The 132,419-nt window shown below is 43.9% G+C and overlaps 4 protein-coding genes and 1 pseudogene across 4 annotated transcripts; 3 read left to right on the top strand and 2 right to left on the bottom strand.

The window, feature by feature from the left end:
• Window positions 1–1,013: 1,013 nt before the first annotated feature.
• Window positions 1,014–2,861, top strand: LOC121559993 (insulin receptor-like; the record flags this gene model as incomplete). The annotated part of the gene is made up of 2 exons (XM_045217402.1): window positions 1,014–1,306; window positions 1,505–2,861. Coding segments are annotated over 2 exons (687 nt in total), but the record flags the coding sequence as incomplete, so codon positions are not given.
• Window positions 2,862–10,781: 7,920 nt separating this feature from the next.
• LOC121559998 (serine/arginine repetitive matrix protein 1-like) lies at window positions 10,782–76,316 on the top strand. Its single transcript, XM_045217401.1, has 12 exons — window positions 10,782–10,922; window positions 26,245–26,351; window positions 26,596–26,742; window positions 46,271–46,941; window positions 47,165–47,701; window positions 47,855–48,617; window positions 50,768–50,838; window positions 54,649–54,864; window positions 54,938–55,098; window positions 66,184–66,274; window positions 67,214–67,366; window positions 76,231–76,316. Exons 1-11 carry the CDS (start codon window positions 10,782–10,784, stop codon window positions 67,294–67,296), a joined length of 2,988 nt encoding a protein of 995 aa, XP_045073336.1. The 3' UTR covers window positions 67,297–67,366; window positions 76,231–76,316.
• Window positions 76,317–82,940: 6,624 nt separating this feature from the next.
• On the top strand, window positions 82,941–83,931 carry LOC123486178 (F-box only protein 5-like). Its single transcript, XM_045217400.1, has 2 exons — window positions 82,941–83,110; window positions 83,303–83,931. The coding sequence occupies exons 1-2, from the start codon at window positions 83,039–83,041 to the stop codon at window positions 83,552–83,554; spliced, it is 324 nt and encodes a 107-aa protein (XP_045073335.1). The 5' UTR covers window positions 82,941–83,038; the 3' UTR covers window positions 83,555–83,931.
• Window positions 83,932–88,919: 4,988 nt separating this feature from the next.
• LOC123486181 lies at window positions 88,920–91,099 on the bottom strand (annotated as a pseudogene).
• Window positions 91,100–91,468: 369 nt separating this feature from the next.
• Window positions 91,469–95,772, bottom strand: LOC123486182 (nuclear pore complex protein Nup107-like). Its single transcript, XM_045217403.1, has 6 exons — window positions 95,628–95,772; window positions 95,319–95,479; window positions 95,079–95,205; window positions 94,763–94,876; window positions 94,439–94,606; window positions 91,469–91,704 (listed from the first exon to the last, which is right to left on the bottom strand). Exons 3-6 carry the CDS (start codon window positions 95,097–95,099, stop codon window positions 91,597–91,599), a joined length of 411 nt encoding a protein of 136 aa, XP_045073338.1. The 5' UTR covers window positions 95,100–95,205; window positions 95,319–95,479; window positions 95,628–95,772; the 3' UTR covers window positions 91,469–91,596.
• Window positions 95,773–132,419: the final 36,647 nt, after the last annotated feature.

The following is a 132,419-nucleotide window of genomic DNA, read 5'->3' as shown; positions in this document are numbered from 1 at the left end:
GGAATAAATGGTAAACTTGGTAATTAACTACAATGACCATAATCCATTGCGCGCCCGTTTAAACTTGTTCGGTCTGTGCGGAGCAAGACACGGAGACTGAGAGAAGAGAGAACATGCGATCGAGAGGGATAGAATGCAGCTGCTTCGCGAGCCTGAACTCGGTCCCGGGGCCCCCCCTGGGTGCACATTTTGGTTTTTACCCTAGCACTACACAGCTGATTCAAATAATCAAAGCTTGATAATGACTTGGTTATTTGAATCAGCTGTGTAACGCTAGGGCAGAAAAACTAAAATGTGCACCCGGGGAGGGGGGCCCGGGTTTGGGAAACCCTGATCTAAGTGATTGAAAGTTGGTATTCAGCAGTCATAAAATAATGCCTTAATTACTTTGAAAAACTACTAAAATAGTGATTTTGTCAGACAGCATAAGCAGCAGCTCTATACTGTATGAGTTGACATGGAATTAAATAATAGTAATAGTAATCAAATAAAACAAATATTTTTTTTAAGTAACGTTAGTATGAAAAAAATAAAAATTTATGCACTCACTAACTGTAAGTCGCTCTGGATAAGAGTGTCTGCTAACTGACTAAAATGTAAAATGTAAACGTAATAAATAATGGTTAATAAGTATTAAGTATTAATAGTCACGACCATGGGACTTTTATTACTTGTTTTATTCTGTGTTACAGCATTCAACCCACATAGTGCATTTAATGTACAAAAAAATGTATTTAAACCTAAATTGAAAACCGTGATTATTTTTGTAATAATGAAACCGAACTGACCTCAAAGAGTAATAAATCGCTCATCACTACTTGCTGACGTTGAGGGAGAGGTTGTTGTCCTGGCACCACACTGCCAGGTCACTGACATCCTCCCTATAGGCTGTCTCATTGTCGTCGGTGATCAGGCCTACCACCGTCGTGTCCCTAGCGAACACAGCTGATTAAACTAATTGCATTCTAAACTGAATATCATGATTAGTTGATTATTGGAGTCGGGTGTGTTAGCTGGGGCTGGGACAAACGTTTGACACCAATCAGGGCCCCAAAGACTGGAGTTGCCCATCCCTGGTCCAGAAGGACAGAATCTGGTTCCTCTCAAGATTTTCTCCCTACCTACCACAGATTTTGTCTCTCTCCTATGTTTTCGTGTGTGTCTCTCCCAGGTCATTTGGTGTGGTGCTGTGGGAGGTCAGTACCCTAGCGGAGCAGCCGTACCAGGGCCTGTCCAATGAGCAGGTCCTGAAGTTCGTCATGGACGGAGGATATCTGGACCGACCAGACAACTGTGCTGACCGGCTGTAAGTCTCACCTCCGTACTGTACATATCTATGTCCAGCTGTGACTGGTCATAACAAGATTAATCATAATTGAAGGGAACTGTATGGAACATGGATTACACTTTTGTGTGTGATATTGATGAAATCATGTTTAAACGACAATAAACATCAGCTCTTAACTATTTCATGTAACAGCAGCTCCTCTCTCCTCCTATTCAGACACGACCTGATGTCGATGTGCTGGCAGTACAACCCCAAGCTGCGTCCCAGCTTCCGGGAGATCATTGAAATGCTCCACGAGGACCTTCACCAGTCCTTCCAGGAGGTCTCCTTCTACTACAGCCAGGAAAACAAGCCTCAGGAGCAGGAGGACTTTGACCTAGACATGGACAACATGGAGAGCATTCCCCTGGACCCGTCCTCCTACTCCCAGAGAGGGGACCACAGTTCCTCGTACTCTCAGAGGGGAGACCACAGCTCGGAGAGGGACGAAGCGGGTTCGTCGCTGGGGTTGAGGCAAAACAGCTATGAGGAACACATCCCGTACACACACATGAACGGGGGAAAGACTAATGGACGGATACTAGCCCTGCCTCGGTCTAGTCCCTCCTAACAGAACATTATATGGATATCGTATCCCTACCTCCCTTATGCCCAACCTTTTCCCTCACACAGATGCATAGATATAAATATATTTTTGTTTTGTTTTTTCATTTTATATAGATGATCACTTTTATCACTCAGAGGCTCGAAGTGTACAGACATACCTCAGGACGTTAATGCTTTCTTGTCAAGATGCCACATCCAATACACTACGGTATGTATGTTAATGTCCCCCCACTGCTTCTTTCTAGTCCTCGATCCTTAAAAAATATATTGCCAATGTTCCACATATGGGAGGTGGTTTGGGGGAAACAACTGTGAATCTAACTGTGGGACAACCAGAAAGCTGCTAACCCCAGGACTCTCCAGACTGTCCCTTGCCCAGGCCGAGGAGCTCTCCCTGGGCAGGTCAGCCCTCACTGGGTCCCTGGGTCTCCCTGGACCATGGAGGTCCACCTGGGTCGCTCAGTGTAAAAGTGCCCTTCTCTTCTATCTCTGGCTATAGCCTGCATAATAGAGCTGTGTCTCTGTATCTTTGTACTCTCAAGTCGTCAACGAACGACAGACTATCTGAGATTTGAGAACTAACTTTTGGATGGATGAATGTGTCAAATCCTTCTTTAAATCTTCAAACAAACTTTATCGATCCACTGGAGAAGCTTGTTGTCGTCTTTCTCCTCACACTCTGCAGTATTCCAGCATCTCACAGAAATAATTACGATTTTTTTGGTTATATATTTTTAATTTATTTACGTTTCATTTACAGCTGAAGGATATTTAAAAAACTGTTTCAGAAAACATTGAGAAAAGAAACGAGTTCCTCAGAAGACAAATAGCTGCTTCTTTTGATATATTTTAATAGGTATAGAAAATATAAATATATATTATTGATATTTTTTTTGTACATAGTGGTTGACATATGTTCTCTTTCATGAGGTATTTCCAGTCTGTAGAAATAAAGTTTTTACATGTTTGTCTCTTATGTTATTTTTTTCTAATCCAGAACTCATACTAATAATCATTTGGACTTGTGATAAACCAGCAGCATTTGGTATTTTCTCTCTCTCTGTATCAGATGCACAGTAAGAGGAGGACGTTGGCTTGGCCCGTTCAAATCAAACTGTCTGCTCTAGATAAATAATGCAGCACGGTGCAACATGACCACGCTCTTTCTCTATCCACATGCTTCTGTTACAGTTTACTTTGTTGTTTACTATGTCATATGTGTACAATTCATCTAATAGGTCGGTCTTTACACATTGTCAATATACAGTGGGGAGAACAAGTACTTGATACACTGCCGATTTTGCAGGTTTTCCTACTTACAAAGCATGTAGAGGTCTGTAATTTGTATCATAGGTACACTTCAACTGTGAGAGACAGAATCTAAAACAAAAATCCAGAAAATCACATTGTATGATTTTTAAGTAATTAATTTGTCAATGTGATTTTCTGGATTTTTGTTTTAGATTCCGTCTCTCACAGTTGAAGTGTACCTATGATAAAAATGACAGACCTCTACATGCTTCGTAAGTAGGAAAACCTGCAAAATTGGCAGTGTATCAAATACTTGTTCTCCCCACTGTATACTGAACAACAATATAAACGCAACATGTAAAGTGTTGGTCCCATTTTTCATGAGCTAAAATAAAAGATCCCAGAAATGTTCCATATGCACAAAAAGCTTATTTCTCTCAAATATTGTGCACAAATTTGTTTACATCCCTGTCTGTTAGTGAGCATTTCTACTTTGCCAAGATATGCCTTTTATTTATTGGTCACATACACATATTTAGAAGATGTTATTGCGGGTGATTGTGTTCCTAGCTCCAACAATGCAATAGTATCTAACAATTCACAACAATATACACAAATCTAAAAGTAAAAGAATGGAATTAAGAACTATATAAATATTAGGAAGAGCAATGTCGGAGTGGCACAGTCTAAAATACAGTAGAATATAATACAGTATATACACTACCGGTCAAAAGTTTTAGAACACCTACTCATTCAAGGGTTTGTCTTTATTTTTACTATTTTCTACATTGTAGAATAATAGTGAAGACATCAAAACTATGAAATAACACATACAGTGAGGGGAAAAAAGTATTTGATCCCCTGCTGATTTTGTACGTTTGCCCACTGACAAAGAAATTATCAGTCTATAATTTGAATGGTAGGTTTATTTGAACAGTGAGAGACAGCATGTCAAAAAATTTATAAATTGATTTGCATTTTAATGAGGGAAATAAGTATTTGACCCCCCTCTCAATCAGAAAGATTTCTGGCTCCCAGTTGTAAATAATAAATAATAAATAAATAATTGGTCATTTAGCAGACGCTCTTATCCAGAGCGACTTGTCTTTTATACAGGTAACGAGCTGAGATTAGGAGCACACTCTTAAAGGGAGTGCTCCTAATCTCAGTTTGTTACCTGTATAAAAGACACAGAAGCAATCAATCAATCAGATTCCAAACTCTCCACCATGGCCAAGACCAAAGAGCTCTCCAAGGATGTCAGGACAAGATTGTAGACCTACACAAGGCAGGAATGGGCTACAAGACCATCGCCAAGCAGCTTGGTGAGAAGGTGACAACAGTTGGTGAGATTATTCGCATATGGAAGAAACACAATAGAACTGTCAATCTCCCTCGGCCTAGGGCTCCATGCAAGATCTCACCTCGTGGTGTTGCAATGATCATGAGAACGGTGAGGAATCAGCCCAGAACTACACGGGAGGATCTTGTCAATGATCTCAAGGCAGCTGGGACCATAGGCACCAAGAAAACAATTGGTAATACACCACGCCGTGAAAGACTGAAATCCTGCAGCGCCCGCAAGGTCCCCCTGCTCAAGAAAGCACATATACAGGGCCGTCTGAAGTTTGCCAATGAACATCTGAATGATTCAGAGGAGAACTGGGTGAAAGTGTTGTGGTCAGATGAGACCAAAATGGAGCTCTTTGGCATCAACTCAACTCGCCGTGTTTGGAGGAGGAGGAATGCTGCCTATGACCCCAAGAACACCATCCCCACCGTCAAACATGGAGGTGGAAACATTATGCTTTGGGGGTGTTTTTCTGCTAAGGGGACAGGACAACTTCACCGCATCAAAGGGACGATGGACGGGGCCATGTACCGTCAAATCTTGGGTGAGGACCTCCTTCCCTCAGCCAGGGCATTGAAAATGGGTAGTGGATGGGTATTCCAGCATGACAATGACCCAAAACACACGGCCAAGGCAACAAAGGAGTGGCTCAAGTAGAAGCACATTAAGGTCCTGGAGTGGCCTAGCCAGACTCCAGACCTTAATCCCATAGAAAATCTGTGGAAGGAGCTGAAGGATCGAGTTGCCAAACGTCAGCCTCGAAACCTTAATGACTTGGAGAAGATCTGCAAAGAGGTGTGGGACAAAATCCCTCCTGGGATGTGTGCAAACCTGATGGCCAACTATAAGAAACGTCTGACCTCTGTGATTGCCATCAAGGGTTTTGCCACCAAGTACTAAGTCATGTTTTGCAGAGGGGTCAAATACTTAATTTCCCTCATTAAAATGCAAATCAATTTATAACATTTTTGACATGTGTTTTTCTGGACTTTTTTGTTGTTATTCTGTCTCTCACTGTTCAAATAAACCTAACCGTTAAAATTATAGACTGATCATGTCTTTGTCAGTGGGCAAACATACAGAATCAGCAGGGGATCAAATACTTTTTTCCTTCACTGTATGGAATCCTGTAGTAACCAAAAAAGTGTTACAAATCAAAATATATTTTATATTCGAGATTCTTCAAATAGCCACCCTTTGCTTTGATGACAGCTTTGCACACTTTTGGCATTCTCTCAACCAGCTTCATGAGGTAGTCATCTGGAATGCATTTCAATTAACAGGTGTGCCTTCTTAAAAGTTAATTTGTGGAATTTATTTCCATCTTAATGCGTTTGAGCCAATCAGTTGTGTTGTGACAAGGTAGGGGCGGTATACAGAATATAGCCCTATTTGGTAAAAGGCCAAGTCCATATTATGGCAAGAACAGCTCAAATAAGCAAAGAGAAACAACAGTCCATCATTACTTTAAGACATGAAGGTCAGTCAATACGGAATATTTCAAAAACTTTAAACGTTTCTTCAAGTGCAGTCGCAAAAACCATCAAGCGCTATGATGAAACGGGCTCTCATGAGGACCGCCACAGGAATGGAAGACCCACAGTTACCTCTGCTGCAGAGGATACGATCATTAGAGTTACCAGCCTCAGAAATTGCAGCCCAAATAAATGCTTCACCCGAGTTCAAGTAACACACCCATCTGAACATCAGCTGTTCAGAGGAGACTGTGTGAATCAGGCCTTCATGGTCGAATTGCTGCAAAGAAACCACTACTCAAGGACACCAATAAGAAGATACTTTTTATTTATTTTATTTTATTAAAATTTTTTGGGGGGTAGATCAGCTTAATATTGCAGATAGATTGTAACTTCCATCAATGTAATTGTCTGCATCACTTCCAATCCCCCATGTTTTTATATATATATATATATATATATATATATATATATATATATATACATATACACACACATACATACATATACATACAGTGGGGAGAACAAGTTTTTGATACACTGCCGATTTTGCAGGTTTTCCTACTTACAAAGCATGTAGAGGTCTGTAATTTTTATCATATGTACACTTCAACTGTGAGAGACAAAAATCCAGAAAATCACATTGTATGATTTTTAAGTAATTAATTTGCATTTTATTGCATGACATAAGTATTTGATCACCTACCAACCAGTAAGAATTCCGGCTCTCACAGACCTGTTAGTTTTTCTTTAAGAAGCCCTCCTGTTCTCCACTCACTACCTGTATTAACTGCACCTGTTTGAACTCGTTACCTGTATAAAAGACACCTGTCCACACATTCAATCAAACAGACTCCAACCTCTCCACAATGGCCAAGACCAGAGAGCTGTGTAAGGACGTCAGGGATAAAATTGTAGACCTGCACAAGGCTGGGATGGGCTACAGGACAATAGGCAAGCAGCTTGGTGAGAAGGCAACAACTGTTGGTGCAATTATTAGAAAATGGAAGAAGTTCAAGATGACGGTCAATCACCCTCGGTCTGGGGCTCCATGCAAGATCTCACCTCGTGGGGCATCAATGATCATGAGGAAGGTGAGGGATCAGCCCAGAACTACACGGCAGGACCTGGTCAATGATCTGAAGAGAGCTGGGACCACAGTCTCAAAGAAAACCATTAGTAACACACTACGCCGTCATGGATTAAAATCCTGCAGCGCACGCAAGGTCCCCCCTGCTCAAGCCAGCGCATGTCCAGGCCCGTCTGAAGTTTGCCAATGACCATCTGGATGATCCAGAGGAGGAATGGAAGAAGGTCATGTGGTCTGATGAGACAAAAATAGAGCTTTTTGGTCTAAACTCCACTCGCCGTGTTTGGAGGAAGAAGAAGGATGAGTACAACCCCAAGAACACCATCCCAACCGTGAAGCATGGAGGTGGAAACATCATTCTTTGGGGATGCTTTTCTGCAAAGGGGACAGGACGACTGCACCGTATTGAGGGGAGGATGGATGGGGCCATGTATCGTGAGATCTTGGCCAACAACCTCCTTCCCTCAGTAAGAGCATTGAAGATGGGTCGTGGCTGGGTCTTCCAGCATGACAACGACCCGAAACACACAGCCAGGGCAACTAAGGAGTGGCTCCGTAAGAAGCATCTCATGGTCCTGGAGTGGCCTAGCCAGTCTCCAGACCTGAACCCAATATAAAATCTTTGGAGGGAGCTGAAAGTCCGTATTGCCCAGCGACAGCCCCGAAACCTGAAGGATCTGGAGAAGGTCTGTATGGAGGAGTGGGCCAAAATCCCTGCTGCAGTGTGTGCAAACCTGGTCAAGACCTACAGGAAACGTATGATCTCTGTAATTGCAAACAAAGGTTTCTGTACCAAATATTAAGTTCTGCTTTTCTGATGGATCAAATACTGATGTCATGCAATAAAATGCAATCTTAAAAATCATACAATGTGATTTTCTGGATTTTTGTTTTAGATTCCGTCTCTCACAGTTGAAGTGTACCTATGATAAAAATGACAGACCTCTACATGCTTTGTAAGTAGGAAAACCTGCAAAATCGGCAGTGTATCAAATACTTGTTCTCCCCACTGTATGCTGCTCAGTGGCGACCCGTCATTCAGGGCCCCGACCCGTCATTTGAGCCCCATATGTTTAGCAAAAAAAAAAAGATGTTCCTGTTTTGCATGCTATTTTGGCATTAATACGTGTCACACATCAGTTTGCAAACAATGTAAAAATATATATAATTTCACTTAATAAAGCCGCATACAAACATGTCTCTTTTTTGCTTTCTTGAGTAAGGCAGCTCCAAAATGCAGGTGTTTCAGCCTAGCTCAGTGCTTTCTGTGATTGTGGGGCAGCCAGTGGAAAATACAGAGCGTAGGGTTTGGTAATGTTCTCTAGTTCCACCTTGATTGGCTCAGTGTTCTATCACTCATGGGGACAATACGCCACCGCAAAATCTACAGGGAGAGCTCCAGAATTCAAGCCCCTTGGGTGCTGCCATATATTTATATTAGAAGTACCCATCCAAGAAGGCTCAAGGTCATTGGCCACAGATAAAATGACGTCAAATCACGTTATATCTACCGTAGCTTTGATTGGACTGATCATGTCAACATCATACTTTCAGAGTCTTAGCTAGCAAGCTAGTCAAGCAGTCATCATTAGTCGACAATCTACTGGCAAAACCTTTTCAATCCTTGTCATGTGAAGAGAAATTATAGATAAAACGTATCTATGCTGCTGCATAAATTATGTAATATGCCAGGGAGATATGTATACTGTAGCTAAGGAAGTAATTATAAGTGTATGTTGTGTAGTAAGCTGTAGCCCATGTGCCTCACCCTAATAATTTGGTCCCTTTCCCCCTCATAACTTAGCCTACTGTTCTGACTTGGTGGTGCACGTTTTAGAGAAATGTCATCATCGAATATTGTAAGAGCTTTCATTGTCTGCTTATATGCCTCCTTTATTGATCCTACGGTTCTGACTTGTTGTACAGGGAGAATACTGTAAGAACGGCCCATGTTCTGAATTCTGTTGCTGTACATTTCAAAAGTGTTGAACAAATAGTTATTGACTATGTCTGTTTTAGCTCACTCGTTAATGTCTTAATCGAAATTACGGATTGCCTCTTATCCGCCCATCATTCCCTTATACCATAGTTAGTACATTTCATTTGTCAGTAGAAACCACATTTGTTTAATCAAGTCAGCCATATCAGCTATGTTTTTAAAAAGGCAGTAAATGAGGCTGAATGCACTGTTTCACTGCCAGACAAGCCTCTGCTGATAGCCAGGTGTAGCGGTGGTAAGGATTCACTCCATGGTGCTGAAAAGAAAGCTCTGCTGTTGGGACAGCTTTACGTAGGCCCTAACAGTTTGTGGGCACCGTTTGTCACCGTTATAGTGCAATTAATGTATTGTTTAGTGTTGTGTTGTGTAGTGGCTTTGCTGGCATGCATAAAAAAAAGTATGTTGAGTTTGCCCCACCAAGATTGACAAGATTGACATGCTAAAATCGCCACTGGTAACAACCTAACCATTATCAAACGTCTATTCGATCAAATACGCCTCATATGTAGCAAAGTAGCAATTACATTTTTTGTTACCCAAATTCGACACTCATTGACATCCATACAAAAATTCCTCTCTTCGTGGTCTTATTTTCGTAGACAGATTTTGTCCGGAGTAACCCTCTCACTTCGCCTCTTTCTCTGGTCGAATTTAACCATTAAACGAACAGCTCCCAGAATGCTTTGAGAAGGTAGAACACCATAAAGAATGACATAGGTCTCTAGTGGCCAAAATGATGTATTAGCATTGGCAGCGCCATTGAGGGCTTCCACGATTTTAATGAAGTCAACTTCATTGGCTGATCCCTCCTGGTGACTTTGTTGGAGTCATGTCCAACCAGGTCATCACGATGGATCCGCCAATCGTGAAGAAGGAAATCGACTACTTAAAAATTGAGATATCCTCAATGGCGCAACACATGCTGTCAGAGAAGCTATAAAGCCACAGATACAAAGCGTCGTCTATCTATCTCTATGTAGGAAACGGACACAATATAGTACATGCCAACGCGGTCGATGCTATTCGGGATCCTTAGCAGCTGATACAAAGTAACAACATTTTTACAACAGCTCGCGCAGGAATTAGTTCGACGGTGGGGTAAGAATTGATCGAGGCTAGCGGTTTGATGTCGTATTTGATAGTTTTATTTCACGGGGAAAGGAAATACTTATTGTTGACTTAGGCTGTAACACCTGACCTGACTATGTGGAACTGGCAAATGAGTGTTGCTAGGTTGGTTGGTCGCCATAAAAACTTTATAAAATTGGAATGATCCCAGTAATTTTAACTTCAATGAACTTTTCGAAAATTCCCCCGACATGTATTTGACTTACTGTATTGAAATGCTTTACAAACATATGCATTCTAGCCTTCAAACTTAAATGCAATATTTTCTCAAAATAATCTATTGAAAGTAATTCAATTCACTTGGATGTTATCTGTTGTCAAACTAAGATTTTGAATATATATATCTCTCCAAGACACCAAAGCATAAACGTTAAGACACCCACTTGTACCTATTTCTCTTCACACTCCTCTCCTCTACTGGAAATAACACCTGCCATTCACACTCCTGACTATTCCCTGTTAGGAGGTGAAGAGGTTCTAAACCTCAGTGTCTATGTTGAATACAGTACATGACATTAGAAAGACAGCTCCTTGTGGAATGTTCCTCTCCAAGAATTATCCAAGAACACAGTAGCACTCTGTTTCCATAGAGAATGGCCTCTCCCATGATCATCATGGACCCTGCTAGAAGACCTGACAGGTGTCACTATCACCTCTCAGATAGCAACTTAACATGGGACATTGTTCAGCAAGGGAAAAAGCCCCTGGGCCGGGCCAGACCAGGCCAGCCGTTAGTGAGGCTGTATTCTGTATTTTTCAGTCTGTCCCTGCAGAACCCCTGATGGGAGCAGGTCACATGATTATAATTAGGCCTAGCTAACTGGGCTGGAGCTCACACACCCCTCACATCATTACAGTACACCCCTCACATCATTACAGTACACCCCTCACATCATTACAGTACACCCCTCACATCATTACAGTACACCCCTCACATCATTACAGTAGACCCCTCACATCATTACAGTAGACCCCTCACATCATTACAGTACACCCCTCACATCATTACAGTACACCCCTCACATCATTACAGTACACCCCTCACATCATTACAGTAGACCCCTCACATCATTACAGTACACCCCTCACATCATTACAGTACACCCCTCACATCATTACAGTACACCCCTCACATCATTACAGTACACCCCTCACATCATTACAGTACACCCCTCACATCATTACAGTACACCCCTCACATCATTACAGTACACCCCTCACATCATTACAGTACACCCCCTCACATCATTACAGTACACCCCTCACATCATTACAGTACACCCCTCACATCATTACAGTACACCCCTCACATCATTACAGTACACCCCTCACATCATTACAGTACACCCCCTCACATCATTACAGTACACCCCTCACATCATTACAGTACACCCCTCACATCATTACAGTACACCCCTCACATCATTACAGTACACCCCTCACATCATTACAGTACACCCCTCACATCATTACAGTACACCCCTCACATCATTACAGTACACCCCTCACATCATTACAGTACACCCCTCACATCATTACAGTACACCCCTCACATCATTACAGTACACCCTCACATCATTACAGTACACCCCTCACATCATTACAGTACACCCCTCACATCATTACAGTACACCCCTCACATCATTACAGTACACCCCTCACATCATTACAGTACACCCCTCACATCATTACAGTACACCCCTCACATCATTACAGTACACCCCTCACATCATTACAGTACACCCCTCACATCATTACAGTACACCCCTCACATCATTACAGTACACCCCTCACATCATTACAGTACACCCCTCACATCATTACAGTACACCCCCCACATCATTACAGTACACCCCTCACATCATTACAGTACACCCCTCACATCATTACAGTACACCCCTCACATCATTACAGTACACCCTCACATCATTACAGTACACCCCTCACATCATTACAGTACACCCCTCACATCATTACAGTACACCCCTCACATCATTACAGTACACCCCTCACATCATTACAGTACACCCCTCACATCATTACAGTACACCCCTCACATCATTACAGTACACCCCTCACATCATTACAGTACACCCCTCACATCATTACAGTACACCCCTCACATCATTACAGTACACCCCTCACATCATTACAGTACACCCCTCACATCATTACAGTACACCCCTCACATCATTACAGTACACCCCTCACATCATTACAGTACACCCCTCACATCATTACAGTACACCCCTCACATCATTACAGTACACCCTCACATCATTACAGTACACCCCTCACATCATTACAGTACACCCTCACATCATTACAGTACACCCCTCACATCATTACAGTACACCCCTCACATCATTACAGTACACCCTCACATCATTACAGTACACCCCTCACATCATTACAGTACACCCCTCACATCATTACAGTACACCCCTCACATCATTACAGTACACCCCTCACATCATTACAGTACACCCCTCACATCATTACAGTACACCCCTCACATCATTACAGTACACCCCTCACATCATTACAGTACACCCCTCACATCATTACAGTACACCCCCTCACATCATTACAGTACACCCCTCACATCATTACAGTACACCCCTCACATCATTACAGTACACCCCTCACATCATTACAGTACACCCCTCACATCATTACAGTACACCCCTCACATCATTACAGTACACCCCTCACATCATTACAGTACACCCCTCACATCATTACAGTACACCCCTCACATCATTACAGTACACCCTCACATCATTACAGTACACCCCTCACATCATTACAGTAGACCCCTCACATCATTACAGTAGACCCCTCACATCATTACAGTAGACCCCTCACATCATTACAGTACACCCCTCACATCATTACAGTACACCCCTCACATCATTACAGTACACCCCTCACATCATTACAGTACACCCTCACATCATTACAGTACACCCCTCACATCATTACAGTACACCCCTCACATCATTACAGTACACCCCTCACATCATTACAGTACACCCCTCACATCATTACAGTACACCCCTCACATCATTACAGTACACCCCTCACATCATTACAGTACACCCCTCACATCATTACAGTAGACATTACAGTGAAAAGCTTACTGCTATCCCAGCTGACAATCACTCATGCAAAATGTCAATCTATCTTTTTCACAGGCGAGACCTCAGAAGAAGCTCCGTAAAGTGAGGTAAGAAACCTCTTCTAGGGAACTTGGTATAGTGATAAATAGTAATGGCGAACTTTTGTAGGCACTAACTCTGCCATGGTTCGTTCGTTGGACAAAGCCTATGAGGAAAATAAATGCGTTTTTGGATTAACGCCGAAAATCAGGTCTGTGTTAAACACAAGTTTAGGAGATATAATACGTTTGGTTCTATGAGATAATCTTCATCAGCTGACGTCACTTTTTGTGAGTTACATTGAATTTATGTAATCATTAAAATCACGATGGCTTCGTAATTAATACAGCTAATGTTCGCATAGAATAAAACGTATAAAATCTCCTAAACCTGTGTTAACCTCAGACCGTAGTGCCTGGACACAGCCCTTAGCCGTGGTATATTGGCCAAATACCACAAACCCCAGAGGTGCCTTATTGCTATTATAAACTGTTTACCAACGTAATTAGAGCAGTACAAATCTGTTTTGGCTGTACCCATGTTATACGGTCTGATATCACGGTTTTCAGGCAATCAGCATTCAGGGCTCGAACCACCCAGTTTATAATGGAGATTAGGTAGCTATCTAGCACCTATGTGAAGTTGGCCACAATAAGGATGAGCCACAATAGTGGAATTTAATTGAATGTGATGCAAATGTATACAAATAGTGGACTAGATAATGCTTGACAAGGTTGGAATGTTATATAAATTCAACAAAAATATAACATTTTGTTAATTTGACAAAAATAAATAAATCAGTTGAAATTGCACTGGATGCATTAGACTTAAGAATTGCATTGGGGGCATACTGACGTCTACATTTATATTGCACTATACAGTCTTACCCCATTTCATGGATCAACAATCCTTAGGTATCAGTCTACTCAGTGACACACAACTGTGAAGAGTTTACACACAACTATCAGTGTCGTAGCTCTTATTTCCGGGCTTTGACTGTGGGAAATCACCTCCCTGTCAGCTTATTGTGCATATTGACAAGTACATTTTTAGTATTTATTAGGATCCCCAATTAGCTGTTGTCAAGGCAGCGGCTACTCTTCCTGGGTTCCAAATGTTCTTACGTTACACCCTTATTCTAAAATGTATTAAATGTTTTAGTCATCCATCTACACACAATACCCCATAATGAGAAAGCGAAAACAGGTTTTTATAAATTTTTGCAAATGTATTACAAATAAAAAAACAGAAATACATTATTTACATAAGTATTCAGACCCTTTGCTATGAGACTTGAAATTGAGCTCAGGTGCATCCTGTTACCATTGATCATCCTTGAGATGTTTCTTCAACTTGATTGGAGTCCACCTGTGGTATATTCAATTGATTGGACGTGATCTGGAAAGGCACAGACCTGTCTATATAAGGTCCCACAGTTGACAGTGCATGTCAGAGCAAAAACCAAGCCATGAGGTCGAAGGAATTGTCCATAGAGCTCAGAGACAGGATTGTTTCTAGGCACAGATCTGGGGAAGGGTAACAATACATTTCTGCAGCATTGAAGGTCCCTACGAACACAGTGGCCTCAATCATTCTTAAATGGAAGAAGTTTTAAAACACCAAGACTCTTCCTAGAGCTGGCCGCCCGGCCAAACTGAACAATCGGGGGAGAAGGGCCTTGGTCAGGGAGGTGACCAAGAACCCGATGGTCACTCTGACAGAGCTCTAGAGTTCCTCTGTGGAGATGGGAGAACCTTCCAGAAGGGCAACCATCTTTGCAGCACTCCAATAATCAGGCCTTTATGGTAGTGGCCAGACGGAAGCCACTCTTCTGTAAAAGGCACATGACAGCCCGCTTGGAGTTTGACAAAAGGCACCTAAAGGACTCTGTCCATGAGAAACAAGATTCTCTGGTCTGATGAAACCACGATTCAATTCTTTGGCCTGAATGCGAAGTGTCACGTCTGGAGAAAAACTGGCACCATCCCTACGGTGAAGCATGGTGGTGGCAGCATCATGCGGTGGGGATGTTTTTCTGCTGCAAGGACTGGGAGACTATTCAGGATTGAGGGAAATATGAACGGAGCAAAGTGCAGAGAGATCCTTGATGAAAACCTGCTCCAGAGCGCTCAGGACCTCAGACTGGGGAGAAGGTTCACCTTCCAACAGGACAACGACCCCAAGCACACAGCCAAGACAATGCAGGAGTGGCTTCGGAACAAGTCTCTGAATGTCCTTGAGTGGCCCAGCCAGAGCCTGGACTTGAACCCGATCGAACATCTCTGGAGACCTGACAGAGCTTGAAAGGATCTGCAGAGAAGAATGGGAGAAACTCCCCAAATACAGGTATGCCAAGCTTGTAGCGTCATACCCAAGAAGACTTGAGGCTGTAATCGCTGCCAAATGTGCTTCAACAAAGTACTGAGTAAAGGGTCTGAATACTTAAGTAAATGATAAATTGGTGTTCTTTTATAAATTTGCTGTTTTTGCTTTGTCATTATGGGGTATTGTTTGTAGATTGATGAGGATTTGTATTTATTTAATACATTTTATAATAAACGTAACAATGTGGAAAAAGGAAAGGGGTCTGTATACTCTCTGATTGCACTTCATACTGTAACACTACATTTACAATTGATCCATTCAACAAACGCTCCCATCCAGAGAGACCCACAGCTAGTGCCTTCATCTTAAGAGACAACCACATATCATAGTCGTATCCCAAACACATATCACAGTCGTATCCAAACCACATCTCAAATCATTTCTGTGTCTCTCTTCAGTCCCTGTCGTGCCTTAAGGAGTACAGCCTTACCTATGGATTGTGGATCAATGAAATGGTCCAGTTGTGTTCTGTGGGTGTCACTGAGTAGATTGATACCCCATTTCATGGATCTACAACAGGGGTGTCAAACTCATTTTAGCTCAGGGGCCACATGGAGGAAAATCTATTCCCAAGTGGGCCGGACCGGAAAAATCATGGTATATATATAACTTAAAAACAACAACTTCAGATTGTTTTCTTTGTTTTAATACCATCAACATACAACATAAAGCTGGAGCCTGAGGACAGTGTGTCCAAAATAGTACAAGTACAACATCACTATTAATCATAAAACACGTCAAGTTTATTTGAAAATTCTAAAGAAAAAGAACAAACAATGCCTCAGTGATTAACAGAACTGTTTCACAGATGACAGAACTATATCAGGGTGTCATTTCTCAGGCAGAAATGTAGATAAAAATAATGAAATCCTGTTCCCCAAACAAGTGCAAGAACCACAGAGTCAAGAATAGGTTAAATATAAAAATAAAATAAAATCATGCTGTCATAATACTGCGTGACAACTTTGTTGCGCCCTTGCAGCTGTTTGTTCAAGTTATTCAGGTGCTCTGTAACATCCACCATAAATGCAAGGTCCTGCATCCATTCTGCGGAATGAAATTCTAACACTGGTTTGCCCTTTTCTTCCATGAACTGTTCAATTTCTTCTCGTAAATCAAAGAAACGCCTCAGCACAGCACCTCGGCTTAACCATCTTACCTCAGTGTGGTATGGCAGGCCATAGATGTGGTCTTTCTCTCTGAGAAGGCTGTCAAACTGACGGTGATTCAGGCTTCTGGATCGGATGAAATTAACAGTTTGGATGACCACCTTCATGACGTTATCCATCTTTAATGACTTGCAACACAAAGCCTCCTGGTGCAAAATACAGTGAAAAGTCAAAAAATCACGTCCTCCATTTGCAGATTGCACTTTCTCTCGGAACTTTGTCACAACGCCTGCTTTTTTTCCCGATCATTGAGGGCGCACCATCTGTAGCCAGGCTGACAGCGTGGGACCAGTCCACTCCGACCCTGTCCAGCGCGCCGACGAGTGCGGTAAAAATATCAGCTGCTGTCGTTGTATCTGTCATCGGCACCAACTCCACGAACTCCTCGGTGACGGTCAACAGTTGTGCAACATCTGTAATGTCCGTGCTTTCATCAATTGCAACCGAAAACGCAATAAATGACTTTACTTTTTGCTTCAACTGGCTGTCCAAATCCACTGAAAGATCGGAAATCCTGTCTGCAACTGTGTTTCTTGTCAGGCTGATATTTGCAAAAAGCCTGCCGCTTTTCAGGGCACACAATCTCCGCTGCCTTCATCATGCATGTTTTTACAAATTCACCCTCACTAAATGGTTTTGAAGCCACTGCGATTTCATTAGCAATGAGGTAGCTAGCTTTCACTGCAGCGTCACTGATGTCTCGGCTGTGAGTAAACACAGACTGCTGTTTCTTCAGACCCGCCAACAGTTCATTCACCTTCTCTCATCTCCGCTGTCCTTGAAAGTTGTCATATTTGTCGGCATGAAGACTCACATAGTGGCGACGAAGGTTATATTCTTTCAGCACTGCAACATGCTCTGAACACACCAAACATACAGCTTTCCCATTCAATTCCGTAGAATAAATAGGATGACAATTTTTCTTGGAACACTCTGCACTCTGTGTCCACTTCTCTCTTTTTTGACAGAGACATATTGGGGCAATGAGGGTGCCAAAGCACATAATGTTAAAAGTAGAAGCCGTAATAAATATCGCGGGCAAAACAAAGTAGCTCATTGGCTGCAAGTGCTTGACCTACTTGCTCTGCCCCGGTATAAACAGTTTGCTTGCTTAACACAATTGCTATTGCGCCATCCAGTGGATGCAATTGGAACAGCAGCTTATTTTATAGAAAAATTGCAGCGCATTTTTATACTTTACAAATTATTATTTATTATAAATATATTTTTTCAAAATCATCTCGCGGGCCGGATTAAACCTGTTTGTGGGCCTGATCCGGCCCGCGGGCCGGACATTTGACACCCCTGATCTACAATCTGTAGGAAAGGCAGTACACCTGCAGTACAGTGAAATATAATTATGCCCCCCCCCCCATTTCAACAGATTTTTGTCAAATTAACTACTAATTATTGTTTTGTGTTGAAGTTATATAACATTCCAACCTTGTTTTGTATCATTTAGTCCAAATATGGCATGATAACACTATTTGTATCACTTTCAAAGGGGACTTTTATTTTGAAGGTGAACCGCAAATTCCACTATTGTGGCTAATCCTTATTTTGGCTAGCTTCACATAGGCCTAGCTAGCCTCTTTTAGAATCTGAGCGTGAGATACTTACTCTCGTTTCTGACATGTAGGCTCAGCAGTCCAGAAAGTCCCATTACAAGTCAGAATGTTAAACAAACATACTTTCAATTTACTTTACCTGTTGTCCACTGATTTTTGTTCCTATGTCTGTGGTAATCTGAGACCAAATATCTACAGGGAAGCATTATCAACCGACCTTCAGTACGCTCAAATCAAATGTTATTATTTGTCACATGCTTCGTAAACAACAGGTTACTTACGGGCCCTTCCCAACCATGCAGAGAGAATGCTAGAAAAATAATCCACAATGAGTAACGATGACTATATACACGGTACCAGTACCCAGTCCATGTTACAGGGGTACGAGGTATTTGAGATGATATGTACATATAACTAGGAATAAAATGACAGATATTAAACAGTAGCAGCAGTGTATGTGATGAGACAAAATACTTAGTGCAAAAGAGGGTAGCTATTTGGTTAACTATTTAGCAGTCTTATGGCTTGGGGGTAGAAGCTTTTCAGGATCCTGTTGGTTCCAGACTTAGTGCATCGCTATCGCTTTGACTGCGGTAGCAGAGAGAACAGTCTATGACTTGGGTGGCTGGTGTCTTTGACAATTTTTAGGGCCTTCTTTTGACAATGCCTGGTATAGAGGTCCTGGATGGCAGGGAGCTCAACCCCAGTGATGTACTGGGCTGTACACACTAGGCTTGGGCGGTATACCGTATATACCCTATACCGGGGTATTTGGAAGAAGCCACAGGATGGTTTTTCAATACCGTTAACTATTTCTTAGATATAAAATTGAATATTTGTAGCTACTTTTTAAGTAAATACCTGCAGTCAAGTTGTGCAATACGTTAGATGATAAAGAACAGTGCGTTCTTCATTTCACTTGTCACATTATTATGTAGTTTACGGTAGTGCCCTGTCACGTCTCAAGTTGTGTTTGTTTACAAGCACACAACAAGAGACCGGAGCCTTGAGTCACTCACTGTTGTGCAGCATGCGCCAGGTGATCTAATTTCTAGGGCTGTCCCTGACAAAAAAGAAATCTTGGTCGACCGAGAGTTGTCTGTTCTTTCGACCAATCGATTGGTCAAAATATTAAAACGTATATTTTTCCATATATAGACACACCCTATGTTTGATTAAATTAACCAAAAGGATTACTTTATCCTATCCCAGGTGTTCCTTAAAGAGGTGGGGTTTCAAATGTCTCCGCAAGGTGGTGAGTGACTCCGCTGTCCTGGCGTCGTGAGGGAGCTTGTTCCACCATTGGGGTGCCAGAGCAGCGAACAGTTTTGACTGGGCTGAGCAGGAACTGTGCTTCAGCAGAGGTAGGGGAGCCAGCAGGCCAGAGGTGGATGAACGCAATGCCCTCGTTTGGGTGTAGGGACTGATCAGAGCCTGGAGGTACGGAGGTGCCGTTCCCCTCACAGCTCCGTAGGCAAGCACCATGGTCTTGTAGCAGATGCGAGCTTCAACTGGAAGCCAGTGGAGTGTGCGGAGGAGCGGGGTGACGTGAGAGAACTTGGGAAGGTTGAGGAGAAATGTACTACTTCTCTTCTAGTCAAGAAACATTTGTGTGTTGAAAATGCCTAACCACATGTATAATCTATTTGCATACACTTCAACCAGACAGACACACCCCACCAGACTCTTCAACCAGACAGACACACCCCACCAGACTCTTCAACCAGACAGACACACACCACCAGACTCTTCAACCAGACAGACACACCCCACCAGACTCTTCAACCAGACAGACACACCCCACCAGACTCTTCAACCAGACAGACACACACCACCAGACTCTTCAACCAGACAGACACACCCCACCAGACTCTTCAACCAGACAGACACACCCCACCAGACTCTTCAACCAGACACACACCCCACCAGACTCTTCAACCAGACAGACACACACCACCAGACTCTTCAACCAGACAGACACACCCCACCAGACTCTTCAACCAGACAGACACACCCCACCAGACTCTTCAACCAGACAGACACACACCACCAGACTCTTCAACCAGACAGACACACCCCACCAGACTCTTCAACCAGACAGACACACCCCACCAGACTCTTCAACCAGACAGACACACCCCACCAGACTCTTCAACCAGACAGACACACCCCACCAGACTCTTCAAACAGACAGACACACCCCACCAGACTCTTCAACCAGACAGACACACCCCACCAGACTCTTCAACCAGACAGACACACCCCACCAGACTCTTCAACCAGACAGACACACCCCACCAGACTCTTCAACCAGACAGACACACCCCACCAGACTCTTCAACCAGACAGACACACCCCACCAGACTCTTCAACCAGACAGACACACACCACCAGACTCTTCAACCAGACAGACACACACCACCAGACTCTTCAACCAGACAGACACACACCACCAGACTCTTCAACCAGACAGACACACACCACCAGACTCTTCAACCAGACAGACACACCCCACCAGACTCTTCAACCAGACAGACACACCCCACCAGACTCTTCAACCAGACAGACACACCCCACCAGACTCTTCAACCAGACAGACACACCCCCACCAGACTCTTCAACCAGACAGACACACCCCACTAGACTCTTCAACCAGACAGACACACACCACCAGACTCTTCAACCAGACAGACACACCCCACCAGACTCTTCAACCAGACAGACACACCCCACCAGACTCTTCAACCAGACAGACACACCCCACCAGACTCTTCAACCAGACAGACACACCCCACCAGACTCTTCAACCAGACAGACATACCCCCACCAGACTCTTCAACCAGACAGACACACCCCACCAGACTCTTCAACCAGACAGACACACCCCACCAGACTCTTCAAACAGACAGACACACCCCACCAGACTCTTCAACCAGACAGACACACCCCCACCAGACTCTTCAACCAGACAGACACACCCCCACCAGACTCTTCAACCAGACAGACACACCCCACCAGACTCTTCAACCAGACAGACACACCCCACCAGACTCTTCAACCAGACAGACACACCCCACCAGACTCTTCAACCAGACAGACACACCCCACCAGACTCTTCAACCAGACAGACACACCCCACCAGACTCTTCAACCAGACAGACACACCCCACCAGACTCTTCAACCAGACAGACACACCCCACCAGACTCTTCAACCAGACAGACATACCCCACCAGACTCTTCAACCAGACAGACACACCCCACCAGACTCTTCAACCAGACATGCGCAATGGGTTTCTTCACTGTACCCAAACCAAAAACAGATTTCATGTGTTGCTCAGTTATGTATAGAGCCATGTCATCGTGGAATGCTCTGCCACCAGAGGATACTCAGTTATGTATAGAGCCATGTCATCGTGGAATGCTCTGCCACCAGAGGATACTCAGTTATGTATAGAGCCATGTCGTCGTGGAATGCTCTGCCACCAGAGGATACTCAGTTATGTATAGAGCCATGTCATCGTGGAATGCTCTGCCACCAGAGGATACTCAGTTATGTATAGAGCCATGTCGTCGTGGAATGCTCTGCCACCAGAGGATACTCAGTTATGTATAGAGCCATGTCATCGTGGAATGCTCTGCCACCAGAGGATACTCAGTTATGTATAGAGCCATGTCATCGTGGAATGCTCTGCCACCAGAGGATACTCAGTGATGTATAGAGCCATGTCATCATGGAATGCTCTGCCACCAGAGGATACTCAGTGATGTATAGAGCCATGTCATCGTGGAATGAAAAAAAAAAAATAAAGAAAATGAATTTAAAAAAAGCTGGTTTAGCTTAAAGATCTAATTTAACTGTACTGTATATAACAATTATGAATATGTATATCTCCTACTAACGTTACAGCAGGTATTTGTTAAATTTTTAGTTTTCCGATGATGACCTATTAGTGGTCAGGCTAACCCTAACCCTATTAGTGGTAGTTGAGTGATAACTGTACTGTGATTTTAATTTTGTGAGAACAGGTTTTATTTCGGGTAGGGATTTTTTCTTAACGTTAATGATCCCAATTTCGTTTAAGGGTCTTTCTATAAATAAATGGGGCCAATGTGTGACATTGGGATAAACATTTCTAAATGCTTTGAAAGAAAAATAGAAATAAAATCACATTTTATTTGTCACCTGCGCCGAATATAACAGGTGTAGACTAACAGTGAAATGCTTACTGACAAGCCCTTAACCAACTATGCAGTTAAGAAAAATAAACTAAAAAGTAAAATATAAAAGAGCAACAATAAAATAACAATAACGAGGCTATATACAGGGGGTACCGGTACCGAGTCTATATACAGGGGTTACCGGTACCGAGTCAATATACAGGGGGTACCGGTACAGAGTTAATATACAGGCTATATACAGGGGGTACCGGTACCGAGTCAATATACAGGCTATATACAGGGGTTACCGGTACCGAGTCAATATACAGGCTATATACAGGGGGTACCGGTACCGAGTCAATATACAGGCTATATACAGGGGGTACCGAGTCAATATACAGGCTATATACAGGGGTTACCGGTACAGAGTCAATGTATGGGCTATATACAGGGGGTACCGGTACAGAGTCAATGTACGGGGGTACAGGTGTGTCGAGGTAATTTAGGTAATATATACACTACCAGTCAAAGGTTTTAGAACACCTACTCATTCAAGGGTTTGTCTTTTATTTTTACTATTTTCTACATTGTAGAATAATAGTGAAGACATCAACACTATGAAATAACATGGAATCATGTAGTAACCAAAAAAGTGTGAATCAAATCAAAATATATTTTATATTTGAGATTCTTCAAATATCCACCCTTTGCCTTGATGACAGCTTTGCACACCCCTGGCATTATCTCAACCAGTTTCACCTGGAATGCTTTTCCAACAGTCTTGAAAGAGTTCCCACATATGCTGAGCACTTGTTGGCTGCTTTTCCTTCACTCTGCGGCCCAACTCATCCCAAACCATCTCAATTTGTTTGAGGTCGGGGGATGGAAAGGCCAGGTAATCTGATGCAGCACTCCATCACTCTCCTCCTTGGTCAAATAGCCCTTACACAACCTGGAGGTGTGTTGGGTCATTGTCCTGTAGAAAAACAAATGATAGTCCCACTAAGCCCAAACCAGATGGGATGGCGTATCGCTGCAGAATGCTGTGGTAGCTATGCTGGTTAAGTGTGCCTTGAATTCTAAATAAAATCACAGACATCGTCAACAGCAAAGCAATGGTGGAAATGTGTACTTTGGTCTGGAGTCCAAATTTGAGATTTTTGGTTCCAACCGCTGTGTCTTTGTGAGACGCGGTGCGAGTGAATGGATGATCTCCGCATGTGTATTTTCCACGTAATGCATGGAGGAGGAGGTGTTATGGTGTGAGGGTGATATGCATCTTTCAAATGATTTGCCACAGATATAAAGAGCTCCGCACACCATCAACCATCAAAGGCAAGCGATAGTAGTGAAGTCCTGTATGGCAACACTGAGGAAGTCCTGTATGTATAGCAACACTGAGGAAGTCCTGTATGTATAGCAACACTGAGGAAGTCCTGTATGTATAGCAACACTGAGGAAGTCCTGTATGTATAGCAACACTGAGGAAGTCCTGTATGTATAGCAACACTGAGGAAGTCCTGTATGTATAGCAACACTGAGGAAGTCCTGTATGTATAGCAACACTGAGGAAGTCCTGTATGTATAGCAACACTGAGGAAGTCCTGTATGTATAGCAACACTGAGGAAGTCCTGTATGTATAGCAACACTGAGGAAGTCCTGTATGGCAACACTGAGGAAGTCCTGTATGTATAGCAACACTGAGGAAGTCCTGTATGTATAGCAACACTGAGGAAGTCCTGTATGTATAGCAACACTGAGGAAGTCCTGTATGTATAGCAACACTGAGGAAGTCCTGTATGTATAGCAACACTGAGGAAGTCCTGTATGTATAGCAACACTGAGGAAGTCCTGTATGTATAGCAACACTGAGGAAGTCCTGTATGTATAGCAACACTGAGGAAGTCCTGTATGATGCAACACTGAGGAAGTCCTGTATGTATAGCAACACTGAGGAAGTCCTGTATGTATAGCAACACTGAGGAAGTCCTGTATGTATAGCAACACTGAGGAAGTCCTGTATGTATAGCAACACTGAGGAAGTCCTGTATGTATAGCAACACTGAGGAAGTCCTGTATGTATAGCAACACTGAGGAAGTCCTGTATGGCAACACTGAGGAAGTCCTGTATGTATAGCAACACTGAGGAAGTCCTGTATGTATAGCAACACTGAGGAAGTCCTGTATGTATAGCAACACTGAGGAAGTCCTGTATGTATAGCAACACTGAGGAAGTCCTGTATGTATAGCAACACTGAGGAAGTCCTGTATGTATAGCAACACTGAGGAAGTCCTGTATGTATAGCAACACTGAGGAAGTCCTGTATGTATAGCAACACTGAGGAAGTCCTGTATGTATAGCAACACTGAGGAAGTCCTGTATGTATAGCAACACTGAGGAAGTCCTGTATGTATAGCAACACTGAGGAAGTCCTGTATGTATAGCAACACTGAGGAAGTCCTGTATGTATAGCAACACTGAGGAAGTCCTGTATGTATAGCAACACTGAGGAAGTCCTGTGTGTATAGCAACACTGAGGAAGTCCTGTATGTATAGCAACACTGAGGAAGTCCTGTATGTATAGCAACACTGAGGAAGTCCTGTATGTATAGCAACACTTTGAGGAGTTAAATGAGTAGGTGGTGAAATGCAAACTTTGCGAGGTGGAATTGAGGTACGGTAATGTTAGTACAGATGCAATGCTTCACCATCTGAAAGGGTGAACAAACCGTTGCTGGCGGCAGCACAGGCCCTAGACTGCTTCACACTATTGAAGTGTGATAAGGGAGTGAGAAAATCACAGCGCTGATTCCAGAAATGACTGCAGCTGTAATGCAGCCATTGTCAATGGTAGAGGATGTTGACTTCAATACCCTGATGGCAGAACCAGACTACCAGATGCCATGTTGAAAAACCATGATGGCCTTGGTGGAGAAATTGTACAATGATTAGTCTGCTGTTGTGGCATTTTGTGTCATTCTGGTTGGTCAGAGTAGAGCTATGTTTTAATGGAATAGAGAAATTATTTCAAATACCCATCCCTGTGACCTGTCATCTGTCCTGTATGTTACCTTGTCTCTGGACCACCAATAACTAATGTGACTTAATATGTCCTGCAGATTTGAGCTTCCCTCTCTGTCTACGCTCTTTAAACGGGCTCTCTACCTCAGCCAAGGAAAAAAAAGGGTAAAGGGTTGACACTCAAGACAAGACATTTCTACTGATAACTTACTGATGTCATACAGAGGTGGGCTGGTGACATTAGCATAGGCCCAGATATACTGCCACAGTCACTAGCCATTTCGGTCACTAGCTATCAGTTATCAATAGTCATATCCTACCATTATACAGCACTGCTCTTCCCTCTTTGTGCATCTCTTCTCCCTGGGGCACATAGTGTCAACAACAGATCATAAGTGTCCATTCTGGCATTTAATTTAATTCCATTGCAGAATAATGTGTTTTACCACTTCCCCACTCTGAGTCTCTGGAACTGGTGATGGTTCTCTCTCCACCTTCTCCTCCACAGGGGCGAAGGTCAGAGAAGTGCTCCCAAGAAGACCTCCAGCCCCTTAGAGTGGCAGCAGGGGGAGGAAAGATACACTGCATAGCTCTTGAGCTATGATGATGATGATGATGATGATGAATATGACCACTGCCCTGTAAAGCAGCCTTTCACTGCCCTGACACAACAGTGCAACGAACAGGCAGCAGACGGGTAAGATGGATCCCAACTCAATACTCATATGGAACGCCTAACAAGGAGTTTGTTGTTTTTAGTCTTGTTGTAGATGTGTTATATTGATTCAATAAGGGGAAAGTTGATGTGGAATTGTATCACTTGTTCTTATTGTTCTAAAGGAAACTGGACAAAAATGGCAGTTTAAATGTTAAGAATTTGACACATCCCTATTGTGTTAATTGTGTTAATTCTCCATGAAGTTGAGACTGTCCCTCTGCAGCACAGAGAAAGTGGAACCCAAAGAACAACCAGCACCAGAGAAGAGGAGTCTGGCCCAACCACCAGAGAAGGAGGCAACACAGGAAAGGAAAGCCACACACTCCTTTCTCCAGAAGCTGAGAGAGGCTGGTCAGTCAAAGCCTGCCTGGTGAGTCCACATCTGTTTTCATTTAACCAAATGAATGATTAGAACTGTCCTGTTTACAATATCCACAGTAGTGGCCCTCCCTGAGTCTCTTTTTTTTTAGTATTTTTGTATTTTACCCCCTTTCTTCTACCCAATTTCAGGGTATCCAATTGGTAGTTACAGTCTTGTCCCATCGCTGCAACTCCCGTACGGACACGGGAGAGGCGAAGGTCGAAAGTAGTGCGTCCTCCGAAACACAACACAACCGAGCCGCACTGCTTCTTGACACAATGCCCACTTAACCCGGAAGCCAGCCGCACCAATGTGCCGGAGGAAACACTGTACACCTGGCGACTGAGTCAGCGTGCACTGCCGGCCAAACCCTCCCCTACCCCGGACGGCGCTTGGCCAATTGTGCGCCGCCCAATGGGTCTCCCGGTCAAGCCTGGACTCGAACCAGGATCTCACAGTTAATTGCCTTTGACCACTGTGCCACTCGGAAGGCCCCTCCCTGAGTTTCTAAACCCAGATGCCCAACATCGCAATACTTCCGGGAATGCTTGCGAAGTATACCTGGCTGGAGTTTGGGGTTTGAGAAGTCAATGAGAGAAGTGAAATATTCTTCCTTAGTTGTTAATTGTCTCGAAAGATAAAGGCACAACCTGGATTAGAGCCAATGTCTTCAGTAATTGATCATGGTATTACTCCAACTTCCTGAAAGTGACAAACTGACACGTAGCCAATGTCGTCTACAAGCGTGATTGGGGATTTACATTTTAGTCATTTAGCCGACGCTCTTATCCAGAGCGACTTAGTTAGCTAGGTGGGACAACCACATATCACAGGGTGACTTAGTCAGTGCATTCATCTTCAGATACAGTGAGGGAAAAAAGTATTTGATCCCCTGCTGATTTTGTACGTTTGAACACTGACAAAGACATGATCAGTCTATCATTTTAATGGTAGGTTTATTTGAACAGTGAGAGACAGCATAACAACAACAAAATCCAGAAAAACGCATGTCAAAAATGTTATAAATTGATTTGCATTTTAATGAGGGAAATAAGTATTTGACCCCTCTGCAAAACATGACTTAGTACTCGGTGGCAAAACCCTTGTTGGCAATCAGAGGTCAGACGTTTCTTGTAGTTGGCCACCAGGTTTGCACACATCTCAGGAGGGATTTTGTCCCACTCCTCTTTGCAGATCTTCTCCAAGTCATTAAGGTTTCGAGGCTGACGTTTGGCAACTCGAACCTTCAGCTCCCTCCACAGATTTTCTGGAGTGGCTAGGCCACTCCAGGACCTTAATGTGCTTCTTCTTGAGCCACTCCTTTGTTGCCTTGGCCGTGTGTTTTGGGTCATTGTCATGCTGGAATACCCATCCACGACCCATTTTCAATGCCCTGGCTGAGGGAAGGAAGTTCTCACCCAAGATTTGACGGTACATGGTGCCGTCCATCGTCCCTTTGATGCGGTGAAGTTGTCCTGTCCCCTTAGCAGAAAAACACCCCCAAAGCATAATGTTTCCACCTCCATGTTTGACGGTGGGGATGGTGTTCTTGGGGTCATAGGCAGCATTCCTCCTCGTCCAAACACGGCGAGTTGAGTTGATGCCAAAGAGCTCGATTTTGGTCTCATCTCACCACAACACCCAGTTATCCTCTGAATCATTCAGATGTTCATTGGCAAACTTCAGACGGTCCTGTATATGTGCTTTTTTGAGCAGCGTAGTGTGTTATCAATTGTTTTCTTGGTGTCTATGGTCCCAGCTGCCTTGAGATCATTGACAAGATCCTCCCGTGTAGTTCTGGGCTGATTCCTCACCGTTCTCATGATCATTGCAACTCCATGAGGTGAGATCTTGCATGGAGTCCCAGGCCGAGGGAGATTGACAGTTCTTTTGTGTTTCTTCCATTTGCGAATAATCGCACCAACTGTTGTCACCTTCTCACCAAGCTGCTTGGCGATGGTCTTGTAACCCATTCCAGCCTTGTGTAGGTCTACAATCTTGTCCCTGACATCCTTGGAGAGCTCTTTGGTCTTGGCCATGGTGGAGAGTTTGGAATCTGATTGATTGCTTCTGTGGACAGGTGTCTTTTAATACAGGTAACAAGATGAGATTAGGAGCACTCCCTTAAAGAGTGTGCTCCTAATCTCAGCTCGTTACCTGTATAAAAGACACCTGGGATCCAGAAATCTTTCTGATTGAGAGGGGGTCAAATACTTATTTCCCTCATTTAAAATGCAAATCAATTTATAACATTTTTGACATGCGTTTTTCTGGATTTTTTTGTTATTCTGTCTCTCACTGTTCAAATAAACCTTCCATTAAAATTATAGACTGATCATTTCTTTGTCAGTGGGCAAACGTACAAAATCAGAAGGAGATCAAATACTTTTTTCCCTCACTGTAGCTAGGTGGGACAACCACATATCAAATCAAATCAAATTGTATTGGTCACATGCGCCGAATACAACCGGTGCAGACATTACAGTGAAATGCATACTTACAGCCCTTAACCAACAGTGCATTTATTTTAAACAAAAAAAAAAGTAAGAATAAAACAACAACAAAAAAAGTGTTGAGAAAAAAATAGCAGAAGTAAAAATAAAGTGACAGTAGGGAGGCTATATATACAGTAGAATAAAGTGACAGTAGGGAGGCTATATATACAGTAAAATAAAGTGACAGTAGGGAGGCTATATATACAGGGGGGTACCGTTGCAGAGTCAATGTGCGGGGGCACCGGCTAGTTGAGGTAGTTGAGGTAATATGTACATGTGGGTAGAGTTAAAGTGACTATGCATAAATACTTAACAGAGTAGCAGCAGCGTAAAAAGGATGGGGTGGGGGGGCAGTGCAAATAGTCCGGGTAGCCATGATTAGCTGTTCAGGAGTCTTATGGCTTGGGGGTAGAAGCTGTTGAGAAGTCTTTTGGACCTAGACTTGGCACTCCGGTACCGCTTGCCGTGCGGTAGCAGAGAGAACAGTCTATGACTAGGGTGGCTGGAGTCTTTGACAATTTTGAGGGCCTTCCTCTGACACCGCCTGGATGGCAGGGAGCTTTGCCCCAGTGATGTACTGGGCCGTACGCACTACCCTCTGTAGTGCCTTGCGGTCAGAGGCCAAGCAGTTGCCATACCAGGCGGTGATGCAACCAGTCAGGATGGTGCATCTGTAGAATTTTTTGAGGATCTGAGGACCCATGCCAAATCTTTTTAGTCTCCTGAGGGGGAATAGGCTTTGTCGTGCCCTCTTCACGACTGTCTTGGTGTGTTTGAACCATGATAGTTCGTTGGTGATGTGGACACCAAGGAACTTGAAGCTCTCAACCTGTTCCACTACAGCCCCGTCGATGAGAATGGGGGCGTGCTCAGTCCTCTTTTTTTTTCCTGTAGTCCACAATCATCTCCTTTGTCTTGGTCACGTTGAGGAGAGGTTGTTGTCCTGGCACCACACGGCCAGATCTCTGACCTCCTCCCTATAGGCTGTCTCATCGTTGTCGGTGATCAGGCCTACCACTGTTGTGTCGTCGGCAAACTTAATGATGGTGTTGGAGTCGTGCCTGGCCATGCAGTCATGGGTGAACAGAGAGTACAGGAGGGGACTGAGCACGCACCCCTGAGGGGCCCCCCGTGTTGAGGATCAGTGTGGCAGATGTGTTGTTACCTACCCTTACCACCTGGGGGCGGCCCGTCAGGAAGTCCAGGATCCAGTTGCAGAGGGAGGTGTTTAGTCCCAGGATCCTTAGCTTAGTGATGAGCTTAGAGGGCACTATGGTGTTGAATGCTGAGCTGTAGTCAATGAATAGCATTCTCACGTAGGTGTTCCTCTTGTCCAGGTGGGAAAGGGCAGTGTGGAGTGCGATAGAGATTGCATCATCTGTGGATCTGTTGGGGCGGTATGCAAATTGGAGTGGGTCTAGGGTTTCTGGGATTATGCTGTTGATGTGAGCCATGACCAGTCTTTCAAAGCACTTCATGGCTACAGACGTCAGTGCTACGGGTCGGTAGTCATTTAGGCAGGTTATCTTAGAGTTCTTGGGCACGGGGACTATGGTGGTCTGCTTGAAACATGTTGGTATTACAGACTCAGTCAGGGACATGTTGAAAATGTCAGTGAAGACACTTGCCAGTTGGTCAGCACATGCTCGGAGTACACGTCCTGGTAATCCGTCTGGCCTTGTGAATGTTGACCTGCTTAAAAGTCTTACTCACATCGGCTACGGAGAGCGTGATCACATAGTCATCCGGAACAGCTGGTGCTCTCATACATGCTTCAGTGTTGCTTGCCTCGAAGCGAGCATAGAAGTGGTTTAGCTCGTCTGGTAGGCTTGTGTCACTGGGCAGCTCGCGGCTGTGCTTCCCTTTGTAGTCTGTAATAGTTTTCAAGCCCTGCCACATCCGACGAGCGTCAGAGCCAGTGTAGTATGATTCAATCTTAGACCTGTATTGACTCTTTGCCTGTTTGATGGTTCGTCGGAGGTCATAGCGGGATTTCTTATAAGCGTCCGGGTTAGAGTCCCGTTCCTTGAAAGCGGCAGCTCTACCCTTTAGCTCAGTGCGGATGTTTCCTGTAATCCATGGCTTCTGGTTGGGGTATGTACGTACGGTCACTGTGGGGATGACATCATCGATGCACTTATTGATGAAGCCAGTGACTGATGTGGTGTACTCCTCAATGCTGTCTGAAGAATCCCGGAACATGTTCCAGTCTGTGGTAGCAAAACAGTCCTGTAGCTTAGCATCTGCTTCATCTGACCACTTCCTTATTAAACGAATCACTGGTGCTTCCTGCTTCAGTTTTTGCTTATAAGCAGGAATCAGGAGGATAGAGTTATGGTCAGATTTGCCAAATGGAGGGCGAGGGAGAGCTTTGTATGCGTCTCTGTGTGTGGAGTAAAGGTGGTCTAGAGTTTTTTTCCCTCTGGTTGCACATTTAACATGCTGGTAGAAATTAGGTAGAACGGATTTAAGTTTCCCTGCATTAAAGTCCCCGGCCACTAGGAGCGCTGCATCTGGATGAGCGTTTTCCTGTTGATTAATGGCCTTGTACAACTCATTCAGAGCAATCTTAATGCCGGCATTGGTTTGTGGTGGTAAATAGACGGCTATGAAAAATATAGATGAAAACTCTCTTGGTAAATAGTGTGGTCTACAGCTTATCATAAGATACTCTACCTCAGGCGAGCAAAACCTCGAGACTTCCTTAGTATTTGGTTTTGTGCACCAGCTGTTGTTTACAAATATACACAGACCGCCACCCCTTGTCTTACCAGAGTCAGACGTTCTGTCCTGCCGATGTAGCGTATAGCCTGCTAGCTGAATGTTATCATTGTTGTCGTTCAGCCACGACTCCGTGAAACATAAGATATTACAGTTTTTAATGTCCCGTTGGTAGGATAACCGTAATCTTAACTCGTCCATTTTATTCTCAAAAGATTGAACGTTGGCTAGTAGGATTGATGGGAGAGGCAGTTTACTCGCTCGCCGTCGGATCCTTACAAGGCACCCGGATCTGCGTCCGCGATATCTCCGTCTCTTCCTCACGCGAATGACGGGGATCTGGGCCTTGTCGGGTGTCTGTAGGATATCCTTCGCGACCGCCTCGTTGAAGAAAAAATCTTCGTCCAATGCGAGGTGAGTAATCGCTGTCCTGATATCCAGAAGCTCTTTTTGGTTATAAGAGACGATGGCAGAAACATTATGTACAAAATAAATTACAAATAACGCGGAAAAACACACATAATAGTACAATTGGTTAGAGGGCTGTAAAACGGCAGCCATCTTCCCGGCGCTGTTCTCGATAAGAGGCATCACAGGCATAGTATGTATACTTTTCCTAGAAAGGGGTTGGAGGGGGGATTGTTGGTTCCACCGTTGGGGTGCCAGGACAGAGAAGAGCTTGGACTGGGCTGAGCGGGAGCTGCCCTCCCGTAGGGGTGGGAGGGCCAAGAGACCAGAGGTGGCAGAACTGAGTGCTCGGGTTGGGGTGTAGGGTTGGAGCATAGCCTGAAGGTAGGGAGGGGCAGTTTCTCTTGCTGCTCCGTAGGTAAACACCATGGTCTTGTAGTGGATGCGAGCTTCAACTGGAAGCCAGTGGAGTGTGTGGAGGAGTGGGGTAACATGAGAGAACATGGGAAGGTTGAACACCAGGCGGGCTGCAGCGTTCTAGATTAGTTGCAGGGGTTTAATGGCACAAGCAGGGAGCCCAGCCAACAGCGAGTTGCAGTAATCCAGATGGGAGATTAGTGCCTGGATTAGGACCTGCACCGCTTCCTGTGTGAGGGGAGCGACTCGGGCAGTCCTAGAGGTGGCAGAGCCTGAGACACCCAGCCCTGAGAGGGTGGAGAGGAGGATCTGGTGGTTCACGGTGTCAAAGGCAGCAGATAGATCTAGGAGGATGAGAACAGAGGACAGAGAGTCAGCTTTGGCAGAGCGGAGAGCCTCCGTGACACAGAGAAGAGCAGTCTGTTGAGTGACCCGTCTTGAAGCCTGACTGGTTAGGGTCCAGAAGATTGTTCTGAGAGAGATAATGAGGGAGTTGATCAGAGACAGCACGCTCAAGTGTTTAGAAAGAAAATAAGGGATACAGGTCTATAGTTTTTGACGTCAGAGGAGACGAGTGTTTGTTTCTTGAGGATGGGAGCGACTGGGGCAATTTGAAGTCAGAGGGGACGCAGCCAGTGGTCAGGGGTGAGGAATGGGAGAAGGTCTCCAGAGATGGTCTGGAGGAGGGGATGGGGTCGAGCGGGCAGAACTCACTAGTCGCAGGATGTCATCTGGAGAGAGAGGTGAGAAAGAGGTCAAGGCGTAGGGTAGTTCTGTGTGAGTGGGACCAGTGGACTCAATAGGCTGAGTGAATGAGGAGCAGATGTCGTCAACCTTCTTTTTAAAGTGGTTAACAAAGTTGTCTGCAGAGAGGGAGGGGGAGGGGGTGGAGGATTAAGGAGGGATGAGATGGTGGAAAAGAGTTTCCTAGGGTTAGAGGCAGAAGCTTGAAATTTAGAGTGGTAGAAAGTGGCTTTAGCAGCGGATACAGAGGAAGAGAATGTAGAGAGGAGGGAGTGAAAAGATGACAGGTTCTCTGGAAGTTTGGTTTTCCTCCATGTTCTCTCAGCTGCCCGCAGCCCAGTTCTGTAAGCTCGCAATGAGTCACTCAGCCATGTTGCAGGAGGGTGGGCCGAGCCGGCCGGGAGGAAAGGTGACAATGCGAATCATAGGATGTGGAAAGGGTGGGCCGGAGGGTTGATGTGGCAGAATCAGGAGACAGAAGGGAGAGATGACAGAAGAGAAGAGAGTAGTGGGGGGGAGAGAGAGCGAAGGTTGTGACACTGCATGACCATCTGGGAGGGGCTGAGTGGTTAGGGTTGGAGGGGAGGGAGACAGCATGACCATCTGGGAGGGGCTGAGTGGTTAGGGTTGGAGGGGAGGGAGACAGCATGACCATCTGGGAGGGGCTGAGTGGTTAGGGTTGGAGGGGAGGGAGACAGCATGACCATCTGGGAGGGGCTGAGTGGTTAGGGGTTGGAGGGGAGGGAGACAGCATGACCATCTGGGAGGGGCTGAGTGGTTAGGGTTGGAGGGGAGGGAGACAGCATGACCATCTGGGAGGGGCTGAGTGGTTAGGGTTGGAGGGGAGGGAGACAGCATGACCATCTGGGAGGGGCTGAGTGGTTAGGGTTGGAGGGGAGGGAGACAGCATGACCATCTGGGAGGGGCTGAGTGGTTAGGGTTGGAGGGGAGGGAGACAGCATGACCATCTGGGAGGGGCTGAATGGTTAGGGTTGGAGGGGAGGGAGACAGCATGACCATCTGGGAGGGGCTGAGTGGTTAGGGTTGGAGGGGAGGGAGACAGCATGACCATCTGGGAAGGGCTGAGTGGTTAGGGTTGGAGGGGAGGGAGACAGCATGACCATCTGGGAGGGGCTGAGTGGTTAGGGTTGGAGGGGAGGGAGACAGCATGACCATCTGGGAGGGGCTGAGTGGTTAGGGTTGGAGGGGAGGGAGACAGCATGACCATCTGGGAAGGGCTGAGTGGTTAGGGTTGGAGGAGGGAGACAGCATGACCATCTGGGAGGGGCTGAGTGGTTAGGGTTGGAGGGAGGGGAGACAGCATGACCATCTGGGAGGGGCTGAGTGGTTAGGGTTGGAGGGAGGGAGACAGCATGACCATCTGGGAGGGGCTGAGTGGTTAGGGTTGGAGGGGAGGGAGACAGCATGACCATCTGGGAGGGGCTGAGTGGTTAGGGTTGGAGGGGAGGGAGACAGCATGACCATCTGGGAGGGGCTGAGTGGTTAGGGTTGGAGGGGAGGGAGACAGCATGACCATCTGGGAGGGGCTGAGTGGTTAGGGTTGGAGGGGAGGGAGACAGCATGACCATCTGGGAGGGGCTGAGTGGTTAGGGTTGGAGGGGAGGGAGACAGCATGACCATCTGGGAGGGGCTGAGTGGTTAGGGTTGGAGGGGAGGCAGACAGCATGACCATCTGGGAGGGGCTGAGTGGTTAGGGTTGGAGGGGAGGGAGACAGCATGACCATCTGGGAGGGGCTGAGTGGTTAGGGTTGGAGGGGAGGAGACAGCATGACCATCTGGGAGGGGCTGAGTGGTTAGGGGTTGGAGGGAGGGAGACAGCATGACCATCTGGGAAGGGCTGAGTGGTTAGGGTTGGAGGGAGGGAGACAGCATGACCATCTGGGAGGGGCTGAGTGGTTAGGGTTGGAGGGGAGGGAGACAGCATGACCATCTGGGAGGGGCTGAGTGGTTAGGGTTGGAGGGGAGGGAGACAGCATGACCATCTGGGAGGGGCTGAGTGGTTAGGGTTGGAGGGGAGGGAGACAGCATGACCATCTGGGAAGGGCTGAGTGGTTAGGGTTGGAGGGGAGGGAGACCGAAAAGGAAATGAGCTGATCAAGGTGTCCATTTCTATTGGAGAAGCATTTTCTGCCCATCTTCATACTGTCTTTGCTATTAGTTGATGTGGTGAATTCTGATACTGTATACAGTGTTTAATGGTGGCTAGGGCTAATGCAGGTGTTCCCTCAGAAAATTGGCCCACGAACACATTTTGAAATACAGTGCATTCGGAAATTATTCAGACCCCTTTACTTTTTCCACATTTTGTTACGTTACAGCCTAAATGTCTTATTTAATCAATTTTAGAATAAGGCTGTAACGTAACAAAATGTGGAAGAGGGCAAGTGGTCTGAATACTTTCCAGATGCACTGTGTATACAAATGTGGACCACACCATGGAAAAACAGTTATGTAATATATGGCCAAAGTATTTCAATCTGGTTTGAAGTGACTGAAATCAGAAAGATATTGGGAAGTTCAGAAGATCATCAGGCAATACTTGTGAATGATCTTCTGTGTAGAAAATAACACCATCATTGATGTTCTGTCCCCCCCAGTCTGATTTAGTGCCTGGTCTTGGCCACTCTGTTCTGAGCCCTACGCAGCTTGTAGGCATTGGAGAGGGAAACAGAACACGTGTGTTCCTGATAGTCATATCTTTCAGTGATGTGGTCATAATATTTTGTAGCTTAAACCGTTCAAAAGATAAATCCATATTTGTAGGAAGGAAACGGAAACCGCTGTTTATTACAACAGCATTTAGAGACTACCGAGAAAAAAAATTCTCTCACCACCCCATTTTCAAATCAATTGACCCCACATGGGGTCGCGACCCCTAGTTTGGGGAACGTTGGGTTTAAAACCAGGGTTCGCTGCACCACCTTGTGGACTTGACTGCACCACTATGTAAAAAAACAAGAAAAAATACAACCAGTATTAATGATGTTTACCAAATTAATTAATTTGCACTTAATCACTTAATTCAAGTGTTTAGATTACAGGAAATGGCAGTTACAGGTGTTCAAAGCACCTCCCCCTCGACTGACTTATCAGCACCACCTTGTTTAAAACTCCTGGGGGGACCCTGAATGCCGTGTTTCTGTTCAGCTCTATGAAAGGGTTAGAGGATAGGGGTTAGATGCTAGGGTTAATGATGTGTTTCTGTTCAGCCCTATGAAAGGGTTAGGGGTTAGATGCTAGGGTTAATGATGTGTTTCTGTTCAGCCCTATGAAAGGGTTAGGGTTAATGATGTGTTTCTGTTCAGCTCTATGAAAGGGATAGGGGTTAGGGTTAATGATGTGTTTCTGTTCAGCCCTATGAAAGGGTTAGGGGTTAGAGGTTAGGGTTAATGATGTGTTTCTGTTCAGCTCTATGAAAGGGTTAGAGATTAGGGGTAATGATGTGTTTCTGTTCAGCCCTATGAAAGGGTTAGAGGTTAGGGTTAATGATGTGTTTCTGTTCAGCTCTATGAAAGGGTTAGGGGTTAGGGGTAATGATGTGTTTCTGTTCAGCCCTATGAAAGGGTTAGAGGCTAGAGGTTAGGGTTAATGATGTGTTTCTGTTCAGCCCTATGAAAGGGTTAGAGGTTAGAGGTTAGGGGTAATGATGTGTTTCTGTTCAGCTCTATGAAAGGGTTAGAGGTTAGGGGTTAGGGGTAATGATGTGTTTCTGTTCAGCCCTATGAAGGGGTTAGAGGTTAGGGTTAATGATGTGTTTCTGTTCAGCCCTATGAAAGGGTTAGAGGTTAGGGGTTAGGGTTAATGATGTGTTTCTGTTCAGCTCTATGAAAGGGTTAGAGGTTAGGGGTAATGATGTGTTTCTGTTCAGCCCTATGAAAGGGTTAGGGGTTAGATGCTAGGGTTAATGATGTGTTTCTGTTCAGCTCTATGAAAGGGTTAGGGGTTAGATGCTAGGGTTAATGATGTGTTTCTGTTCAGCCCTATGAAAGGGTTAGGGGTTAGAGGTTAGGGTTAATGATGTGTTTCTGTTCAGCTCTATGAAAGGGTTAGGGGGTTAGATGCTAGGGTTAATGATGTGTTTCTGTTCAGCCCTATGAAAGGGTTAGAGGTTAGAGGTTAGGGGTAATGATGTGTTTCTGTTCAGCCCTATGAAAGGGTTAGAGGTTAGGGGTAATGATGTGTTTCTGTTCAGCCCTATGAAAGGGTTAGAGGTTAGGGTTAATGATGTGTTTCTGTTCAGCCCTATGAAAGGGTTAGAGGTTAGAGGTTAGGGGTAATGATGTGTTTCTGTTCAGCCCTATGAAAGGGTTAGAGGTTAGGGTTAATGATGTGTTTCTGTTCAGCTCTATGAAAGGGTTAGGGGTTAGATGCTAGGGTTAATGATGTGTTTCTGTTCAGCTCTATGAAAGGGTTAGGGGTTAGATGTTAGGGTTAATGATGTGTTTCTGTTCAGCCCTATGAAAGGGTTAGGGGTTAGATGCTAGGGTTAATGATGTGTTTCTGTTCAGCCCTATGAAAGGGTTAGAGGTTAGGGTTAATGATGTGTTTCTGTTCAGCTCTATGAAAGGGTTAGGGGTTAGATGCTAGGGTTAATGATGTGTTTCTGTTCAGCTCTATGAAAGGGTTAGGGGTTAGATGCTAGGGTTAATGATGTGTTTCTGTTCAGCTCTATGAAAGGGTTAGGGGTTAGATGCTAGGGTTAATGATGTGTTTCTGTTCAGCCCTATGAAAGGGTTAGAGGTTAGATGCTAGGGTTAATGATGTGTTTCTGTTCAGCCCTATGAAAGGGTTAGAGGTTAGGGTTAATGATGTGTTTCTGTTCAGCCCTATGAAAGGGTTAGGGTTAATGATGTGTTTCTGTTCAGCTCTATGAAAAGGGTTAGGGGTTAGATGCTAGGGTTAATGATGTGTTTCTGTTCAGCTCTATGAAAGGGTTAGAGGTTAGAGGTTAGGGTTAATGATGTGTTTCTGTTCAGCTCTATGAAAGGGTTAGAGGTTAGGGGTAATGATGTGTTTCTGTTCAGCTCTATGAAAGGGTTAGGGGTTAGATGCTAGGGTTAATGATGTGTTTCTGTTCAGCTCTATGAAAGGGTTAGATGCTAGGGTTAATGATGTGTTTCTGTTCAGCTCTATGAAAGGGTTAGGGGTTAGATGCTAGGGTTAATGATGTGTTTCGGTTCAGCCCTATGAAAGGGTTAGAGGCTAGGGTTAATGATGTGTTTCTGTTCAGCCCTATGAAAGGATTAGGGGTTAGAGGCTAGGGTTAATGATGTGTTTCTGTTCAGCCCTAAGAAAGGGTTAGGGTTAGAGGTTAGGGTTAATGATGTGTTTCTGTTCAGCCCTATGAAAGGGTTAGGGTTAGAGTCTAGGGTTAATGATGTGTTTCTGTTCAGCCCTATGAAAGGGTTAGGGTTAGAGGTTAGGGTTAATGATGTGTTTCTGTTCAGCCCTATGAAAGGGTTAGAGATTAAAGTTACATGCTGACCACACCGCCCGCGTTGCGTGAGTGTTGCAAAATAAATGTACACGTTATTCAATCATTTTATCTGATCTGCTCGAGCGCGTCAACGAGCGTCTGCGTAGCCAGGCGCTGAAATAGAACTCGGTTGTATTTGTGACGCTTGACTCGCTCCTCATTGGTTTTTAGTAGTATGGATTACATTTTAAATGTTCCTCATCAATCTACACACACTACCCCATAATGACAAAGCAAAAACACATTTTTAGAAATTTGCAAATTTATAAAAAATTAATAACCGATATTACATTTGTATAAGTATTCAGACCCTTAGCTATGAGACTCGAAATTGAGGTATTTCTGTTTGCAAAAATTTCAAAACTTTTTTTGCTTTGTCATTATGGGGTATTGTGTGTACATTTCTGAGGAAACTTTTGTATTTAATCAATTTTAGAATAAGGCTGTAACATAACAAAATGTGGAAAAAGTCAAGGGGTCTGAATACTTTCCGAAGGCACTGTATATCCCAGGACAAATTAGCTAGCAACAGCAAGCTAACTAGCTAAATGTTGATGAATGTTTCATGTGTTTCGACCTGTCCCCAAATTAATATAGTAGGTTCAGAGTTCGCTTTGATATTTCAACCTGCGTGTCCTGATCGCGTCTGGTGTGGATGCGTGCGACGGTCTTGTCAGCATGTTAGAGGTTAGGTTAATGATTTGTTTTGTTCAGCCCTAGGAAAGGGTTAGGCATTTAATGTTTATCATATTTTTATTTTATTTAACCTTTATTTAACCAGGAAGGGCTCATTGAGATTTAAAATCTATTTTTCAAGAGCGTCCTGGCCAAGATAGGCAGCACCAAGTCATTACAAAAAATTACAGACAGACAACATGAAAAACTACAAGTAATCTAGTAAAAAAAAAACATTCATGAATTCACAAGAGTATAACAATATCAAAAACAGCAAATTAAAAACATTGACAGGTCAGGGAATCAGCCTCAAAATCCTTCATCAGAGATTTAAAAACCCCAATCGGGACAAGTTCTTCCAGTTTAAAATTATTTTGTAAGGTGTTCCAAGACGATGGCGCAGAGTACATAAAAGACCTTTTTCCAAATTCAGTTCTGACATTTGGAACAGTTAGCAGGATAAAGTCCAGTGAACGAAGAGAGTACCCACCACATTTCTGAACAATAAAAATGCCCAAATAAAAAGGTAGTAAACCCAAAATGGCTTTGTAAATAAAAGTATACCAGTGACTGAGCCTACGAGTGACTAGAGAAGGCCAGCCAACCCTGGTATACAAAGTACAGTGGTGCGTAAGGGTTTTACAGTTTAAAATAAATCTCAAAGTACCATGATAAAGAGTGTCAATTGATCTCAAACACTGAGCGGAAGCATTCATATATAAAATATCCCCATAATCTAGTAAAGGCATAAATGTAGCTGATACTAGCCTCCTTCTGGCTTCAAAAGAAAAACAGGCCTTATTCCTAAAATAAAATCCCAATTTCAGCTTCAATTTTTTTGTAAGTTGTTGAATATGCAATTTAAAAGAGAGGCCGTCATCAATTAGAATTCCAAGATATTTATATGAGGTTACAACCTCAATCTCCTTGCCCTGACAGGTAATAACAGGTGAAAGGTTCAGAGGTCTATTTCTTGCATTAGAAAACACCATTAGTTTAGTTTTGTCAGTGTTGAGGATAAGCTTCAATTGACACAAGGTATGTTGAACAGTATAAAAAGCAGTTTGCAAGTTCTGGAAAGCTTTTGTAAGAGATGAGGCACAACAGTAAATAACAGTATCATCAGCATAAAAATGAAGTTGTGCATTTTGGACATTTTTGTCTAAATCATTAATATAAATAGTGAATAAGAGAGGACCAAGTACAGAGCCCTGGGGCACACCATTCAGGACAGACAATTTAACAGACATAAGCCCATCAAATTGGGTGCACTGAGTTCTATCAGACAGATAGTTAGCAAACCATGCAACTGCATGCTCCGAAAGACATACACTCAACAATCTCTGCCTTAGTATAGCATGATCAACTGTATCAAAAGCCTTAGAGAGATCAATAAAAAGTGAGACACAGTGCTGTTTTTTGTCAAGGGCTTCAGTGATATCATTTAAAACCTTCATGGCTGCTGTAATTGTGCTATGCTTCTTCCTGAAGCCCGATTGATACATTGATAAAATAGAGTTAGTAAATAAAAACTATTTTAGCTGTTCACTTACAAGGGTTTCAAGTATTTTCACCAGGGGTGACAGCTTTGAGATTGGCCTATAATTATTTAAAAGAGTTGGATCTCCCCCTTTTTAAAAGTGGTAGGACAAATGCTGATTTCCAGATCTTTGGAATTTCATTACATTCCAGGGTTAGATTGAACAGATATGTAAGTGGTTCAGCTATGAAATCAGCTGCCAGATTTAAAAAGCAGGGATCCAAAAGATCAGGACCTGCAGGCTTTCTTTGATCTAAGGATTTCAGGGCTTTATGTACCACCTGCACTGAGAATGGCAGAAAACTAAAAGTTTGACCAGCTCTCACTGGTTCATCCACACAGGGTTGTACAGAGACAGAGGACACTGGTTCATCCACACAGGGTTGTACAGAGACAGAGGACACTGAATCAAACAGCCTACCAGATGATACAAAGTGCTCATTGAAACAATTCAGCATTTCAGTTTTGTCATATATAGCAACAGAGTCCTTCAAAACACATGACGGTAATTCATTAACATTACTGTTACCAGACATAGACTTAATAGCATTCCAAAACTTTCTAGGGTCATTCAGGTTATCAGTGGTAACAGACATAAAATATTCAGACTTGGCCTTCCTGAGAAGAAAAGAACACTTGTTTCTTAACTGCCTAAAAATAAGCCAATCAGCATCAGAACCAGATTTCCTTGCTTTAGCCCAGGCTAGATTACGGTCGTGAATAATACAAGACAGCTCAGAAGAAAACCATGGATTATCCCGCCCTTTAACCCTGAACCTGCGGAATGGTGCATGTTTGTTTACTATTTGGAAATATATAAATAATGTAGCCAGCTACAGTTCCGAATGTTTTGTTTCAAGTAAATCTTGAATTTTATGGAGAAAAGTAGACTGTCTACACTGAGAAAAGTACCTGAGAAAAAAGCTCCACATCAGTCAGAGCGCTGTCTGCCAGTTCCTGAATCTCATCAGTCAGAGCGCTGTCTGCCAGTTCCTGAATCTCATCAGTCAGAGCGCTGTCTGCCAGTTCCTGAATCTCATCAGTCAGAGCGCTGTCTGCCAGTTCCTGAATCTCATCAGTCAGAGCGCTGTCTGCCAGTTCCTGAATCTCATCAGTCAGAGCGCTGTCTGCCAGTTCCTGAATCTCATCAGTCAGAGCGCTGTCTGCCAGTTCCTGAATCTCATCAGTCAGAGCGCTGTCTGCCAGTTCCTGAATCTCATCAGTCAGAGCGCTGTCTGCCAGTTCCTGAATCTCATCAGTCAGAGCGCTGTCTGCCAGTTCCTGAATCTCATCAGTCAGAGCGCTGTCTGCCAGTTCCTGAATCTCATCAGTCAGAGCGCTGTCTGCCAGTTCCTGAATCTCATCAGTGCAAAGTGCAATTGAAGCACAAAAATAGTCTGATGCAGAAATGACAATAAGAACCATTTTAGATCTGCATTTAGAGATTTCTTACACGTTTTATATTTGTTCCTTTCGTGAAAAAGTGGTCCTCTGTAGCTCAGCTGGTAGAGCACGGCGCTTGTAACGGGTTTGATCCCCAGGACCACCCATACACCTTTTTTTTTTTTTTTTATAATGTATGCACGCATGACTGTAAGTCGCTTTGGATAAAAGCGTCTGCTAAATGGCATATTATATTATAAAAATGAGGAATTCTGCGTTAACTAGCAAGTTAAACTTAGGGGTCACGTTATCTTGGTAAGTTTCTGAATTAATAAGGTGACGGTGTATCTTATTGTGTAGCTTTCTGCCGTATTTGAGAGGTCAAAGCCCTTTGGATGAGTTCTCTGTACAGCTGCCAACATTTTTAATTTCCTTCCATTTTCTCTCCTCTGTTCTCGGCCAGTCTGCTCCTCCCCCATCTTCTCTCAGTCAGGCCCGTTGCCCTACCGACTCCAGACAGCGTGTACACATGCTGCATTTTAATTAATTAATTAAATAATTAATATGCCATTTAGCAGACGCTTTTATCCAAAGCGACTTACAGTCATGCGTGCATACATTTTTGTGTATGGGTGGTCCCGGGGATCGAACCCACTACCTTGGCGTTACAAGCGCCGTGCTCTACCAGCTGAGCTACAGAGGACATCAGAGCAGACAAGCATGAAAACCTTTTCATTCTCTTGTAAATGACCAAACTCACCATAAATGACATTCAGTCCTGAACTAAAACATAAACGCAACATGTAAAGTGTTGGTCCCATGTTTCATGAGCTGAAATAAAAGATCCCAGAAATCTTTCATATGCACAAAAAGCATATTTTCTCAAATGTTGTGCGCACATTTTGACATCCCTTTTAGTGAGCATTTCTCCTTTGCCCAGATAATCCATCCACCTGACAGGTGTGGCATATCAAGAAGCTGATTAAACAGCATGATCATTACACAGGTGCACCTTGTGCTGGGGACAATTAAAGGCCACTCTAAAATGTGCAGTTTTGTCACACAACACAATGCCACATGTCTCAAGTTTTGAGGGAGTGTGCAATTGGCATGCTGACTGCAGGAATGTCCACCAGAACTTTTGCCAGAATATTTAATGTTCATTTCATTACCATAAGCCACCTCCAACATTGTTTTAGAGATTTTGGCAGTACGTCCAACCGGCCAGTCTAGGACCTCCACATCCGGCTTCTTCACCTGCGGGATCGTCTGAGACCAGCCACCAGGACAGCTGATTAAACTGGGTTTGCACAACCGAATAATTTCTGCACAAACTGTCAGAAATGGTCTCAGGGAAGCTCATCTGCGTGCTCGTCGTCCTCACCAGGGTCTTGACCTGACTTCAGTGGGCAAATGCTCACCTTCAATGGCCACTGGCACACTGGTGAAGTGTGCTCTTCAGCGATGAATCATGGTTTCAACTGAAACGGGCAGACGGCGTGTATGGCATCTGACATAGAGGGACCAGGTGAATCCAGGTGAAAGCTATGATCTCTTATTGATGTCACTTGTTAAATCCACTTCAGTCAGTGTAGATGAAGGAGAGGAGACCGGAGTCATGCCAGGCACACCAGTTTGTGTCAAGAACTGCAACGCTGCTGGGTTTTTCATGCTCAGTAGTTTCCTGTGTGTATCAATAATGGTCCACCCCCCAAAGGACATCCAGACAACTTGACACAACTGTGGGAAGCATTGGAGTCAACATGGGCCAGTATCCCTGTGGAACGCTTTCGACACCTTGTAGAGTCCATGCTCCGATGAATTGAGGCTGTTCTGAGGGCAAAAGAGGGTGCAACTCAATATTAGGAAGGTGTTCTTAATGTTTTGTACTGTCAGTTTATATTTTATGTGTGACCAAAAGAACACTGCATGGCTAAATGCATATAATTGCAGGAAATTAGCTTTAAAACCGCAACATTTTCTCTTTGCTACAGGGCAGAATACAGGGAGCTCAAAGTATTGGGACAGTGACAATTATTTAGTTGTCTTGCCTCTGTACTCCAGCACTTTGGATTTGAAATGATACAATGACTGAGGTTAAAGTACAGACTGTCAGCTTTAATTTGAGGGTATTTTCATCCATATCGAGTTTAGACCGTTTATAAATTACTGCCCTTTTGACGTTGTCCCCCATTTTATGGTAAATAATTGTCATTTTGGAGACACTTCTTTTGTAAATCAGAAGAGAATATGTTTTGAAACACTACTACATTAATGTGGATGCTACCATGATTACGGATAGTCCTGAATGAATCATGAATAATGATGAGTGAGAAAGTTAGACGCACAAATATCCCACCAAGACATGCTAACCTCTCACCATTACAATAACAGGGGAGGTTAGCGTTTTTGGGGTATGATATTTGTGCGTCTAACTTTCTCACTCATAAGCCCTAGGAAAGGGTTAGAGGTCAGAGGCTGTGGTCAATGCTGTGTTTCTGGTCAGCCCTAGGAAAGGGTTAGAGGCTAGGGTTATAGGTCAGAGGCTGTGGTCAATGCTGTGTTTCTGGTCAGCCCTAGGAAAGGGTTAGAGGCTAGGGTTAGAGGTCAGAGGCTGTGGTCAATGCTGTGTTTCTGGTCAGCCCTAGGAAAGGGTTAGAGGCTAGGGTTAGAGGTCAGAGGCTGTGGTCAATGCTGTGTTTCTGGTCAGCCCTAGGAAAGGGTTAGAGGCTAGGGTTAGAGGTCAGAGGCTGTGGTCAATGCTGTGTTTCTGGTCAGCCCTAGGAAAGGGTTAGAGGCTAGGGTTAGAGGTCAGAGGCTGTGGTCAATGCTGTGTTTCTGGTCAGCCCTAGGAAAGGGTTAGAGGCTAGGGTTATAGGTCAGAGGCTGTGGTCAATGCTGTGTTTCTGGTCAGCCCTAGGAAAGGGTTAGAGGCTAGGGTTAGAGGTCAGAGGCTGTGGTCAATGCTGTGTTTCTGGTCAGCCCTAGGAAAGGGTTAGAGGCTAGGGTTAGAGGTCAGAGGCTGTGGTCAATGCTGTGTTTCTGGTCAGCCCTAGGAAAGGGTTAGAGGCTAGGGTTAGAGGTCAGAGGCTGTGGTCAATGCTGTGTTTCTGGTCAGCCCTAGGAAAGGGTTAGAGGCTAGGGTTAGAGGTCAGAGGCTGTGGTCAATGCTGTGTTTCTGGTCAGCCCTAGGAAAGGGTTAGAGGCTAGGGTTAGAGGTCAGAGGCTGTGGTCAATGCTGTGTTTCTGGTCAGCCCTAGGAAAGGGTTAGAGGCTAGGGTTAGAGGTCAGAGGCTGTGGTCAATGCTGTGTTTCTGGTCAGCCCTAGGAAAGGGTTAGAGGCTAGGGTTAGAGGTCAGAGGCTGTGGTCAATGCTGTGTTTCTGGTCAGCCCTAGGAAAGGGTTAGAGGCTAGGGTTATAGGTCAGAGGCTGTGGTCAATGCTGTGTTTCTGGTCAGCCCTAGGAAAGGGTTAGAGGCTAGGGTTAGAGGTCAGAGGCTGTGGTCAATGCTGTGTTTCTGGTCAGCCCTAGGAAAGGGTTAGAGGCTAGGGTTAGAGGTCAGAGGCTGTGGTCAATGCTGTGTTTCTGGTCAGCCCTAGGAAAGGGTTAGAGGCTAGGGTTATAGGTCAGAGGGTTAAAGCCCTGTTTCTGTTCAGTCCTAGGAAAGCCCTGGCGTCTCCAGTGAGAGAACCTCCTCTCACCGAGCTGGAGGATGACTTCCTGATCCTGGAGGATTATGAGCCTCCCTGGTTCTCCCATCGCTGGAAGTTTGACCCCATCAGGACCACAGCCAAACCACGACCAAAGCAGCAGAACCAATCACACAGTAGTGACAATGCCTCAGCAGACATACTCACCAAGGCTACAGCCAATCAGAGATCAGGAGGGACAGACAGACCTCGGACAACTAAAGAGAAGAAGGGAAAGAATCCTACAACCAGGAAGGAGAGGGACTCTAGTCCCCCGGGGGTAGGACCTCAGGGTGATGGGCCTGTTAATCATGTTGACCTCGAGGCAGACCACATAGAACAAGACAAGAAGAAAGTCAACAACCTGTTATCTGAACCAACGACAGCAGGTGACCTGGAACAAGAGGCACCAGGAGGAGGGGCCAAGCCTAAACCTAGCCACACCAAAACAGAAAAGAAAGTTCCCAGAATCTCTAAATCCAAAGCTGGTATCCAAGGTGACAAGGTGAACCCCAAGACGAGCCGAGGACGAGGCCGGCAGTCTGGGAAGACCAGGAGACTGTCAGGTCGAGCTGGGGAGGAGCCCGTCACCATGGAGGAGGAGAGTGAAGCGGCTGCAGACCAGGATGTTTCTCCAGGTAATATCCCCTGACAGCTGACATCACACATCATGATGGTTTTTCAGACTACAACGTTCATCACAAGTTCAAGTTGTATCATGCCATTTGTAGGTATAGGAATATGTTTTGTAAGAGCTCTCAACAAATAAAAAAAATATATAAAAAACATTCACAAAACAATCAATGGGAAAAAATGTAGTTTACATAAAAGGCTAGATGTAATGTTGTCTTTCCTCCACAGTTCTACAGTCGGCACCAACAGGACAGAGACGAGTCATCTCTAAGGTTCCAGCCAATTGTAAGGCCCAGGAGGTCTGCCCCGCCCCTACTGGTGAGGCTGACTCCTCCCAGTTAGCAGGGAAGAGGAAGAGGACCGAGCCTGGTCCCTGGTGGCTCATCAGTCCTGTCAACACACAGCTCACAGAGACAGACAACAAGTCCAAACAGAATAACAAGACAACTACATCTAAACCAGCAAGACATTCCTCTGTGGAGTCAGGGCAGGAGGACGGGCCATCAAAACCCTTGTTTAATCAGAACGCAAAGAAGAAACCCTCGTCCAATCAGTCAGCAGCAAATAAACCCTCGTCCAATCAGACCACAGAGAAGAAACCGTGGTCCAATCAGACTGCAGAGCAGAAAGCAGAGAAGCCCAAGAAGGGCAGACCTAAGAAGCAGACGATAGCCAGTACAGAGGAGCCAGCGAGGCCTGAAGGTCAGAGAGGAGAGGAACAGGAGGCCATGCCCAGCCCTCTCAGACAGCATACACTCACCTCAAGTAAGGCTTCATATTAACGCCATCCATTTTCCTTCAAGGGAATATAGTTCACTCATAAATCAAGCTTAGTAATATACAAAATATGTACTGTCATCTCAAACAGCTGTTATTGAAATATGTGGTGATTTGTGTTCTGCTTGTGTCTCTTCTCAGGTGAGAAGGTGTTTGACTGGCTCTACAACTGCACTACCAAGTGTAAACCCCAGAGTGATGCCACACCCACTAACATTACCCCCCACTCTGCTACCGTTACCCCCAGCAGGCAGCAGCACCAGGCCAGGGAGGCTTCAGAGAAACGCAGGAGCAGGAAAGCTCCAGTGAACTGGTGGGAGACCAACAACCCCCCAGAGAATGCTGGCCGCACCTTTTCCTTCCCTCAACAACCCCAGCCTTACCCCAAAACACCTTCACCCCATCAACCCCAGCCTAACCCAAAAACACGCAAGGTGGTGAGAAGTAAGTCCAAGCCCAGACCAGTCCGGACCAGGCCTGCTAAGTCCCTGCGACCTCCTCAGAACGGCAACACAGCCTCCTCACCTCGACCTGGAGCAGTTCAGACCCTGGTGAAGAGGAAGGACCTCTCCACTCCCAAGACGGTCAAGCGCTCTCTGGCCACCTTTGGCGCCATCTTCTCCTCGGGCAGAGAAGCGCTCCCGGTGGCCACTGTCAGAAGCACGTTGCAGACTTCAGGGAGGAAAGCCCTATTCCCTGAAGAGCAGTCAGCCCAGAGTCCCAGCGTCAGCCTCAGCACTGGTCCAGCTAAGGACCCCTCCCAGGACCCAGCCAGTGACAGGAGCTCCAGCCTTGTGGATCTGAGTGCCAGTACTGTCTGCTATATAGAGCCTGTTGGAAAGCTGGGGGAAAAGACCAGACGCCGAGACTTCTCCCAAAGCAACAACCGACTCTCAGACAACACGTAAGTACACTCTTAAACACTGTTACTTCTGACTGTTGCTTCTCAACACTTACTTCTGTTTGTTGCTTCTCAACACCTTTACTTCTAAATGTTCCTTCTAAACACTGTTACTTCTGACTGTTGCTTCTCTTTTCAACACTGTTACTTCTGACTAGGCGATATATCAAATGAATTTGATTAATTAGAATGTGCGTTTTTGAGCGATATTCCAAATGCCTGCATCGCATGAATCATGGTTTAGTTTTTAGTTTTTATCAGCTTTTTTCTCATTGTTTTTTTCTGGTCTCTTTTGCTCAGAGATCTGTATACTGACGAGATGCACGTCTCCTCCCTAACAATGGGAGTCGTCATCCAAGAGGTGGGAAGGCAGGCAAAAAGAATAGGTCCAAAATAAGCCCATATAAACACATTACCCTTATTTTTGGACAGATTCTAGCGCTTCGCCTCTTCCTCTATGGTTTACACACCAAGCCCCTCCCCCTGCCTCTCACGTCAACAAAGTTGTGATATCACATCTTCCTCTCTGACGAGCGGTTTCAACTCGCTATTTGCATTTTGAGGTTTGGTCCAACAGAATCGGTCATATGGACACAAACACATTGAGACATTTTACTATAATAGAGAAGTTACGTTTTTTAACGATACGCTTTTTATGTCTCAACTCCTCAAATTGCGCACAGAGCAGACACTACTAAAACCAGAGTATCAATGAACATTGATTCTGGAAAATTAATGCTCAGTTTGTCGCGCGCGGCATTGTGGTACCACGTACCGTTAGCAGCATTTTAGCCAAAGACTGTTATCCTAGCTGTCTAGTCTGTTTATAAATGTGCATAAGCATAAAACAATTATATAAGGAATTGGCAACTCGTTCTCATTCTGAGAAATAAGGTAGGCCACTTGATTTCAACATCTGAACAAAGTGGACAGGCTAGCATGCTGTTCAAACAGTTGGAGACAGACAGAAGGGTGTGGTCGTAACAATTCAACTGTTGAACCTTGTTAGCAAGCAAATACATCCAGGTAAAGATTAGCTGGCTATTCACTAGCACGTGGGCTTGAGAGATTGTTCTATAGCCTCTAATGCCTGCTACAAGAAGTTAGTCATTATTAGTGAATGTGTTTATTCATGGTTCAAGTTACATTTGTAACAAAAAAAGGCATTTTCATAAACTGACTTGAAAGACAGAAAGCGGCACAGGTCCTAATCCAGGCACTTGTCATCTCCCGTCTGGATTACTGCAACTCGCTGTTGGCTGGCCTCCCTGCCTGTGCCATTAAACCCCTACAACTCATCCAGAATGCCGCAGCCCGTCTGGTGTTCAACCTTCCCATGTTCTCTCACGTCACCCCGCTCCTCCGCACACTCCACTGGCTTCCAGTTGAAGCTCGCATCTGCTACAAGACCATGGTGCTTGCCTACGGAGCTGTGAGGGGAACGGCACCTCCGTACCTCCAGGCTCTGATCAGTCCCTACACCCAAACGAGGGCATTGCGTTCATCCACCTCTGGCCTGCTGGCTCCCCTTCCTCTGCTGAAGCACAGTTCCCGCTCAGCCCAGTCAAAGCTGTTCGCTGCTCTGGCACCCCAATGGTGGAACAAGCTCCCTCACGATGCCAGAACAGCGGAGTCACTCACCACCTTCCAGAGACACTTGAAACCCCACCTCTTTAAGGAATACCTGGGATAGGATAAAGAAATCTTTATACTAAAGTTTTACACGCTTCAGCAGTCGGCGGTCCCGTTCTGTGAGCTTGTGTGGCCTACCACTTCATGGCTGAGCTGTTGTTGCTCCTAGACCTCTTCACAATAACAGCACTGACAGTTGACCGGGGCAGCTCTAGCAGGGCGAACTGACTTGTTGGAAAGGTGTCATCCTATGACGGTGCCACGTTGAAAGTCGCTGAGCTCTTCATTAAGGACATTCTACTGCCAATGTTTGTCTATGGAGATTGCATGGCTGTGTGCTCGATTTAATACACCTGTCAGCAACGGGTGAGGCTGAAATAGCAGAATCCACTAATTTGAAGGGGTTTCCACATACTGCTGTATATATAGGGTATTTCTTACTGTTGCTTCTCTTCTAAACAACGTTATGAGTGACTGTTGTCCAACGTGATGTCAGGAGATCCATTCCTTTTTGTCAACAGGTTAGAAAGTTTCGAAAGCGGACCGTCTTCCATGATTGAACTGGAGGATTGTGAAGAGCATGAGGACATCTGTAAGTGCAGAGCATTGTGCCTTACTGCTTCCTGTTTGCTTACTGCTTCCTGTTTGCTTTGACTTTTTAATTAGATTGTTTTCATTTAAAGTGTGTTGGGATTTTAAATGCACTTTAAATAAAGTTTGATTTAATTTAACACATTTAAACTACAGTGCCTTCAGAAAGTATTCAAACCCCTTGACTTATTTTGTTGTGCTACAGCCTGAGTTAAAAATGGATCCAAATTAAATCTCCCCCATCTACACACAGTACCCCGTAATGACAAAGGGAAAACATATTTTTAGAAATGGTTGCTAATTTATTGACAATGAAATACTGAAATGTCTAATTCACATAAGTATTCACACCTCTGAGTCAATACTTTGTAGAAGTACCTTTGGCAGCGATTACAGCTGTGAGTCTTTCTGGGTAAGTCTCTAAGAGCATTCCACACCTGGATTGTACAACGTTTGCCCATTATTCTTTTCAAAATTCTTCAAGCTCTGTCAAGTTAGTTGTTGATCATTGCTAGACAGCCATTTTCAGGTCTTGCCATAGATTTAAGTAGATTTAAGTCAAAACTGTAACTAGGCCACTCAGGAACATTCACTGTCTTCTTGGTAAGCAACTCCAGTGTAGATTTGGCCTTGTGTTTTAGGTTATTGTCCTGTTGAAAGGTGAATTCACCTCCCAGTGTCTGGTGGAAAGCAGACTGAACCAGGTTTTCCTCTAGTTAATTACTTTACCAAATTTTTTGCAGTTTTACTTTAGTGCCTTATTGCAAACCGGATGCATGTTTTAGAATATTTGTATTCTGTACAGGCTTCCTTCTTTTCACACTGTCATTTAGGTTAGTATTGTGGAGTAACTACAATGTTGTTGATCCATCCTCAGTTTTCTCCTATCACAGCCATTAAATAGTATTAAGATGGTCTGGTCCATTAAATAGTATTAAGATGGTCTGGTCCATTAAATAGTATTAAGATGGTCTGGTCTGGTCCATTAAATAATATTAAGATGGTCTGGTCCATTAAATAGTATTAAGATGGTCTGGTCTGGTCCATTAAATAGTATTAAGATGGTCTGGTCCATTAAATAGTATTAAGATGGTCTGGTCCATTATAGTATTAAGATGGTCTGGTCTGGTCCATTTAAATAATATTAAGATGGTCTGGTCAATTAAATAGTATTAAGATGGTCTGGTCTGGTCCATTAAATAGTATTAAGATGGTCTGGTCTGGTCCATTAAATAGTATTAAGATGGTCTGGTCTGGTCCATTATAGTATTAAGATGGTCTGGTCCATTAAATAGTATTAAGATGGTCTGGTCTGGTCCATTATAGTATTAAGATGGTCTGGTCTGGTCCATTTAAATAATATTAAGATGGTCTGGTCCATTAAATAGTATTAAGATGGTCTGGTCTGGTCCATTAAATAGTATTAAGATGGTCTGGTCTGGTCCATTAAATAGTATTAAGATGGTCTGGTCTGGTCCATTAAATAGTATTAAGATGGTCTGGTCCATTAAATAGTATTAAGATGGTCTGGTCTGGTCCATTAAATAGTATTAAGATGGTCTGGTCTGGTCCATTATAGTATTAAGATGGTCTGGTCTGGTCCATTAAATAGTATTAAGATGGTCTGGTCCATTAAATAGTATTAAGATGGTCTGGTTTGGTCAATTAAATGGTATTAAGATGGTCTGGTCTGGTCAATTAAATAGTATTAAGATGGTCTGGTCCATTAAATAGTATTAAGATGGTCTGGTCCATTAAATAGTATTAAGATGGTCTGGTCTGGTCAATTAAATAGTATTAAGATGGTCTGGTCCATTAAATAGTATTAAGATGGTCTGGTCTGGTCAATTAAATAGTATTAAGATGGTCTGGTCTGGTCAATTAAATAGTATTAAGATGGTCTGGTCCATTAAATAGTATTAAGATGGTCTGGTCTGGTCCATTAAATAGTATTAAGATGGTCTGGTTTGGTCAATTAAATAGTATTAAGATGGTCTGGTCTGGTCCATTAAATAGTATTAAGATGGTCTGGTCTGGTCCATTAAATAGTATTAAGATGGTCTGGTCTGGTCCATTAAATAGTATTAAGATGGTCTGGTCTGGTCAATTAAATAGTATTAAGATGGTCTGGTCTGGTCAATTAAATAGTATTAAGATGGTCTGGTCTGGTCCATTCAACTCTAACTGTTTTAGTCACCATGGCCTCATGGTGAAATCCCTGACCGGTACAGAGATGAGGTAGTCATTCAAAAATCATGTTAACACTATTATTGCACACAGAGTGAGTCCACGCAACTTATGTGACTCGTTAAGCAAATTGTTACTCCTGAACTTATTTAGGCTTGCCATAACAAAGGGGTTGAATACTTATTGACTCAAGACATTTCAGCTTTTCATCTATTTGTAAAAAAAATGTAAACATAATTCCACTTTCACATTATGGGTTATTGTGTGTAGGCCAGTGACAAAAAAAATCTCTATTGAATCCATTTTAAAATCAGGCTGTAACAACTAAATGTGGAAAACGTCAAGGAGTGTGAATACTGTCTGAAGGAGTGTGAATACTGTCTGAAGGAGTGTGAATACTGTCTGAAGGAGTGTGAATACTGTCTGAAGGAGTGTGAATACTGTCTGAAGGAGTGTGAATACTTTTTGAAGGAGTGTGAATACTGTCTGAAGGAGTGTGAATACTGTCTGAAGGAGTGTGAATACTGTCTGAAGGAGTGTGAATACTGTCTGAAGGAGTGTGAATACTGTCTGAAGGAGTGTGAATACTGTCTGAAGGAGTGTGAATACTGTCTGAAGGAGTGTGAATACTGTCTGAAGGAGTGTGAATACTGTCTGAAGGAGTGTGAATACTTTCTGAAGGAGTGTGAATACTTTCTGAAGTACTGTCTGAAGGAGTGTGAATACTTTCTGAAGGAGTGTGAAAACTGTCTGAAGGAGTGTGAATACTGTCTGAATGTCTGAAGGAGTGTGAATACTGTCTGAAGGAGTGTGAATACTGTCTGAAGGAGTGTGAATACTGTCTGAAGGAGTGTGAATACTGTCTGAAGGAGTGTGAATACTGTCTGAAGGAGTGTGAATACTTTCTGAAGGAGTGTGAATACTTTCTGAAGGAGTGTGAATACTGTCTGAAGTACTGTCTGAAGGAGTGTGAATACTTTCTGAAGGAGTGTGAATACTTTCTGAAGGAGTGTGAAAACTGTCTGAAGGAGTGTGAAAACTGGCTGAAGGAGTGTGAAAACTGTCTGAAGGAGTGTGAATACTGTCTGAAGGAGTGTGAATACTGTCTGAAGGAGTGTGAATACTGTCTGAAGGAGTGTGAATACTGTCTGAAGGAGTGTGAATACTGTCTGAAGGAGTGTGAATACTGTCTGAAGGAGTGTGAAAACTGTCTGAAGGAGTGTGAAAACTGTCTGAAGGAGTGTGAAAACTGTCTGAAGGAGTGTGAAAACTGTCTGAAGGAGTGTGAAAACTGTCTGAAGGAGTGTGAAAACTGTCTGAAGGAGTGTGAAAACTGTCTGAAGGAGTGTGAAAACTGTCTGAAGGAGTGTGAAAACTGTCTGAAGGAGTGTGAATACTGTCTGAAGGAGTGTGAATACTGTCTGAAGGAGTGTACTAACCCTTTCTGAAGGACTGTAGTTAGAAACATTGGACCGATCTGGTTCCAAGATGAATGTAGAGCCAACCCAGAAACGTTACAATCCTTTATTTATATAATACTATCTTGTTATTCCTCTGACCTCTAAACCTGACCTCTAAACCTGACCTCTAACCCTGACCTCTAACCCTGACCTCTCCATGACAGGGCTCCCGTCATCCAGAGTGGCGCCCCATCTGTCTATCCATCCGTCTGTCCATCCGTCTGTCCATCCGTCTGTCCCTCCTGGTATCGTGCTGTCAGATCCTGAGGCTGTGACTGTGGCTGTTTGTGCTCCTCCTCTTAGAGCCATCACACTGCAGCTGGAGGACAAGGCCAACCTCGCCGACTGGCTGGCTCTGCTCTGGCCTGCCACCGGGAAACGTACGTACAAACAGACAGAGATGGGGCAATAGGTCAACAATAGTGTAATGTTGTGTTGTGTTGTTGTCGTCAGAGGGAGGCCAGATCAGCCCAGATCATTTCCAGTGGTTCTCGTACCGAGACAGTGCTCTGGGTTACAAGATGGACCTGCTGGCTGAAACCTTCTCTAATGGAAAGATCCTGCTGGGCTCCTACATGAAGAAACCTCTGCTGGTGGACCACAGCGCTACCACTGTGAGTAACCTTTAACCCCTAACCCTCTGCTGGTGGACCACAGCGCTACCACTGTGAGTAACCTTTAACCCCTAACCCTCTGCTGGTGGACCACAGCGCTACCACTGTGAGTAACCTTTAACCCCTAACCCTCTGCTGGTGGACCACAGCGCTACCACTGTGAGTAACCCTGACCTCTAACCTTTAGGTGCGCTACATGACCAAAAGTATGTGGACACCTGCTCGTCTAACATCTTATTCCTAAATCATGGGCATTAATATGGAGTTGGTCCCCCCTTTGCTGCTATAACAGCCTCCACTCTTCTGGGAAGGCTTTCCACTAGATGTTGGAACATTGCTGCAGGGATTTGCTTCCATTCAGCCACAAGAGCATTAGTGAGGTCGGGCACTGATGTTGGGCGATTAGGCCTGGCTTGCAGTCGGTGTTCCAATTCATCCCAAAGGTGTTCGATGGGGTTGAGGTCAGGGCTCTGTGCAGGCCAGTCAAGTTCTTCTACACCGATCTCGACAAACCTTTTCTGTATGGACCTCGCTTTGTGCACAGGGGCATTGTGATGCAGAAACAGGAAAGGGCCTTCCCCAAACTGATGCCACAAAGTTGGAAGCACAGAATCGTCTAGAATGTCATTGTATGCTGTAGCGTTAAGATTTCCCTTCACTGGAACTAAGGGGCCTAGCCTGAACCATGAAAAACAGCCCCAGACCATTATTCCTCCTCCACCAAACTTTACAGTTGGCCCTATGCATTCGGGCAGGTAGCGTTCTCTTGGCGTCCGCCAAACCCAGATTTGTCCGTCGGACAACCAGATGGTGAAATGTGATTCATCACTCCACAGAACGCGTTTCCACTGCTTCAGAGTCCAATGGTGGCGAGCTTTACACCACTCCAGCTGGCGCTTGGCATTGCGAATGGTGACCTTAGGCTTGTGTGCGGCTGCTCGGCCATGGAAACCCATTTCATGAAGACTCCCGACGAACAGTTCTTGTTCTGACGTTGCTTCCGGAGGCAGTTTGGAACTCGGTAGTGAGTGTTGCAACCGAGGACAGACCATTTTTACGCGCTATGTGCTTCAGCACTCGTGTTCCCGTTCTGTGAGCTTGTGTGGCCTACCACCTTGCGGCTGAGCCGTTGTTGCTCCTAGACGTTTCCACTTCATAATAACAGCGCTTACAGTTGACCGGGGCAGCTCTAGCAGGGCAGAAATTTGACGAACTGACTTGTTGTTAAGGTGGCATCCTATGACGTTGCCACGTTGAAAGTCGCTGAGCTCTTCAGTAAGGCCATTCTACTGCCAATGTTTGTCTATGGAGATTGTGTGGCTGTGTGCTCGATTTTATACACCTGTCAGCAACAGGTGTGGCTGAAATGGCCGAATCCACTAATTTGAAGGGGTGTCAACATACACTATATATACAAAAGTATCTATCTGTACCCATTTCTGATGAGTGTGTCCACATACTGCTGTATATACAGTGGGGAAAAAAAGTATTTAGTCAGCCACCAATTGTGCAGGTTCTCCCACTTAAAAAGATGAGAGAGGCCTGTCATTTTCATCATAGGTACACATCAACTATGACAGACAAATTGAGAGAAAAAAAATCCTGAAAATCACATTGTAGGATTTTTAATGAATTTATTTGCAAATTATGGTGGAAAATAAGTATTTGGTCACCTACAAACAAGCAAGATTTCTGGCTCTCACAGACCTGTAACTTCTTCTTTAAGAGGCTCCTCTGTCCTCCACTCGTTACCTGTATTAATGGCAGATGTTTGAACTTTTTATCAGTATAAACCTCAAACAGTCACACTCCAAACTCCACTATGGCCAAGACCAAAGAGCTGTCAAAGGACACCAGAAACAAAATTGTAGACCTGCACCAGGCTGGGAAGACTGAATCTGCAATAGGTAAGCAGCTTGGTTTGAAGAAATCAACTGTGGGAGCAATTATTAGGAAATGGAAGACATTTTTATTTATTTAACCTTTATTTAACCAGGAAGGGCTCATTGAGATTTAAAATCTCTTTTTCAAGAGCGTCCTGGCCAAGATAGGCAGCACCAAGTCATTACAAAAAATTACAGACATACAACATGAAAAACTACAAGTAATCTAGTAAAAACCATTCATGAATTCACAAGAGTATAACAATATCAAAAACAGCAAATTAAAAACATTGACAGGTCAGGGAATCAGCCTCAAAATCCTTCATCAGAGATTTAAAAACCCCAATCGGGACAAGTTCTTCCAGTTTAAAATTATTTTGTAAGGTGTTCCAAGACGATGGCGCAAAGTACATAAAAGACCTTTTACCAAATTCAGTTCGGACATTTGGAACAGTTAGCAGGATAAAGTCCAGTGAACGAAGAGAGTACCCACCATATTTCTGAACAATAAAAATGCCCAAATAAAAAGGTAGTAAACCCAAAATGGCTTTGTAAATAAAAGTATACCAGTGACTGAGCCTACGAGTGACTAGAGAAGGCCAGCCCACCCTGGTATACAAAGTACAGTGGTGCGTAAGGGTTTTGCAGTTTAAAATAAATCTCAAAGTACCATGATAGTGTCAATTGATCTCAAACACTGAGCGGAAGCATTCATATATAAAATATCCCCATAGTCTAGTAAAGGCATAAATGTAGCTGATACTAGCCTCCTTCTGGCTTCAAAAGAAAAACAGGCCTTATTCCTAAAATAAAATCCCAATTTCAGCTTCAATTTTTTTAAGTTGTTGAATATGCAATTTAAAAGAGAGGCCGTCATCAATTAGAATTCCAAGATATTTATATGAGGTTACAACCTCAATCTCCTTGCCCTGACAGGTAGTAACAGGTGAAAGGTTCAGAGGTCTATTTCTTGCATTAGACAACACCATTACAAGACCACTGATAATCTCCCTCGATCTGGGGCTCCACGCAAGATCTCACCCCGTGGGGTCAAAATGATCACAAGAACGGTGAGCAAAAATCCCAGAACCACACGGGGGGACCTAGTGAATGACCTGCAGAGAGCTGGGACCAAAGTAACAAAGCCTACCATCAGTAACACACTACGCCGCCAGGGACTCATCCTGCAGTGCTAGACGTGTCCCCCTGCTTAAGCCAGTACATGTCCAGGCCCGTCTGAAGTTTGCTAGAGTGCATTTGGATGATCCAGAAGAGGATTGGGAGAATGTCATATGGTCAGATGAAACCAAAATATAACTTTTTGGTAAAAACTCAACTCGTCGTGTTTGGAGGACAAAGAATGCTGAGTTGCATCCAAAGAACACCATACCTACTGTGAAGCATGGAGTTGGAAACATCATGCTTTGGGGCTGTTTTTCTGCAAAGGGACCAGGACGACTGATCCGTGTAAAGGAAAGAATGAATGGGGCCATGTATCGTGAGATTTTGACTGAAAACCTCCTTCCATCAGCAAGGGCATTGAAGAAGAAACGTGGCTGGGTCTTTCAGCATGACAATGATCCCAAACACACCGCCCGGGCAACGAAGGAGTGGCTTCGTAAGAAGCATTTCAAGGTCCTGCAGTCTCCAGATCTCAACCCCATAGAAAATCTTTGGAGGGAGTTGAAAGTCCGTGTTGCCCAGCGACAGCCCCAAAACATCACTGCTCTAGAGGAGATCTGCATGGAGGAATGGGCCAAAATACCAGCAACAGTGTGTGAAAACCTTGTGAAGACTTACAGAAAACGTTTGACCTGTGTCATTGCCAACAAAGGGTATATAACAAAGTATTGAGAAACTTTTGTTATTGACCAAATACTTATTTTCCACCATAATTTGCAAATAAATTCATAAAAAATCCTACAATGTGATTTTCTGGATTTTTTTCCCTCATTTTGTCTGTCATAGTTGACGTGTACCTATGATGAAAATTACAGGCCTCTCATCTTTTTAAGTGGGATAACTTGCACAATTGGTGGCTGACTAAATACTTTTTTCCCCCACTGTATAGTGTTTATCATATCAGAATGAGAATATCAGTTCAGAGTGATGTCAGATACGTCATATCAGAATGAGTGTAGGGCTGGGCAATATATCGAATGAATGTTTTAGAGCGATGTTCCAAATGCCTATATCACTCCACAGACACCAAGCCCCTCCTCCTTAACACTCCACAGACACCAAGCCCCTCCTCCTTAACACTCCACAGACACCAAGCCCCTCCTCCTTATCACTCCACAGACACCAAGCCCCTCCTCCTTAACGCTCCACAGACACCAAGCCCCTCCTCCTTAACACTCCACAGACACCAAGCCCCTCCTCCTTAACACTCCACAGACACCAAGCCCCTCCTCCTTAACACTCCACAGACACCAAGCCCCTCCTCCTTAACACTCCACAGACACCAAGCCCCTCCTCCTTAACACTCCATAGACACCAAGCCCCTCCTCCTTAACACTCCACAGACACCAAGCCCCTCCTCTTTAACACTCCACAGACACCAAGCCCCTCCCCCGGCTCGTGTTAATATTTATAAAAAAAATTCTCTCTGCATTGTTGGGAAGGGCCCGTAAGTAAGCATTTCACTGTAAATCTACACTTGTTGTTTACGAAAAATGTAACAAATAACATTTGATTTGTTTAAACTCGCTATTTGCATTTGAGGTTTGGTCCAACAGAACCGGTCATATGGACACAGAAACACAGAGACATTATTTTACTGTAATAGAGGAGAAGTTAGCCTTTCTAACTATACCCTTTTTATGTCTCAACTTCCAACATGTAGAACAGAGCAGACTAAAACGAGAGTGTCAATGAACATGTGGTAAAGTAATGCTCAGTACAGCTAGCAGCAATCTAGCCACAGGCTGTCAGCTGTCTAGTCTGTGTGTTATGAATGTGCAATGAGCACAAAAATACGCATTTATATAAGGAATTGCCAACTTGTTGTTATTCTGAGAAATAAGCATCTTATCCAGGTAGGCTACTTGATTTCAATATCTTAAAGTGAACAGGTGTTCAAACAATTGGAGGCGGCCAGGAGGGTGTGTTCATAACAGTTCAACTGTTCTACCGTCTTAGCAAGCATCCAAGTTGGCTTGCCTTTTAAATATAAAGATTAGCTGGCTAATCACTAACACGTGGGCTTGTGCTTGAGAGATTTGTTTATGAGGCCCGTGTTAATTTTCTATAATGACTGCTACAAGATGTTGGTCATTATTAGTGGATGTGCGTTGTGGATAGTTCTGATTCAATTTGTTACAAAAAGGGAATTTTCATAGACAGACATGAAAGCCAGAATAGTGATTATTGCAAAAAAAGGTTAAACTATTTTGATAAAATAATGTAATTATTAGTGTGGCTGTGGAAGGCTTATATTTAGGTATAATTTTGTGTTTTGACCTTTTTAATTGTGCAACAAAACTTATTCAGAGAACTTTTAAAATGTAGTGATATATCGTGAGTCGCCCATAAGTTTGAAATAGGGATGCACATTTCGGTATATTTTGCTGCTGGCGAACCTACCCTCATTAACCGGACAACAAACTGATTTGCCTAACAGTATGCATGCATACAAGGAACGGAAATGTTTCATTAATTAACCTCTTATGGATCGGACCCTTTTTTTTCAATTTTCACCTAAAATGACATACCCAAATCTAACTGCCTGTAGCTCAGGACCTGAAGCAAGGCTATGCATATTCTTGATACGATTTGAAAGGAAACACTTTGAAGTTTGTAACTGTGAAATTAATGTAGGAGAATATAACACATTAGATCTGGTAAAAGATAATACAAACAAAAAATATGCATTTTTGTGTTTTTTGTTCCATCTTTGAAATGCAAGAGAAAGGCCACAATATAATATTGCAGTTTAGGCGCAATTTAGATTTTGGCCAACAGATGGCAGCAGTGTGTGACGTTTCGGATTGATCCAGTGAAGCATTGCAATACTGGACTATTATGTACTTGGAAATGTAATTGATACATTTCCAAGTACATAACTATAGAGAACATATATATATTTTGTATTACCATATCATTTTTGTAAGTTTACACACTCCCAGGAATGTCATACATGATGGATCATTAGCTTATACACTAACTTTCACACATCTAGATGGCCGGGCGGGGTGGGTGTGGAGCCAGAGACAGCAGGGGTTCAAACTGTAAAACCCAGTTCCTACATTTGAATATAAAAAATGATTTTATCAAACAAAACGATGCTACATTTTATCTTTGGGACCCTTAGGATGACAAATCAGAGCAAGATTACTGAATGTAAGTACATTATTTACCTTCAGAGGTGAATATATCAAACCAGTTGCCTTGATACGTTTTTTGTTGTTGTGCACTCTCCTCAGTATTTTTTCACTGAAATGGCTAATGTAAATTGGACAGTGCAGTTAGATTAACAATAATTTACGCTTTCTGCCCATATAAGACATGTCTATGTCCTGGAAAGTTTGCTGTTACTTACAACAGTCATGCTAACCACATTAGCGCATGTTAGCTCAACCGTCCCGTATACGGGACACCGATCCCGTAGAGGTTAACAGCTTAATGGAAACATGCAACAATAGCAAGCCTATAGTCTTACAGTTAAAAGGCTATAGCCTATTATTGAACATGCAACTCATGTAATGAAGCAGCTAATAAAATGTAATTTTGCTGCCTCTCTAACCTGGTGGTCCCTGCACGCACGACCCACGTGGAGTTCCAGGTCTCAGGAAGCCTCTAGAACTGCTGTTCTGTGGCCAACAAGGCAGAGTTCATCTCAGTCTATGCTACCCTCCAGTCCCTCGACTTCTTGGCACTGACGGAAACATGGATTACCACTGAAAACACTGCTACTCCTACTGCTCTCTCCTCGTCTGACCATGTGTTCTCGCATACCCCGAGAGCATCTGGTCAGCGGGGTGGTGGCACAGGAATCCTCATCTCTCCCAAGTGGACATTCTCTATTTTTCCCCTGACTCATCTGTCTATCTCCTCATTTGAATTCCATGCTGTCACAGTCACTAGCCCATTCAAGCTTAACATCCTTGTCATTTATCGCCCTCCAGGTTCCCTTGGAGAGTTCATCAATTAGCTTGACGCCTTGATAAGTTCCTTTCCTGAGGATGGCTCACCCCTCACAGTTCTGGGGGACTTCAACCTCCCTACGTCTACCTTTGACTCATTTCTCTCTGCCGCCTCCTTTCCACTCCTCTCCTCTTTTGACCTCACCCTCTCACCGCCCCCCCCCCTACTCACAAGGCAGGCAATACGCTTGACCTCATCTTTACTAGATGCTGTTCTTCTACTAATCTCACTGCAACTCCCCTCCATGTCTCCGACCACTACTTTGTATCCTTTTCTCTCTCGCTCTCCTCCAACACTACTCACTCTGCCCCTACTCAGATGGTAATGCGCCGTCGCAACCTTCGCTCTCTCTCTCCCCCTCTACTCTCTCCTCTTCCATCCTATCATCTCTTCCCTCTGCCCCATCCTTCTCCCTCCAATTTCCTGATTCTGCCTCCTCAACCCTCCTCTCCTCCCTTTCTGCATCCTTTGACTCTCTATGTCCCCTATCCTCCCGGCCGGCTCGGTCCTCCCCTCCAGCTCCGTGGCTTGATGACTCATTGCGAGCTCACAGAACAGGGCTCCGGGCAGCTGAGTGGAAATGGAGGAAAACTAGACTCCCTGCGGACCTGGCATCTTTTCACTCCCTCCTCTCTACATTTTCTTCATCTGTTTCTGCTGCTAAAGCCACTTTCTACCACTCTAAATTCCAAGCATCTGCCTCTAACCCTAGGAAGCTCTTTGCCACCTTCTCCTCCCTGCTGAATCCTCCTCCTCCTCCCCCCTCCCTCCTCCCTCTCTGTGGATGACTTCGTCAACCATTTTGAAAAGAAGGTTGACGACATCCGATCCTCGTTTGTTAAGTCTAATGACACTGCTGGTCCTGCTCACACTGCCCTACCCTATGCTTTGACTTCTTTCTCCCCTCTCTCTCCAGATAAAATCTTGCAACTTGTGACGGCCGGCCGCCCAAAAACCTGCCCGCTTGACCCTATCCCCTCCTCTCTTCTCCAGACCATCTCCGGTGACCTTCTCCCTTACCTCACCTCGCTGATCAACTCATCCTTGACCGCTGGCTATGTCCCTTCCGTCTTCAAGAGAGCGAGAGTTGCACCCCTTCTCAAAAAACCAACACTCGATCCCTCTGATGTCAACAACTACAGACCAGTATCCCTTCTTTCTTTTCTCTCCAAAACTCTTGAGCGTGCCGTCTTTAGCCAACTCTCTTGCTATCTCTCTCAGAATGACCTTCTTGATCCAAACCAGTCAGGTTTCAAGACTGGTCATTCAACTGAGACTGCTCTTCTCTGTGTCACAGAGGCTGTCCGCACTGCTAAAGCTAACTCTCTCTCCTCTGCTCTTATCCTTCTAGACCTATCCGCTGCCTTTGATACTGTGAACCATCAGATCCTCCTCTCCACCCTCTCCGAGCTGGGCATCTCCGGCGCGGCTCACTCTTGGATTGCGTCCTACCTGACCGGTCGCTCCTTCCAAGTGGCGTGGCGAGAATCTGTCTCCGCACCACGTGCTCTCACCACTGGTGTCCCCCAGGGCTCAGTTCTAGGCCCTCTCCTATTCTCGCTATACACCAAGTCACTTGGCTCTGTCATATCCTCACATGGCCTCTCCTATCATTGCTACTCAGACGACACACAACTAATCTTCTCCTTTCCCCCTTCTGATAACCAGGTGGCGAATCGCATCTCTGCATGTCTGGCAGACATATCAGTATGGATGACGGATCACCACCTCAAGCTGAACCTTGGCAAGACGGAGCTGCTCTTCCTCCCGGGGAAGGACTGCCCGTTCCATGATCTCGCCATCACGGTTGACAACTCCGTTGTGTCCTCCTCCCAGAGTGCGAAGAGCCTTGGCGTGACCCTGGACAACACCCTGTCGTTCTCCGCTAATATCAAGGCGGTGACCCGATCTTGTAGGTTCATGCTCTACAACATTCGGAGAGTACGACCCTGCCTTACACAGGAAGCGGCACAGGTCCTAATCCAGGCACTTGTCATCTCCCGTCTGGATTACTGCAACTCGCTGTTGGCTGGGCTCCCTGCCTGTGCCATTAAACCCCTACAACTTATCCAGAACGCTGCAGCCCGTCTGGTGTTCAACCTTCCCAAGTTCTCTCACGTCACCCCGCTCCTCCGCACACTCCACTGGCTTCCAGTTGAAGCTCGCATCTGCTACAAGACCATGGTGCTTGCCTACGGAGCTGTGAGGGGAACGGCACCTCCGTACCTTCAGGCTCTGATCAGTCCCTACACCCAAACGAGGGCACTGCGTTCATCCACCTCTGGCCTGCTGGCCCCCCTACCTCTGCGGAAGCACAGTTCCCGCTCAGCCCAGTCAAAACTGTTCGCTGCTCTGGCACCCCAATGGTGGAACAAGCTCCTTCACAACGCCAGGACAGCGGAGTCACTGACCACCTTCCGGAGACACTTGAAACCCTACCTATTTAAGGAATACCTGGGATAGGATAAAGTAATCCTTCTACCCCTCTTTACCCCCGAAAAAAATAAAAAAACATTGTAAAGTGGTTATCCCACTGGCTATAAGGTGAATGCACCATTTTGTAAGTCGCTTTGGATGAGGGAGGGAGGGAGGGAGGGAGGGAGGGATTCCATATTCAATATAGAGGGCTGATATTTTTATTTTTCAGGTTTGGCTTTTTCAGGAGAGGCTTTATTACTGCCACTTTTAGTGAGTTTGGTTCACATCCAGAGGATAGGGAGACATTTATTATGTTCAACATAGGAGGACCAAGCACAGGCAGTAGCTCTTTCAGTAGTTTAGTTGGAATAGGGTCCTGTAGGCAGTTCTGTGCAGACTCAGGACAACAGCGTTTTGCAGAAATACGCATATTAAAGTCCACAATTTGTTTTCTAAGGATCATGATCTTTTCTTGGAAGAAGTTCTTAAATTCATCACTGCTAGGCCGTCCTCCCTTTTTTAAATTTGTTTTTATTCTGCTCAATAAGATTGGATCAGTAGGCTGATCGAATAGCAGGCTGTGATGGATCAGTAGGCTGATCGAATAGCAGGCTGTGATGGATCAGTAGGCTGATCGAACAGCAGGCTGTGATGGATCAGTAGGCTGATCGAATAGCAGGCTGTGATGGATCAGTAGGTTGATCGAACAGCAGGCTGTGATGGATCAGTAGGCTGATCGAACAGCAGGCTGTGATGGATCAGTAGGCTGATCGAATAGCAGGCTGTGATGGATCAGTAGGCTGATCGAACAGCAGGCTGTGATGGATCAGTAGGCTGATCGAACAGCAGGCTGTGATGGATCAGTAGGCTGATCGAATAGCAGGCTGTGATGGATCAGTAGGTTGATCGAACAGCAGGCTGTGATGGATCAGTAGGCTGATCGAACAGCAGGCTGTGATGGATCAGTAGGCTGATCGAATAGCAGGCTGTGATGGATCAGTAGGCTGATCGAATAGCAGGCTGTGATGGATCAGTAGGCTGATCGAATAGCAGGCTGTGATGGATCAGTAGGCTGATCGAATAGCAGGCTGTGATGGATCAGTAGGCTGATCGAATAGCAGGCTGTGATGGATCAGTAGGCTGATCGAATAGCAGGCTGTTGTTCCAGAGTATATAACCTCCTAACCATCTGTGTGGTGTTGTTCCAGGTGTATAACCTCCTAACCATCTGTGTGGTGTTGTTCCAGGTGTATAACATCCTAACCATCTGTGTGGTGTTGTTCCAGGTGTATAACCTCCTAACCATCTGTGTGGTGTTGTTCCAGGTGTATAACCTCCTAACCATCTGTGTGGTGTTGTTCCAGGTGTATAACCTCCTAACCATCTGTGTGGTGTTGTTCCAGGTGTATAACCTCCTAACCATCTGTGTGCTGTTGTTCCAGGTGTATAACCTCCTAACCATCTGTGTGGTGTTGTTCCAGAGTATATAACCTCCTAACCATCTGTGTGGTGTTGTTCCAGGTGTATAACCTCCTAACCATCTGTGTGGTGTTGTTCCAGGTGTATAACCTCCTAACCATCTGTGTGGTGTTGTTCCAGAGTATATAACCTCCTAACCATCTGTGTGCTGTTGTTCCAGGTGTATAACCTCCTAACCAGCTCAGTGACTGTGACGATCAACGGCAAAGAGAACCATTATAACCCAGGACAGACCTTCATGGTCCCATGTGGTGAGTTAGAACCCAGGACAGGCCATGCCTTCTGACCCCCTCCCTGTGTTGTCCAACAGGCCATGCCTTCTGACCCCCTCCCTGTGTTGTCCAACAGGCCATGCCTTCTGACCCCCTCCCTGTGTTGTCCAACAGGCCATGCCTTCTGACCCCTTCCCTGTGTTGTCCAACAGGCCATGCCTTCTGACCCCCTCCCTGTGTTGTCCAACAGGCCATGCCTTCTGACCCCCCTCCCTGTGTTGTCCAACAGGCCATGCCTTCTGACCCCCCTCCCTGTGTTGTCCAACAGGCCATGCCTTCTGACCCCCCTCCCTGTGTTGTCCAACACGCCATGCCTTCTGACCCCCTCCCTGTGTTGTCCAACAGGCCATGCCTTCTGACCCCTTCCCTGTGTTGTCCAACAGGCCATGCCTTCTGACCCCCTCCCTGTGTTGTCCAACAGGCCATGCCTTCTGACCCCCTCCCTGTGTTGTCCAACAGGCCATGCCTTCTGACCCCCTCCCCTGTGTTGTCCAACAGGCCATGCCTTCTGACCCCCTCCCTGTGTTGTCCAACAGGCCATGCCTTCTGACCCCCTCCCTGTGTTGTCCAACAGGCCATGCCTTCTGACCCCCTCCCTGTGTTGTCCAACAGGCCATGCCTTCTGACCCCCTCCCTGTGTTGTCCAACAGGCCATGCCTTCTGACCCCCTCCCTGTGTTGTCCAACAGGCCATGCCTTCTGACCCCCCTCCCTGTGTTGTCCAACAGGCCATGCCTTCTGACCCCCTCCCTGTGTTGTCCAACAGGCCATGCCTTCTGACCCCCCTCCCTGTGTTGTCCAACAGGCCATGCCTTCTGACCCCCTCCCTGTGTTGTCCAACAGGCCATGCCTTCTGACCCCCTCCCTGTGTTGTCCAACAGGCCATGCCTTCTGACCCCCTCCCTGTGTTGTCCAACAGGCCATGCCTACAGCCTCCACAACCTGACCCAGGAACCTGCTGCTCTACACTTCACCAGGATGCTGGCAGAGAGCTCAGATTGAGGCCTGGGGACCACAGCCAGGGGTTCAGTACAGGACAGAGAAGTGAAGGAGCCTTACAGAGGACCACCAGGTACCTCAACTGAACAGAGTGAGACCAGCAGAAAATAACCCCATACCTACTGTAAAATATGGTGGTGGATCTTTGATGTTTTGGGGCTATTTTGCTTCCACTGGTCCTGGAGCCCTTGTTAAGATCAATGGCATCATTAACTTTACCCAGTACCAGGACATTTTAGCCAAAAACTTGGTTGCCTCTGAATCTTGGCTGCAAGTGGATCATCCAGCAATACAATTACCCCAAGCACACATCAGAATCCACAAAGAAATTGTTAATTGACCGTAAAATCAACATTTTGCATTGGCCATCTCAGTCTCCAGACTTCAACCCCATTGAAAACCTGTGGTTTGATTTGAAGAGGGCAGTCCATAAGCGCAGACAGGATATCAAAGATCTGGAAAGATTCTGTATGGAGGAATGGTCTAAGATCCCTCCCAACGTGGTACCAAATCTCATAAAACATTTATGAAAAAGGATCAGTGCCGTTATCATCTCAAGGTATTGAAAACAGGGGTGCCAATAATTTTGACCCATATCTTTATGAGAAAAATATTTGTTACTTGTTAAACAACATCTCCTTCTCTGAGCAATTCTATTAGTATTTTTTGTTGTTGTTGTTGCTCACTGTATATATTTTGTTTGTTTGTTTGGCCGATTGAATGCGTTCCTCTTAATAATAGTAACTACTTTTTCTCTTAGATTGGCAATATAGCAATATAGGGGTGGTGGACTAAACTATCTTTAGGATGGGATAATTGAGAAGTTTTACTTTGTGGGACAATTATACTTCTAGCAGTCTTACAGCATATTTGTAACTATCTCTCTATTCTCTCCCTTTCTCCCTCCATGTCTCACCACTCAGTCTCTCACGCCAGTTAAAAGATGGCTGGTGGCTATGGGAAGTTAATTTCAGATTGTTATATATATTAATTAATTTCAGTTGGCTCTCTCCAGCTCACTATCCCTCCTTGGAGGACAGGGGGTTCACTGAGTCACTTTTATTTGGGGGGGGCTGCAGACTCCCTGCCCCTGGGCTGAGGAGGCGAGTGTCTGAAGGAATGGCTGATAACTGAAGGGAGGGAGAAGTCTTTTGTCACAATCGTCTTCTTCTTCTTTTTTTTCCATTTGAGCCATGTCTCAGAGATGGGCCGAGTGCCCCTGAAAGTTTAAACAAAATGCCTCCCCTGAGAGTCCAACGCAGAAAGCCCTTTAGGGGGGTGTCACACAAACACACACACACACTTACCTTACCCTTAAGTGGTTAAGAACATTGTGCCAGTAACCGAAAGGTCGCTGGTTCGACTCCCCCGGCCGGGCAAAGTGGAAAGATCAGCCGTTCTGCTCTTGAGCAAGGCAGCGACAGGGCGCCGATGATGTGGATGTCGATTAAGGCAGCCCCCTGCACCTCTCTGATTCAGAGGAGTTGGGTTAAATGCTTAAGACACATTGCTGTTGAATGCATTCAGTTGTGCAAATGGCTAGGTATCCCCTTTCCCTTACGTATTCTTATCTTTGATGATTTTCTATTGTTGTTGCATGGTGTATACCATGTGTATCCTGTATGTATGGCTAATAAAACTTGAAACTTACCTGACCTGCCAGTGTGCTCAGGGAATGGCGTCTCTGGATTTAAGGGAAACAAGCTGTGATTATCTTGTAACTCCTCCCTGGTTAGGAGCGACACTGTCTGAGGTGAAATATAGTTTAATAAGACCGTTTATAAACTCATGAGCTTATAGTTTGGGACACTTGTGTACTGACAGTTGACAGTGATACTGTTTATTTCAGTGACAACATGTTGCAGCTCTCTCTTGTGAAGGGAGCAGTGAGTCTGTGTGAGTGGAGATGGACAGGGCTGCTGCAGCATTGCCGCGTTGTGGATATTTAACACGTTAGCTTTGGCAGAGTTGTGTGGTGTGAAAACACACTGATTTCCTAAGTGCCAATCATATCAGCCTCGCCGTGAGAGAGGAAGCAGAGAGCAAACATCTGTGTGTGCTTGTGTGTGTGTGTGTGTGTGTGTGCCACTGGTAGCAGACTGGCTCGTGTCTGTCTGACTTTCTGTCTGTGTGTGTGAGGGTGACCCTCCTTCCCTCCCTGGGTTCAAGAGGCCCTGGCTTCTCCTACATGTCACTATCACCCTGAGTTACGACACCAGGGTCTCTACCTCTCTCTCCCCTGCCTCTCTCCTTCTCTCCCTTCATCCATCCCTCCTTCTCTCCAGCCGGGAGTCACCCATCCGAAACGATGTTAAAACAGGGTCATCACCCGCGTACACTTAAAGGGTGTCAGTTTAACCTGCTCTGAAATACTTACGGCTATTATTATATCTTATAAATCATTAAGAAAGTGTAATTATACGAACATTTCATGGAGGAAATGTGCAAGATGACACATGGGAAGGATAATTTAATGGGCCAGCAAGTCCCAGCACTGTGAGAGAAAATATTGAGGTTAGGTTTCTTTTTTACTGCACTGCCGTAGGGGTGGGGAGACAGAGTTAGAGAGAGAGAGAGAGAGAGAGAGACAGTGAGGCCTCGTCAATATCCACAGCATGTAAAAATAACTTCTCATTTCACTCTTTAGACCAGGAGGCTATTCTTACTGTTTATGACATGAGGTTTATGATATGGAAATGTGAATGCATCACGTCTCCATATCATAAAACTCATGTCATAAACAGTGTCAACGTTTATGATCACTATGTTTGATGTACAGTTACAAGATGACATGGCGTCATACCCTGAGTTGTTCTGAACAGAATGAGCCTATGTTTGTCTATTGAGAAGAAACTTTGCTGCGGAACACACACCTAAATGCACTAATGCCTCCTTTCTATGCCCACCAACATTATGATCTGTTTCTCTGAATTGCCTTGTGAAAGCCTAACACTGTAAGATCGTATTTTATAACGTAGCTAGTCGTGTTGGAAATACAACAAGCTTTCAAATGATGCCCACCTGACCCAGATTGCGATATATAATGGTCCGTTTTGGGATTGAGTAAATAACAACTAATTGTGTGGTGGCGGGGATGCAAGGTTGTGCTCTAAACAAAACATTTACAAGTGTACTTGCTTTAGTTCCTCAACAGCACATCTAGGAGAGCTAAAAAAAAACACCTTATAGTTGAAGACTCTTCTTTGAGTCATAAAAGTGCATTGAAATGACTTAGGAACTGTGTAGCCACTTGGAGACACCAGTTAGTCCTCTCATTCAAGCCCTTGTCATTTTTTTGTCTTATGTTGCACCTACCCCACATTTTCCAGGAATATTCTTATCATGTTTCTGAATGTATCCAGAGTATTTTCAGATTTCGTTATCAACAAATGCTGCGAAAAGTACAGTAAATGTAAAATGCACACAGAATCAAGTGTAATGTTTGGATTCAGTCTTGTGTCAGGTGAACTGTTGTGTCCTCAACTTTGGTCTAATAATTTCCCCGTTATCTCCAAACTGTTCCCTTTCAATTGCTACCAGGTTTATGCATATGTTTCATATTTCTTCTGTAAGAAACATTTCAATTTAGCCCTATCCATATAGGCCAATTCCCATGAGTGTAGAGGGTTAATTGATGTTCCTAAACACATATATAAATCGAAGAGTTAAGTTGCTAATGTTCTATATTACTAAGAAACTCTATAAAAAAAAGCTCTATAAAATGGGAACGTAATTGAGTTTATTACATTGCTAGGTGTTTTTTCGAGCATGGTTATTCTACAATAATAGATTCAGTTAATGACAGTGGAACATCTGCTAATTCATACAAAAGTTAACAGTTATTATCATACCTGTGCAGATGTTAATAGGAAATGAATTGAATGCAGGCTGGTATATAAGGAGACATGAAAATACCTAGAAATGTCCTGTTCTGCCGTTGTTGTTGTTGTTGTTTGGGATGTAAGTGATACATGAAATGTCTCTTTAATCAGACGTCTGTCAATCCAACAGGAATTACTCTGGGTTTCAAGTAGGTCTGGAGTTTGGGAAACCCCGGTTAGCTAGCTAATGTCATTAGCAAAGGTTAAACAGTAGACAAAGGTGGGAAACAAGGAGTCATTTTTAAAGTTAACGTTACAGGTATGAAATATTTTGTTACTTTACCTCAATTAAGCTTGCTATTATAGCTAGATATTGTGTTAGGCTATGATGTGTCGCATTTCATTTGATGCAGGCTGGCTAGTTTGTTGCAATGTTAGCTAACGTTAGTTAATGTCAACCAATTTGACTAGCTAACTAGCCATAACTGTCTGGCTTAGCTAACTAGCAATGGAGTTGAATATTCATTTAACGTTAGGTAACTAGTTAAACTGCTTAGTAGCTATACGTTTTCCAATAACGTTAATGTCAATATTACATATTGTCGTTTTAAGCGCAAAACGTACGCGCGTAAAATTAGAGGTTAGCTAGCGTTGGCTATCCTATGAATATAATATCCACAGAGTTAACATTACTATTATCTTTAATATAGTTAAGGTTAACGTTACTGGACTGATCTGATGCTGCCTACGATTAATGTTAACAATTATCGTTTAGTAGTGTCAAAGTCGCGTCAATTCAAATCTGGTATTAGGAACAAAAGAGGTCAACACGACTTCTAAGATATACTAGTTATTTTAATTAATGCAAAAACCTTCAATGGTAAACAGTGGAGGCTCCTGAAAAAATTCTCAGGGGGGGCAATTTTTCTGATGATTTAGGTGACCTACACACATTTAAAAAAAGATACAGTGGGGGAAAAAAGTATTTAGTCAGCCACCAATTGTGCAAGTTCTCCCACTTAAAAAGATGAGAGAGGCCTGTAATTTTCATCATAGGTACACGTCAACTATGACAGACAAATTGAGAAAAAAATATCCTGAAAATCACATTGTAGGATTTTTTTATGAATTTATTTGCAAATTATGGTGGAAAATAAGTGTTTGGTCACCTACAAACAAGCAAGATTTCTGGCTCTCACAGACCTGTAACTTCTTCTTTAAGAGGCTCCTCTGTCCTCCACTCGTTACCTGTATTAATGGCACCTGTTTGAACTTGTTATCAGTATAAAAGACACCTGTCCACAACCTCAAACAGTCACACTCCAAACTCCACTATGGCCAAGACCAAAGAGCTGTCAAAGGACACCAGAAACAAAATTGTAGACCTGCACCAGGCTGGGAAGACTGAATCTGCAATAGGTAAGCAGCTTGGTTTGAAGAAATCAACTGTGGGAGCAATTATTAGGAAATGGAAGACATACAAGACCACTGATAATCTCCCTCGATCTGGGGCTCCACGCAAGATCTCACCGCGTGGGGTCAAAATGATCACAAGAACGGTGAGCAAAAATCCCAGAACCACACGGGGGGACCTAGTGAATGACCTGCAGAGAGCTGTAACAAAGCCTACCATCAGTAACACACTACGCCGCCAGGGACTCAAATCCTGCAGTGCCAGACGTGTCCCCCTGCTTAAGCCAGTACATGTCCAGGCCCGTCTGAAGTTTGCTAGAGTGCATTTGGATGATCCAGAAGAGGATTGGGAGAATGTCATATGGTCAGATGAAACCAAAATAGAACTTTTTGGTAAAAACTCAACTCGTCGTGTTTGGAGGACAAAGAATACTGAGTTGCATCCAAAGAACACCATACCTACTGTGAAGCATGGGGGCGGAAACATCATGCTTTGGGGCTGTTTTTCTGCAAAGGGACGAGGACGACTGATCCGTGTAAAGGAAAGAATGAATGGGGCCATGTATCGTGAGATTTTGAGTGAAAACCTTCCATCAGCAAGGGCATTGAATATGAAACGTGGCTGGGTCTTTCAGCATGACAATGATCCCAAACACACCGCCCGGGCAACGAAGGAGTGGCTTCGTAAGAAGCATTTCAAGGTCCTGGAGTGGCCTAGCCAGTCTCCAGATCTCAACCCCATAGAAAATCTTTGGAGGGAGTTGAAAGTCTGTGTTGCCCAGCGACAGCCCCAAAACATCACTGCTCTAGAGGAGATCTGCATGGAGGAATGGGCCAAAATACCAGCAACAGTGTGTGAAACCCTTGTGAAGACTTACAGAAAACGTTTGACCTGTGTCATTGCCAACAAAGGGTATATAACAAAGTATTAAGAAACTTTTGTTATTGACCAAATACTTATTTTCCACCACAATTTGCAAATAAATTCATTAAAAATGCTACAATGTGATTTTCTGGAATTTTTTTCTCATTTTGTCTGTCATAGTTGACGTGTACCTATGATGAAAATTACAGGCCTCATCTTTTTAAGTGGGAGAACTTGCACAATTGGTGGCTGACTAAATACTTTTTTTCCCCACTGTATGTCCAGCAACAACATGAAGACAGGGGCAGCATATAAGTCAATGCCAGAAGCATTTATTGACTGATCTCAAAAGTGTTGGCTTACAAAAGCAAAATAAGTTATCACAGTAAAAATAATCAAGGGTGTTCTTTCACATTCCTCAACACTGCATAAACAATATGCATTTCCATAAACAAATGAAATATCAGCTGAAAATACAGCATCTTGGTATTTGTTCAGATTGCAGGATCAACAAGAGCTTTTACCACATTTTTTGCCTCATGGTTGAATTGGAAATATGTGCACCTGAGCATAATTCACAACAAGCAAGCAGGAGCTTTTGATAGAGGCTACTGAAAACATTGATGCAAGTTATTGGTAATAAGAAATTTTTATAGACTTCCATATTCTGCCCTCTTGTATAGATTTGTGAAAATGAACAGTGATAGACATTTTGCCTGAAAACAGAATTTGAAAATAATTTCTAGAAAAGGTAAACACAGCTATCTGTATGGCTTTGTAAAAATGAACTATATTCTGGCCAATTGTATAGATTTGTAAATATGAACAACCATATTCTGGCCAATTGTATAGATTTGTAAAATGAACATGAACAGATTATTATTTTTTTAAAACTTTTTTAAAATTAAAAATAACTATTTTAAACAACATCAACTGTGAACTGATTTGGGCGTGTGTGTGTTAAAGAGACAGACAGGGAGGGACAAAGAGAGAGAGAGGCTACATTACTTGTACTGAAACTGTTCTCTTCTCTCTTTCAATGCAGCAAAGCGGTCAATGACTTTCTCATTGAAATCAGGCATGCTGAGGACTAGTTCCCTCTCCATGGAAAGCATGGCCAGTGCATTCAGACGTTCCTGGCCCATTGAATTTCGCAGGAATGTCTTAACTCGTGTCAAAGTTGAGAAACATCTCTCAGCTTCAGCTGTTGTCATGGGAGTAGTTATGAGGATGTTCAACAGAGTCACAGTCTCAGAGAACGTCTCCTGGAGGTTGTAGCTCATGAGAACCTGGTACAGTGCCAGTGCACCACGGTTTGACTTTCTCGTCGTCGGCAAAAAGACCGTTCAGTCTCTCCAAAAGCACACTGGCGATTGAGACTGAGGTTGATTCCGAGATGGGAAGGAACTCAAAAAAAGCGCTCCTGCACTTTGTGGTTGCTATCTATGTACCTCAGCACAAGCACCAGCTGTGTCTGTGTAGAAACGTCCGTGGTCTCGTCAGCTTGGATAGCTACGAAGTTCGCCGACTTCACCTCCTCCACAATATGTTCCCTCATGACCGCTAGCATACACTCCAGTAGCTCTGAACGCTAGCCATCTTTGATAGTAGTACGTGAATTGATTGACGCTGCTACCCGCTCTTTTCTTAGTTACGTTCATGGTTATGTTACGTATGACGAAAGCGCGTAAGTGCAAGCCCTCAGAAACCCATAGAGATTGTATTGAAAGCTCTGATATTTGAAAAAAAAAAGATTTTACATGAGAGGCTATGACAGACTTCTGGGGCGATTTTCAACCTGACTGAAATCGCCCCAAAAGGGGCGGGGCCATTTGAAGCACGACTTTAGCCTGATTGGACATTTAGTGGCAGATCAGACGTCTAGATTAGAACACTGATAACTACTGTTGCTGTGATATAATTGATTCGAAAAAAAATCCCTTTTCCCGTTTGGCAGTGCGTCGCCCATATCGCCCTAATGAACACACCGCCCCTGATGGTAAATATGATGTTTCGTATATACGGGCTCTCTGAGATGTCTCGCAGGACACCCCAGACAACTAAAAACATTGTTTCAGATCCAATACTCAAATACTCTGACAGAGAAAGTTTCCCACTTCTCTGCTGGCCAATTAGAGTAAAGGACTGAGTGTGGTTTAAACTTTCTCAGCCAATCCGTTGGTTCAGGGGTTGGTCTCATCTCCTCGGCGCCATTTGTTACACACTTCAGCCAGGCACAAGATTATCATAACAACCTGTCATAGTGAGAAGAGCCAGCTCCCTTAGACATCATTCCTATGTCCAAGGAAGGTTCACAGATCACAAAGAACCAGTATAGTCTAGCATTTGAAGACACAATCCTTATCTTATTTTACCCCCTAAAACAGCTCTTCACATCAATCACAGCCTTGCCAGGTGTCACAGCCTACATTAGGCCAGTCAAGAATGCATTCTTTCTAAGTTAGTCATCCCATCAATTTAGGATAATAATAAATCCCCAATAGTAGTTAACTATAATATTTTACTCTAAATTAGTTGGCTAGCCGGTTAGCTAACCTGGCTAGCTAGTTAGCTATGCTGCAAGCTAAATTGGGGGAACTAGGGTAGGGCGCCCTTTGATTTGGAGGGATTGCAGCTCTAAATTGTCCTAACTTTTTCATCAACCAAAACAATATCTAGCTAATGTTACATTTTAGAGAATGTAACTAACTCTAGTATGAGTGTGCAATCCACGGTGGTTTGATACAACGTGTTATGTAGCTACTGTAGCTAGCCAGTTTGTCGCGTTTTGATTGAGATGAAACTGGCTAATGCACCGTTTTATTTTCTCTTCCTCAGGGCTACAATTTGGGACCACAATCAGTCATTTAAAAATGAAGTGTCCGTCCAACTACGAGGAACCCCGGTTTCCATGCAACATGGAGAAACATGTCACATACAAGGAGTCGGGCCTGAAAACCTCCCCACTAAAGGAATGCGTCCAAGTAGTAGTCAAACCACAGCTCTCACCATGTGTCACCACCGCTGCCAACTTTTGCCTCAAGGATGATGTGAAAGGTGTTCACAATAAGGAGAACAACCAACATGATGGGGTACTTGACGAGGTAAACCTAGGCTGTGAAGCATTCGAGGACAGCGGTTTCCTCTCTTTACAGAACAGCCAGATAGAGGACGTTGATAACATAAAGGAACTAGAACAGTCTCCAGGACAGGATATATTCTCCCCATGTACTCCAGTTGCTGATTATCACAAGGCTAAGCATACTGCCTCAAAACTCCCCATACTGAAGTTTCAACACGCTGTATGCCAAGATCTCGCCAACAGTTTCAAGAGGACCCATAGCTATGACTGGTCTGTCATTAGCCGGCTAGCAGAGGACTCCGGCCTTGAAAGGGTTTTGGGTGGGAACATGGGCCTTGAATGTATGGCTGTTTTAAAAGCACTGCTGGAGAGGGACATGAAGCACATCCTCACCAGGATCCTGCATCTGCTAGGAGATGTCGACTTGATAAGGTAAATGACAAATGTAATAAGGTAAACATGTGACCTTTACTGGTCCTATGACAATTGTACAGGTTTTTCTTTTTTTTTTTTATAATATGTTTATTATTTTCCAATAAAAATAAAGTAAAAGAGACAGCAATACAAACAATGACATTCATTGTACTGTTGGATGGGATGGCCAGTTTAGAGGACAAAACAAAAGTTAACTCACACATACACAAAATAAAACAAAATCCTATTAGGTGGTACGTGTATAAGAAGACAGCATATAGTCATTACAAGCAGTGTAGTTCAGCCAAAAATAAATATTGAGTGGAGTACAGCACAGAGTAGCAGCAGATCGTCAGCCCAGTTATGAAGCGGGACTAGACCATTTATCCAGTATCGGCTGCCATATTTTGTAAAACAATGGACTTCTATTGGAGGTGTTGTATCGAATCTTTTCCATATGGATTACATTCCCTAAATCCCGTAACCACATTTCAAAGGTAGGTACAGTCTCCAATTTCCAAAATTGCAATATGAGCCTTTTGGCTAATAGAGTACAAAGAGAGACAGCTTTCCCCTCCTGGTTATTCCCATCAACTGTACCAAACAGAGCGATCAATGGGTCTGGGGCTAGAACTCTATCAAAGGCCTTAGATAAGTAATCAAAATGAGAGCCCAGTAAGCCTGTAATTTAGGGCATGTCCAGAATAAGTGGGACAACGTCCCCTCCTCCTGCTTGCACCTCTCACACAGTGGTGAGGTGTCCGGGAATATTTTATGCAGTTTTACTTTTGAGTAGTGTAACCTGTGTATCACCTTAAACTGTACAAGGTTGTGTCTGGCATTCACTGAACTGTGGTTTATATTCCTGAGAGCTTCTATCCAGTCCTCATTTGAGATTTCTGAACCAAGTTCTTGTTCCCAAGCCCTTTTAATGGTGTCTGTGGAAACCTCTATGTGGGCCTGTAGCACATCATACAGTCTGGAGACCGACCCTTTTGAATGGGGTTTGACAAGGATCAAGCTATCTAATGTAGGACTATTTGGCTTCATGCCATACTGTGGGATGTGTGTCCTTAAGAAATTCCTGATTTGGAGGTATCTGAAAAAAATGTGTTGTTGGCATGTTGAACTTTGCCTGTAGTTGTTGAAATGAAGCTAACTGACCATCTATGTATAGATTACCAATTGTTGTGAGCCCCTTCTCCCTCCACTGTGAAAACACCACATCATCCATTGCAGGGTGGAAAGCATGATTCCGGCTAATCGGGCTGTCTATGTACACAGTGGGTATGTTAAGAAAATCCCTAATCTGTTTCCAGATCCTAAGAGTATGACAAATGACTGGATTGGAGTCGTAAGTGGCTTTTTTCACATATGATGGGCTATTAACAAGTGCAGGGAGTGAGGAACGTTGACAGGAGGCCTGCTCAATCAAAAGCCATGAAGGCATATCCTTCCGTCTCATCTCAGGTAAACTTTCCCTCCAGAAAGACACAATGTTCAGATTAGCAGCCCAATAATACAGTTTGAAGTGAGGAAGGCCAAAGCCCCCCTCTATATTGTACTTGCATAAATGCTTCTTTGCAATTCTGGCTGCCTTGTTATCCCATAAAAATGGAGTTACTATTGAATCCAGTTTCTTAAAATAGCTTTGTGGTATGAAATTGGGTAGACATTGGAAGAGGTAAAGAAACCTGGGTAGGACAACCATTTTAATAGCGTTTATACGACCAACCAAGGAAATAGGCAGAGTTTTCCAGAAATCTATATTTTGTTTAAGCTGATATATTTTCATGTCCCAATTCACTTTCAATAGCTGGTCAAGGTCTCTTGTCACTACAATGCCAAGGCTTGTGAACTTGTCCCTCACTGTTCTAAGCGGGGTAGATTGCAGAAATTGCATATCCACAGGCCGTGATATTGGCATCATCTCACTTTTTTGCCAGTTTATCTTGTAGCCAGAGAAGGAGCCGAATGTGTTTATCAAGTTAAGTAATGGTGGAATAGACGTTTTAGGCTTGGACAAAAACAAAAGAACATCGTCTGCATATAGGGAAATTTTGTGCTGTGTGTCTTTTATTTTAACAGAAGCTATATCGGCACATGCCCGAATGCGCGTAGCAAGGGGTTCCATGGCTATAGCGAAGAGAGCAGGCGAAATAGGGCACCCCTTGAACAGGCGGAATGACTGCGACATTTCCTGATTGGTCACCACGGACGCCATTGGGTGTGCATAAATAATTCTTATCCAATTAATAAATTCCTTTCCAAATCCGAAATGCTCCAGAACCGACATCATATACTTCCACTCAATCTGATCAAACGCCTTCTCTGCATCAAGAGCTATTACCACTGCCTCAACTTTATGATCATGATACATTACGTTGAAAAGGCGTCTCAAATTGTAGTATATATGTCGGCCCGGGATAAAACCTGTCTGGTCAGGGTGTATGATGTCGGAAATATATTTTTTCAATCGGTTTGCCAATATCTTTGTCAACACCTTGTTTTCTATGGGGAGTAACGACACGGGGCGATCACGACATCTCCATGGAATCTCTATCTTTTTTAAGATCAGGGCTATTGTAGCCTCATACAGTGTTTGCGGGAGTTTGGTATTTTCTTTGGATTGTTGAAACATTCGCAGCATAAGTGGAGATAGACTAGCGCAGTACTTCTTATAGAATTCTATTACATATCCATCGGGCCCAGGGGCCTTGCTGTTTGGAAATTGTGCTATCGCTGTGTTAATTTCATCTAAGGTTATCCCTGCATCGAGTGCGGCAGCTGCCCCCTGTCTAGTTTAGGAAGTTCACAATCAGCGAAAGCGTTCCATAGTTTGTGGATCAGTAGCATCGCATTTTGATTGGTATAGCTCTGAGTAAAACTGTGCAAAGCATTTATTAATGTCCTGCGGATCTGTTACTATTTTACCCTTCTTGTCTTTTATTTTGTGAATAGCTCTAGATGCTTGTACATGCCTTAGCTGTCTTGCTAATAATTTATGTGGTTTGTCCCCCAGTTCAAAATAACTTTGTTGCGTTCTAGCAAGTAAAGAGCCCACCCGTTTCGAAAGGATGGTATTGTATTCATACTTTAACTTTGTGATCTTCTCAAGGACTGTATACGAGGAATTTGTCCTAAAAACGTTCTCCTGTTCCCCTAACTCTCTTTCAATTTCTCTCAGCCTAGTATTGGCACGTTTCTTCCTCTCTGATGTATAAGAAATAATGTAACCTCTAATCACAGCCTTTAGAGATTCCCAAAGGGTGGAGTCGTCAACATCCCCCGTGTCGTTAGTACTGAGGAAAAAGGCAATCTGCTCCTCCAAATACTGACAAAAAGCCTCATCTTTCAACAGGTATGCGTCTAAGCGCCACGGTCGCCGACCTGTCGACATATTGTCGAGTTTCAGCACCATGGACAGAGGAGAGTGGTCCGTAATTAGAATGGGGTGATAGGTAACCGACTCAGCTGCTGAGATTAGTTTGGAGTCCAACAAAAAATAGTCAATTCTGGAATATGATTTATGAACTGATGAGAAGAAAGAATAATCCCTGTCTGTTGGGTGCGTCAGTCTCCAAATATCGACAATGTTAAGGTTTGTCATCAATGTATTTAGACAGACACTGGCATTTGATTGTTGAAGTGACCTTGATAGCTGTTTATCTAAAAGAGGGTCTAACGTACAGTTAAAGTCACCTCCAACAATAACACTTGTATCCGAGATATTTGGTATGGCCTTAAATACCCTTTGAAAAAAATAATGGATCATCGAAGTTGGGTCCATATAAATTGACCAAGGTTATTGGTTTTGAATTCAGTGTACCGGCCACAATAATATACCGACCATTAGGATCTGAAATCGAGGTTGAGTAAACAAAAGGAATGTTTTTCCTTATCAGGATTGCTACCCCTCTCGCTTTTGCATCAAAGTTAGACTGGTATATCTGACCGATCCAGCCGACTCGTAGCTTGGCCTGCGCGGGGCGTTTAATATGAGTTTCTTGAAGAAGCACTATGTCAGCACCCAGTGATTTAAGATGAGAAAAAACCTTAGCTCGTTTCACGACATGCCCTAATCCATTACAGTTCCAGCTGACTATCTTTATTCCACCTGGTCTACTCTGTGCTCGGTCACTATGTGGCATTTCTTATTTTAAAGCAAATTGCTGCTGTCATACAAAACCCAGAAGAAAAACGTCCCGCCGTCAAGGGAGCTTGTCATGCCACCTGTACTAATAAACGTGAACATAAAACACAGACCCCAACCCCCCTCCCGTCCCTTTACTGAGTGACTTCCCCAAACGAAGCACTCCTTGGCTAACACACAAACGTTAGGGTGTCTAGACATAAAGCCTGAACTAACTCGTCGTCTATAGATGCTCCGCATATAAACTACTATTAAATAACACTTAACTTAACTCTCATGTTAGGGGGTGAGTGGCGCTAAAACATGACATGCCAAACAATGCTATATTAGCCACAACATCTCACCTATCCTATAAGTCCCAATTTCTGATCTTCTGATCGAAAAGACATAGGCCGGAAATTCAATTCACACACATTCCTGGCCTGTATTTGGCCATTAAGCCTGCTGGCACAGCCGTTCTGTATCCTCAGCCGGGGAGCTTGCTTGTCAAGAACAGATCTGCCTCTTTTGCGTTGTCAAACGTACGTGTTGATCCCTCGACTGTCACCTTAAACCGGGCTGGGAAGAGGAATCCATATCGGATGTTGGCCGCCCTGCATTTGTTGCGTACCTCATCATACTCTTTCCGTTGGTTCCTCACCTCCAAGGTAAGATCTGGGTAGAAAGACACCCTGGCTCCGTTGTAGTTAAGGGGGAACTTTTGACTAGCCAGTTTGAGGATGAGATCCCTGGTGTGGGGATAGTGCAGCCTTACAATGAATGGCCTTGGTGGCCCGCCCTTGGCCGGCTTCGTTGCCTGTGCTCTGTGTGCGCGGTCGATCAGGATGGCCGTTTTGAAGTGTTCCCTCCCCAGCAATGCCGGTATCAGCTCCGAGACAAATTCAGTGGGTTTCCCTTTCTCCGTGTCCTCCTGGATCCCACATATTCGGATGTTCTGGCGTCTTGAATGCGACTCGAGCATTTCCAGTCGGGCCTTCAGGGTTTTGTTGTCATTTTTGAACGTTGCGCACTGTTTCTCTATGTCCTGTAGCCTGGCCTCGTGATCGATTGTCGTCTGCTCAACCTCGTGCACCCTTCCCTTAGTTGCCTTCACAGTTTCGGCCAAAGTCCCAATACTCTTTGAGATATCAGCCAACCTTGTGTCCACCTTCTTGCTTAGTGCGTTTATGGCAGCCAGTATGTCACTTTGAGTAGGATCTGTGGGGAACTCTTGGAAGCTAGCCTCTTCAGCTAGCTCCTCGTGGGTCGGCGACGTTGAAATTGGTTCGTTGTCTATCTCATTCCAATTATCTTGTTTAGCGCCCCCTTTTTTGTTGCCTTTTCCCTTTGTCATATTTGTTTGAAGTTATAGGTTGTGAGAGGTTAAGATAAATATTAATTTGTTTCAAAATTGAGCGGAGCTCTAGCAATGCACGTCTACTCCATAGCACGCTCTCTAGCGCCCCCCTTGTACAGGTTTTTCAACATGGAAATGTTTTTATACTCTTATCATGTATTCATTCATGGTGGTTTTCTTCACAGCTGTAGAAAAGTGAGCAAGACCTGGAGAAAAATCTACCAAGACAAGTCTGCACTCCGTAGATGCGACCAGGCTAAACAGAGACTCAGGGTAAGCGCTAACATTTAACTGGGGTTCCTTTAGTCATTGTATACTCTTTATCAGGTGTCAATGGTTTTGAACCACATTGATGGTTTGTTTTTTTTAGCTTGCAGAGGCTCCAAACTTTGCTAATCCCTTATGCTGATATGTTCTTAATCTGGATTCATTTACAGGGGCTCCTTCAAGTACTTCAATCTTAATTACCTAACCATAGGGTAATCCACTGCATGAATATTGTTTGGTAAATGGCAATGTCCGTTTTTGTTGTAGGACCCAAGAACTTCTGTAGGACTGGAGAATGTCGGCTCTTTGACACGAGACGCCGCCCTGTCCCGGGTTGTAATGACCTGTATGCAGAGGGTAGCTTCAACCCCTTATCCATAAGTCTAGCTATAGGATGCTCTCCCAGAGAGAAGGCACACCGTCGCTGTACTGCTCCCAGCAATCTCGCTTCAGAGAATACCAAGCGGTGACGGTTGCGCTATTCACTTTGCATGTAAAGGTTCAGAGGACATGATGGTGCTCAGTGTGTGTACTTATTGAGAGTTGGTGTCACCCTTCAATCAGTTCTAGGAAAGGAATTGACATGTTCATGTTACAAGTGATACAATGAGTGAGTTATGCTCCGTAGCCTTATACATTCTTTGCTTGTGTTCTCTAGGCTGCCAGTTTGCTGAAGCAGCACGAGTCGCTGAAGCCCTGTAAGCACTGCGGCTCTCCTGCCAAGCACAACGCAGATGACATGAGGGCCACCTGTACCCGCCTCAGCTGTGCCTTTGACTTCTGCACCCTGTGCCAGGGCCCTTTTCATGGCTCCTCAGCCTGCCACACAGGGCTGGCCCGGGGGCCTAGCAGCTCCAGAGCCATCCTCATCGGCAGCGCTCGCAGCAAGAGGAACGTCAGGCGCCTGTGAGATCAACGCCGCCCTGGATGAAGACTCAATAACGCACCTTTTTTAAAAAACAACTAAATTTTAACTATTATTTAGTAGTTTTATTCATGGACCTTTTAGCCCACTGCCTCCTCTCCACATACCAAAGGGATCTCGGCTATTGGAATACCCTGTATTAGAACACATTTGTATTCTGTGACAATCCCGTGATGCCAGGTGTTCGGCATTTGTCGTCAGAAAGCGACAATCTTACTGGAAGCCAAAAACAGAATGTTTACCTGAATTGTACATTCATTTTATATTTCTTAATGGAATATCCGTCCGTAAATATATTTGTCTGTTAAATGTGAAATGTAAATATTTATATTGTTGAAATAAATTTATCTTTTGCGATTTTCTAAATTGTTTTGTTTTTCTCCCAATTTATTTTTCTAAGCTACATACCGCCAGAAAACGCGCATGCATGCACAAACTTATTTTCAGAATTTAATCAAGCCGAGCATGTCACAATGCCACTTGCTTCAAAAGAGCTGACAACTGGTGAAACTAAGCCATTCATCCATTGGTGCCATACTGCAATGTATTTTCCAATGTAATTGGTAGTCCAGTCTTGTGGCTTTAACAAAGGTCTTCGGCCTCAACATGTCACCTCTTTTATAAAGGAGTAATGAAGCCATTGATGCCAATGAATTCATGAAAATGCATTACTTTTTAATTACAAATGAATTTCCACCAAGCTGCAAATGATTAACCTCAACTATGGCTCTCTCCTCTTGCTCCTCTCCCACACACTGCACAGAATTTCATATGCTTCTCTGAAATCCTCCGATTACTCACTATCTGGAAAGATGCATTGTTAACCTTAAGGAGTTGAAGACTAGGCATAGCTGAAAACGGACATTCTTTACACATTGACACCAGTGATTCATACTCCCTTCATGGTCAATGATTTCAGGCAATTAAGATATCATCAGTACATTGCTCAGGATAGCCGCTCAGTGGATTACTCTACTGAGGGTTTGATAATGTGCTATATCCGACTGACAACAGACCCATTATTCTAACAGTTTAGAATGAGGTGCAATTTGTTTTATGGTTCCTCTGTATGCCCATCGGAGTGGAGCCAAATCACAGCTGTCTAAAAGCAACTCATGAGGTCCATGATAAGTTGACGACCCTCATTTTTATGCAGACTAAAGGCTACATCATGTCAAACAAATTACTGGTATTCTCCAATAAAATCAAATTGGATGTGTAGGCTTATCTGTAAAGTTCATGTGTTTTTCACATATTGGGGGCATTTAATAATTGAGAAATGTAACAGCGATACTATACTGTACGTTCAATTAAAAAGTCTCTGGGTAATACAAACACAATTTCTCCCCAGTCTCACTAAAATTGATTTCATAGGCCTTATCTGCTGCCTGAAATAATCAGTGGTGCTTGCTCAAAGTCTATATGGTAAAGCAACGGGCCAACTTATTTCACAATTGTATCATCTTTCAATAGTGAAACATAATGCTCTCTGTGCATTAAAAGCATTTTGCTGTCACTCAAAAGAGATGCCTTTGTTTTTCTCCTGCAGACCCAATACATCAGTGGTTTTTCCAATTAGCCTTCCTCTCAGTGCACGTCCTCCCAGTCCATCGGTGTCTGGCCACAGTTGTGTCAGCTCCCTCTGTGCACCTCTATCCTGGGGTTGCTCTCTATTGCTGCCTGCTACACAAAATGTCAATGTGCAGTTGACCGTTCCGGCATGTGTCCTGCCAGCCGTGGTGACAAGTAGCCATTTTTGTGACTTCCCCCTCCTGCTCTGGGCAACGCCCTCGGGGGTGGAACTACACTGAACAAAAATATCAACGCAACATGTAAAGTGTTGGTCCCATGTTTAATGAGCTGAAATAAAAGACCCCGGAAATGTTCAATATGCACAAAAAGCTTATCTCAAAATGTGTGCACAAATTTGTTTACGTCCCTCTTAATGAGCATTTCTCTTTTGCCAAGATAATCCATCCACCTGACAGGTTTGGCATATCAAGAAGTAGATTAAACAGCATGATCATTACACAGGTGCACCTTGTGCTGGGAACAATAAAAGGCCACTCTAAAATGTGCAGTTTTCAACTGTACCGGACAGATGGCAGACAGCGTGTATTGCGCCTGTGTGGGCAGACGGTTTGCTGATGTCAACGTTTGTGAACAGAGTGCCCTGTGGTGGGGTTATGGTATGGGCAGGTATAAGCTACGGACAACGAACACAATTGCATTTTATCAATGGAAATTTGAATGCACAGAGATACCGTGACGAGATCCTGAGGCCCATTGTTGTGCCATTCATCTGCCGCAAAACCCTCATGTTTTAGCATGATAATGCACATCCCCATGTAGCAAGGATCTGTCCACAATTCCAAGAAGCTGAAAATGTCCCAGTTCTTCCATGGCCTGCATACTCACCATACATGTCACCCATCGAGCATGTTTGGGATGCTCTGGATTGACGTGTATGACAGCGTGTTCCAGTTCCTGCCAATATCCAGCAACTTCACACAGCCATTGAGAAGGAGTGGGACAACATTCCACAGGCCACAATCAACAGCCTGATCAACTCTATGCGAAGGAGATGTCGCGCTGCATGAGGCAAATGGTGGTCACACCAGATACTGACTTGTTTTCTGATCCACACCCCTACCTTTAAAAAAAAAGGTATCTGTGACTAACAGATGCATATCTGTATTGCCAGTCATGTGAAATCCATAGATTAGGGCCTAATTAATTTATTTCAATTGACTGATTTCCTTATATGAACTGTAACTCAGTAAAATCGTTGAAATTGTTGAATGTTGCGTTTATATTTTTGTTCAGTGTAACTAGCACTTTTCCTCCCCCTCTCAACCGCCCCCTGTTTATATCTTCCAATAATAGATTGTAGTGTAAAGGAGAAAAATATTATTCATATATGTAGAGTATACAAAGAAGAAGATGCGATGCCCTAGGCTACCACTGAGTCAAACAATCAACATGTTGGCCGCTCAAATGACTGATAACTGTTGATTGGGATTTTCTGTCCAATTGGATTATGGTCACTATTTCTCACCTTCACAGAAGCGTTCTTATTCTAGATAGGTTCTTAAAGTAAGGCCATACACATTTACTTAAATGTTGAACGGATTCCCCTCTTCAATTTAATAAAAAAAATAAAAAATAAAATATCTGAAAAAGTGATCCTGAGGCCCATTGTACTGAAAAAGTGCACGATTAGAGGATGCTTCCAGTAAAGAGATACACAACTTCCTCTTGGATTATGGCTGAATTATGCCTCTTTTAGCATCCCCAAGAGGCTATCATCTCTTAAAGTTGGTTGCCAGGTGTTGAACTAAGGTCACTATAGTATTTTAACAAGAAGGTCCACTTCTTGATTTGTATTTGCTTGCCACACAATCTGTTAAACATTTATTTACATTTGTATGGCCTAAATACTGAAAAAATGAACTAGGAATCTGTCTCATTCCATTATTTGTTGTGAACAGTTATTTGACTTATTAGTCCAAAAATAGTTCTGACATTAAATGTGACATTTTGAGTATGACCCACTTCTGATGTATTCCTGATCGGTCCTTATACTAAAGTCAGTTGTAGAGATTTAGATTTAGTGAATAGCGTATCGCCCATCCTAAATTTGAACATTTTCCAAAATCACATCTTTAATTTTCTCAGTGCATCTTGTGACCTCAGGGTATAAAAAAGGGTTGGAATTCTGTGAAACCAGCCAACATGGACAGGAATGACTGTGAGTTGAAAGGAGACAGCCTTTGACTGTGAGTATGTATCAGATGGCCTTTGTGCTCTAAGCACACCAGATGATAAATCTTTTAGCTGCCCTTTCCAGGACAGATTATCACATTGGTCATTTATTTCTCTGATTTATTGAACTCCAGCAACACTGGGACACTTCTCCAAATGAAACCTCACAATTGAAGTCATTAGACTTTCACACAATCAGGTGTTTACCTACCCTGTTTAGGTCAACAGTGGTCGTGTATGAGTCATACGAGGCATACTACAGTAACTTACTTTAATTGATCTGATTCGGACAATTTTCAGATATTCTCTTTTTTTCCCATGCCAAATCAGGCAAGTTCCATGATTGTGTTTGCCAACATCTGCAGCGAGTGTCTTCTGTACCTGATAACAGCAATACCTTCCCTGTGTCCACAAAGATGCAGAGGTCGATATGATGTATGTGTCGTGACCATCTTTGTATCTGTGCCATTATAGCGGCTGTGACAGCATGGCAAGTGCCATTGAGGCTATCTCCATTTTGAAGTAGGACATTTTCTTCTTCACGATTGGCTGATCCCTCCTGATGACCCGGTTGGACGTGACTCCAACAGGGTCACCAGGAAGGATCAGCCAATGAAGCTGGAAGTCCCACCCAGTTGACTACATTAAAATGATGGAAGCCCTCAATGGCGCTGCACATGCTAAGACGGCCTTTTGGCCACTAGATGTCTCTATCATTCATTATGACCATGACCTTCAAGTCTGCCATGGCCTTTTAGAGCAGTTTGACACTGAAACCCAGCGGCCAGAGACAACAGCTTATACAATGAGCCTGAAGGACAGTTTCATGAGTCCCAGAGGAATTCTGAACATATGCCTCTGTAGGGTGGCTGAAGGAGCATTGTGATCTACAGATCTTCTACTCTACTCTAGAACATTGGTAATGCTGGCTCTTTGATTGGGTCATTTTCCCATCAAAGAGCCATTTCGCTAGCCTGACTACCCACCCACCATGGCTCTGGCCCAACGCCACGCCCACTTGCGTTTCTTCTCTACCACGAGTCTGGATTTGTTTTCCTCTCCGACGTCTTCTAGCGATCACATTCTGACCATTCTGATTGGTCCAAGAAACCGACAGGTTGGGCCAACATGATTCATAAATCACGTCACTGGCTTGTATACTCTGATTGGTTAGAGACGATCCAATTGCTCATGACTTTGTTTTGTACAATGGCCCACATTTTCTCGTCAGGCAACCATTTCACTACCTTTCGCTCTTCTCTGCTTCTCTCAACCCCATATCTCTCAGTATGAGATGGTGACACACACACACACACCATTTACATAATATACATAATATATCACAAACAGTGGTTGTTGCACATGCACATGTACAGACACAATCTGCGGGTTGGTGTATGACAAAGCTCTGGACCATGTGACACTGATAAGGAGTGACTGGCTCCTGTCGCCCAGCCATGTCACACAGACAAAGGTAGACCCCATGCTCTCACAGAAACAGGAGTGGGGTGGCCAGGAAGCAGCACTTTTCCCCCCTGAAATCAGCAGCCCCCCCCCCTTACCAAACACTCTGATCCTTTGAGAGTCAGTACTGAATCACCACACACAGACAGTATCATTAGCGTATGAAACTGGTCTAGGAAGAGTGGTCCAACACTCAGCTAAGTAATTACCAAGATACACTACATGACCAAAAGCATGTGGATATCTGCTCGTCAAGCATCTCATTCCAAAATCATGGGCATTAACATGGAGTTGGTCCCCCATTTGCTGCTATAACAGCCTCCATTCTTCTGGGAAGGCTTTCCACTAGATGTTGAAACATTGCTGCGGGGATTTGCTTCCATTCAGCCACAAGAGCATTAGTGAGGTCGGGCACTGATGTTAGGCGATTAGGCCTGGCTCGCAGTCGGTGTTCCAATTAATCCCAAAGGTGTTCGATTGGGTTGAGGTCAGGGCTCTGTGCAGGCCAGTCAAGTTCTATCTCGACAAACCATTTCTGTATGGACCTCACTTTGTGCACAGGGGCATTGTCATGCTGAAAGGTGAGGAATCCCCTTTAAGAGGAATAAGTAACGTGTTCTAGTCTATGTCTGCATTCCAACTAGCACCCTATTCCCTTTCTAGTGCACTACTTTTGACCAGGGCTCATAGGGAATAGGGTGCCATTTGGGAGACAGCCATGTTTGTTGAATCCCGGGTTCACCAGGTCCCAAGTGCACTTCAAAGCATCACTACTTACCACCTGATAGAGGGAGGTGACCAACACCCCTAGTGTGGCAAAGATCATCCCCAGGAGGTTGAACTTCACATCATAGTAGGAGTTCAGGATCACACCTAATGTTATGGGCACCTAGTAGTGGGAAAAGACAGACACATCAGGTAAATAGCGTTACTGTAACTGTAATCATAAAAATTCATGAAAAAAGTTTGGGTTAGGCATTAGGGTTAGTGTGTGGTTAGGGTTAAAGGGATACTTCGGGATGTTGGCAATGAGGCCCTTTATCTACTTCCCCGGAGTCAGATGAACTCCTGGATACCATTTGTATGGCTAATGCATGCAGTTTGAAGGAAGTCGCTAACTAGCATTAGCGCAATGACTAGAAGTCTATGGATATCTGCTCGTGAAAGTACCTCTAATGTCCTTCATACTGGACACAGAGATTTTCTGACTTTGCCAGCTAGTGACCACTCTGCAGAGCTGCCTCCAGTATATCGATCATCTCTATTCATTGTAGAGCGTAATCCCTGTACATTTTTGTGGGAATGACATTGGAACTACGGAACATAATTTATTTAGTTGTGATCATATTACCAATTTCTGGGTGGTTATGATTTATTATTTTCAAATTATATTATTATTGCCAATTTCACATAGGTCGTCAAATTTGGTTTATTCCAAGATGGTCAAAAATGTATTTGTATTAACCAAATTCTTTATACACAAATACAGATTTTTGAAGGCTACCCCCTTATTTATTTTTTGAAAGACAGCTTGATATTTTTTTGCAATCATTAAGATTGGTTAAAAACAAACATGACCGGAAACTCACTGCTACCTTTGAAACATACATATGTCTAATTTTATGTATATAAGACCTCTGTGATGTTTGTAAAAGTTTGTTTTCTTAAACCTGTGTGCTTGATTATGTACTTTGCTAAATGTTCATTTTGAATGTATAATTCAACTTCGGTATATGTTTGTACAATTAGAAAAGTATTTAATTTTTAAACAAAAAAAAGTCATCTCAATAAATGCCAATCTGACCATTCTGTATGGAATGCTAGCTACATTGTAGCAGGCAGCAGCATTGGTACATTGTAACCACTACATACCAAAGTCAATTTGATCTTGGTGGAGAATGTCTTCTTGTAACACAGTCTGTATGACAATGATCACAGGAGTTGTCATCGCTTTGGCCAGCTGGTAAGTGCCAATGGTGTTGTTTTGTAAGGACATATTGGTGAAAGCCACAGAAGCTGAGAGCGAGCCAGATAATTTTGGTGGCAAATATGTCCATCTTCTGGCATACCCATAGTCCAAGCCATGTCACCACGAAATGGATCAGCGTTAGTCATGTTTGGGAAGCCATAGTGAACATAGATCCATTTGTTGATGAAAACGATGCATATCGACGACAGCAAATTGGCCAATAATCCAATGACGAGGCGGCTGTTCGAGAAAAGGTGTGAAAGTCGGTTAGCCATGGTCCTCTTGATAACCGTCCTGTAAAATCTACCTATAGGGTTCAGTAGTACTGTATAGTATGAATCTAGCTTGCTAATGTAAACCAACAAATTCAAGTAAAAATGTCTACCCTCTGCCAGTTGTGCAACGCTTTCATACTTTTCCCATCGCATGTTGATCATATAGGGAAAAAAAAGAGCCTGGCTGCAACTTAACGGGAGTAGTGACGTCAGATGAAGCGACCTTTACTTCCGTTTTTTCTGCGAAGAGAACTAGCCACGTCAGTGCCCTACAGCGCATCCCCGTGGAGACTTTGGAAAGTTGAAGGCGATAACCTAAACTATTTATTCTAGACATATACAAGGTCTCTCAAACCTTCCTTATACTCTTCTAGATTCAGATACGGATTTGCATCCAGCCTGTGCACGGCCCAAAGACAAACAATATTTCAGTCAAGTCACTTTTATTGTATACGAAAATGCAGAAAATCATTCACTCCATTACATAAAATTTGGCAAAAAAAATAAAAAGAACACAAAAAAGAAAAGAAAACAAATGTCCAGGTGGGGTGTATTTATGGTTGGATCTCGTACCCCAGCGGGTCCAGACTCTTATCCAATAAGAGAAGAGACGACTCCCTCATCTTCTGAAGGAACTTCCTCAGCTCATCTTTGGAGAACACCTGAGACAGAGAGAGAGAAGAGACAGAACATAGTTAGCAAAAAGAAGAGGATGGGAAAGTAGAAGAGTGGAAGAGGAGACAGCAATACAGTGACAGGGAGAGATGCTGTGAGATGGTGTTGTATTGAGCTATAATGCTGTGAGATGGTGTTGTATTGAGCTATAATGCTGTGAGATGGTGTTGATATTGTATTGAGCTATAATGCTGTGAGATGGTGTTGATATTGTATTGAGCTATAACGCTGTGAGATGGTGTTGTATTGAGCTATAACGCTGTGAGATGGTGTTGTATTGAGCTATAACGCTGTGAGATGGTGTTGTATTGAGCTATAACGCTGTGAGATGGTGTTGATATTGTATTGAGCTATAATGCTGTGAGATGGTGTTGATATTGTATTGAGCTATAACGCTGTGAGATGGTGTTGTATTGAGCTATAACGCTGTGAGATGGTGTTGATATTGTATTGAGCTATAATGCTGTGAGATGGTGTTGATATTGTATTGAGCTATAACGCTGTGAGATGGTGTTGTATTGAGCTATAACGCTGTGAGATGGTGTTGATATTGTATTGAGCTATAATGCTGTGAGATGGTGTTGTATTGAGCTATAATGCTGTGAGATGGTGTTGATATTGTATTGAGCTATAATGCTGTGAGATGGTGTTGATATTGTATTGAGCTATAACGCTGTGAGATGGTGTTGTATTGAGCTATAACGCTGTGAGATGGTGTTGATATTGTATTGAGCTATAATGCTGTGAGATGGTGTTGATATTGTATTGAGCTATAACGCTGTGAGATGGTGTTGTATTGAGCTATAACGCTGTGAGATGGTGTTGATATTGTATTGAGCTATAATGCTGTGAGATGGTGTTGTATTGAGCTATAATGCTGTGAGATGGTGTTGATATTGTATTGAGCTATAATGCTGTGAGATGGTGTTGATATTGTATTGAGCTATAACGCTGTGAGATGGTGTTGATATTGTATTGAGCTATAACGCTGTGAGATGGTGTTGATATTGTATTGAGCTATAACGCTGTGAGATGGTGTTGATATTGTATTGAGCTATAATGCTGTGAGATGGTGTTGTATTGAGCTATAATGCTGTGAGATGGTGTTGATATTGTATTGAGCTATAATGCTGTGAGATGGTGTTGATATTGTATTGAGCTATAACGCTGTGAGATGGTGTTGATATTGTATTGAGCTATAACGCTGTGAGATGGTGTTGATATTGTATTGAGCTATAATGCTGTGAGATGGTGTTGATATTGTATTGAGCTATAATGCTGTGAGATGGTGTTGTATTGTATTGAGCTATAATGCTGTGAGATGGTGTTGATATTGTATTGAGCTATAATGCTGTGAGATGGTGTTGATATTGTATTGAGCTATAACGCTGTGAGATGGTGTTGTATTGAGCTATAACGCTGTGAGATGGTGTTGATATTGTATTGAGCTATAATGCTGTGAGATGGTGTTGTATTGAGCTATAATGCTGTGAGATGGTGTTGTATTGAGCTATAATGCTGTGAGATGGTGTTGTATTGAGCTATAATGCTGTGAGATGGTGTTGATATTGTATTGAGCTATAATGCTGTGAGATGGTGTTGATATTGTATTGAGCTATAATGCTGTGAGATGGTGTTGATATTGTATTGAGCTATAATGCTGTGAGATGGTGTTGATATTGTATTGAGCTATAATGCTGTGAGATGGTGTTGTATTGAGCTATAACGCTGTGAGATGGTGTTGATATTGTATTGAGCTATAATGCTGTGAGATGGTGTTGTATTGAGCTATAATGCTGTGAGATGGTGTTGTATTGAGCTATAATGCTGTGAGATGGTGTTGTATTGAGCTATAATGCTGTGAGATGGTGTTGTATTGAGCTATAATGCTGTGAGATGGTGTTGTATTGAGCTATAACGCTGTGAGATGGTGTTGATATTGTATTGAGCTATAATGCTGTGAGATGGTGTTGATATTGTATTGAGCTATAATGCTGTGAGATGGTGTTGATATTGTATTGAGCTATAATGCTGTGAGATGGTGTTGATATTGTATTGAGCTATAATGCTGTGAGATGGTGTTGATATTGTATTGAGCTATAATGCTGTGAGATGGTGTTGTATTGTATTGAGCTATAACGCTGTGAGATGGTGTTGATATTGTATTGAGCTATAATGCTGTGAGATGGTGTTGATATTGTATTGAGCTATAATGCTGTGAGATGGTGTTGATATTGTATTGAGCTATAATGCTGTGAGATGGTGTTGATATTGTATTGAGCTATAACGCTGTGAGATGGTGTTGATATTGTATTGAGCTATAATGCTGTGAGATGGTGTTGTATTGAGCTATAATGCTGTGAGATGGTGTTGATATTGTATTGAGCTATAATGCTGTGAGATGGTGTTGTATTGAGCTATAATGCTGTGAGATGGTGTTGTATTGTATTGAGCTATAACGCTTCATCAGCACTGATGTGAAAGAACTGGACAGGTGTCAGATGACGTGGAAGAGAGGAAGCCACACTAGACTATTAGGTGAATCTCAATAGTGTTTCCTTGAAGTCACAGTAGACTTGAGAAGCAGATGGTGGCAGACAAAGGAAAGGAGACAGAGAGGGGAGAGGATGAAGCCACTGTAGACTGAATTGAGATGCCCTCAGCCCAGGTCAGACTCCAGCGCAGACCATAGAAATATAATTTCTAGACTACAGTACAGACCTCATAGAGGCGGTGTTGGTCTGAGGCGATGATATCAGCCAGTCTGAGACTCTCCTGGTGGCGTTGTGTTCTCTGCAGTACTGTCTGCAACAGGAAGGACATCATGGGCAGACAGAGTCTACGGAGCAGCACCATCTGGTGGCCTCTCTCTGGGTCCTCCTCCGTATCCTGGAATAGAACAAGTGGTAGAAGTAATAATGTGTACCTAGAAATAACACAGTTGTACTGGAGACAGAGCTAATACAGGCTCAAACGCTAACCTAGCGCTGAGCCCTCACGCCACCAATCACTAACGGTAATACTCAGATACAGACAGACACACACCTCTCTGACGTCGACCATCCAGCCCCCGTCCACAAACAGCAGGACGTTGTAGATTCTCTCCTTCACGTCTTCAGTCAGAGCCTCCAGACGGCCGGTCCAGTTGTCGTGTTCCATCTACAGGAGAGGTCACACTTTAACACACCTTTTTTTTTTAAATTTAGTCAATAGGCTGTTACGCTAAATAATAGCGTTGCTAGCATTAGCGTTCTTCGTCTGATCCAGGACCAGTTACACTAACAAATTAAAACTCCTCACCAGTATCTACCCTGTACCGCTACACACAGAGACTGATCTGGGATCAGAGTGTATTGTGTACCTGGTACTCCTTCTCCTTCATCTCGAAGGCCACCTTCTCAGTGAACTTGGCCTGGGCCGGGGGGGCTGGGCTTCTGAGGGGGGGAGTTCATGTGATGGAACCACTCATTGAACGCCTCATGAGCTTCCTGGGGGGGTAACACACACACACACACACCTTATACAACTACAGGAGTCCCCTCTAAAAACGTTTAATAAACAGACGAGTCAATCACAGTGCTGCGAGAGCTTGTCCCCTCACCAGGTAAGCGCGGATACACAGGTGTTCCCTGATGGCGTTCTCATCCTCTGCAGGAAGGGGCGTGTCCAGGCCTAGCTCCTCCCACTGGCTGTATATCTCCCTCATTGAGTCCTCTGGGACCTTACCAAACACCTCCTTGGCTGCATCGTGTTTCTTAGAGGCTGGAGGAGATGAGAGAGAGAGGAGAGATAGCAATGGGTCAACAGCATGGTTGAAAAAGAGGGAGATTTTCAAAAGGTAGCCAATACAATGCAATGTTTGTATGGGCATGTGATCTGTTTCAGAACCGTGAGTGTGTGTGTAACGTACCCAGGAACTTCCTCATGATGGCGTTGCTCTGTTTGAGGGCCTCAGCTCTCTGGGCGGGGTCAAACACCAGCCAATCAATAGGCCCTTTTCACGATGACGTCATCTAACTTCCGCCTTTCCGCGTAGCAGGTTAACTTCACTTCCGTTCGCCCGTAACCTGAGACTTCTCAACGAAAATACAACTGTTGACCACTAACTAGCAAGCTAGCTACTTGAAGAAATTCCAAAAGGTACGTTTAAGTTAAATTAGTAAAGTTAAGAGTAATAATGTTTACGTATATGCAATGGTTTGTAACTTGCTAACGTTATTGTTAATTCATAATTGTTCACTGCCTTAGTTACTTAAAAGTGGGCTAACGTTAGCTAACAACAACTTAGTACCAGATACCGATAACGTTAAAAGGTAGCGTTACATTGCTGCCTGGCTGTAATGTAACAAGTTTACTTAGCTAGCTATCTAACCCTTTGTTAGGCAGTTAGTTTATTCATGAATGTATAGTAACTCACCTATTCAAATACTGTTGTGCATGATAGCTAGATAAATATTGATTCCTGGTCAAAGCTGAATGTTAATTTAGCTGTTTCTTTTCTCCCGGTGTCTGTATCGCAACAGTATCCCATCCAACACCGAAGCATGGCACAATCTTCGAGAAGATGCTATTGCAGTGTACCATTTTGTTCAAACAACAAACAGAAATTCCCGTATCTGAGTTTTCACGATTTCCCTGTTGATGGAGAAATACGTGCCCGTTGGGTGAGGGCGATCAGGAGAGATGAGGGACCATGTTTTAAGATTCTTCGTGGGAGCACCTTTGTTTGCAGTCAGCACTTTCCCCCTGAGGATAGATACACATCGGCCAGTGGACGGATCCGTATTAAACAGGGATCAGTGCCGTCTAGATTCCACTGGAATGATTGGGGTAAGGATAGGTAGACAGCGTTAAACGTAATACTACTGTAATCCAATAATATATTACTTGTACAAAATGTTTAATAATTTAATCCTGATGCAATATAGCTGCTACATTTTGTCATTTTAGGGACTGAAAAGTGATTACCAAAATGTATCATGACAAGCATATGGTTCATTTCACACATATAGGAGGCGGCTCACAAGCTCGGGAGTCAGTTTACCAGCGAGCAAGAAAGCGTCTTGGTGTTGCTGTCCTGGATGATTCTGATCATGAGATGCCTGACAGCACAGAGGGTGCTTTGCCTGCAGTGACAAACGATCACGACTATGCCTGCCGTCCTTCTCCTGGTTAGTATTACAAATAAGAGTAACCATGTATCTGTTTGGCAAAAAAAGTAAAAGTATATGGCAGTTAAGTAAAAATACTATTTTATACTACGATTTGGAGTAACTGGTCTCTCTGTGAAAAAGACTTGGCGTTTTAAACCTCATCCATCTTAGAAGCTTCTTCAGTTTTATTTATTGAAAATGGGATGGGATAGATGAGTAATAACTAACCTACCAACATGTATGCTTTTTCTTCCCCTTAAGGTAAACTGGACAGTGCTACTCAAAGAATTCGAGAGTTGGAGCTGCAAGTGTTGTCCCTAGAAATTGAGATCCAGCACCTGACAGTTAAGAAGCAGCATCCACTCCTTTTTAATTTTTGTGTCACAGATGAGGACTATCGCTACTACACACGATTCAGCTCAAAGGAGGTCTTCACTGTGTTTTGGGATTCTGTTTATCCCTCTGCTTCACGGCTTGTATACTGGTCTAAGGCACAGCAAACGGCACATGTGACACCTAGCCCTCACCGAAAACTTCCACTTATTGATGAACTATTTATGTTTCTGTGTCGTGTTGCAGCTGGGCTTCAGGAGAAAACCTTGTCTACCATCTTTGAGGTCAGCCTGTCCACAGTTAGCCGCATCATTTTAACATGGACTAGCTACCTTTACCAGGTTCTTGGCTCACTGCCGGTGTGGATGACAAGAGAGCAGGTGCAGGCCACAATGCCTGATAAGTTCAAGCTCTACTGCCCTCAGGTGAGAGTTATAGTAGACTGCACCGAGATCCGCTGTGAAACACCATCCTCCCTCTCACTACAGTCAGAAACCTTTTCGAGCTACAAAAATCACACCACCTTTAAAGGGCTGATTGGTGTAGCTCCATGTGGTGTTATCACATTTGTATCAAAGCTCTACACAGGCTCCATCTCCGACATGGAAATAACACGGAAATGTCAGATCTTGCATTTACTTCAGCCCGGAGATGAATTAATGGCGGACAAGGGTTTCCTGATCGAGAGGATGTTGTCAGAAGTGGGGGCAACACTCGTCATCCCTCCACTGAAAAAATCTCCTCAGCTCAGCAGGGAGGACACTCTTAAGACCCAGGCCATCGCCCGGCTGAGGATTTTAGTCGAGAGGGCCATACGGAGGGTGAAGGAGTACCATATCTGGGATGGGCTTGTTCCTCTTTCCACAGTGGGTTCAGTGAATCAGCTGTGGGCCATCTGCTGCCTCATGTCGAACTATCAGGGTAAGCTAGATGGGCTGTAAATAGAAGTACTTTTATATTACTGTATTGTATGTACAAAAAAATGTAAATATGAATTAACTTTGTTGGTAATTTAATTGATCTAATGTTATACTGTATGTTTTTGTTAAGGGTAATAACTTTTTCATAGCTATTAATGAACCTAATGTGATATATTGTAAAAATATCCAACTATTAACCATGTTATGTGCTTATGTGTCATGGCACTGATGGAACTATTAAATATATGTTTGCTTCCAATCCTTTTTGATTTTGGTAAGAGCATTTACAACATCGCAATCCTTTTCAAAATTTGTATTTCAATACATAGATATACAGTATATAACACAATTAAGTTCATTTGCAGTTAAAGAAAAACATGTCGACATTTACATCACAATCCTTTTCAAAATGTGTGTTTCAGTACATAGGAGATATACAGTATATGACAAGTTAATTTGCAGTTAAAGAAAAAAATGTCAAAGGTTCACCTTCCACATTTACCTTAACACTATTTACACAAAATTCTGCCTTATGTTTTATAACTTAAGAAGACATCCATGTAGATGTTATAATAGAAATGATCAATCTTCTGTCGCATTGAGTGGATAATCTCCTCATCCCTAAAGATTCTCTCAACTGTGAAGTCAGTGCGGGTATCTGTAATGAAGTCACACCACTGAAGTCCGCTTAAGGCGAGTTGGCCTTGAACCTGATAGTAGTATTTGTGGCTCTTCTTAAGGCAGGCCTGGCCTTTAACTGTGATCAGGTGTTTAACTTGGGTAACATTTTCAACATCGCAACTCTTAACCTCAGCAAGACCAAATGGTGGTGCTTCTGTTGGGCAGAAGACTTTAGCATCCGGGCTGGCTGCAAGGTGAGTGAATCAGGGTGGATGATGACCCCGCATTGTTTCAGAGAGACATCACAAAAATCAGAATATTGCCTCAGTATCTCAGGTTCCAGATCCAACCCTCTTCTCATAGCAGCTGTCTGAGGAGTTCCTCTCAGAATGCGGGTTGCCAAAGCCTTGGCAGACAACTCCCCCACGAACATGGCATATTTCACGGAATCTGCTGGCTGTCAGTCGGGGTTTGCGTACCTGGCTCCACAGCTGGCATTCTGACTGCATTCTTGTTTCTGCTTCAATAGCAGCAGACATCTCCTCTGACACAATCAGGCTGTCCAAATGACATTGTTGTATGTAGTTGGGCTCAAAATCAATGGGAAATTTAAAGTTGTAACCTTCAATAGGCAACTGAGGAAACTCACTGGCACCAGGGTGTTTAATAATATCTCTACTTAATTCTAGAGGGCACTGGTAAAAAGCACAGACCCAAATGGCACAGGGCCAAATTTAGAGTCCACCAAATTAAGGCCCTCAAGCCCGTGCAGCAATTTGCAAATCCCTGGTTGTGGACGGATGTCTTTCAGTTTCTCAGCACTGGCCATGGCGTGAGGATCCGGAATAGGCCCTGGCATGAAAGTGAGATATGTCAAGTTTAGATTTCATTAAATGCCACCTTATCTTTTTCACTAAAAAAGACAACCACACTCATCCAGTCTCGTACATGCTTCTAATACAAATAAAAAAATATCCACTGAAAGTCTATATAAAAAGTAACAAATAATAATCACTTTTATGTTTGTATTATTTTAGAAATGCACTAAAGTCTTTGTGCTCTAGTACAGGCGGGGGGCTCATTCAGACTCACCATCATAGGCTCGGTACAGTGTGCACTTCACTCCAGCTCTGACACTTGTTTTTTTCTTAGCCGCTGGTTTACACACCGCCATATCATTGGTGGCCTCTGGTACAATTCCCTGTGATATAATAATGATGAACAATACATTGTCAAAAGTCAATACAAACTGCAAAGTTCTGCATCAGTGTAACAAATAATATCTGACCTGTGTCCTAGGCCGGTGCCAGGTCTGCAGTGCGCTGGTGCATGACAGAGGCAATGGCACTGTCTTAAAGCCCATGGTAACATAGTGAGCACTTTGAAAAGAAGTGCTACTATGTGATTACATAGTGCTTTCCCAGCAGAGCAGGAACATGACATGTGATTGAGTACCACAGGAACCTCTGCAGAGTCTAGTGTAACCTGTTCATAGAGACATAACAATTAGTGCTGTACTTACAAAACATTTTTTCTGCGTTTCATTATAAACTACTGTACACAATTTTTCAAAACCCAATTTCTTTTTTTTAATTAAGAAAAATTGGCTGTTCTGAAACCTTTGACAAGTAGTGCCAACACTTATCGAAAATTTGAACATTTTGAGTTATCACAGAATCTTTCCCAGTCTTTATTGCCGTCAACAACCCACATCGGTTTGTAAGAATTTCGTTGTGTATTAAGTTTAATGATACAAAATCAGAGCTCAGACTGAGAAACAAACTGATCCACAGTGGAACTTTGTGGAATCATTCTTATTAAATCTGCAACCGCAGCAAACACAACAAAAAGAAAACTTATCTATCTTACCAGTGGCGGCTGGTGAAAAATATTCTCGGTGGGGCTGTACCATACTTTTTTTTTCCTGTAACCATCGCGATATATTTTAACACAAACTGCAGGACAGCAGTGCTCAGTGAAACATTCAGTAATTATTTAATGCCAATATTAAAAAGTTGAGGCATTCTTACACAAAAACATATTACACAAACCCAAGCCTTTCATTTGCATTTAAAGTGAACTTTTCACCATTGGTAGTAAACAGGCAACGCAACAGGCATGCTGTCAGAACAGAGTGGAAAGTGGACAATAACATGAAATTATTATAAAGTTTATAGGAAATCTTACACTGTATGAAAGGATGTATAATATAGAAATGGATATCAAGTGGATGAACTCAAACCTTTGACTGGAAGAATAGCATACAGTATTTTATGATCATACTAAATGTGACTAATTGTTAATGTGCTCCAGAACTGCAACAATTAATTGATACAAAACAACATATATACAGTAATATTAGCAAAGACACTATTAAGACTTTCTAGAGTACCATATATAACTGGATTTTTTATGCTAAGGTCAACTATATACAAAGAAACATGCGGCCAGAGCTGCTCTGTGTGTGTGTGTCTGTCATCTTATTTGTACAGGAATTTTGCCCGTCTGTCCTTCTGAGTGGCAAACCTCTCAATGACCCTTTGATTAAAGTCAGGAATGTCCCTGACAAGTTTCTTCTCCATGGAGAGCATGGCCAGAGCGTTCAGGCGATCCTGTGTCATGCTGTTTCTCAGGAAGGTCTTGATCCTTTTCAGTGTAGAGAAGCACCTTTCTGACTCAGCAGTTGTCATGGGTGTGGTGATGAGGATCTTGAGGAGGCTGGCAGTCTCTGTGAAAGTGCTCTGAAGGTTGTTCTCCATGAAGAACTGGTACAGGGGCACTGCACCACTACAAGCCTTGAACTCACTGTTCTCATAGATGAGGGACAGTTTGGTTTTGAGCTTGGCCTTGTTCAACATGGGTACGCCTCCACGGTTGTTTCAAAGCGTGTATCGGGGAACTTCACACTGTGTTGTGGGAACAACTCTCCGTGCAATAGTGTTGCGCTGATGAGGTGCTGGGTGAAGGAGAACCTCTCTTTGGCATGACTCAGGATGGTATCACATACCTGTAAAAGATACATCATCAGCTTTAATTTGCAATTAAGCTATTTTGATGCAAGTGATCCTGACTGACACATGCCTATGTCCAACTCAAGTATATGATTACCAAGGTGCTGATTGTTCAGGGTTTTGGCTACATACTACCAGGCCTGAAAAAAGTTCTAGGTGGGAAACACTGACAATTACATCACAACTTACCTCTATAGCCAACCTCTGTTGTTCTCCTGGTCCCAGCATCCTCCGTCGCTTGATGGGCTGTTGCTGCTCGTCAGATGCGCTGTCCCCACACAAAGAGGGAATTGAGGCCCTGGGTCCAAAAATAAAGTTTAATTTGATAACTTGCAATCAGACTTCTTAACTCACTGTAATTCCCCCTCAACACACAACCAGTGACTTATATATATATATATAGACAGACAGACAGACAGACAGACAGACAGACAGACAGACAGACAGACAGTGTGTATATACACACAAACTATGTCTAGTAACTGCTTTTAACCTGTGATGTACATAATTAACTGATGTTATTACGTTTTAAAGCCTTTTTCTATTACATTTGTGAGAGGGATGCAACATAATTTTGTTCTGCTGTTCACTTAGCAATAAAGTTAATATTCAATAACAACTAGGCCTCTTCTAGAAATTGACCTGGTGGACACCTGAATAATTATTACAAACTGTGTAGTACTTTCCTGCATTATTATCAACGTCTGATTGTGTCTTCTCTTTCCTTTTAAAATACTAAAACAAATATAATTGTGACGGCTCTATGATAATCACTCACACAAGCACCAACTGGCAGTGGGTGGAAAGCGTCAGTCGTCTCGTCAGCTTGAATGGCGATAAAATCAGCACTCTTTACTTCCTCCAGGATGTAATCCTTAAGCATTGACAGCATACAGTCCAACAGCTCGTTCTGTATCGTCTTTGACGTGCCCTTAAAAACGGTAGCTGTCTTCAGGTGCTCCTCCAGCACACTGTCGAGGGAGGCAACAAAATCCACTAAGCCCCGGAAAATGCCGGGGTTGTCTGAGGAGTCAGTCTCCTCGTGCCCACGCAAGGCCAACTCAAAAGCCCCACAGAACTTCACACAATCGATAATTTTGGATAGAATGTGCCTGTTTTTATCCACCTCCTCATTGTGTTTCCTCACCGCAATCCTGTAGCCGTCATCCAGCTGCGTAGCAATGTTCACCCCTTCCTAATACAGCTAGCTTTACAGAGTTGTCCATGTGTGCCCTGGTGTTCTCATGTTTCTTTACCTTCTCTGACAGGTGCTTCATATCCCTCACTCCGGTACCTGTCCATGCTGAATCTGACCCCGTCGTTTTAAAAAGCAAGCACGGAAAGCAAAATAAAGCATTAGCATCAGTGCACCCAGCTAGCCAAGCCTTCCTGGTGTACCAGCTACGGAGAAGCCGCGCATATACTGCTTCCCTTTCTCGCTAGCCTGCTGTCTGATTGAGAGGTCAGGTTGATCTGGGCCCAGCTCTTTCACCCGAACTTTCTCTGACAAAGTTCTCCTCTCAAACGGATCTTGGAGGAGAGATTTCACCGAGTTAGGGTTGGGTCTTGGAGGAGTAACGTTTGCGTTCGCCATTGTTGTCTAGTAAAAATGGCGTCACTGGACCCCGGTCCTTATTTTATCAGGGGCGAGCTTGGGCGGTAAAATAATCGCCCTCCTTGGATTCGATTTAAGATCGCTTATTGACTACATTTTATGTCATACATTCATATCTTAAATTAGCAATTGGCTTAACTGCTACGTAGACCCGCCTCCTCGGGGCACTTTCTGTATCGCCCAGAGCTGACGAGGCGTTTGACAGGCAGAGGAAAGGTTGCGAATATGATTTTCTATCATATCTTACACATATTACTGTGTGCATTCCATATTTCAAACACACAAATATTGACATACTGATGTTTTTATTATTATTATTATTATTATTTTTTATTTTTTTATTTTTTAAAATAATTTTATTTAAGGGGCGGCGCCCTAGCGCCCTCTATCGGCCAGCCGCCACTGTATCTTACCCTATCTTATCATAATGTTAGAGAACTGTTTATCTGAGAAACCTGAAACCGATGAGCCTCCTCATTTTTCTTCATGGACCTGTAACATCGCCCTCTCACTGTCACCTCACCGTTAACTACACTTGAGACTGTTTCAATACAGTGATTGGGAGAAAGGGCGCAGCATTAGCCATTAATACATTACTGACTCTTATCTTACGGTCGATACAAACAGCAGTAATATTAAAAGAGGCTGCAAAACAGAAACTCGTCAGCTCATAACCTTCGCTAGCATAGGAGCTAATTTAAGCTAAATAAAGATAAACACGTACCTTCATAATCAAACAGGTAACCTTCAACGAAGAACTTGTAGCCTTTATCAAGCTTCGATCTTGAAGTAAGGGACCACTTGTCAGCAAGTCGTTCTACGTCGTTAAGTCGTATTGGTGGCAGATGTGAAAGGGACTGGGTGAACTCCATAATGATGTGCTACTAGCTAAGCGTTCCTAACGACACCGGATGTAAACATAACCTGCATCGCGGCAGAACGGAAGTTGTCTGACGTCACGTGAAAAGGGCCCATTGGAGGGTTCCATCTACTAAAGATGCGCGGAAAAAAATATGTTATGTCAAGGTCTTTGTTTTGCTAACGTTAAGCGGCCTTGTGAACATTAGCTATATATATATTTATTTATTTTCTCCGATAGCTGAGTGTACACGGACAGAAATGGACTCCAAATACCCACATCTGGTAACTATGTATTTTCGTTGTAACTAACTAGCTAGCTAAGGAACGAAGAAGCTACGTTTTGCTAGCAAACAAACGTTACATAATAATGTACCGTATGCAGTGAAAAACTAGCTAACGTTAGCTACCTGACTGACTTTAGTTAGCTAACTTGTTAGCTATCCCAGCTGACAATCACTCATGCAAAATGTCAATCTATCTTTTTCACAGGCGAGACCTCAGAAGAAGCTCCGTAAAGTGAGGTAAGAAACCTCTTCTAGGGAACTTGGTATAGTGATTCAATAGTAATGGCGAACTTTTGTAGGCACTAACTCTGCCATGGTTCGTTCGTTGGACAAAGCCTATGAGGAAAATAAATGCGTTTTTGGATTAACGCCGAAAATCAGGTCTGTGTTAAACACAAGTTTAGGAGATATAATACGTTTGGTTCTATGAGATAATCTTCATCAGCTGACGTCACTTTTTGTGAGTTACATTGAATTTATGTAATCATTAAAATCACGATGGCTTCGTAATTAATACAGCTAATGTTCGCATAGAATAAAACGTACAAAATCTCCTAAACCTGTGTTAACCTCAGACCGTAGTGCCTGGACACAGCCCTTAGCCGTGGTATATTGGCCAAATACCACAAACCCCAGAGGTGCCTTATTGCTATTATAAACTGTTTACCAACGTAATTAGAGCAGTACAAATCTGTTTTGGCTGTACCCATGTTATACGGTCTGATATCACGGTTTTCAGGCAATCAGCATTCAGGGCTCGAACCACCCAGTTTATAATGGAGTTAGGTATCTATCTAGCACCTATGTGAAGTTGGCCACAATAAGGATGAGCCACAATAGTGGAATTTAATTGAATGTGATGCAAATGTATACAAATAGTGGACTAGATAATGCTTGACAAGGTTGGAATGTTATATAAATTCAACAAAAATATAACATTTTGTTAATTTGACAAAAATAAATAAATCAGTTGAAATTGCACTGGATGCATTAGACTTAAGAATTGCATTGGGGGCATACCGACGTCTACATTTATATTGCACTATACAGTCTTACCCCATTTCATGGATCAACAATCCTTAGGTATCAGTCTACTCAGTGACACACAACTATCAGTGTCGTAGCTCTTATTTCCGGGCTTTGACTGTGGGAAATCACCTCCCTGTCAGCTTATTGTGCATATTGACAAGTACATTTTTAGTATTTATTAGGATCCCCAATTAGCTGTTGTCAAGGCAGCGCTACTCTTCCTGGGTTCCAAATGTTCTTACGTTACACCCTTATTCTAAAATGTATTAAATGTTTTAGTCATCCATCTACACACAATACCCCATAATGAGAAAGCGAAAACAGGTTTTTTTTTTCAATTTAAAGTTTTATTAAGTTTTCAATCAACCAACCAAACACATTCCACATTCACAGATGTGAATTAAAAAAAAATTTATAATAATAAAAAATTGTTTTATATATGTATATATATATATACATACATACATATATACACATACATACATACATACATACACACACACAAATAATAATTATAACAAAATTTAAATTATAGAACTTGCATGCACTATCAAGGTTCTTATTAGCTATTTCCAGCCTTAGCTGAGATGACGAGCCAATAATTAGTTTTTAGGTTTTACAGCACCTTACACAACACGCATCTGCCCATCTCCTGATTCCCCCATTCACTCTGTCCAATTTGAAATATAGTTGAGTAGTGGAGACCAGAGTCTATCAAACTTGGGCTGTCTCTTGTGGAGGTCATAAGTGAGCTTTTCAAGGGGGAGAAAGTCAACAATCTGGTCAATCCACATTTTAAATGTAGGAGAAGTATTAGAGGCCCACAATCGAAGAATACATTTCTTAGCAAAGTATGTAATGGTCATGAGCAAATTTTCTCTGTCAGGATCAAGAACAAAGTCCTGCTGGGCATTAAGAAGATAGAGACACGGGGTCATATCAAACTGTACATCTAGTATTTTCTGTGCAGCAGTATGTATAGATTGCCAAAATCTGGCAATCTCTCTGCAGCTCCAAAATACATGCATATAGGTTCCACTTTCAGAGTACATCTATTACAATTAGGAGAAATGTCTGTTTTCATTTTATGGAGTCTCAGGGGAGTGTAATAAAATTTGTACAAAAATTTGTAATTAGATTCTTTCATTTTTACATTAGTAGAGGAGCAGTATACCCTGTCGCAAACCTCCGACCATCAACTCGTCACTGATAGTCAGACCAAGGTCCTTTTCCCATATTATTTTCAAAGGGAGTAAAGGGGAGGATCCTCCTTTCTCAGAAAGGAGTCTATAGATATAGGATATTTTGCCTTTAATGGATTGTGCTGTGACAAGAAGGGTTTCAACTTCATTCAACTGAGTTCTAAACCTCCTCTTGGAAGTAAATGAGGAGATGACATGTCTAATTTGTAGATATTTAAAAAAATGGGATCTTGGCACATTGAATTCATTGCAGAGCTCTTGAAAGGATTTCAGTGTAGTGGTCTTCTGATGAAATAGGTCTGAAAAGGTCCTGATTCCTAGAGTATGCCAAAGATTAAAGTTGGCATCTCTCAGGGCTTTTGGCAAGTCTGGGTTGCCTACTATAGGCGAGTGAGAACATATTTGGGAGGGAGATGCCCAGTATTTCTTACAGTCCCTCCACGCTCGTAGGGTACTGTAAATCACAAATGTTTTGGCTATGTTGCCCACTTCACTAAAGTTATCAATGAATATAGTTGAGCTTAGTGGCAATGAACCACAAGATTGGGCTTCTATCTGGCTCCACGTTGACTCTTGTCTGTTTGTGATCCATGTTAGCATGTTGCGGATTTGGGCAGACCAGTAGTACAATTGAAGGGAGGAAGGGCAAGACCACCCTTAGATTCAGGTTTCGATAGAGTGGAAAGCTTGATCCTAGGTTTTTTATTGCCCCATATAAATTTGGTGATGCTTTGGTTAATTGTTTTGAAAAAGGAAGCTGGGAGATAGCATGGGAGCATCTGAAATAAATAGTTCAGACTAGGGAGGATGTTCATACGGATTACATTAATTCTTCCTACTAAGCTAATTGGGAGGGAGATCCAGGTTTGGAGGTTGTTCTTGATTTGATCCAGGAGTGGAAGATAATTCTCTTTGAAAAGCTTATTCAGATCTGGTGTTATGAATATCCCAAGGTATTGAAACCCCTGTGTCTTCCATTGGAATGGGCATAGTGTCTTCATAGAACTGGTGAGTATAATATTGAGAGGGCAGACAGTGGATTTGTTAAAATTAATCTTATAACCTGAAAACGTGCCATACTGAGCAATTGTATCTAAGATGGGAGGAAGGGATTTCTCAGGGTTGGATATGTAGAGCAAGACATCATCCGCGTAAGCGAAATCTTGTGCTGCAGGCCCCTGCAGGAACACCCATAATACTTGGATTGCTCCTTATCAACTCTGCCAGAGGCTCCGCCCCCAACAAGTAGAGCAGGGGGGACAAGCGAGCACCCTTGTCTTGTGCCCCGTCCCAAAGGGAATCTGTCAGAGTTCAGTCCGTTAGTAGTCACCATGGCATTTGGATGAGAGTATAGTGATTTGATCCATTTAATAAAGTTTGGGCCCATGTTGAACTTCTCTAAGACTGAGAACAGAAAGCTCCACTCCATCCTGTCGAACGCCTTCTCAGCATCCAGTGAAGCCAGCAGGACAGGGTCTTCTGTGCGTTTACTTGATCAATAATATCAAAAAGGCAATGAATGTTATCAGAAGAGTATCTGTCTCTAATAAATCCCGTCTGGTCCGCTTTTATTATTTTGGGAAGAAGAGTGTTTAGTCTTTTGGCGAGCAATTTGGTGATTATTTTGTAGTCGAAATCCAACAAGCTTATGGGCCGGAAGGAGGAGCAGGATAGGGGATCCTTGTCTTTTTGAGCAACACTGTAATGCGAGCTGTGTGCATTGAGTCTGGGAGAACTCAGTTTTTGCAAAAATCCTCCAGCATTGGCATGAAAATAGGGCTAAGCTGGGGCCAAAAGCTTTGTAGAACTCTCTGGGGAATCCATCTGGGCCTGGGGACTTGTTAGGTGGCATGGAGGTAATTGCCTCCAGGATCTCCTCAGGAGTGAAGGGGAGTTGAGATCTTCTTGGTCGGTCTCTGATAGTTTAGGTAGCGAGATTCCCTCTAGGAAGGAGTGGAGTTCTGCCTCCGTGTGTTTTCTCTCAGAGGTATATAGTTTGCAGTAAAAATCATGAAAAGTTAAATTGATCTTTTTTGGATCATATGTGACCCTCATCCTCTGCTGTTCGGATAGCCATAATTGTACGCTCTGACTGCTCTTTTTTTTAATTGATAAGCAAGCAATCTACTAGGCCTATTGCTATACTCATGGTATTTCTGTTTAGTAAAGAAAACTTTTTTTTAATCTCCGAGTATAGTCCAAATTCAGTTTGGCTTTGGCTGCTTTAAGTTGACTCCAGGAGGTGCTGTCTGGGGATTGTTTATGTACTTTTTCACAGCGTTCCAGCTCCCTCTCCAGATCTAGCCTGTGTGCTTCCATTGCTTTTTTCTTAGAGGAAGCATATGCAATTAGATGACCTCTTACTGTGGCTTTAGCAGCGTCCCACATTGTGGCCGGAGAAACAGGAGAATCTTTGTTGTCTTGTGTGTAGTTGTCTATCCATGTAGTTACCAATGTATGGAATGCTTCGTTTGATAGCATGGAGGTGTTGAATTTCCAGCTCTTTGATCTCGGGATGTTTTTGCAGAGGTCAAAGCGGAGGTGGACAAAGGCGTGATTCGAAAGCGCTATGGGTCCGATTGTACACGTGGCTGAGTTTATGAAACTCTTTGGAATAAAAATGTAATCTATACGGGAGTAGGTGTTATGGACATTAGAGTAGTATGTATAGTCCATAGCTGAGCTATTAGTCTCTCTCCAGATATCTATCAGTCCCATCTCTTTAGTAAGAGAGTTCAACATCTTTGCAGATCTAGGATTTGTGGTGGTGATTTGAGATGATTTGTCTAGGGTTGGGTTCAGGGTACAATTAAAATCTCCGGCCAACACTCCAAAGGAAACACAGTGCTCATTGAACAGAGTTATCATTTTCGACATAAAAGCAGGAGTATCTGTGTTAGGGGCGTATATGTTTAAGATAGTAATTGGTTGCCCATACAGTGACCCAGTTATCAAGATAAATCTCCCCTCCGGATCAGATATGTTTTTGTCAATTATGAATGGAACATTCTTATGGATAATTGCTGTACCTCTACTGTTGGATTTGAAAGATGAGAAATACACCTGTCCCACCCAAGCTCTGCGAGTTTGGCATGTTCAGCATCACAGAGGTGTGTCTCTTGCAATAGCGCGATGTCTGCTTTTTCCTTTTTTAGAGCACATAGTATCTTTTCCCGTTTTATTGCATGGCCTAGACCGTGGCAGTTCCATGTCAATAGATTTAAGGTACTAGTCATCGTCATCGAACAGTAATCGAACTTTAGTGCAAGTCATCTCTGGGTAAAGGTGGATCGTAGTTACAGCTGCGTTCACATAAAAAGGAAAATAAATGGTTTACATAAAATAACAATCTCTGAACACCCCAGCCGAGTTCCCAAACAACTCGACATATCCCGGTTGGATCTATTACCTCCCGCTCAGTCACCATTCTGTGTTCCAACAAACAAACAAAAAGACCGGGAACAGTTAGCAACGCACAACGTCTCCCCCCTCCCCACCAAAGAAATGCCTCATCCTCTCCGCCCGCATTGAGTAACTGACACCGTAGCCCCCGTCCAGACCACATTAAGAAAGGGAGAAAATAAAATCAATAGCCCAGCCTACATACAGTAGGCCTAAGTTATAATATGGGGCCTATCCCTCTCCGCTAAAGGAACATAAATATAGATTGGACGGCTATAATGAAATTTAGCAGGGCGGTGGGTCTTTGGATATCGGCTATATGTTGTCTTACCTCCTTTAGTAATAACAGTAATCGCATTAATCGCATTTAGTCAATGGTCCATTTCTCATTGACCAGGGTTGTCTTTCAAAAACGTTTTGCCTCTTCGGGAGTTTTGAAGTGTCGCAGGGCTCCTTGGTGAAGAATCCTGATCTCGTTTGGGTATTTGAATCCCCTAAAGATGCCTCGGTCAATGGAGCATTTCTTCCACCTCGTCAAACTCTCGGCGCTTTCGGCGTATTCCAGCTGACAGGTCCTGGGTAAGGTGAGTTTGGCGTTTCCCACTGTAATGGTGTTGGTTTTGCCGCCTGTAGGACTCGTTCCTTGTCGGTGAATCTCAGGAAACGTATGGTGATTGGGCGCGGTGGTTGTCTGGCTGCTGGTGGGGGCCTCAGTGCTCGGTGAGCTCTCTCGAGTTCTATGGGCATGTCGGTGGACAGGTGGAGCCACTCGGAAGTTTGTCTTGCAGGTAGCGGATCAGTGGCATGTTTCCCTCTTCTTTTCGCCCAGAATTTAATAGAACACAATTATTCCTTCGCCCCCTGTTTTCCAGGTCCTCTGTTTTCTCTTCCAGCTGCTCTATTTTTTTTTAGCATATGCTATTGTTTCCATGGCGTCTGTCAATAAGTTTTCCGTGGATAGGGATTCGCCCCTCTGCCTCGTCCAGGCGCCCCGCTTTATGGTTCTTGTTGTTTATGTCAGGCAAGGCATTTTTCCAGGATTGTCACCTTGCCCCCTATCGCACTGAGCTGAGCGTTAATGGCATCTAGTTTAGTGTTGAGTTCTGTACGTTGGGATCTCAGCTCAGAAAAGATGTCTTCGACAGAGTGCGAGGTTGGCATTCGTTGGGCCTCGGGGGCGGGTCCTCTTTCTCCTGGCTAATGGCGCTAGCTTTTCTAAGCTAGCTGCTTCTTGGAGGCTTTTTCCGTCGCTAGTACTCGAGTCCGGGTAAAAATGTCCCCTGTAGTGTTGCCTTTTGAAGCCGCCATGACTTTTTGACTAAAGCTAAATGAGTTTAAACTTGAAGTGGAGGTAAGATTAGGAATTGGAAACTACTTGTGCGGAGCTCCTAGTTCAGTGCGGCCATCTCGTTCAAGGGTCACGTGATCCACCCGAAAACAGGTTTTTATAAATTTTTGCAAATGTATTACAAATAAAAAAAACAGAAATACATTATTTACATAAGTATTCAGACCCTTTGCTATGAGACTTGAAATTGAGCTCAGGTGCATCCTGTTACCATTGATCATCCTTGATGTTTCTTCAACTTGATTGGAGTCCACCTGTGGTATATTCAATTGATTGGACGTGATCTGGAAAGGCACAGACCTGTCTATATAAGGTCCCACAGTTGACAGTGCATGTCAGAGCAAAAACCAAGCCATGAGGTCGAAGGGAATTGTCCATAGAGCTCAGAGACAGGATTGTTTCTAGGCACAGATCTGGGGAAGGGTAACAATACATTTCTGCAGCATTGAAGGTCCCCTACGAACACAGTGGCCTCAATCATTCTTAAATGGAAGAAGTTTTAAAACACCAAGACTCTTCCTAGAGCTGGCCGCCCGGCCAAACTGAACAATCGGGGGAGAAGGGCCTTGGTCAGGGAGGTGACCAAGAACCCGATGGTCACTCTGACAGAGCTCTAGAGTTCCTCTGTGGAGATGGGAGAACCTTCCAGAAGGGCAACCATCTTTGCAGCACTCCAATAATCAGGCCTTTATGGTAGTGGCCAGACGGAAGCCACTCTTCTGTAAAAGGCACATGACAGCCCGCTTGGAGTTTGCCAAAAGGCACCTAAAGGACTCTGTCCATGAGAAACAAGATTCTCTGGTCTAGTGAAACCACGATTCAATTCTTTGGCCTGAATGCGAAGTGTCACGTCTGGAAAAAACTGGCACCATCCCTACGGTGAAGCATGGTGGTGGCAGCATCATGCGGTGGGGATGTTTTTCTGCTGCAAGGACTGGGAGACTATTCAGGATTGAGGGAAATATGAGACGGAGCAAAGTGCAGAGAGATCCTTGATGAAAACCTGCTCCAGAGCACTCAGGACCTCAGACTGGGGAGAAGGTTCACCTTCCAACAGGACAACGACCCCCAAGCACACAGCCAAGACAATGCAGGAGTGGCTTCGGAACAAGTCTCTGAATGTCCTTGAGTGGCCCAGCCAGAGCCTGGACTTGAACCCGATCGAACATCTCTGGAGACCTGACAGAGCTTGAAAGGATCTGCAGAGAAGAATGGGAGAAACTCCCCAAATACAGGTATGCCAAGCTTGTAAGCGTCATACCCAAGAAGACTTGAGGCTGTAATCGCTGCCAAATGTGCTTCAACAAAGTACTGAGTAAAGGGTCTGAATACTTAAGTAAATGATAAATTGGTGTTCTTTTATAAATTTGCTGTTTTTGCTTTGTCATTATGGGGTATTGTTTGTAGATTGATGAGGATTTGTATTTATTTAATACATTTTATAATAAACGTAACAATGTGGAAAAAGGAAAGGGGTCTGTATACTCTCTGATTGCACTTCATACTGTAACACTACATTTACAATTGATCCATTCAACAAACGCTCCCATCCAGAGAGACCCACAGCTAGTGCCTTCATCTTAAGAGAACAACCACATATCATAGTCGTATCCCAAACACATATCACAGTCGTATCCAAACCACATCTCAAATAATTTCTGTGTCTCTCTTCAGTCCCTGTCGTGCCTTAAGGAGTACAGCCTTACCTATGGATTGTGGATCAATGAAATGGTCAGTTGTGTTCTGTGGGTGTCACTGAGTAGATTGATACCCCATTTCATGGATCTACAACAGGGTGTCAAACTCATTTTAGCTCAGGGGCCACATGGAGGAAAATCTATTCCCAAGTGGGCCGGACCGGAAAAATCATGGTATATATATATAACTTAAAAACAACAACTTCAGATTGTTTTCTTTGTTTTAATACCATCAACATACAACATAAAGCTGGAGCCTGAGGACAGTGTGTCCAAAATAGTACAAGCACAACATCACTATTAATCATAAAACACGTCAAGTTTATTTGAAAATTCTAAAGAAAAAGAACACACAATGCCTCAGTGATTAACAGAACTGTTTCACAGATGACAGAACTATATCAGGGTGTCATTTCTCAGGCAGAAATGTAGATAAAAATAATGAAATCCTGTTCCCCAAACAAGTGCAAGAACCACAGAGTCAAGAATAGGTTAAATATTAAAATAAAATCATGCTGTCATAATACTGCGTGACAACTTTGTTGCGCCCTTGCAGCTGTTTGTTCAAGTTATTCAGGTGCTCTGTAACATCCACCATAAATGCAAGGTCCTGCATCCATTCTGCGGAATGAAATTCTAACACTGGTTTGCCCTTTTCTTCCATGAACTGTTCAATTTCTTCTCGTAAATCAAAGAAACGCCTCAGCACAGCACCTCGGCTTAACCATCTTACCTCAGTGTGGTATGGCAGGCCATAGATGTGGTCTTTCTCTCTGAGAAGGCTGTCAAACTGACGGTGATTCAGGCTTCTGGATCGGATGAAATTAACAGTTTGGATGACCACCTTCATGGCGTTATCCATCTTTAATGACTTGCAACACAAAGCCTCCTGGTGCAAAATACAGTGAAAAGTCAAAAAATCACGTCCTCCATTTGCAGATTGCACTTTCTCTCGGAACTTTGTCACAACGCCTGCTTTTTTTCCCGATCATTGAGGGCGCACCATCTGTAGCCAGGCTGACAGCGCGGGACCAGTCCACTCCGACCCTGTCCAGCGCGCCGACGAGTGCGGTAAAAATATCAGCTGCTGTCGTTGTATCTGTCATCGGCACCAACTCCACGAACTCCTCGGTGACGGTCAACAGTTGTGCAACATCTGTAATGTCCGTGCTTTCATCAATTGCAACCCAACGCAATAAATGACTTTACTTTTTGCTTCAACTGGCTGTCCAAATCCACTGAAAGATCGAAATCCTGTCTGCAACTGTGTTTCTTGTCAGGCTGATATTTGCAAAAGCCTGCCGCTTTTCAGGGCACACAATCTCCGCTGCCTTCATCATGCATGTTTTTACAAATTCACCCTCACTAAATGGTTTTGAAGCCACTGCGATTTCATTAGCAATGAGGTAGCTAGCTTTCACTGCAGCGATCACTGATGTCTCGGCTGTGAGTAAACACAGACTGCTGTTTCTTCAGACCCGCCAACAGTTCATTCACCTTCTCTCATCTCCCTGTCCTTGAAAGTTGTCATATTTGTCGGCATGAAGACTCACATAGTGGCAACGAAGGTTATATTCTTTCAGCACTGCAACATGCTCTGAACACACCAAACATACAGCTTTCCCATTCAATTCCGTGATTAAATAGGATGACCATTTTTCTTGGAACACTCTGCGTTGACAGAGACATATTGGGGCAATGCTCTGCCCCGGTATAAACAGTTTGCTTGCTTAACACAATTGATATTGCGCCATCCAGTGGACTCAATTGGAACAGCAGTTTATTTTATTGAAAAATTGCAGCGCATTTTTATACTTAAAAATAAATAAATATATATATATATATATATATATATATATTTTTTTAATTCAAAATCATCTCGCGGGCCGGATTAAACCCGTTTGCGGGCCTGATCCGGCCCGCGGGCCATATGTTTGACACCCCTGGTCTATGGCATCTGCTACTCTAACTAGAGTTATAGTCTACTATCCTGCTGCATGCTAGCTCTAAACATTTACATTTTAGTCATTTAGCAGACGCTCTTATCCAGAGCGACTTACAGTTAGTGAATACATTATTATTTTAATTTTTTTATACTGGCCCCCGTGGGAATCGAACCCACAACCCTGCGTTGCAAACGCCATGCTCTATCAACTGAGCTACATCCCCTGCCGGCCATTCCCTCCCCTACCCTGGCCGACGCTGGGCCAATTGTGCGCCCGCCCATGAGTCTCCCGGTCGCGGCCGGCTGCGACAGAGCCTGGATTCGAACCAGGATCTCTAGTGGCACAGTTAGCACTGCGATGCAGTGCCTTAGACCACTGCGCCACTCAGGAGTACACCAGGTGGGTGTATCAGTGTTACTGATGGTAGGCTTTGTTACTTTGGTCCCAGCTCTCTGCAGGTCATTCACTAGGTCCCCCCATGTGGTTCTGGGATTTTTGCTCCCCACGGGGTGAGATCTTGCGTCGAGGGAGATTATCAGTGGTCTTGTATGTCTTCCATTTCCTAATAATTGCTCCCACAGTTGATTTCTTCAAACCAATCTGCTTACCTATTGCAGATTCAGTCTTCCCAGCCTGGTGCAGGTCTACAATTTTGTTTCTGGTGTCCTTTGACAGCTCTTTGGTCTTGCCTAACCACATGTATAATCTATTTGCATACACTTCAACCAGACAGACACACACCACCAGACTCTTCAACCAGACAGACACACCCCACCAGACTCTTCAACCAGACAGACACACCCCACCAGACTCTTCAACCAGACAGACATACCCCACCAGACTCTTCAACCAGACAGACACACCCCACCAGACTCTTCAACCAGACAGACACACCCCACCAGACTCTTCAACCAGACAGACACACCCCACCAGACTCTTCAACAAGACAGACACACCCCACCAGACTCTTCAACAAGACAGACACACCCCACCAGACTCTTCAACAAGACAGACACACCCCACCAGACTCTTCAACCAGACAGACACACCCCACCAACTCTTCAACCAGACAGACACACCCCACCAGACTCTTCAACCAGACAGACACACCCCCACCAGACTCTTCAACAAGACAGACACACCCCACTAGACTCTTCAACAAGACAGACACACCCCACCAGACTCTTCAACCAGACAGACACACCCCACCAGACTCTTCAACCAGACAGACACACCCCACCAGACTCTTCAACCAGACAGACACACCCCACCAGACTCTTCCAACCAGACAGACACACCCCACCAGACTCTTCAACCAGACAGCACACCCCACCAGACTCTTCAACCAGACAGACACACCCCACCAGACTCTTCAACCAGACAGGCCCACCCCACCAGACTCTTCAACCAGACAGACACACCCCACCAGACTCTTCAACCAGACAGACACACCCCCACCAGACTCTTCAACCAGACAGACACACCCCACCAGACTCTTCAACCAGACAGACACACCCCACCAGACTCTTCCACAGACAGACACACCCCACCGACTCTTCCCGCAGACCACCCCCACCACTCTTCCACCAGACAGCCCACCCCACCTCTTCCACCCAGACAGACACACCCCCCAGACTCTTCAGCCAGACCGCCACACCCCACCAGACTCTTCAACCGACGCCACACCCCCCCAGACTCTTCAACCAGAGCGACACACCCCCAGCTCTTCCCCCAGACGGACCCACCCCACCAACTCTTCTACCAGACGGCCACCCCACCAGACTCTTCAGCCAGACAGCCACACCCCACCAACTCTTCAGCAGACGGCCCACCCCCCCAACTCTTCCCAGGCCCACCCCCCACTCTTCACGACGGCACACCCCCACCACTCTTCAACCAACAACCACCCCCCCAGACTCTTCAACCAGACAGACCCACACCCACCAGACTCTTCAACCAGACAGACACACCCCCGGACTCTTCGCAGACAACACCCCCCCCAGACTCTTCAGCCAACAGACCCACCCCCCAACTCTTCCCCCAGACAGACACACCCCACCAGACTCTTCACCCGACAACACACCCCCCAGACTCTTCAACCCCCGACAGACCCACCCCCCCAGACTCTTCCGCCCAACAGACACACCCCACCAGACTCTTCCCCAGACAACACACCCCACCAACTCTTCAGCCAACAGCACCCCCCACTCTTCAACCGACAGCCACACCCCACCAGACTCTTCCAACCAACAGCCCCCCCCACCAGACTCTTCAGCCAGACAGGCCACCCTCTTCCCCTCTTCACGACAGCCCACCCCCCCCAGACTCTTCCGCCAGCAGCCCCACCCCACGGCTCTTCAGCCAGACCCCACACCCCACCAGACTCTTCAGCCAGGCACACCCCCCCAGCTCTTCACCAACACACCCCCACTCTTCTCCAGACAGACACACCCCACTCTTCCAGACCCGACCCCACCGACTCTTCCAACCAGACAGCACACCCCACCCTCTTCACCCCCCCCCTCTTCACCCCCCCCAACTCTTCAGCAGACGCCCCCCTCTTCAGCAGACAGCACACCCCCCAGACTCTTCACCCAGACTGCCTTGGGTTTCTTCACTGTACCCAAACCAAAAACAGATTTCATGTGTTGCTCAGTTATTATAGAGCCATGTCATGTGGAATGCTCTGCCACCAGAGGATACTCAGTGATGTATAGACCATGTCATCGTGGAATCTCTGCCACCAGGGATACTCAGTTATTATACCATGTCTCGTGGAATGCTCTGCCACCGTCTCTTATGTATAGAGCCATGTCATCGTGGGAATGCTCTGCCACCAGAGGATACTCAGTTATGTATAGAGCCATGTCTCGTGGAATGCTCTGCCACCAGAGGATACTCAGTGATTATAGCCATGTCATCGTGGAATGCTCTGCCACCAGAGGATACTCAGTGATGTATAGAGCCATATCATGCGTGGAATGCTCTGCCCCCAGAGGATACTCATGATGATAGAGCCATGTCATCATGGAATGCTCTGCCACCAGAGATACTCAGTGATGTATGAGAGCCATGTCATCTGGAATAAAAAATAAAATAAAGAAAATAATTTTAAAAAAGCTGGTTTGGCTTAAGATCTAATTTAACTGTACTGTATATAACAATTATATATTATATCTCCTACTAACTTACAGCTGTATTTTTAAATTTTTTGTTTTCTGATGATACCTATTAGTGGTCAGGCTATCCTAACCCTATTAGTTGTTGAGTATACTGACTGTGATTTTAATTTGTGAGAAGGTTTTATTTCGGGTGGGATTTTTTCTTAACGTTAATGATCCCAATTTCGTTTAAGGGTCTTTCTATAAATAAATGGGGCCAATGTGTGACATTGGGAAAACATTTCTAAATGCTTTGAAGAAAAATAGAAATAAAATCACATTTTATTTGTCACCTGCGCGAATATAACAGGTGTAGACTAACAGTGAAATGCTTACTACAACCCTTAACCAACTATATTAAGAAAAATAAACTAAAATAAAATATAAAAGAGCAACAATAAAATAACAATAACGAGGCTATATACAGGGGTTACCAGAATCTATATCGTTACGGTACCGGTCAATTCGGGGTTACAGATTAATATCAGGCTATATCGGGGTCCGGTACGAGTCATATACAGGCTATATACAGGGTTACTGTTACCGAGTCAATATACAGGCTTTGGGGTCGTCGAGTCATTACCTATATCAGGGTTCCGTGAAGTATTATGGCTTATGCAGGTCCGTCAGAGTCATGTCGGTACTGTGTCGGGGGTAATTTGTAATATATCACTACATCAAGTTTTAGAACTCCTACTCATTCAAGGGTTTGTCTTTTATTTTTACTATTTTCTACATTGTAGAATAATGTGAAACATCAACACTATGAAATAACATGGAATCATTAGTAACCAAAAAAGTGTGAATCAATCAAAATATATTTTTATATTTGAGATTCTTCAAATATCCACCCTTTGCCTTGATGACAGCTTTGCACACCCCTGGCATTATCTCAACCAGTTTCACCTGGAATCTTTTCCAACAGTCTTGAAAGAGTTCCCACTTCTGCACTTGTTGGCTGCTTTTCCTTCACTCTGCGGCCCAACTCATCCCAAACCATCTCAATTTGTTTGAGGTCGGGGGATGGAAAAGGCCAGGTAATCTGATGCAGCTCTCCATCACTCTCCTCCTTGGTCAAATAGCCCTTACACAACCTGTGTGTTGGGTCATTGTCCTGTAGAAAAAAAATGTATCCCACTAAGCCCAAACCAGATGGGATGGCGTATCGCTGCGAATGCTGTGGTAGCTATGCTGGTTAAGTGTGCCTTGAATTCTAAATAAAATCACAGACATCGTCAAACAACCAATGGTGGAAATGTATACTTTGGTCTGAGTCAAATTTGAGATTTTTGGTTCCACCGCTGTGTCTTTGTGAGCCGGTGCAGCAGTGAATGATATCTCCCATTGTATTTTCCTAATGCATGGAGGGGAGGTGTTATGGTGTGAGGGTGATTCTCTTTCAAATGATTTGCCACAGATATAGCTCCCACCATCAACCATCAAAGGCAAGCGATAGTAGTGAAGTCCTGTTGCAACACTGAGGAAGTCCTGTTGCAACACTGAGGAAGTCCTTATTATAGCAACACTGAGGAATCCTGTATTATAGCAACACTAGAAGTCCTGTATGTATAGCAACACTGAGAGAAGTCCTGTATGTATATAACACTGAGGAAGTCCTGTATGTATAACTGAGGAATCTTATGTATAGCAACACTGAGAGTCCTGTATGTATACAACACTGGGGAAGTCCTGTATCTATAGCAACACTGAGGAAGTCCTGTATGTATAGCAACACTAGAAGTCCTGTATGTATAGCACTGGTCTGTTGTTAGCACACTTTGAGGTTAATTGTGGTGAAATGCAACTTTGCGAGGTGGAATTGAGGTCCGTAATTTACAGATGCAATGCTTCACCATCTGAGGGGTGCAAGCCGTTGCTGACGGCAGCACAGCCCCAGCTCTTCACACTATTGAAGTGTGATAAGGAGTGAAAAATCACAGCCTGATTCCGAATGACTGCAGTTGTAATGCAGCCATTTCAATGTCAGAGGATGTTGACTTCAATACCCTGATGGCATATCCAACCAACTACCAATGCCATGTTAAACCCATATGGCCTTGGTGGAGAAATTTACAATATTAGTCTGCAAGTACAACCAACTCTCAACTATTTTCTCATAATCATTTGCTAGTTGTGTGTTTTTGTCTCATAATATGAAGTGACAGACTACCGGTAGCTATGTGTCTATGTGATTAATAACCATATTCTGCATTGGGATTTCATCTATTTATCATTGTTCTTATTGTTCTAAAGGAGAGCTGACAAAACTGGCAGTTTAAATGTTAAGAATTTACACATCCCTATTTGTTAATTGTGTTAATTCTCCATGGTTGTCACTGTCCCTCTGCAGCACAAAAAGTGGAACCCAAAGAACAACCAGCACCAGAGAGGGGAGGTCTGGCCCAACCTCCGAGAGGTCAACACGGGAAGGAAAGCCACATCCTCCTTTCTCCAGAAGCTGAGAGAGGCTGGTCATCAACCTGCCTGGTGAGTCCACATCTGTTTTCATTTAACCCAATAATATTAGACTGTCCTGTTTACAATATCCACATAGTGGCCCTCCCTGAGTCTCTTTTTTTAGTATTTTACCCCCTTTCTTCTACCCAATTTCGGGTATCAATTGGTGTTACAGTCTTGTCCCATGCTGCACTCTCCCCGGGAGGCGAGGGTCGAAATGTCGTCCTCGAGCCACACCCCGGCCCCTCCTTCTTCTTGACACAATGCCCACTTAACCCGGAGCCAGCCCACCAATGTGCCGAAAACACTGTACACCTCGCTGAGTCCGTGCACTCCCGCAACCCTCCCCTACCCTGGGCGGGTTGCCATTGTCCCCCAATGGTCTCCGTCAGCCTGACTCAACCAGGATCTCACAGTTAATTGCCTTTACCACTGTGCCCTCGGAAGCCCCTCCTGAGTTTCTAAACCCAGATGCCCAACATCGCATACTTCCGGGAATGCTTGCAGTATACCTGGCTGGAGTTTGGGGTTTGAGAAGTCAATGAGGAAGTGAAATATTCTTCCTTGTTGTTAATTGTCTCGAAGATAAAGGCTGCAACCTGGATTAACCAATGTCTTCAGTAATTGATCATGTATTACTCCAACTTCCTGAAAGTACAAACTACACGTAGCCAATGTCGTCTACAAAGCGTGATTGAGGATTTACATTTTAGTCATTTGGCCGCGCTCTTGTCCAGAAGCGACTTAGTTAGCTAGGTGGGACAACCACATTCACAGGGTGACTTAGTCAGTGCATTCATCTTCCAGATACAGTGAGGAAAAAAAGTATTTATCCCTGCTATTTTATGCGTTTGAACACTGACAAAGACACTGATCAGTCTATAATTTTAATGGTAGGTTTATTTGAACAGTGAGAGACAGAATAACAACAATAATCCAAAAGCATGTCAAAAATGTTATAAATTGATTTGCATTTTAATGAGAAATAAGTATTTGACCCCTCTGCAAAACTACTTAGTACCTCGTCAAAACCCTTGTTGTCAATCAGAGGTCAGGCGTTTCTTGTAGTTGGCCACCAGGTTTGCACACATCTCAGGAGGGATTTTGTCCCCCCTCCTCTTTGCAGATCTTCTCCAAGTCATTAAGGTTTTCGAGGCTGACGTTTGGCAACTACTGGCTTGGCCCACTCCAGGACCTTAATGTGCTTCTTCTTGAAGCCACTCCTTTGTTGCCTTGGCCATGCTGGAATACCCATCCCCCGACCCATTTTCAATGCCCTGGCTGAGGAAGGAAGTTCTCACCCAAGATTTTGTACTGGCGCCGTCCATCGTCCCTTTGATGCGGTGAAATTGTCCTGTCCCCTTAGCAGAAAAACACCCCCCAAACATAATGTTTCCCACCTCCATGTTTGACCGGTGGGGATGGTGTTCTTGGGGGTCATAGGCAGCATTCCTCCTCGTCCAAACACAGCGAGTTGAGTTGATGCCAAAGAGCTCGATTTTGGTCTCATCTCACCACAACACCCAGTTATCCTCTGAATCATTCAGATGTTCATTGGCAAACTTCAGACGGTCCTGTATATGTGCTTTTTGAGCAGCGTAGTGTGTTATCAATTGTTTTCTTGGTGTCTATGGTCCCAGCTGCCTTGAGATCATTGACAAGATCCTCCCGTGTAGTTCTGGGCTGATTCCTCACCGTTCTCTGATCATTGCAACTCCATGAGGTGAGATCTTGCATGGAGCCCCAGGCCGAGGGAGATTGACAGTTCTTTTGTGTTTCTTCCATTTGCGAATAATCGCACCAACTGTTGTCACCTTCTCACCAAGCTGCTTGGCGATGGTCTTGTAACCCATTCCAGCCTTGTGCTTAGGTCTACAATCTTGTCCTGACATCCTTGGAGAGCTCTTTGGTCTTGGCCATGGTGGAGAGTTTGGAATCTGATTGATTGCTTCTGTGGACAGGTGTCTTTTATACAGGTAAAAGATGAGATTAGAGCACTCCCTTAAAGAGTGTGCTCCTAATCTCAGCTGTTACCTGTATAAAAGGCACCTTGAGACAAGAAATCTTTCTGATTAAGAGGGGTCAAATACTTATTTCCCTCATTTAAAATGCAAATCAATTTATAACATTTTTGACATGCGTTTTTCTGGATTTTTTTGTTATTCTGTCTCTCACTGTTCAAATAAACCTTCCATTAAAATTATAGACTGATCATTTCTTTGTCAGTGGGCAAACGTACAAAATCAGAAGGAGATCAAATACTTTTTTCCCTCACTGTAGCTAGGTGGGACAACCACATATCAAATCAAATCAAATCAAATTGTATTGGTCACATGCGCCGAATACAACAGGTGCAGACATTACAGTGAAATGCTTACTTACAGCCCTTAACCAACAGTGCATTTATTTTAAACAAAAAAAAGTAAGAATAAAACAACAACAAAAAAAGTGTTGAGAACCAGGATCTCTAGTGGCACAGTTAGCACTGCGATGCAGTGCCTTAGACCACTGCGCCACTCAGGAAAGAAAAGAAGGGATACAGGTCTATAGTTTTTGACGTCAGAGGAGATGAGTGTTTGTTTCTTGAGGATGGGAGCGACTGGGGCAATTTGAAGTCAGAGGGGACGCAGCCAGTGGTCAGGGGTGAGGAATGGGAGAACGGATTTAAGTTTCCTTTCATCTATATTTTTCATAGCTGTCTATTTACCACCACAAACCAATGCCGGCATTAAGATTGCTCTGAATGAGTTGTACAAGGCCATTAATCAACAGGAAAACGCTCATCCAGATGCAGCGCTCCTAGTGGCCGGGGACTTTAATGCAGGGAAACAGACTACAAAGGGAAGCACAGCCGCGAGCTGCCCAGTGACACAAGCCTACCAGACGAGCTAAACCACTTCTTAGACCTGTATTGACTCTTTGCCTGTTTGATGGTTCGTCAGAGGTCATAGCGGGATTTCTTATAAGCGTCCGGGTTAGAGTCCCGTTCCTTGAAAGCGGCAGCTCTACCCTTTAGCTCAGTGCGGATGTTTCCTGTAATCCATGGCTTCTGGAATGGGAGAAGGTCTCCAGAGATGGTCTGGAGGAGGGGATGGGGTCGAGCGGGCAGAACTCACTAGTCGCAGGATGTCATCTGGAGAGAGAGGGGAGAAAGAGGTCAAGGCGTAGGGTAGTTCTGTGTGAGTGGGACCAGTGGACTCAATAGGCTGAGTGAATGAGGAGCAGATGTCATCAACCTTCTTTTTAAAGTGGTTAACAAAGTTGTCTGCAGAGAGGGAGGGGGTGGAGGATTAAGGAGGGAGGAGATGGTGGAAAAGAGTTTCCTAGGGTTAGAGGCAGAAGCTTGAAATTTAGAGTGGTAGAAAGTGGCTTTAGCAGCGGATACAGAGGAAGAGAATGTAGAGAGGAGGGAGTGAAAAGATGACAGGTTCTCTGGAAGTTTGGTTTTCCTCCATTTTCTCTCAGCTGCCCGCAGCCCAGTTCTGTAAGCTCGCAATGAGTCACTCAGCCATGTTGCAGGAGGGTGGGCCGAGCCGGCCGGGAGGAAAGGTGTGGACTTGACTGCACCACTATGTAAAAAATACAACCAGTATTAATGATATTTACAAAATTAATTAATTTGCACTTAATCACTTAATTCAAGTGTTTAGATTGCAGGAAATGGCAGTTACAGGTGTTCAAAGCACCTCCCCCTCGACTGACTTATCAGCACCACCTTGTTTAAAACTCCTGGGGGGACCCTGAATGCCGTGTTTCTGTTCAGCTCTATGAAAGGGTTAGAGGTTAGAGGTTAGGGTTAATGATGTGTTTCTGTTCAGCTCTATGAAGGGGTTAGAGGTTAGGGTTAATGATGTGTTTCTGTTCAGCCCTATGAAAGGGTTAGAGGTTAGGGGTAATGATGTGTTTCTGTTCAGCCCTATGAAAGGGGTTAGAGGTTAGAGGTTAGGGTTAATTATGTGTTTCTGTTCAGCTCTATGAAAGGGTTAGAGGTTAGGGTTAATGATGTGTTTCTGTTCAGCTCTATGAAGGGGTTAGAGGTTAGGGTTAATGATGTGTTTCTGTTCAGCTCTATGAAAGGGTTAGGGGTTAGAGGTTAGGGTTAATGATGTGTTTCTGTTCAGCCCTATGAAAGGGTTAGGGGTTAGATGCTAGGGTTAATGATGTGTTTCTGTTCAGCTCTATGAAAGGGTTAGGGGTTAGGGTTAATGATGTGTTTCTGTTCAGCCCTATGAAAGGGTTAGGGGTTAGAGGTTAGGGTTAATGATGTGTTTCTGTTCAGCTCTATGAAAGGGTTAGAGGTTAGAGGTTAGGGTTAATGATGTGTTTCTGTTCAGCCCTATGAAAGGGTTAGAGGTTAGGGGTAATGATGTGTTTCTGTTCAGCTCTATGAAGGGGTTAGAGGTTAGGGTTAATGATGTGTTTCTGTTCAGCTCTATGAAAGGGTTAGGGGTTAGAGGTTAGGGTTAATGATGTGTTTATGTTCAGCTCTATGAAAGGGTTAGGGGTTAGGGTTAATGATGTGTTTCTGTTCAGCCCTATGAAAGGGTTAGGTGTTAGATGCTAGGGTTAATGATGTGTTTCTGTTCAGCTCTATGAAAGGGTTAGGGGTTAGAGGTTAGGGTTAATGATGTGTTTCTGTTCAGCCCTATGAAAGGGTTAGAGGTTAGGGTTAATGATGTGTTTCTGTTCAGCTCTATGAAAGGGTTAGGGGTTAGAGGCTAGGGTTAATGATGTGTTTCTGTTCAGCTCTATGAAAGGGTTAGAGGTTAGGGTTAATGATGTGTTTCTGTTCAGCCCTATGAAAGGGTTAGAGGTTAGGGTTAATGATGTGTTTCTGTTCAGCTCTATGAAAGGGTTAGGAGTTAGAGGTTAGGGTTAATGATGTGTTTCTGTTCAGCTCTATGAAAGGGTTAGGGGTTAGAGGCTAGGGTTAATGATGTGTTTCTGTTCAGCTCTATGAAAGGGTTAGAGGTTAGGGTTAATGATGTGTTTCTGTTCAGCTCTATGAAAGGGTTAGGGGTTAGGGTTAATGATGTGTTTCTGTTCAGCCCTATGAAAGGGTTAGGTGTTAGAGGCTAGGGTTAATGATGTGTTTCTGTTCAGCTCTATGAAAGGGTTAGGGGTTAGGGTTAATGATGTGTTTCTGTTCAGCCCTATGAAAGGGTTAGAGGTTAGGGTTAATGATGTGTTTCTGTTCAGCCCTATGAAAGGGTTAGAGGTTAGGGTTAATGATGTGTTTCTGTTCAGCTCTATGAAAGGGTTAGGGGTTAGGGTTAATGATGTGTTTCTGTTCAGCCCTATGAAAGGGTTAGGTGTTAGATGCTAGGGTTAATGATGTGTTTCTGTTCAGCTCTATGAAAGGGTTAGGGGTTAGGGTTAATGATGTGTTTCTGTTCAGCTCTATGAAAGGGTTAGAGGTTAGAGGCTAGGGTTAATGATGTGTTTCTGTTCAGCTCTATGAAAGGGTTAGGTGTTAGGGGTTAGGGTTAATGATGTGTTTCTGTTCAGCTCTATGAAAGGGTTAGGGGTTAGATGCTAGGGTTAATGATGTGTATTCAATCATTTTATCTGATCTGCTTGAGCGCGTCAACGAGCGTCTGCGTAGCCAGGCGCTGAAATAGAACTCGGTTGTATTTGTGACGCTTGACTCGCTCCTCATTGGTTTTTAGTAGTATGGATTACATTTTAAATGTTCCTCATCAATCTACACACACTACCCCATAATGACAAAGCAAAAAGACATTTTTCGAAATTTGCAAATTTATAAAAAAATGAATAACCGATATTACATTTGTATAAGTATTCAGACCCTTTGCTATGAGACTCGAAATTGAGGTATTTCTGTTTGCAAAAATGTCAAAACTTTTTTTGCTTTGTTATTATGGGGTATTGTGTGTACAGTGCTGAGGAAACATTTGTATTTAATCCATTTTAGAATAAGGCTGTAACATAACAAAATGTGGAAAAAGGCAAGGGGTCTGAATACGTTCCGAAGGCACTGTATATCCCAGGACCAATTAGCTAGCAACAGCAAGCTAACTAGCTAAATGTTCATGAATGTTTAATGTGTTTCGACCTGTCCCCAAATTAATATAGTAGGTTCAGAGTTCGCTTTGATATTTCAACCTGCGTGTCCTGATCGCGTCTGGTGTGGATGCGTGCGACGGTCTTGTCAGCATGTTAGAGGTTAGGTTAATGATTTGTTTCTGTTCAGCCCTAGGAAAGGGTTAGGCATTTAATGTTTATCATATAAATAATGTAGCCAGCTACAGTTCCAATGTTTTGTTTCAAGTAAATCTTGAATTTTATGGAGAAAAGTAGACTGTCTACACTGAGAAAAGTACCTGAGAAAAAACCTCCACATCAGTCAGAGCGCTGTCTGCCAGTTCCTGAATCTCATCAGTCAGAGCGCTGTCTGCCAGTTCCTGAATCTCATCAGTCAGAGCCCTGTCTGCCAGTTCCTGAATCTCATCAGTCAGAGCGCTGTCTGCCAGTTCCTGAATCTCATCAGTCAGAGCGCTGTCTGCCAGTTCCTGAATCTCATCAGTCAGAGCGCTGTCTGCCAGTTCCTGAATCTCATCAGTCAGAGCGCTGTCTGCCAGTTCCTGAATCTCATCAGTCAGAGCGCTGTCTGCCAGTTCCTGAATCTCATCAGTCAGAGCGCTGTCTGCCAGTTCCTGAATCTCATCAGTCAGAGCGCTGTCTGCCAGTTCCTGAATCTCATCAGTCAGAGCGCTGTCTGCCAGTTCCTGAATCTCATCAGTCAGAGCGCTGTCTGCCAGTTCCTGAATCTCATCAGTCAGAGCGCTGTCTGCCAGTTCCTGAATCTCATCAGTCAGAGCGCTGTCTGCCAGTTCCTGAATCTCATCAGTCAGAGCGCTGTCTGCCAGTTCCTGAATCACATCAGTCAGAGCGCTGTCTGCCAGTTCCTGAATCTCATCAGTCAGAGCGCTGTCTGCCAGTTCCTGAATCTCATCAGTCAGACGCTGTCTGCCAGTTCCTGAATCTCATCAGTCAGAGCGCTGTCTGCCAGTTCCTGAATCTCATCAGTCAGAGCGCTGTCTGCCAGTTCCTGAATCTCATCAGTCAGAGCGCTGTCTGCCAGTTCCTGAATCTCATCAGTCAGAGCGCTGTCTGCCAGTTCCTGAATCTCATCAGTCAGAGCGCTGTCTGCCAGTTCCTGAATCTCATCAGTCAGAGCGCTGTCTGCCAGTTCCTGAATCTCATCAGTCAGAGCCCTGTCTGCCAGTTCCTGAATCTCATCAGTCAGAGCCCTGTCTGCCAGTTCCTGAATCTCATCAGTCAGAGCGCTGTCTGCCGGTTCCTGAATCTCATCAGTCAGAGCGCTGTCTGCCAGTTCCTGAATCTCATCAGTCAGAGCGCTGTCTGCCCAGTTCCTGAATCTCATCAGTCAGAGCGCTGTCTGCCAGTTCCTGAATCTCATCAGTCAGAGCGCTGTCTGCCAGTTCCTGAATCTCATCAGTCAGAGCGCTGTCTGCCAGTTCCTGAATCTCATCAGTCAGAGCGCTGTCTGCCAGTTCCTGAATCTCATCAGTCAGAGCGCTGTCTGCCAGTTCCTGAATCTCATCAGTCAGGCGCTGTCTGCCAGTTCCTGAATCTCATCAGTCAGAGCGCTGTCTGCCAGTTCCTGAATCTCATCAGTCAGAGCGCTGTCTGCCAGTTCCTGAATCTCATCAGTCAGAGCGCTGTCTGCCAGTTCCTGAATCTCATCAGTCAGAGCGCTGTCTGCCAGTTCCTGAATCTCATCAGTCAGAGCGCTGTCTGCCAGTTCCTGAATCTCATCAGTCAGAGCGCTGTCTGCCAGTTCCTGAATCTCATCAGTCAGAGCGCTGTCTGCCAGTTCCTGAATCTCATCAGTCAGGGCGCTGTCTGCCAGTTCCTGAATCTCATCAGTCAGAGCGCTGTCTGCCAGTTCCTGAATCTCATCAGTCAGAGCGCTGTCTGCCAGTTCCTGAATCTCATCAGTCAGAGCGCTGTCTGCCAGTTCCTGAATCTCATCAGTCAGAGCGCTGTCTGCCAGTTCCTGAATCTCATCAGTCAGAGCGCTGTCTGCCGTTCCTGAATCTCATCAGTCAGAGCGCTGTCTGCCAGTTCCTGAATCTCATCAGTCAGAGCCCTGTCTGCCAGTTCCTGAATCTCATCAGTCAGAGCGCTGTCTGCCAGTTCCTGAATCTCATCAGTGCAAAGTGCAATTGGAAGCACAAAAATAGTCTGATGCAGAAATGACAATAAGAACCATTTTAGATCTGCATTTAGAGATTTCTTACACGTTTTATATTTGTTCCTTTCGTAAAAAGTGGTCCTCTGTAGCTCAGCTGGTAGAGCACGCGCTTGTAGCGGGTTCGATCCCCAGGACCACCCATACACCATTTTTTTTTATAATGTACGTACGCATGACTGTAAGTCACTTTGGATAAAAGCGTCTGCTAAATGGCATATTATTATATTATAAAAATGAGAATTCTACGTTAACTAGCAAGTTAAACTTAGGGGTCACGTTATCTTAGTACGTTGCTGAATTAATAAGGTGACGGTGCATCTTATTGTGTAAGCTTTCTGCCGTATTTGAGAGGTCAAAGCCCTTTGGATGAGTTCTCTGTACAGCTGCCAACATTTTTAATTTCCTTCCATTTTCTCTCCTCTGTTCTCGGCCAGTCTGCTCCTCCCCCATCTTCTCTCAGTCAGGCCCGTTGCCCTACCGACTCCAGACACAGCGTGTACACATGCTGCATTTTAATTAATTAATTAAATAATTAATTAATTAATATGCCATTTAGCAGACGCTTTTATCCAAAGCGACTTACAGTCATGCGTGCATACATCTTTGTGTATGGGTGGTCCCGGGGATCGAACCCACTACCTTGGCGTTACAAGCGCCGTGCTCTACCAGCTGAGCTACAGAGGACATCAGAGCAGACAAGCATCAAAACCTTTTCATTCTCTTGTAAATGACCAAACTCACCATAAATGCCATTCAGTCCTGAACTAAAACATAAACGCAACATGTAAAGTGTTGGTCCCATGTTTCATGAGCTGAAATAAAAGATCCCAGAAATCTTTCATATGCACAAAAAGCATATTTTCTCAAATGTTGTGCGCACATTTTGACATCCCTTTTAGTGAGCATTTCTCCTTTGCCCAGATAATCCATCCACCTGACAGGTGTGGCATATCAAGAAGCTGATTAAACAGCATGATCATTACACAGGTGCACCTTGTGCTGGGGACAATTAAAGGCCACTCTAAAATGTGCAGTTTTGTCACACAACACAATGCCACATGTCTCAAGTTTTGAGGGAGTGTGCAATTGGCATGCTGACTGCAGGAATGTCCACCAGAACTTTTGCCAGAATATTTAATGTTCATTTCGTTACCATAAGCCACCTCCAACATTGTTTTAGAGATTTTGGCAGTCGTCCAACCGGCCAGTCTAGGACCTCCACATCCGGCTTCTTCACCTGCGGGATCGTCTGAGACCAGCCACCAGGACAGCTGATTAAACTGGGTTTGCACAACTCGAATAATTTCTGCACAAACTGTCAGAAATGGTCTCAGGGAAGCTCATCTGCGTGCTCGTCGTCCTCACCAGGGTCTTGACCTGACTTCAGTGGGCAAATGCTCACCTTCAATGGCCACTGGCACACTGGTGAAGTGTGCTCTTCGCGATGAATCATGGTTTCAACTGAAACGGGCAGACGGCGTGTATGGCATCTGACATAGAGGGACCAGGTGAATCCAGGTGAAAGCTATGATCTCTTATTGATGTCACTTGTTAAATCCACTTCAGTCAGTGTAGATGAAGGAGAGGAGACCGGAGTCATGCCAGGCACACCAGTTTGTGTCAAGAACTGCAACGCTGCTGGGTTTTTCATGCTCCGTAGTTTCCTGTGTGTATCAATAATGGTCCACCCCCCAAAGGACATCCAGACAACTTGAGACAACTGTGGGAAGCATTGGAGTCAACATGGGCCAGTATCCCTGTGGGCAGCTTTCGACACCTTGTAGAGTCCATGCTCCGATGAATTGAGGCTGTTCTGAGGGCAAAAGAGGTGCAACTCAATATTAGGAAGGTGTTCTTAATGTTTTGTACTGTCAGTTTATATTTTATGTGTGACCAAAAAAGAACACTGCATGGCTAAATGCATATAATTGCAGGAAATTAGCTTTAAAACCGCAACATTTTCTCTTTGCTACAGGGCAGAATACAGGGAGCTCAAAGTATTGGGACAGTGACAATTATTTAGTTGTCTTGCCTCTGTACTCCAGCACTTTGGATTTGAAATGATACAATGACTGAGGTTAAAGTACAGACTGTCAGCTTTAATTTGAGGGTATTTTCATCCATATCGAGTTTAGACCGTTTATAAATTACTGCCCTTTTGACGTTGTCCCCCCATTTTATGGTAAATAATTGTCATTTTGGAGACACTTCTTTTGTAAATCAGAAGAGAATATGTTTTGAAACACTACTACATTAATGTGGATGCTACCATGATTACGGATAGTCCTGAATGAATCATGAATAATGATGAGTGAGAAAGTTAGACGCACAAATATCCCACCAAGACATGCTAACCTCTCACCATTACAATAACAGGGGAGGTTAGCGTTTTTGGGGTATGATATTTGTGCGTCTAACTTTCTCACTCATAAGCCCTAGGAAAGGGTTAGAGGTCAGAGGCTGTGGTCAATGCTGTGTTTCTGGTCAGCCCTAGGAAAGGGTTAGAGGCTAGGGTTATAGGTCAGAGGCTGTGGTCAATGCTGTGTTTCTGGTCAGCCCTAGGAAAGGGTTAGAGGCTAGGGTTATAGGTCAGAGGCTGTGGTCAATGCTGTGTTTCTGGTCAGCCCTAGGAAAGGGTTAGAGGCTAGGGTTAGAGGTCAGAGGCTGTGGTCAATGCTGTGTTTCTGGTCAGCCCTAGGAAAGGGTTAGAGGCTAGGGTTAGAGGTCAGAGGCTGTGGTCAATGCTGTGTTTCTGGTCAGCCCTAGGAAAGGGTTAGAGGCTAGGGTTATAGGTCAGAGGCTGTGGTCAATGCTGTGTTTCTGGTCAGCCCTAGGAAAGGGTTAGAGGCTAGGGTTAGAGGTCAGAGGCTGTGGTCAATGCTGTGTTTCTGGTCAGCCCTAGGAAAGGGTTAGAGGCTAGGGTTTAGAGGTCAGAGGCTGTGGTCAATGCTGTGTTTCTGGTCAGCCCTAGGAAAGGGTTAGAGGTCAGAGGCTGTGGTCAATGCTGTGTTTCTGGTCAGCCCTAGGAAAGGGTTAGAGGCTAGGGTTAGAGGTCAGAGGCTGTGGTCAATGCTGTGTTTCTGGTCAGCCCTAGGAAAGGGTTAGAGGCTAGGGTTAGAGGTCAGAGGCTGTGGTCAATGCTGTGTTTCTGGTCAGCCCTAGGAAAGGGTTAGAGGCTAGGGTTAGAGGTCAGAGGGTTAAAGCCCTGTTTCTGTTCAGTCCTAGGAAAGCCCTGGCGTCTCCAGTGAGAGAACCTCCTCTCACCCGAGCTGGAGGATGACTTCCTGATCCTGGAGGATTATGAGCCTCCCTGGTTCTCCCCCATCGCTGGAAGTTTGACCCCATCAGGACCACAGCCAAACCACGACCAAAGCAGCAGAACCAATCACACAGTAGTGACAATGCCTCAGCAGACATACT

Source organism: Coregonus clupeaformis, unplaced genomic scaffold, assembly GCF_020615455.1.
Source record: "Coregonus clupeaformis isolate EN_2021a unplaced genomic scaffold, ASM2061545v1 scaf1049, whole genome shotgun sequence".
NCBI classification, from domain to species: domain Eukaryota; kingdom Metazoa; phylum Chordata; class Actinopteri; order Salmoniformes; family Salmonidae; genus Coregonus; species Coregonus clupeaformis.
The sequence above is the reverse complement of the archived record's forward strand: the minus strand, read 5'-3'. Positions and strand labels throughout refer to the sequence as shown.

Coding starts and splice junctions, on each gene's coding strand:
- LOC121559998 (XM_045217401.1), top strand. CDS start 10,782: ATGGCCTCTCCCATGATCATCATGGACCCTGCTAGAAGACCTGACAGG. Junction 10,923..26,244: donor CCAGACCAGGCCAGCCGTTA/GTGAGGCTGTAT, acceptor TACACTGCATAG/CTCTTGAGCTATGATGATGA. Junction 66,275..67,213: donor GACCTTCATGGTCCCATGTG/GTGAGTTAGAAC, acceptor GTTGTCCAACAG/GCCATGCCTACAGCCTCCAC.
- LOC123486182 (XM_045217403.1), bottom strand. CDS start 95,099: ATGAAGGAGAAGGAGTACCAG. Junction 94,877..95,078: donor TGAAGGAGAAGGAGTACCAG/GTACACAATACA, acceptor CCTCTCCTGTAG/ATGGAACACGACAACTGGAC. Junction 91,705..94,438: donor ACCAACACCGCCTCTATGAG/GTCTGTACTGTA, acceptor TCTCTGTCTCAG/GTGTTCTCCAAAGATGAGCT.
- LOC123486178 (XM_045217400.1), top strand. CDS start 83,039: ATGCTCTCCCAGAGAGAAGGCACACCGTCGCTGTACTGCTCCCAGCAA. Junction 83,111..83,302: donor GCTTCAGAGAATACCAAGCG/GTGACGGTTGCG, acceptor TGTGTTCTCTAG/GCTGCCAGTTTGCTGAAGCA.